Raw genomic sequence first — 144,179 nt, 5'->3', positions numbered from 1 at the left:
CGTGTGTGTGAAGTTATTCTGAATGACCCTATGTGCACCTTGAATATTATATACCCTTTTAGGGATAGATTTCAAATAGCTCTGATATAGCAGAAACCACTAAATTATGAAATTGCTAAATTGGGAATTGTATTTCAACCCAGAACAAAAAATGTGCTTTGGCGGACACTAAATAACTTGCCCATCCACAACAGGACAGTGGTAACGACAGATTTAGCGGGATATAAATTTGAGGCCTAGTATTTAGGCGCTGGGTGACCGGTATGGATTTATTGACAGAATTAGACTTGGAAATGCACAGTAGCGTGTGTGTGAAGTTATTCTGAATGACCCTATGTGCACCTTGAATATTATATACCCTTTTAAGGATAGATTTCAAATAGCTTTGATATAGCAGAAACCACTAAATTATGAAATTGCTAAATTGGGAATTGTATTTCAACCCTGAACAAAAAATGTGCTTTAACGGACACTAAATAACTTGCCCAGCCACAACAGTACAGCGGTAACGACAGATTTAGCGGGATATAAATTTGAGGCCTAGTATTTAGGCGTTGGGTGACCGGTATGGATTTACTAACAGAATTAGACTTGGAAATGCACAGTAGCGTGTGTGTGAAGTTATTCTGAATGACCCTATGTGCACCTTGAATATTATATACCCTTTTAGGGATAGATTTCAAATAGCTGATATAGCAGAAACCACAAAATTATGAAATTGCTAAATTGGGAATTGTATTTCAACCCAGAACAAAAAATGTGCTTTGGCGGACACTAAATAACTTGCCCATCCACAACAGGACAGCGGTAACGACAGATTTAGCGAGATATAAATTTGAGGCCTAGTATTTAGGCGCTGGGTGACCGGTATGGATTTAGTGACAGAATTAGACTGGGATATGGCCAAAAAATAACCACACTATTGCTGGTTAAATGCACTTGGTGTGACAGCTTGACCAACCACACTACTGAGGGTTAAATGCACTTGGTGACGGGCGCAGCTTGCCCCTGATGTAGTATATGGCCAAAAAATGAACAGACTATTGCTGGTTAAATGCACTTGGTGTGACAGCTTGACCAACCACACTACTGAGGGTTAAATGCACTTGTTGACTGGCGCAGCTTGCCCCTGATGTAGTATATGGCCAAAAAATGAACAGACTATTGCTGGTTAAATGCACTTGGTGACGGGCGCAGCTTGCCCCTGATTTAGTATATGGCCAAAAAATTAACAGACTATTGCTGTTTAAATGCACTTGGTGTGACAGCTTCACCCTGATGTAGGCTTTAGCCCAAAAACAACCACACCATTGAGGGTTAAATGCACTTGGTCGCAGCTTGTGCTGGCGCACCACAAGACACAAAATGGCCGCCGATCACCCCAGAAAAAAGTGACTGACAAACGGTCTGGGCAGCCTAAAAACAGTGAGCAATTGAATTTCAGCAGCTCAATGATGCACAGCTGCAGATCGATCGATTAATCAAGTCCTTTGGAGAAGTTAATCTGCCTAATCTCGCCCTACTGTCGCAGCCGCAACCTCTCCCTACGCTAATCAGAGCAGAGTGACGGGCGGCGCTATGTGACTCCAGCTTAAATAGAGGCTGGGTCACATGGTGCTCTGGCCAATCACAGCCATGCCAATAGTAGGCATGGCTGTGACGGCCTCTTGGGGCAAGTAGTATGACGCTTGTGTATTGGCTGCTTTGCAGCCTTTCAAAAAGCGCCAAGAAAGCGTCACAAACGCGCCAAGAAAGCGACGAACACAGATCCCGAACCCAGACTTTTACGAAAATGTCCGGGTTCGGGTCCGTGTCACGGACACCCCAAAATTCGGTACGAACCCGAACTATACAGTTCGAGTTCGCTCATCCCTAGTCAGGATGTAATGGATTTTGTGTCTTCTTGTTCTACTTGTGCGCGCGCGAAAGTCTCTCATACACGTCCTGCAGGGTCTTTATTACCACTTGTCATTCCCAATAGGCCATGGACACATCTGTCAATAGATTTTATCACTGACTTACCTTTTGTCTGCAAGTAAAACAGTTTTTTTGGTAGTAGTGGACAGGTTTAGCAAAATGGTACATTTCATTGCGTTACCCGCACTACCTAATGCTAAGACTCTTGCTCAGGTATTCATCAGTGAAATCGTGAAGCTTCACGGGGTCCCTTCCGATGTTGTTTCGGATCGGGGTACCCAGTTTATTTCTAAATTTTGGAAAGCTTTTTGTTCCCGTTTGGGGGTACACTTGTCATTTTCCTCAGCTTTCCATCCTCAGTCGAATGGACAGACTGAGCGTACCAACCAAAACCTTGAGACCTATCTAAGATGTTTTGTGTCTGAAAACCAAGAGTTGTGGTCATCATATTTACCGTTAGCTGAGTTTGCCATAAATAATCGTTGTCAGGAATCCACTGGCAGTCACCATTTCTTGGTGCATATGGTTTTCATCCCCAATTCTGTACTTTCAAAGAGGGGGGGTCTTCTGGGGTTCCCAAAGAGGAACGGTTTTCGTCATCTCTTTCATCGGTATGGCAGAAGGTGCAAGCTAACTTGAAAAATATGGGAGGTAAATACAAATGCATGGCTGATAAGAGACGGTCGCCAGGTCCGGACCTAGAAGTGAATGACTATGTGTGGTTGTCTACTAGGAATATTAAATTAAAGGTTCCCTCATGGAAACTGGGTCCTAGGTTCATTGGCCTTTACAAAATTGTAGCCATCATTAACCCCGTGGCTTTTCGCCTGGAGCTACCTCAGACTTTTAAAATCCATAACGTCTTTCATAAGTCGTTACTCAAGAAATATGTTCCACCTCTAGAACCGTCACCGCTGCCACCCCCTCCTGTTGTTGTGGATGGTAATCTAGAGTTTCAGATATCCAAAATTGTTCATTCTCGTCGGGTCCGCCGCTCTTTTCAATATCTGGTGCATTGGAGAGGTTACGGTCCTGAGTGTCCGGAGGGGGGTACTGTCACGAGGGTGTCAAGAACCACACCTGACTCCGTTATACCTGGGGTCAGGAAGTCGCAGCGGTTGGCTGCACGCTCTATGTAGAAAGATAGGGCTGTTTCTTTATGGTAGCTTTCTGGGTTTGCTTTGCAACTCTTTTTGGCTCACTCAGGGATCCATAGCTCCTTCTCCTCAGCTGTTCCTTGTCCAGCACTCCCAACCTCCTTATATTCCCCTCTCCCACTTGTCTGGTTGCCATATATAGAGCTTCCTGCCTGGACTTCTATACTGACCCACTGGAGCTGTGTTGCTGCGTTCCCTGGTTGTTGTTCCAGAACGATACCCTCCGGATCCCTGTTAGGCCTTTGTGGTCTGCTGTTGTCGCCCATCTGGGATTATATATTTGTCTGTATTGTCTGTCCTCTCCTTGGTGTTTTCCTCTTAGTGTCAGTGGTGCGGACTAGAAATCCCACCGCCCCGTTCACTACCTAGGGCTCATCTTAGGGAAAGCCAGAGTTTAGGCACGTGATCAGAGTACGGGTGAGGAACCCATCTAGGGACGTCAGGGTAGTCAGGTGCCAGCCGCAAGGTGAGTCAGGGGTCACCACCTTTCCCTCTCCCCTTGCCAGGGCCTTCCCTTTGCGTGACGCCGGTCATTATACCCGTATGCCCTAATGCTGGCTTTATCCTTGGTTAGGGGAAACTTCCTCAGTATATGTCTCCTTGCTTTAAATAGATCCTTTTGCCCTTCAGCTCTCTGGTTCAGCTGGAATCACTTTTGCTCTGCACTGTACTTTGTAAGAACTTAGTTTCTCTCAGGAGGTAAACCCTTCTCCTGGTGGCAGCTTCTGAGCTTCTTTACTCAGTACCCTGAGGCAGGCTAGACTGCACTGACTAGCCTCCTGGACTATACTGCACTGCCTCTTTCCTGTCTGGGCCTAACTATATATACTAGGGGTTCCCTAGCTCCCTCTACTGTCTAGGAGGAGGAACTACCCCTAACAGGCCTGATACAGGAGATAACAGGGAAAACACATACAAACATCATAAAAAAAACTATGACGAATAATGTGGCCATATTGACCCTTGTGTAGTGCCAACATTTATCAAGTGGGACACTTGTGTAGTGCCCAGCTGGAAACTGCAACCTGAAAGACAAAAAGGAAAAGCAGGCATATATAATAAACACTACTTTTGCAGTATAAATACTCCACTGGCAAGAGAACAAGTGCAGTGAAAAGGGGCGTCGTTCTCTTCATACAGGATAGTACAAGGAACAGGGACGCTGACCTGGCACAGCGTATCAGGAATAACCAGGATAGTCCATAATAATGAAAATTGAAACAATAACATAAGTTCCTGGAGGCTCAAAAGAACAGAATGAGTCCGTACCCAGGTCTTGTAGATAGTTAAACAGGGGTTTTCCGGGAGGGGCTACTCTGGTCCACAATGTAGTCTCTGAATCTCACAGGTGGGTGCCCCTTAGTAGGCCGCGTGAACCTTCTTACTGGCAGAGACTCTTCCTGCCTTGGTTCAGGGGTGCCAGACGAATCCACAGGCTCTGGAGCCTTTTCAAGTACACCCTGGGACCGGTCATCCTGGGGTTGAGGACTAGCAGGAACTGAAGCCGGTACCACCAAGTTCAACCAGGGTGTGAGGAACCAATGAAGTGGCTCTTTGTCATGAATCAGGTTCTCAAAAGCCTGTATAGGATCAACAGGTTGGGCTAGCAACGCGGGCTCAGGAGACTCTGGTTCAATATCCTCTGCTATAGTATCTCCTTCTATGCAGAGTTTTTACCGATTCCTGTGTACGATTTGGGAACCTTTACCTTCCCTGTAAATTTGATGATGTGGGCCTCAGCATTGGGAATAGTAGTTATGACGTAGGGAGTCCTTTCCCACTTACTGTCCAATTTACTGGTTCAGTGGTTATTTTTCAGCCACACCATGTCTCCTAAAGCTAGAGGTTCTGCATGAGCAGCCAGGTCATAGTCTCTCTGCTGTCGCTCTCGGGCACTTTCCATGTACTCCTGCACAATCTCCTTGGCATTAAGGAGACGTCTTTGATGCTCCACCACCCAATCAGTCTTTGGTAGTGGGTTGATGACATCAGGCACTTGTACATCCAGGGAATGGTCGGCAGGCAGCCTCCCTTGACGGCCGAACATCAAATAGAAGGGTGTGTACCCGGTGGAACAGTGAATGGTATTGTTATACGTATACATAAGCTGTGGCAGCAGAGTAGGCCAATTCCTCCTGGTCTCAGGGGGTACTGCTCTCAACATTTCAATGTGAGTTTGATTCATCTTTTCACAGAGTCTATTACCTTGCGGATGATAGGCTGTGGTCCGTACCTTCTGGCAATTATGTAACAGGCACATCTCCTGGAACAACTGTGATTCAAACGCAGACCCTTGGTCGGTGAGGATTTTCTCTGGGCAGCCGTAGGGCAGGAGGAAATGCTTCCAGAATGCTTCCGCCACATTCTTGGCTGTCAGGTCCTTCACGGGCACTGCTACAACAAACTTAGTGAAGTGATCAATAATGGTCATGGCATAAGTATAACCTGAGCTACTTGGCTCCAACTTCACATGATCAATGGCAACAAGCTCCAGGGGAGTTTTACTCATGATAGGATGGAGAGGCACTCTCTGGTCATGGCATTCACTTCTCCCAAAGGAACAGGCAGTACATTCCTGGCACCATCTTTCAATGTCTTCTCTCATCCCAATCCAATAGAACCTTCTGCGAATGGTGGCCTCAGTTTTCTGCACGTCGAAGTGTCCGGACTGGTTATGGTACATCTCTAACACCAGACTGGCATCTCGACAGGGTATGAGGATCTGGTACACCCTATCGCAGTGTGAACCGAGAGCAAGGCAGGTGGTTTGACTCCGCAACCAGAAAAGAGTGCGTACACAGAGGTCAAGATTAAGAAAATTGCATTTACTATAAATTAATAAAAGCAGGTTAACAGTGAAGTTACAGAGACAAAGACAAGCAAAATATTCAAAACAGTATAAACAATACAAGTCAGATACTGCAATAATTTTCACCTTTACTGTGTCCGCATTCACAGTGCAGACACTAAGAAATAACAGTCCCAGGAACTATCCCTAACTGACCCTAAGGGCCGTTTCACACGAGCGGATGCCGTGCGTGGCATCCGCTCCGTGAAAGAGTGCCAAGACCCGCTGCAGTCTGCAGCGGGTCTTGGCACTCTTTCAGGGAGCGGATGCCACGCACGGCATCCGCTCGTGTGAAACGGCCCTAACTTTCTAGCGGGTGCGCACCCCCTTTATCCCAGTGGTCCAAGTGGACCTCTTACAGTTTGTGGAAGTGCACGGTGGGGCCCGATGTCGTCCTTTTCCTTTAACCAGCGCAGGATCCGCAACAAAGAGGTCCTCCTCAGCAGGCCGGAAAACCAGATGAATATAATCCAGAATTTTACAGTTACTGTCCGGTACCTCAACAGCACTGTGAGTCTCTTTACTGTTTGGGGCAATCCACTCAGCCCAATGTCAGCTCCACAGGTTAGTTGCTGCACAGTCCTTTTTAACTTGGCTTCACTAAATGCACAGTCTCTTTATACTCCATCCGTCTCTAGACTTAAGTTCACACAGCTTGGCTGCACAGGAAAGTCCTTTAGTATCTCCACACACGTCTTACACAGCACAGAACCTGTTTTCTTTCTTGCCAAGATGGCAACCGTTATAGTTCCAGTCTCTCTTCCTCTTTCTTCCTGCTCACACTGAGGCAGGCTGACATAATAAGGGGCGTATCACTTCAACACTTAACTGCTGCCTTAAAGAGCCAGTATCACATTAATACATTTTCTCTATGGTAAACTTCAATGCAAATTGGTCCTATGCTGCCATCTACTGACCAAACGAATACTGCAGGCATTTACATTTATCTGTATTACTGAAATAGCATTATACATTACATTTTAACACAGTTTACCAGGATAATGAAACTTAGAGACATTACATGACTGTTTCTTACATATTCCCCCCCACTTTAAGATTGGCAGTCCCTGCCAATGACTGAATATCCAGAGGGCTGTACTCTTATACGTAGAGTGGTAATATACCATTGTATAGCAGGCTAAATAAACTCGTCCTGCGCATACCGAACAGGGGGAATGCCAGCATTTGGTCTAGTGGTGCATCTGAGAACCACTGGTATACTCTGGGGTACTGTAGCCATAGGCTGAGAAGGACCAGCAGACTCCGCACCAGAGGGGGCACAGGCTGGGGGCACAATAGTCACAGGTGGAACATCTTCAGGAGTGGGGATTGGCCAACAATCATCTTCATCATCGTAAGCCCATTTCACACCACCAGTCTCGGACTGTGGGAGCTCATTGACATTATCAGTTCCATCACAATTTGCTTCTTCAGATTGACACAGGCGCAACATATTTCTGTGAAGTACTCGGACACAATCAGTTCCTTCCTTCTGGACTTCGTACACAGGCCCATTTGCATACTTGCGGGCAACTACACGATACGGCACAGCCTCCCACCTGCTTTCCAATTTTCCTTGAGGCTTCTTGACACGTTCCAGCACCAGGTCACCTGGCTGCAATGGTGCCCTTTGCACCGGGGTCTTATCAGGATGAGAATTTTCTTGCAGACGCTGCCGCACCAATTGATGAACTGTCTCAAGTCTCTGCCGGTGTGCTCGCACCCAGGAGGCTGGATCTCTTGGAGGGAACCCATCCACATCATTTAACTGTAACTCTCCGACACTTCGCCCAGACCGTCCAAAGAGGAGAGTATAAGGAGAATACCCCATTGTAGAATGGACCTGATTGTTATAGGCCCACACCATCTCAGACAAGAACTGAGGCCACTGTAACTTCTTGTCCTCCTCCAAAGTCCGCACCATCTGTAGCAGAGTTCTATTAAATTGTTTGCAGGCTGCGTTTACTTGGGGATGGTATGGAGTCGTGTGCGACTTCTTTATCCCGTAGATACGTTGAACTTCTTTCATTACATGTCCCTCAAAGCAAGCCCCTTGGTCAGAGTGGATGCGTTGTGGACACCCGTACACTCGGATGAAGTCTTGGCATAGGGCTCGAGCTGCCGACTCAGCGGTCTGGTCCTTGGTGGCGGTCACCACTGCAAATTTGGTGAAGTGGTCCACCATTACGAGGCAGTACTGATGCCCACTGTTGGATGGGCCCACCATTAGGTAGTCTATCATGACGATCTCCAAAGGTTCCTGGGTCACTATGGTTTGCAGGGGAGCTCTTTGTTCTATTGCCTTATGGATCTCACAAGTTCGACATCTATGACATACTTCTTCGACCATTTGACGGAGACCTGGGCAGTAAATCAGTCGCTGTAGCCAACGAAAGGTCTTCCCATGACCAAAATGTCCATTCTTATTATGAGCCTCAAGAGCCAATGATTGAGCCAGTTCACTAGGCACTACGATTTGGTAACAAATGTCGATTTCAGAAGGTAGATATACCTTTCGGCATAGCACTCCATTTTTCATCTCTAACTTTTCCCACTGACTCAGGACTGATAGCATTTCACGTGTCAGTCGTTCTCTTTCCTCTTTCTCAACACACTTGATCATTTTCACCAGCCCCTCATGGGCCTGCTGTATTTGCACCCATTCCTGTCGTGAGGGGCCAAAGAAAGGAGCCGTTTCGGTCCCTTCCACTGCACACTGCATAGCAGTGACCAAGGCTTGTGAAAATCTGCTGAAGTCAGGCACCTCCACATGTCCAACTCATGATCCACGTCTCCGCTAGGGGCCTGGGTAGTTACCCTAGAAAGTCCATCGGCATTTTCGTTCTCTGTCTTGGACCGATACTTGATGCGGTAATTGAACTTAGACATTCGGGCTATCCACCTCTGCTCCAAAGCCCCGAGCTTGGCATTTTCCAGGTGAACCAATGGGTTGTTGTCAGTCAGTACTAAGACTTCAGCTCCGGTCAAATACTCAGAGAATTTCTCAGTCATGGCCCATACCAGTGCCAACAGTTCTAACTCAAATGAACTATAATTGTCAGGGTTTCTCTCAGAATCTCGCAAGGATCGGCTGGCATACGCTATGACACGCTCTTGGCCATCCTGGAACTGAGAGAGCACCGCTCCGAGACCATACAGGCTTGCATCGGTATATAGCTGGAAGGGCAAGTGGTAATCAGCATACGCCAAGATTTGGACCGTTGTAAGAGCATCCTTCAATGCCTGGAAGGCGTGTTCCTGTTCAGGGCCCCATTTCACGGACCGGTTCTTCGGACCCCCGGCGGTGCCTCGTAGGAGAGCATTAAGTGGTGCTGCTACTCTAGCAAAGTCCTTAATAAACCGTCGATAGTAGCCGGCTACTCCCAGGAACGCCCTCACCTCTCGCAGGGTAGTCGGTGTCGGCCAGTCTTGAACAGCCGCTATCTTGTCCCTTGACGGCCTCACCCCTTCTCCTGATACACAATGACCCAAGTAATCAATTTCAGATTGGAACAACCAACATTTACTGGGTTTCAGTTTGAGCCCACGTTCCCGCAATCGTTGAAATACTTGTCCCAACTGGTGGAGATGGTCCTCAAAGGTTGCAGAGTACACTATAATGTCATCCAAGTAGATGAGAGTGAACTCAAAGTTGAAGTCACCAAGACATTTCTCCATCAATCGTTGAAACGTTCCAGGTGCATTTGTCAACCCAAAGGGCATCCAGTTAAATTCGTATAGTCCCATGGGCAAGATAAAGGCTGTCTTTTCCTTATCTTTCTCGGCCATTGGCACCTGCCAATACCCACTAGCCAGGTCTAGTGAGGAGAAGTACCGGGCTCTTCCTAGTGCCGAAAGGGACTCCTCTATCCGAGGTAAGGGGAAGGAATCTCGTACGGTGCAGGTATTCAACTTTCGATAGTCTACGCAAAACCGAATGGACCCATCTTTCTTCCTTACTAGTACCACTGGAGCTGCCCAGGGACTTTGGCTTTCTTGAATGATCCCACTCTGCAGCATCTGGGTCAACAGTTCTTTCACCTCCTGATACATCTGTGGAGGAATTTGTCGGTAGCGTTCTTTGATTGGAAGGGTGTCTCCTGTGGGAATCTCATGGTAGATCCCTGTTGTACATCCAAAATCTTCAGCATGACGTGCAAAGGTTGTGCGGTTTTCCCATAACAGTTCATCTACCTTCCGGATCTGTTCCAGAGAACACGAAGAAGTCTCTATCTTCATCTGTTCTCGAATTGCACCGCCATTCCATTTAGGGGTGGGGTTCTCGCCTTCCCCCATAGACACGGTTACGGCCCATTCACCTCGTTCAGCCGGCCTCAACTGCATTGGGTTCGCTTTCCTCACTTCCTCCGGAGTCACATAGAGGTTAGCCAGCGGCCTTCCTGGGGCTAGGTCTACACTCTGATCCTGAGTGTTCACACATCGGATGGGTACTCTCCCATTGCGGACTACTGCCAAGGAATGGGCTACTAGCGGATCAACACTTCTTCCGACTGTCGGCAGTGGTTCTATCAACACAGCTATGCCCTCTAGTTTCCTACAGGTGCCTACAGGCATGGACACTATCATCTCCCGTCGGGGTGGCAACGTAACTTTTGTATGCAGAAAGACTGAAATTCGAGCAAGAGGACACTGTGCATCTGAACTTTTCTGTAAGCCACATGTTCGGACCAGCCGCTGGAAGGCCGTTTGAGTAGGCCGATGGCTAGTGGTTTCTCTCCAATAACCGTGACCTTTTTTTTCAAAGAGAATCTGATCCAATTCTTTTAACACATTCATCCCCAAGATGACAGGGACCTTTACTTAATGTGACTCCTGTACTACCACAATGCCTTTCTTGCCTAGATCTTGGCCACATAATCTGACATTCATCCAGGCCACTCCCACCACCGGTACTGGTAACTGATTAGCTGTGACCACTCGTATGAATGTATGGGGATCATATTTCACATGTTGCTGAAAATACTGTTCGTAACAGTCTCTACTCAGGGTCGTTACTTGGGAACCCGTGTCAATCATCCCGGTAACCGGAATACCTTCCAATTCCATCTGTATGATGGGACTTGCAGCGATCAGATCCTCTTCAGGGCATTCTCCTCTCATAATCTCCTTCTCAGTTTCCCCTACTGCCCGCCCTACTGCAGCAGGGGATTTCAGTTTAACGGCGGTCTCTCATAAGCTTGTCGCTGCTCTGGACATCTAGCAGCAATGTGGCCCACGCGTCCACACTCCCAGCAGCGTACTTCCCGTCGCTCTGGCCATCGGTTTGGGCCCCTTCGGTAAGCCCCATCGTTCTCTCCTGAGAGTTGTACTACATTATTGGGACCCCTTCGGTAGGTCCTATCCTCATCCCTCCAGTAGGGTTGTGGGTGATGCTGACCTTCTTGGTATGAACGGCCCACCCCTTCGTCTCTAGTTTTCTGGAGGCCTGCAATTCTCATAGAATTCTCATTACAATTGGTTTGTAGGTGTTCCATTTGCTCTTGCAATTTCTGCATTACTGTAAGTATCTCTTTAACTGTCCCTTTTTCCACTGTTTCTGGGCCAGAGCTAGCCCCCTGCGACAATGTAACTCCAACTGCGGTCTGAGGCTTCTGAACCATACTATTGGCACGTGAGATGGCCTCCACCTGTACGTCATGAAATTTAGCATCAGTCTCCCGTCGTATAAAGTCCTGCATAGCAACAGTCAAACTGCCATCACGGATCCCCAGAACAAACTGGTAACGGAGTGTCCGATCAGGGTTACAGAAGGCTGGTGAGCCCCCTCTTTCCTTCCCTTGAATATCTCGGAGCAGTTCTTGTAGGGCATTTGCATACTGAGGGAGACTTTCATTCTCCTTTTGTACCCTCTGGAAGAACCGTGCCTGCAGGGACCCCAGCAATGCGGTTTCTCCATAAATAGTTTCTAGAATCTGGACAACTTGCTCAAATGTCTGTCTTTGTTCAAATGGCCGCAATATCACTGTAGTCTTAGCATCTCCTTGTAACGTCAATATGGCTAGCTCTACTAGTACTTCTGGTGCGGTCTGGTACATGCGCTGTACCATTCGTATCTGCTCTGCCCACACACTCACAGACATATTATTGCCATCAAACTTTGCTAACTGACTCATTACAGCCCCTGCTGGCATTCTTCCTCCAGCACCATCCCTCCTAACGGGTGCGTCGCCATCCATTCTGGTAGGCGGATACTGCAGACTACGCCAATTTGTGAACCGAGAGCAAGGCAGGTGGTTTGACTCCGCAACCAGAAAAGAGTGCGTACACAGAGGTCAAGATTAAGAAAATTGCATTTACTATAAATTAATAAAAGCAGGTTAACAGTGAAGTTACAGAGACAAAGACAAGCAAAATATTCAAAACAGTATAAACAATACAAGTAAGATACTGCAACAATTTTCACCTTTACTGTGTCCGTATTCACAGTGCAGACACTAAGAAATAACAGTCCCAGGAACTATCCCTAACTGACCCTAACTTTCAAGCGGGTGCGCACCCCCCTTATCCCAGTGGTCCAAGTGGACCTCCTACAGTTTGTGGAAGTGCACGGTGGGGCCCGATGACGTCCTTTTCCTTTAACCAGCGCAGGATCCGCAACAAAGAAGTCCTCCTCAGCAGGCCGGAAAACCAGATGAATATAATCCAGAATTTTACAGTTACTGTCCGGTACCTCGACAGCACCGTGAGTCTCTTTACTGTTTGGGGCAATCCACTCAGCCCAATGTCAGCTCCACAGGTTAGTTGCTGCACAGTCCTTTTTAACTTGGCTTCACTAAATGCACAGTCTCTTTATACTCCATCCATCTCTAGACTGAAGTTCACACAGCTTGGCTGCACAGAAAAGTCCTTTAGTATCTCCACACACGTCTTACACAGCACAGAACCTGTTTTCTTTCTTGCCAAGATGGCAACCGTTATAGTTCCAGTCTCTCTTCCTCTTTCTTCCTGCTCACACTGAGGCAGGCTGACATAATAAGGGGCGTATCACTTCAACACTTAACTGCTGCCTTAAAGAGCCAGTATCACATTAATACATTTTCTCTATGGTAAACTTCAATGCAAATTGGTCCTATGCTGCCATCTACTGACCAAACGAATACTGCAGGCATTTACATTTATCTGTATTACTGAAATAGCATTATACATTACATTTTAACACAGTTTACCAGGATAATGAAACTTAGAGACATTACATGACTGTTACAGCAGAACACTTGATCCAGGCTCCTCCTCAGCAACAGGCCCCTTTGAAGGAAGAGTAGGTGGCGATGTCTCCATAATTTCAATAGTTCTGGGTCTGCACTCTTCCTGCGGACTCTTTTAGGAGTTCTTCCGCTGGTAAGGAAGTCGAGCAGTTCTCCGAGGACTCTACTTTCTGATTGGAGATTAATCAACTTTCCTTGTTTGCCTCTGGATTCAGGATTATCAGATGGAGAGGGATCAGCAGCTGAGCGATTTTCTGTGTGAACATTATCTTGCTGAGCGAATTTGTTGTAAAACGCCGGCATCTCCACTTCTTCCCAGGCATTCTTTGGTTCATCTGGTGTTCCTGTAGTGGGAAGCCGAGACAGGGCATCAGCATTATCATTTGAGTGGCCTGCCCGGTATTTCACAGTAAAGTCATAGTTGGCAAGGCGGGAGGATTTTCTCCAGAGCCCCTAACTTGGCTGTATTCAGATGTGCCAGGGGATTGTTGTCCGTGAAGGCGACAAACGGAGTGGCAGCAAGGTAGTCCTTGAATTTTTCAGTCACAGCCCACACTAAAGCAAGGAACTCCAGCTTGAAGAAACTATAATTCTAATCATTTTTCTCAGCTCCCCTCAGGGATCTGCTGGCGTAGGCAATCGCCCTCTCTTGGTTGTCTTGCACCTGAGCCAACATGGCTCCCAGGCCTCTTTTACTGGTATCCGTATAGAGGTGGAACGACTTATGATAATCTGGGTAACCCAGGACAGGGGGCTCAGTCAGCTTCTTCTTTAGGAGCTGGAAGGCAATCTCCCGTTCTTCATTCCATTCAACAGGGATAGGAGTCTTTGGACTCTTTTTGGGATGCCCCCTTAGGAGTTCCTGGATCGGATCCGCAATCTGTGCAATATGCGGGATGAAGCCTCTGTAATATCCTGCAAAGCTGAGGAAACTTCTCACCTCCTTCACGGTGGTAGGAGTAGGCCAGTTATGGACAGCAGCAAGTTTATCAGGATCAGGCTGGACTCCTTCTGCACTAACAACGTGCCCTAGGTACTTAACTGCTGGTTTCAGCAGATGGCACTTGGACGGCTTGATTTTAAGGCCATATTTAACGAGGACTTGAAACACTTCAGCCAGATGTTTTAAATGATCCTCATATGTCTTGGAGTATATAATGACGTCATCCAAGTATAGCAGTACAGTCTCAAAGTTCTTATAGCCTAAACAACGCTCCATCAACAACTGGAACGTCCCTGGAGTGTTACACAGTCCGAAAGGCATGTAATTAAATTCAAACAGACCCATAGGCATAGTGAAAGCAGTCTTTTCCCCGTCTTCCCGGCCTGCCAGTATCCACTGGTTAAGTCCAGAGTCAAGAAGTAGGCTGATGACCCCAGGGCAGTTAAAGACTCTTCAATGCGTGGCAACGGATAAGCATCTTTGTGGGTGATTTGATTGATTTTTCTATAGTCCACGCAGAACCTAATACTGCCATCTTTTTTACGAACAAGAACTAGGGGCGCAGCCCAGGGGCTATGATTGTCCCGGATTATATTAGAGTCCTTCATTTCCTGTATCATCTCTTTTACGGACTGATAGGTAGTAGGTGGTATGAGTCTCTGTATCTCTTCTTGATAGGAGGATGAGAGCCAGTGGGTATGGTGTGTTTGATTACACTGACCTGACCTCTCCATAGTCCGTGGAGTGCTTGCTAAAATCCTTGTGGTGCTCTTTCACCAGATTCAGGACTCCCTCTATTTGCTCCTTTAGAGTGGAGTTGTTCCCCACATGAAGTTCCTCCCACCAGGATACTGAAGAGGCGCTGGCAGGGGCGCTGCTGCTCTGTGCGGTTTGGAACGTCTCCGTGGCAGGCAGACGGATAACATCCTGGAAGGATACCTGGAAAAGCTGAGCAACAGGGCAGTGCTTAGAGAGAGTAACAGGGTAATCACTGAAATTAATCAAACGGACAGGCACTTTACCTTGAGATACTCGCACAAAGGAATGATTTTCAATTTGGATAGGCTCCACTAGGGCTTGATAGTCTTGGCCCTGGATCCCTAGTACAGCACGGCACCACAGGATGATCTTGGAATTTGGTGTCAGGATTACCGGCCGGTTATCCCGAATCCGGGCAGTACAGATTTCTCCTTTTCCATTTGCACATTTTTGCTGAGCACACAGCACACTGATAGTCTTTTGAATAACTCTTTCAGAAGCAGGTGAAGCTGAAGGTATGGATTGGTTCATACCAATTTTCTAATAAACGGATAGGGCATTTATCACTTTAGAGGCAATAATGGCACACAGTTCAGATTCCACAGTGGCGCAGGAATATTCGGATCCTGTTCATGACGCCAAAATATGCAGTATGCAGCCCTGCAGGGTGAGGCGAATGATGAGGTCACAGGGGTAGTTACTAACCGAGGGTGGTTATGGTACTCAGTCTTTTATATGCCCTGGGCAGACGTACAGCAGGGATGGAGAGGCTGGGACAGGGGACCTCTGGGGCACTCTCTGTGTATAGGGATCAGGCCTGATGGTAGGTGAGGTGCCCTGGATGTTGCAGGTTTGTTTAATGTGCCGGTAGCAAGATCCCTTTAAATTCGTGATGCCAGTGCCGGTAACAGTGGCACACCGATTTATGGTAGGAATAATTGAGTAACACGATGTTGTGGTGAACGAAAACTTCTATTTACTGGAACAGTTAACTATATACAGTCTTTGGTCAAAGTTCCATATATAAGAGGTAGTAACATGCAGGCTTTACATCAATTGGCAGGCACAATGTTCTTGCAAGATACTCAGAGGGTTAAACACTTACAGATCAGGCTGCACTTTATCCCAAGGCCCGTATGCCCTATTGCTGGCTTTATCCTTGGTTAGGGGAAACTTCCTCAGGTATATGTCTCCCTTGCTTTAAATAGATCCTTCTGCCCTTCAGCTCTCTGGTTCAGCTGGAATCACTTTTGCTGTGCACTGCACTTTGTAGGAACTTAGTTTCTCTCAGGAGGCAAACCCTTAACCTGGTGGCAGCTTCTGAGCTTCTTTACTCAGGACCCTCAGGCAGGATAGACTGTACTGACTAGCCTCCTGGACAATACTGCACTGCCTCTTTTCTGTCTGGGCCTAACTATATATACTAGGGGTTCCCTAGCTCCCTCTACTGTCTAGGAGGAGGAACTACCCCTAACAGGCCTGATACAGGAGATAACAGGGAAAACACATACAAACATCATATAAAATGCAATGACCAATAACGTGGCCATATTGACCCTTGTGTAGTGCCCACATTTACCTACAGATACACCACCACTATTTGGTAACAACCCTCTGTACCCTTTAATTATTGAAGTGTAAAATAGGGGTTCTGCAGTTATTTTAAACTGATTATCTATCCTTTGGATAGATCATTAGCATCTGATCTGCGGGGGTCCCACAAAAAAACTGCAGAACCCATTTAATTATAACTTCTAGAAGGAAATATATGCTCTAGAATTTTGATGACATGGGGAATACATAAAGCTATTTTAAACGCCAGGTCAGGAGTACTGACAGGTCATGTTTAATTAACCAACATATTGCATATGTGGTCATGCAGCTACATTATGGATACTAGAAGTGCTATAGATGGCCTTTGCAAATAATCCAATTCCACTTGCAATATTTTTCAACTACTTATGCAAATACAAGGAGGAATTGGATTGCTTGCTAGCGGCAACTATAACATTTCTAATTTACACATTGGTACAAATCACATTACCCACATAGTAAGCATACAGTGTGTATTGATAAACATGTTGTCATCATTGGTTATAATTTACTTACGGACGCTGCTCTATTAATGACCACAGGAACATCAGTTGGTCCTTATAACGGTATGACCTTTTCCTCGAAGTGCCAGAGCCACTGCATCCTTGGAGAATTTCCTTATGGAATTGGTCTCCTCCAGTGACTCTTGTAATAAAAATGCCCCCAAAAAAATTCTTACCACAACATTTTTTACAGAAGATAACGTATGCCATGTGCTATGCTAAAAGGGAGGACAGCTATAATCACACATGTATAGATTGTCCAGTTTTTACTTACCAAACCTCTCCCGTCTCTGGGCATTCCTACTCTCCCAAACTATCGCAAACATTTCTTTGGCAATTTCTGGCCATACTTCCTCTTTCTTTGAACGGTCCAGGTATTTGGCAGACCTAATATCCCAAATACATGGCCGCTTCTTCACCATGCTGATCAATTTGGGGACATCCAGATCTTTTGGGGCCTTTGGCATCTTTACTTTGGCTCCTCAAGAGAAGTCTCACAAATAATACCTCTCTCCTGCAGTGCCTGCAGACTGACACTGAGAAGTTCACTTCCTGTCTTTGAAATCCATTCCCTGTTGCTAATTTACTTGCGTTTACAACACAACGCAGCAAATCCGGATGCAATGTGTTTTTCACTGAAGCCCCATTCACTTCTATAGGGCCTGTGTTCCATGAAAAGCTCACAATATAGAGCTTGCTGCGATTTTCACGCAACGCACAAGTAATGCGTGAAAAAAAAATCACTCATGTACACAGCCCTATAGAATTGTATGGGTCCGGATTCAGTGCGGGTGCAATGCATTCACCTCACGCATTGCACCCACGCGGAAAACTCTCCTGTGTAAAGGGGCCTAAGCCTTCTAACGTTGTAAAAAAATTAAATTACATTTACAAAATGATGCCAACATAAAGTAGACATATGGGGAATGATGACTGATAACTATTTATGAAGCATTAATATCTTTCTTAGGACTTGTTCACACAGTCGTTGTGGTTCAGAGGCCAGATTGCGTATCACGGATGCGGTCCCCAATGCACGGAACGGAACCAAAACAGCCGTGTAAATAAGTCTTTCAAAAGTAGAGAAATTCAAATATAGAAAATTGAGAATTTTTCTACATTGTTGGTAAGTTTGGGATTTTTTATAAATAAAGGAAAAATATATTGACTCAAATTTACCACTGTGATGAAGTACAATGTGTCACGAGAAAAAAGTTTCAGAATGACTTGGATAAGTAAAAGTATTCCAAAGTTATTACCACATAAAGTGACACATGTCAGATTTGCAAAAATCGGCCTGGGATTTAAGGTGGAAAGTGGATCAGTAGTAACACAGTATATAAGGCCGAAAAAAAGACATCTGTCCATCCAATTCGGCCTGTTACTTGATCCAGAGGAAGGGGGGAAAAAAACTGAAGTACAAGCCAATTTTCCCCACACCCCTCTTTAATTATTTTATTGTACTCACCATCACCACCTCCTCAGGCAGAGAGTTCCATAGTCTCACTGCTCTTACCGTAAAGAATCCTTTTCTATGTTTGTGTACAAACCTTCTTTCCTCCAGACGCAGAGGGTGTCCCCTCTTCACAGTCACAGTCCTGGGGATAAATAGATGATGGGAGAGATCTCTGTACTGTCCCCTAATGTTGATAATCTTTCAGGGTACTGTAGTTGCCCCATTCCAGTTATTACTTTAGTTGCCCTCCTCTGAACCCTCTCCAGTACTTCTATGTCTGCCTTGTTCACAGGAGCCCAGAACTGTACACAGTACTCCATGTGTGGTCTGACTAGTGATTTGTAAAGTGGTAAGACTATGTTCTCATCACGAGCATGTATGCCCCTTTTGATGCAACCCATTATCTTATTGGCCTTGGCAGCAGCTGCCTGACACTGATTTTTACTGCTTAGTTTGCTGTTTATTAAAATTCCTAGGTCCTTTTCCATGTCAGTGTTACCAAGTGTTTTACAATGTAGTATGTACAAGTGATTTGCATTATTCCTTTCCATTTGCATAACCTTTACAATTGTCAGTTAAATCTTATCTGCCACTTCTCTGCTCAAGCTTCTAATCTATCCAGATCCATCTGTAGCTGTATATTGTCCTCTTCAGTGTTACTTTACACAGATTAGTGTCACCTGCAAAAAATTCTATTTTACTGTGAAAGCCTTCTACAAGATCATTAATAAATATATTGAAGAGAATAGGGCTCAATACTGACCCCTGAGGTACTCAGCTAGTGACAGTGAACCAATCTGAGTGTGTACCATTAATAACCATTAATAACCACCTCCTCCAAGATAGCATCTCTTATAAAACCTTCAGTTTACCCACAACATATGTTAACCACTTCCCATCTGGGCCATTTGCCCCCTTCCTGACCAGGCCTAATTTTGCAAAACTGATATATCTCACTTTATGTGGTAATAACTTTGGAACGCCTTTCCTTATCCAAGTCATTCAGAGATTGTTTTCTCATGACACATTGTACTTCATGTATCTGTAAAGAATAAATCAGGGCAACTGGACGTACTGTAGATTTCTTGAAAACGTTTCACTCATTCTTCCAACGAGCTTTCTCAATTCTGAGTGATTGCACAAAAAATCCAGTTTGGGCCTTTGTCAAAACAGAAGGAAGGAGAAGAAAGACCACCAAGACTACCAGTAAGGGCGAGAAGCATGACAGACACAAGAATATGGTTATCCAATATATAGCTGGGGTGTCTGAGAAACTCAAAAGGATTTTTAATAAACATCACATTCCTGTTTGCTTTAAACCCAGCAACACACTGAGGCAACAACTGGTTCACCCCAAAGACCCAACGCCTAAACACAAGATGGACAACATTGTGTACGCAGTACAGTGCAATGAGGAATGCTCAGAACTGTATATCGGCGAAACAAAACAACAACTACATCAGCGTATGGCTCAGCATAGAAGGGCCAAAACCTCTGGTCAAGATTCAGCCGTGTAATTACATCTAAAAGGTATAGGTCACACCTTTGAAGACAGTCAAGTGCGTGTTTTGGATAAGGAGGCCGATTGGTACAAACGAGGCGTGAAGGAGGCCATCTACGTAAAAATGGAGAAGCCAAGCTTGAATAGAGGTGGGGGGGTTAGACATCTATTGTCTGCCACGTATAATGCTGTCTTGACACCTTTTTCTGGGAAGTCTTTATCACCTACTGACTCCAATTAGGATAATGGAATCAACACCTTTGACCCAATGCTGGGTCTAATTACCATATGTGGATTCAGTTACATATTTATTAACAGAATTTTTTGTACAATCACTCAGAATTGAGAAAGCTCATTGAAAGAACGAGTGAAGCGCTTTCAAGAAATCTACAGTACGTCCAGTTGCCCTGATTTATTCTTTACAGATATATACCATGGCCTGGATAAATGAGAACCTTCACAGACATTGTACTCCATGATAGTCATAAATTTGAGTCAATATATTTCTCCTTGATTTATGAAAAAATCCCAAATTTACTAAAAATTTAGAAAAATTTTCAATTTTCTAAATTTCAATTTCTCTGCTTTTAAAACAGAAAGTGATACCTTATAAAATATTTCTTACTTAACAATCCCCATATGTCTACTTTATGTTGGCATCATTTTGGAAATGTCATTTTATTTTTTTAGGACGTTAGAATGCTTATACTTTAGAAGCAATTCTTCAAATTTTTAAGAAAACTGCCAAACCCCACTTTTTAAGGACCAGTTCAGATCTGAAGTTACTTTGTGGGGCCTACATAGTGGATACCCCCCCATAAATGACCCCATTGTAGAAACTACACCCCTCAAGTTACTTAAAAGCGATTTGAAAAACTTTGTTAACTTTAGGGGTTCCACAAGAATTAAAGGAAAATGGAGATCACATTTTTAAATTTCACTTTTTTGGCAGATTTTCCATGTTAATCCAATTTTTTCTTTAACACATCGATGGTTAACAGCCAAACAAAACTCAACATTTATTACCCAGATTCTGCGGTTTACAGAAACACCCCACATGTGCTCATAAACTGCTGTATGGGCACACGGCAGGGCGCAGAAGAAAAGGAACTCCACGTGGTGTTTAGATGCCATGTCCCATTTGAAGCCCCCCTGAAACACCATCACAGTAGAAACTCCCAAGAAGTGATACCATTTTGGAAACTAGGGGATAAGGTGCCAGTTTTATTGGTACTATTTTTGGGTACATATGATTTTTTGATCATTCATTATAACACTTTAAGGGGCAAGGTGACCAAAAAATTGGTTGTTTTAGCACAGTTTTTATTCATTTATTTTTACAGTGTTATGGACGTGGCGATACCTAATATGTATACTTTTTCTTATTTATTAAAGTTTTACACAATAATAGCATTTTTTAAACCCCAAAATTATGTTTTAATGTGTCCATGTAGGGGCTCATTTTTAGCAGGATGAGGTGACGGTTTAATTGGTACCATTTTGTGGGACATACTCCTTTTTAATCACTTGGTGTTGCACTCAGGGCTGGCCTTAGGTGTTCAGGTACCCTGTGCGAGCTAATCTTGTGCCCCCCCCCCGCCCAGTTCACCTAAACATACACAAAGAGGAAAACCATCTTTGTAACAAACAGTTTTTTTTATTACAGGTAATTTAAGTGTAAGTGGAAACAAGTACAATAATAAATAACTGGATTGACTGGTAACAATAATGTATAGTCCCCTGCCCCCTGAATTAGAGCCTGCCCCCCTTAATCATACCCAGTGTCACCCATAGCCAGTCTACTGCCCCCTTAATCATACCCTGTCACCTTTGCCCAGTCCCCTGCCCCCCTTAATCATACCCAGTGTCACCCAGAGCCAGTCCCCTGCCCCTTAATCATACCCAGTGTCACCCAGAGCCAGTCCTCTGCCCCCCTTAATCATACCCTGTCACCTTTACCCATTCCCCTGCCCTTCTTAATCATACCCAATGTCACCCTTACCCAGTCCCCTGCCCCCCTTAATCATACTCAGTGTCACCCATAGCCAGTCCCCTGCCCCCTTAATCATACCTTGTCACCTTTACCCAGTCCCCTGCCCCCCTTAATCATACCCAATGTCACCCTTACCCAGTCCCCTGCCCCCCTTAATCATACCCAGTGTCTGTCACCCTTATCCAGTCCCCTGCCCCCTTAATCATACCCAGTGTTTGTCACCCTTATCCAGTCCCCTGCCCCCTTAATCATACCCAGTGTTTGTCACCCTTATCCAGTCCCCTGCCCCCCTTAATTAGACCCTGCCCCCATTTAATGAAAGATATTTGGTTAAAAAAAACACAATAAGGTATTCACTATTTGAGGTCTTCTGCTGCTCCCTCCCTGTCTGCAGAGCACTGGCCGCTGCCCTCACACATTGAGCGGATCCTTCTGCGGCTCTCTATGAAGGCACAGCACTTGGACGCTGCGCCTGCGCCCCTAAGCTACTCCTCCACGCTCTGGAACCTGACCTAGCTGCTGCAGCCGTTAAGCTCGCCAGGCTCGCCTCACACAATCTCGGGCCGGCCTGCTGTAAGAGACCAACTGCTAGCTGTGTCGGCCGCCGGGAGCCCCTGTTGCCATGGCGCCCTGTGCGGCCGCACAGCTCGCACACCACAAAGGCCGGCCCTGGTTGCACTGTTTGTGATGTAAGGTGACAAAAATTGCTTGTTTTGACACATTTTATTTATTTTTTTACGATGTTCACCCGAGGGGTAAGGTCATGTGATATTTTTATAGAGCTGTTTTTTACAGACGCGGCAATACCTAATATGTATACTTTTTTTTATTTATTTCACTTTAACACAATAATAGCATTTTTGAAACCAAAAAAAATATGTTTTAGTGTCTCCATGTTCTAAGAGCTATAGTTTTTTTTTTTTTGAGAGATTTTCTTATGTAGGGGCTCATTTTTTGCGGGATGAGGTTACAATTTTATTGGTACCATTTTGTGGGACAAACGCCTTTTTGATCACTTGGTGTTGCACTTTTTGTGATGTAAGGTGACAAAAATAGCTTTTTTTGACAGTTATTTTTTATGGTGTTTATTGGACTGGGTCGATTATGTGATATATTTATAGAGCCGACCGTCACGGACGCGGCAATACCAAATACGTCTATTTTATTTTATTTTTTCTATTTAAAAAAAAATAAAAAAAATTCCTTACTTGGGGAATTTTTTTTTTACATGTGAAACCTTTTTATTATTATTTTTTTTAACACTTTATCTTTGTATTTTTTATTTTACACTTTTCGTCCCCCATAAGGTCATACAAGACCTCTGGGACACATTTACTTCACTTTTTTTCATATTTTTTTCGCTGTTGATTTCTCCTGTAACTGGGGCTGACATAGTAGCCCCAGTTACAGGAGAAATGCACCCCCCAGAGAGGCTGTACAGCGCAATACAGCGGTGTACAGCCTCAGTGCAGGGCTGATCGAGGTCTGCGAAAGGCCTCACACAGCTCCTGCACTCTCCGGTCCCGGCGGTCACATGACCGCCGGGCCGGAACAGGAAGCGCATTCTTTCCCTGCCTTCTCTCTGGGTTGCCCTGATGTCACTGACAGCGGGCAACCCGATCAGCAGCTGCACGATTAGCGTGCAGCTGCAGTTTGTGAACGGACATTCTGAAACATCCATTCAGAAACAGAGAACCACCTCCCGGACGTTTATAGTCTATGGGCGGACGGCAGGTGGTTAAACTTACCGGCCTATAGTTTCCAGGGTCTGTTTTTGCACCCTTTTTGAATATTGACACCACATTTGCTATGCGCCAATCCTGTGGAACACCACCTGTCAGTATAGATTCTGCAAATATCAGAAATAAGGGTCTGGCTATGACATTACTTAATTCCTTTAGGATACAGGGGTGTATGTCATCCGGTTCTGGCGATTTGTCTATTTTAATCTTTTTAAGTCGCTGTTGTACTTCTTCCCGGGTCAGACAGGGCACTTTTAATGAGGAATTTACTTTTACATTCTGAATTTCATCTGACAGTTTAAAAAATATTTAATAGCTTTGCTTTCTCCTCATCGCTTTCTGCAACTTTCCCCTCATTGCTCTGTAGAGGGCTGACACCTTCAGATTTATACTTTTTACCATTTATATAATTGAAGAAAATTTTAGGGTTAGTTTTGCTCTCTTTGGCAATTAATCTCTCAGTTTCTGGTTTGGCGGCTTTTATTACTTTTTTTACATATTCAATTTTTTCCTTATAGTTTTTCAGTACTTCCTGGCTCCCCTCCTGCTTTAGTGATTTAAATGCTTTCTTTTTGTCATTTATTGCTTTCTTTACAGTTATATTTATCCACATTGGTTCCTTCTTGTTCCTTAACCCTTTATTCCTATAAGGTATGTACCTCTCAATTAGATTTTAGGATGCTTTTAAAAATATCCTATTTTGTGGCTGTATTTTTATTTTTGAGGACTTTGTCCCAGTTAGTTACGCCTATGGCCTCTCTTAGTTGGCTAAATTTAGCTTTCTTTAAGTTTGGTATTTTTGTTCCTCCCTGTAGAAACGCTAGGATAATTGGAAGGTTATTACTTTATGATCACTATTTCCCATGTGTTCCCCAACCTGCACATCTGTTGTTCTGTCAGGTCTATTGGTTAATACTAAGTCCAGTATGGCCGTCCCTCTAGTCAGGTTCTGAACCAGTTGGGAAAGGTAATTGTCTTTGGTTATTGCCAAAAACCTGCTTCCTTTATGAGATGTACAGCTTTCAGTTTCCCAGTATATATCTGTATAGTTGAAGCCCCCCATAATAACCACCTCATTATGATTTGCTGCCTCGTCTATCTCGTTTAGTAGTAGATTTTCTGTGGACTCTGGTATATTAGGTGGTTTATAATAAACTCCTATTAGTAATTTATTATTATTTTTGCCTCCATGTATTTCTACGCTTTAGACCGGACTTTACATAAAGTCAGACCCCTCCCCCTCTCCGGTTTTGACAATCCTTTCTAAACAGACTGTAACTTTGCCCAGTCATAGTTTTCATCCAGCTATTTCTCAGTTTTTCCTACTATGTCATAGTCCTCCTCACACATCACTAATTCCAGTTCCCCAGTTTTATTAGTCAGGCTTCTGGCATTAGTATACATACATTTGAGAGGTTTATGTATATTTTTTACCCTACACCTTTCCTTCTGAACTGTTCTAGTCTCTCCTTCCATTCCTCCCTCATTCCCACTACCTTACCCAGGTCTCTATCTGCACTATCTTCCCATTCTATAACATAATTACCCTCCCCCAGTCCCTAGTTTAAACACTCCTCCAACCTTCTAGCCATCTTGCCCCCAACACAGCTGCCCCTTCCCTATTGAGGTGCAGCCCATCCCTACAATAGAGCCTGTAGCTGACAGAGAAGTCGGCCCAGTTCTCCAGGAACCCAAACCTCTCCTTCCTACACCAGTTCTTGAGCCACTTGTTAACCTCCCTAATCACCCGCTGTCTTACTTGAGTGCATCGTGGTACAGGCAGTATTTCGGAAAACACTATCTTTGAGGTCCTTGCCCTAAGCTTTTGACCTAAATCCTTAAAATCATTTTTAAGGACTCGCCACCTTACTCTAACTTTGTCATTGGTTCAGATATGGACCATGAGTGCTTGATCTTCTCCAGCCCCTCCCAGTAATCTTTCAACCCGATCCGCGATGTGTCACTGTTCGACGATCACAGTCTTTGTGACAGATTGCCATTTCTGTACCCCTAATAATAGAGTCTCCCACTACCAGCACCTGTCTGCCCTGCCCTGCTCTCCTGGTCCCCTGCTTACTGGAGATGACATTCCTCTGACTGGCAGAGGAAGTGTCGGGCTGCAGCAGTGCTGTCCCCTTGTAGCGGTCAGAGGAGGGAGAGACCGCAAGACAGGATTCAAGTACAGTACAGCGGGCAAGGAGACTGAAGCAAAAACTGGCTTTATTAAGGAGCAAAATGACACTGCCGGAAAACCTGAACAACAACACAGTACCACCGCACCACCGCACCAGAGGCACAATGGGTCAAAGACAGGAATGGTATGAACAGGTGAACATAAATCAACAACAATGGCAATGGAATTTTGCATCTACACAGATTGAGCTAAACAGAAGGCAGTCAGCTTACAAGCTACTTTCACTACCAATTACCTATCTAGCCCTGCTACTCAGGGGAAGCTTCTACAGCTCACTAAGTCCCTGACTCTATAACCTATCACAGAAAACAACCGGTGCCACTCACAGTTCTGCAGATTCTCCTGGATCCAATAAGATGCAGTCTGGCTCGCTTGCTTGTGTAGTGTCCCACTAGGTAAAGGTAGGCACTACACAAAGGGGTTAATGTGTTTACTGCCTTACTGTTATGTGCATGCATTTCCTGTGTTAACTGGGTGTCAGGCCTGTCAGGGTGCAGTTTAGCCTCCCAGGCGTTAGAGGGAGCTAGAGAGCCCTAGTTATACATAGGACGGCCCAGACAGGGGAGAGGCAGTGTATTCCAGGGGACTAGAGGAGTCACCTAGTCAGCCTGAAGCTCCTGAGGCTAAGGATAGCTCAGTTGAGATACCCCAGTAGTAGGACAGCACCTCCTGGCGTCACGATCCTTAAAGGGACCTTACCTAAGGCACTCAAAACACCTATAACATCCAGGGCACCTCACATACCATCAGGCCTGGTCCCTATCTACAGAGTGTGCCCCAGAGGAACTAGTGTCTGCCTCTTTTTCACTGTTGCATGCCTGCCCAGGGTTCTCCTCAGAAAAGTGAGTAACCCTCGATTGCCCATACCGTGACCTCACTGTCGCTATACCCTGCAGGTCTGGCGTGCTGCACTTGTCTGTCTTTCTCTCTCTGGTTACAGCAGATGCAGATCTTCACCTAGTTCCAGCTCTGGCAGGAAGGATCCAGCTTGTACTGGTCTCTGACACTCGGTCCCACTCCTCTGGAACACACGGAAACTCAGCTATTATAGCCTCCTGCTGCTCCAGTCTTTTACTGTTATATCTCAGCAATCTATTTCTCCCTGTTATCACAGCAAGGCCCCAGCAACTACTAGAACAGCACGGGAAGAACTTATTAACTCTTTCTTAGCCTCTGGCCAGCACAACTCAGGTTCCTGTTCAGTCACAGTGGCCTCTGGTGGCCGGAGGGAAACATGACAGTCTGCATAGAGATAAGTGCTGGAAATTCTGCTGGTTGATTCAGGGCTCCCTCTTACACCTGAACCGACATCCCCCTCATCTGCCAACCGTGAAAATTTTTTGGGGTGTGACAAATAAGGGCTAGTGAAAGGGTTAACTTAGTAGTAGATTTTGGGGGTCATTTTAGATGACTCATAACAAATCAATATTTTATTATTGTTTTTCCCTCCATGTATGTCCACTTATTGACACTCCACATGTTTATTATCTACACATATTTCCTCTCATACTATCCTTTCCAAATAATTTGTAACTCTGTAAGTTAGCCACCCAGTCATAGCTATCATCCACCCATTTCTCAGTATCATATTTGTTATATAATTTTGTATCATATTTTTCCTCCTACATTATTAAAGGTGTTCTCCGTTTACTATTGATGACCTATCCTCAGGATAGGTCATTGGTATGAGATTGGCTGGGGTCCGACACCAGGAAACCCCGCCGATCTCGCGCGCAGTGTGCACATGCCATCTCCCTTCTTGCTGCTACTGCTGTTTTCCCATAGGCATAGCAGCAGCAGCAGGAAGAGAGACGGGAGACGGCATACAGCTGATCGGCTGGAGGTGCAGGGAGTCAGACCTCTGTCGATATGATATTGATGACCTATCCTGAGGATAGTTCATCAATATTAAAAGCCCAGAGAACCCCTTTAATTCAAAATTATTAATTTTATTAGTCAGACCAAATGAGAAATTCTCAATTTTCTCCATGTATGATTATTTGGAAATTTAACAGTTAGCTATGACTGTGCCTAGAACTGTTATTCATACAGAATCTGGCAAAAAAACAACATACCATATGCCTTTGTATTGAGTTGGATGCATACACAGGTACGACAAATGACCATACAGTTGCATGGTCTATGTACTGTATTATGGCTCTGTACAAGTTGAGGGCTTTACAGAGCTGTAATATGGCTAGGTTTGTGAACACCACATGGTAATCTAGTTATATTTTTTATATATTTTTTTAAGTAAATATGAATTTTCAAATTTACTCATGGCTTTTTAGTAGACTGCAAGTTCTACACAAACAACTTTATTTTAATTTATTCTTAAAGTTCACATAAGGAAATTACGATTTTAGCTTTTTTTACCCCCAAAATGCCTTACAGTCATTTAAACAACTCTTACATTACATGACCTATTGAAACCGTTTTTATTTCAGATGCATGAGTAATTCCATACAAAGCATTTCCGATGCTGAAGCAGAGTTATGTAAGCTAATTAATGAAGCATAAAAAGTGTCCCGGATTTTGTAATAATCATGTTATTTAATGCTAAGAAAGGCACTTAGAAGTTCAATGAATTTAGCTTCTAGTGAAATGTGGGAAATGCTAAACAGGGACAATAAATATTCACATTTTGAATAACATGACGTAATGCAGGTCACTTCAGATTTTGAGGTGTCAATGTCATTGTGTATGTCTATTTAATTTACAATTCCCTTCTAGTTAAAGAGTTGACAATATGAATGCACTACATAAGTAGCACACAGAATATTTTATTTGTATACAAAGAGGCTCAAAGTTGCTTGTTTCATAAAGACAGTTTCAAGATCAAGGTTCAGAAAAAGTCCAGATATTCTGTCTGCTACAGCAGTGCTCCCAACCTTTTTTGCACCCGGGAATGGTTTCATGCAAGACAATTTTCCTAAGCAATGATAAAATGGCTGCAGCTCTCACCTCTGACTTTAATCCACGAATCTCGGAAAAAAGGCCAGAACTGGGCCTAATAGAATATCCAATAGACAAGGTCCAACCCGTCTAATCAGCAAAGTGTCCGCACCTGGAGCCTGGAATGGGAACCATTCAGCGGTCCAGGGGAGGAGATCCAGTATCACAGGTGATGCATACATACACATAGTGAACATATCTTAGGCCACTTTCACACAGACGGATCCGCAACTATAAATGCAAACTATCGTATCCGTTCAGAACGGATCTGTCTGCATTCTATGCAAAAAAAAGTCTAAGTCTAATTGTTATTCTGAGAGACTATCGGAATGGACCGATTCCCTGCTACAGCCACTGATACCTTTGATGCCTGGCTATTTTAAGGATAGTCGCACAGCGCTTCCGAATTTTTATAACTTTAAGTGGAGTGAAGAATATATTTGGGTTGCGGCTGATATTACCACACTATATACAAACATTCCTCAGGATTCAGCCATTGTGGCTCTTAACCCCTTAAGGACTCAGCCCTATTGTACCTTAAGGACTTGGCCATTTTTTGCAAATCTGACCAGTGTACTTTAAGCGCTCATAACTTTAAAACGCTTTGACTTACCCAGGCCGTTCTGACGTTTTTCGTCACATATTGTACTTCATGACACTGCTAAATTGGGTCCAAAAAGTAAATTATTTTGCATAAAAAAATAAAATTTTTACTCAAATTTTTGAAAAATTAGCAAATTTCTAAGTTTCAGTTTCTCTACTTCTGTAATACATAGTAATACCCCCAAAAATGGTGATGATTTTACATTCCCCATATGTCTACTTCATGTTTGTAGCATTTTGGGAATGATATTTTATTTTTTTGGGATGTTACAAGGCTTAGAAGTTTAGAAGCAAATTTTGAAATTTTTCAGAAATCTTTAAAATCCCACTTTTTATGGACCAGTTCAGGTTTGAAGTCATATTGTGAGGCTTAGATAATAGAAACCTCACAAAAATGACCCTCTAGAAACTACACCCCTCAAGGTATTCAAAACAGTTTTTTCAAACTTCATTAACCCTTTAGGTCTTCCACAAGAGTTAATGGCAGATTGAGAAACAATTTCAAAATTTCTATTTTTTGGAAAATTTCCCAATATAATCAATTTTTTCCAGGAGTAAAACAAGGGTTAACTGCCAAACAAAACTCAAAATGGGTTGCCCTGATTCTGTAGTTTGCAGAAACACCCCATATGTGGTCATAAACTACTGTTTGGCTGAACGGGAGCACATAGAAGGAGGGGAACACCATATGGGTTTTGCAAGGCAGATTTTGCAGGACTGGTTTTGTTTATACCATGTCCCATTTGAAGCCCCCTGTTGCACCTCTAGAATAGAAATTTCAAAAAAGTGACTCCATCTAAGAAAGTACACCCCTCAAGGTATTCAAAACTGGGTTTACAAACTTTGTTAACCCTTTAGGTGTTCCACAAGAGTTAATGGCAGATGGAGAAACAATTTAGAAATTTCTATTTTTTGGAAAATTTTCCATTTTAACCCTTACTTTATTACTGGAAAAAATGGGTTAACAGCTAAACAAAATTCTAAATGGATTGCCCTGATTTTGTAGTTTGCAGAAACACCCCATATGTGGTCGTAAACTACTATTTGGCTAAACGGCAGGACATAGAAGAAGGGGAACGTCATATGGTTTTTGGAAGGCAGATTTTGCTGGACTGGTTAATTTACACCATGTACCCTTTCAAGCCCCCGATGCACCCCTAGAGTAGAAACTCCATAAAAGTGACCCCATCTAGGAAACTACGGGATAAGGTGGTTGTTGTTTTGGGACTATTTTAGGGGTAAATATGATTTTTGATTGCTCTATATTACTCTTTTTTGAGGCAATATAACAAAAAAATTTAATTCTAAAATTGTTTCTACATTCGCTATTTAGTTTTGTGGAACACCTAAAGGGTTAACATAGTTTTTAAAGTAACTTTTGAATACCTTGAGGGGTGTAGTTTCTTAGATGGGGTCACTTTTTGGGAGTTTCTAGTCTAGGCTACATCAGGGGGGGCTTCTAATGGGACATGGTGTCGAAAAAAAAAAACTGTCCATCAAAATCTGCCTTCCAGAAACCGTATGGAGTTCCCTTTGTTCTATGCCCTACCGTGCGGCTATATAGCCAATTACGACCACATATGGGGTGTTTCTGCAAACTGCAGAATCGGGGCAATAAATATTTAGTTTTGTTTGGCTATTAACCCTTGCTTTATTAACGGCAAAAAGGATTCAAATGGAAATTTTGCCCAAAAATAGCGACGACTTTTACGCACGCGACGATGGCCAATATGTATGGCTCTCAGACTTTGGAGACACTAAGCAGGCATCCTAAAACTGCGGCCCTCCAGATGTTGTAAAACTACAATTCCCACCATGCCCTGCTGATGGCTGTAGGTGGTCGGTCTGGGCATGCTGGGAGTTTTACAATATCTGGAGGGCAGCAGTTTGAGGATGCCTGCACTAAAACTAATATTTTTTGGGGGAAAAAAAAATGTTTCTGTGTCTCCAAAGTCTGAAAGCCATAGTTTTTTATGTTCTCTAGTGGACTGTTGGGAATTATAAAAATTTAGTACTCCATGGAAGTGTGATACTGCCTGAAGCAATCGATAACGCAGATTCCCGGATGATCGGGGCACGTGTCGCACTGAGTGGTGGTGTCCTTCCGTATCCCCCTCCTGCGACACACTCTCCACTTTTTGGGGGTTCGTTCCTTCTTTCCAGTATGGGGGACCACACCTGGAAAGTGTTGGCCAGGGACGATTAGGGCCCCTCCAGTTCCCGAGGTACTCCGGCCTGCTCTTTCCCGGTCTGAAAAGATCAGGGCCTTGAGGACTGCCTTATAGAACTGAAGGAATGTCCCTGTTCTGCCAGCGCTTCGGGATAGTACAAAAGTTGTACATGGCAACCTGCACCAAGTAGACCGCAACTATTTTGTACCATGCCCGGGTGTATGGCTTAAGGACTTGATCAGAGATATCAACTCCTCCCATATACCGATTGTAGTTGACGATACAATCGGGCCTGAGGACCGCTGCCGTGGTACCTCGCACAGAGATGGGGGTGGTGCTGTTACCGTGGATTGTGGACAGCATAAGGACATCCCTCTTGTCCTTATACCTGACCAGCAACAGGTTTCCACTGGTAAGGGCACAGGTCTCACCCCTGAGGATAGGTACCTGGAAGGGGTAGGCAGGGAGGCCGCATTGATTTTTCCGCACGGTCCCACAAGCGAACGTGGATCTGGCGGCAAGGGACCTGAACAAGGGAATGCTGGTATAAAAGTTATCCACGTACAAGTGGTAACCGTTATCCAGCAGTGGGTACATAAGGTCCCACGCGAGTTTCCCGCTAACACCCAGAGTGGGGGATATTCTGGGGGATGAATACGGGAATCTCGCCCCTCGTACACATGAAATTTGTAAGTGTACCCTAAGGTACTCTCAGAAAATTTTGTATAGCTTCACGCCATACCTCGCCCGCTTTGTGGGAATATATTGGCGGAAACTGAGTCTCCCCTTGAACGCAACGAGAGACTCATCAACCGCGACCTCTCTGCCAGGTACGTAGGCCTCCATTAATTTGGCCCCAATGTGATTGATGACCGGCCGTATCTTATACAGACGGTCATAGGCAGGATCACCTCGGGGGGACATGCTGCATTATCGTAATAATGCAGACATTTCCGGATGGCCTCAAACCGGGGACGTGTTATGACCATACTGTACAGTGGGGTCTGGTATAGGACGTCCCCACTCCAGTATTGCCTAACACTGGGTTTTTGGACTAGATCCATATGCAGCACAAGGCCCCAAAATGTGGTGGGGGGCTGGTGGGGGGAGGGCAAGTGGCGGGGGGGGGGGGGGGTCTGGGGTCTGATAGATGGATCAAAACCAACTAACTTTTCCCTTCTTTCCCTGCCTAATGGTGCCTCTCCCTCACTGAACCTAACCTACCTGGGTGGCGATGGGTGCAGGAGGGTGATGGATGGCGATTAGGGGGATGCAGGAGCTGGTGCTGGACGATGCTTCTGGGTGATCATGCAGAACAGGAAGAGGAGGGGAGAGAGGAGCGCAGGAAGTTTGAATCTCGCGCCTCTCTCCCCTGCACCAATCAGCACCCTGGACAGCAGTGTTCAGCACCAGGGCCAGCACCGCCTCTCCAAATCTTCGTACTGCGATTGGTGGTGTGTAATCAGTCTTTTTCCGGTTCATCGGGTCACAGGACACCCGAATGGACCGGAAACGCAGAAAACCGCAGGTCTGAATTGACCTGCGGTTTTCTGTGATCGCAGATACGTGGGGGGGAAGGGTCAAATGACCCCCCCTGCGTTGTTACGGGGTGCCGGCTGAATGATTTGTGGTTTAATGGTTTCTGACGCACTATAGCGACTATACTGTGGAACTGCAGGATTTCTTGTGCATATGTGTGGATTTGCTGATGAGACATGGTTTCTTTATGTTCAATTAGAAATACTATCTCCAAATGTCGGGTGTTTCAATGGGGGCCAAACACTCACCATCTATTGCAAACATATACATGGCGTGGTGGGAGCGACATTTTCTGTTTCTTGATGACAACCCCTTTGCTGGCTCTATTAAATGGTATGGATGGCAGGGTTCAAAAGAGAAAGAGTGCCATAGGGCTTTTGGAGGACAGATTTTGCAGGAGTTGATTTTGGGAGCTATGTCGTATATGAAAACACCCTAAGGTACCCCTACAGTGGAAACTCCCCAAAAACGGACCCCATTCTGGAAACTACACCAATCAAAGAATAGTTCAAGGTGTGTAGTTAGCACTTTGACCCCAAAGGTGTCTCAGAGAATTAGGAAACACTTGGCTGTGAAAATTAAAAATGACAATTTGTTCCAGAAAAAGTTGCATTACATCTATATTTTTCACTTTCACAAGGGGTAACAGGGCAAAATGCACCACACATTTTGTTATCCATTTTCCCCTGAATACAGCAACACCCTACATGTGCTTGTAGCCTGGTGCAAGGGTGCACAGCAGGGCTCTAGATTTAAACTGCAAAATATGGATTGGCAGACATGGATTATAGTTGCCATGTCGCATGTTTATAAATCCTAAGGTTCAGAAAAATGTAAAACCCCAAGAAGTGATGCCATTTTGTAATGTGCACCCTGTACGGACATTTTAAGGGATGGAAAGGGCACCTTTGACCCAACTGGTGTTTCCCCCAAGGCAGAGGATTTAAAAGCACACAACTGTGAAAATGAAAAATTACTTACTACCAGACCCCAATATTTTGAGAATGCTGACTAGTTCTATTTTCTCACAGGATCCAGTGATGCCACCTCATATGCCGCAAAAGAACCCTGTTAAATACATATGTTTGTGTTTGAATGCCCAAGGCTAATTTTCATCATGCAGATCATGTCCACATCTGTGGTTTTGTGTGAAGGCCTTGTGGAGAAAGAATACGTCATATGGGAGTTGTTTGCACAGAGCTTGGCCTAGGTCTGGATTGATTTGTACCTGCAGTTAAAGTATGAGCGGCATCACCAGTTCCCGAGCTGACCACAATACAACAAGAAAATTTAGACTAAGAATCTTCAGAATCACAGGTGCATATTCATGAAGCAAACATGATTATAAAAAAGAAAATGGCTGCACACCATTAAACATACAAACAATAGAGCTAAGAAATGGGGCTCATTCTAAATAAAAGTGGTACACTACCTACTATAAGGCCTCTTTCACACGGGTGAGATTTCCACGCGGGTACAATGCATGAAGTGAACGCATTGCACCCACACTGAATCCGGACCCATTCATTTCTATGGGGCTGTGCACATGAGCTGTGATTTTCACGCATCACTTGTGTGTTGCGTGAAAATCGCAGCATGCTCTATTTTGTGCGTTTATCACGCAACGCAGACCCCATAGAAGTGAATGGGGCTGTGTGAAAATCGCAAGCATCCGCAAGCAAGTGTGGATGCGGTGCGATTTTCACACATGGTTGCTAGGAGATTATCAAGATGGGGACCCGATCATTATTATTTTCCCCAATAACATGGTTATAAGGTAAAATAATAGCATTCTTAATACAGAATGCTTAGTAAAATAGGGCTGAAGGGGTTAAAAAAAATAAAAAAATTTAACTCACCTTAATTCACTTGTTCGCACAGCCCGGCTTTTCTTCTTTCTTCTTCTTTGCTGTGCAGGAGGAAGACGACCTGTGGTGACTCACTGTGCTCATCACATGGTCCATCACATGATCCATCACGTCATATGCACCCCAAGATAGTGCCAATCAAACCGACATCTCATCCCGCAAAAAATGAGCCCCTACATAAGACAGTCGCCCAAAAATATGGCTTTCAGACTGTGGAGACACAAAAAAATTATTTTTTTCAAAAGTGCTTTCGTTTTGTAAAACTGAAACAAAACCCCCCAAAAAGTAGTCATATTTGGTATTGTCACGTCCGTAACAACCTGCTCTATAGAAATAGCACACAATCTAACTTGTCATATCAACTATTTAAATAACAAAAAATAAAAACGATTCCAAACAGTTTTTAGCAAATTTTCCATTTTAATCCATTTTTCCAGTAACAAAGCAAGGGTTAACAGCCAAACAAAACTCAATATTTATTGCCCCGATTCTGTAGTTTGCAGAAACCCCTATATATGGTTGTAAACTGCTGTATGGCCAAATGGCAGGGCGCACAAGTAAATGAGCACAATATGGTTTTTGGAAGGCAGATTTTGCTGGACTGTTTTTTTGACACCATGTCCCATTTGAAGCCCCCCCCCCGATGCACCTTTAGAAACTCCAAAAAAGTGACTCCATCTAAGAAACTACACCCCTCAAGGTATTCAAAACTGATTTTACAAACTTTGTTAACCCTTTAGGTGTTCCACAAGAGTTATTGGCAAATGGAGATGAAATTTCAGAATTTCTATTTTTTGTTACCTTGCCCTAAAAATAAGTGTGTAATATAGAGCAACCAAAAATCATATATACCCTAAAATAGTACCAACAAAACTGCCACCTTATCCCGTAGTTTCCAAAATGGGGTCACTTTTTTGGAGAATGGGATCACTATTTTGGAGTTTCTACTGTAGGGCTGCATCAGGGGGGCTTCAAATGGGGCATGGTGTAAATAAACCAGTCCAGCAAATTTTGCCTTTCAAAAACCATATGACGTTCCCTTCCTTCTGTGCCCTGCCGTGTGCCTGAATAGCAGTTTATGACCACATATGGGGTGTTTCTAAAAACAACAGAATCAGAGGAATAAATATTGAGCTTTGTTTGGCTGTTAACCCTTGCTTTGTTACTGAAAAAAATTGATTAAAATAAAAATGTGCCCAAAAATTAAAATTCTAAAATTGCATCTCCATTTGCCATTAACTCTTGTGGAACACCTAAAGGGTTAAAAAAGTTTGTAAAATCAGTTTTGAATACCTTAAGGGGTTTAGTTTCTAGAATGGGGTCAGTTGTGGGTGGTTTCTATTATGCAAGTCTCACAAAGTGACTTCAGACCTGAACTGGTCTTTAACCCCTTAAGGACATAGGACGTACCGGTACGCCCTATTTCCCGAGTCCTTAAGGACCAAGGACGTCAGACCTGCGGTTTGCTGCGCTTTTTGCAGTTTCTGATCCCCGCGGTCCCTGACCGCAGGGATCAGAAACTTTAGAGTGTCTAAAATCAATATAGTACACCCCCCCTGCACCCCTGCATGATTTGATGGCAGCGGGTGGTGCAGGGGGGGTGTCGCAGGCGGTGGGGGCGTTGCGGGAGGCGGGCGGTGCGGCAGGCGGGATCGCGATCCCCCGCCCGCCTCCCATTGCGTAATCGTTGGTGTACAGTGGGTATACCAGGGTGCCAGCACATTGCTGGCACCCTGGTATAAACGGCTGACATCGTTGATGCGATGTCAGCCGTTTAACCCTTTCCATACAGCGGTCCGTACGGACCGCTGTATGGAAAAGGTTAACAGTAAAAGGGAGCTCCCTCCCTCTCCGATCGGTGGGCTGCTGTGCCTTTGCAGCCCCCCGATGGGAGAGGGAGAGAGCCCCCAGACAGCCCCCCCAGAGCCCCGTCCTTACCCTTCCCCGTCTGCGCAGTTCTGACCATAACTAAGCAGACGGGGAAGGTTCCCATGACAACAGGACGCCTGCTCAGGCGTCCTGCTGTCCATGGTGCTGAACAGATCTATGCTGAAAGCATAGATCTGTTCAGTGTAAGTAAAATACAGTACAGATACCTATATAGGTTCTGTACTGTATTTTACAGACATCAGACCCACTGGATCTTCAAGAACCAAGTGGGTCTGGGTCAAAAAAAAAAAAAAATAAGTGAAAAAAGTTAAGATAAAAAAAAAAAAAAACATTTATCACTGAATAAAAATTAAAAAAAATAAAATAAACTACACATATTAGGTATCGCCGCGTCCGTAACGACCTGATCTATAAAACGGTCATGTTACTTTCCCCGCACAGTGAACGCCATAAAAATAAAAAAATAAAAACTATGAGAAAATTGAAATTTTGCCCACCTTACTTCCCAAAAAAGGTAATAAAAGTGATCAAAAAAGTCGCATGTATGCCAAAATAGTACCAATCAAACCATCATCTCATCCCGCAAAAAATTAGACCCTACTCAAGATAATCGCCCAAAAACTGAAAAAACTATGGCTCTTAGACTATGGAAACACTAAAACATCATTTTTTTTGTTTCAAAAATAAAATCATTGTGTAAAACCTACATAAATAAAAATAAAGTATACATATTAGGTATTGCCGCGTCCGTATCGACCGGGTCTATATAAATATCACATGACCTAACCCCTCAGGTGACCACCATAAAAAATAAAAATAATAAATTGTGCAAAAAAAGCAATTTTTTGCCATCTTATGTCACAAAAAGTGTAATAGCAAGCGATCAAAAAGTCATATGCACCCCAAAATAGTGCCAATCAAACTGTCATCTCATCCCGCAAAAAATTAGACCCTACTCAAGATAATCGCCCAAAAACTGAAAAAACTATGGCTCTCAGACTATGGAGACACTAAACAATTTTTTGGTTTTAAAAATGAAGTTATTGTATAAAACTTACATAAATAAAAAAAAATTGTATACATATTAGGTATCGCTGCGTCCGTGACAACCTGCTCTATAAAATTACCACGTGATCTAACCTGTCAGATGAATGTTGTAAATAACAAAAAAAAAACGTGCCAAAAAAGCTATTTCTTGTTACCTTGCCGCACAAAAAGTGTAATATAGAGCAACCAAAAATCATATCTACCCTGAACTAGTACCAACAATACTGCCACCCTATTCCGTACTTTCTAAAATGGGGTCACTTTTTTGGAGTTTCTACTCTAGGGGTGCATCAGGGGGGCTTCAAATGGGACATGGTGTCAAAAAAACCAGTCCAGCAAAATCTGCCTTCCAAAAACCGTATGGCATTCCTTTCCTTCTGCTCCCTGCCGTGTGCCCGTACAGCGGTCTACAACCACATATGAGGTGTTTCTGTAAACTACAGAATCAGGGCCATAAATAATGAGTTTTGTTTGGCTGTTAACCCTTGCTTTGTAACTGGAAAAAAAATATTAAAATGGAAAATCTGCCAAAAAAGTGAAATTTTGAAATTGTATCTCTATTTTCCATGAAATCTTGTGCAACACCTAAAGGGTTAACAAAGTTTGTAAAATCAGTTTTGAATACCTTGAGGGGTGTAGTTTCTTAGATGGGGTCACTTTTATGGAGTTTCTACTCTAGGGGTGCATCAGGGGGCTTCAAATGGGACATGGTGTCAAAAAAACTGTCCAGCAAAATCTGGCTTCCAAAAACCATACAGCGTACCTTTCACTCTACGTCCCGCTGTGTGGCCGTACAGTAGTTTACGGCCACATATGGGGTGTTTCTGTAAACGGCAGAGTCAGGGCAATAAAGATACAGTCTTGTTTGGCTGTTAACCCTTGCTTTGTTAGTGGAAAAATGGGTTAAAATTGAAAATTAGGCAAAAAAATGAAATTCTCAAATTTCATCCCCATTTGCCAATAACTCTTGTGCAACACCTAAAGGGTTAACGAAGTTTGTAAAATCAGTTTTGAATACCTTGAGGGGTGTAGTTTCTTAGATGGGGTCACTTTTATGGAGTTTCTACTCTAGGGGTGCATCAGGGGGCTTCAAATGGGACATGGTGTCAAAAAAACTGTCCAGCAAAATCTGGCTTCCAAAAACCATCCGGCGCACCTTTCACTCTATGCCCCGCTGTGTGGCCGTACAGTAGTTTACGGCCACATATGGGGTGTTTCTGTAAACGGCAGAGTCAGGGCAATAAAGATACAGTCTTGTTTGGCTGTTAACCCTTGCTTTGTTAGTGGAAAAAATGGGTTAAAATTGAAAATTAGGCAAAAAAATGAAATTCTCAAATTTCATCCCCATTTGCCAATAACTCTTGTGCAACACCTAAAGGGTTAACAGAGTTTGTAAAATCAGTTTTGAATACCTTGAGGGGTGTAGTTTATAGAATGGGGTCATTTTTGGGCGGTTTCTATTATGTAAGCCTTGCAAAGTGACTTCAGAGCTGTAGTGGTCCCTAAAAATTGGGTTTTTGTAAATTTCAGAAAAATTTCAAGATTTGCTTCTAAACTTCTAAGCCTTGTAACATCCCCAAAAAATAAAATATCATTCCCAAAATAATTCAAACATGAAGTAGACATATGGGGAATGTTAAGTCATCACAATTTTTGGGGGTATTACTATGTATTACAGAAGTAGAGAAACTGAAACTTTGAAATTTGCAAATTTTTCCAAATTTTGGGTAAATTAGGTATTTTATTATGCAAAAAAATTAATTTTTTTGACTTTATTTTACCAGTGTCATGAAGTACAATATGTGATGAAAAAACAATCTCAGAATGGCCTGTATAAGTAAAAGCGTTTTAAAGTTATCAGCACTTAAAGTGACACTGGTCAGATTTGCAAAAAATGGCCTGGTCCTTAAGGTGAAAATGAGCCTGGTCCTTAAGGGGTTAAAAAGTGGGTTTTGGAAAATTTCAAGATTTGCTTCTAAACTACTAGGCCTTGTAACGTCTCCAAAAAATAAAATGGTATTTCCAAAATTATCCAAACATGAAGTAGACATATGGGGAATGTAAATGAATTACTATTTTTGGAGGTATTACTATGTATTATGGAAGTAGAAAAATTTTGGGGTTAAATTTTTTATTTTTTTATAAATAAAAATGATTTTTTTTTACTCCATTTTACCAGTGTCATGAAGTGCAATATGTGATGAAAAAACTATCTCAGAATGGCCTGGATAAGTAAAAGCGTTTTAAAGTTATTCACACATAAAGTGACACTGGTCAGATTTGCAAAAAAATAGCCTGGTCCCAGGGCCGGTGGGAAAGTTTCAGGGCAAAAGGACCAGGAAGCAGTGAATGTTTTGTACTCACCGCTTCCTGGTCGTCTGCTGCTGGCTCTGCAGGCTGTGCACAGGAGTGAGTCGCTCTGTGAGTCGTCACGTCACGCTGTGCGCAGCCGACAGCAGGAGAAGAGGAGCGTCTGTGTCCAGGAGCAGGAGAGGTTTTTTTTTTTTTTTAATATATTATGGGCAGTGGGCTGATGAGAGGCACAAGGGGGCTGATGAGAGGCCCAGGGGGGCCGATAAAGAGGCACTGGGGGCTGCTATGAGGTTACTGGGGGCTGCTATGAGGCATGGGGCTATTATCTGAGGTCTGATTGGGGTCATTCATATTGGGGTCTGATCTGAGGTCTTATTGGGGTCTTATTAACATTGGGGATCTTATTGGGGCTGTTAGCTGAGGTCTGATTAACATTTGGGGTCTGATTGGTAGAGATGTCGCAAACATAAACTTTTCCGTTTGCAAACGGCGAACGCGAATTTCTGCAAATGTTCGCAAACGGGCGAACCACCATTGACTTCAATAGGCAGGCTAATTTTAAAACCCACAGGGACTCTTTCTAGCCACAGTAGTGATGGAAAAGTTGTTTCAAGGGGACTAACACCTGGACTGTGGCATGCCGGAGGGGGATCCATGGCAAAACTCCCATGGAAAATTACATAGTTGACGCAGAGTTGGATTTTAATCCATAAAGGGCATAAATCACCTAACAATCCTACATTTTTTTGAACAACGTGGTTTAAAACATCCAGTGTGTGTATATGATCAGGTATGATGTATCGATTAGGTAGTGTAAGGGTTACACCCGCTTCACAGACATTGACAGACCAAACTCCCCTTTTAATTCAACGCAAACAACCGCAAACAGTCCATTTGCCCAACCGCAAACTTTCCATTTGCACAAGGTTGGATACCAAGCTAGCCATGTCCCGTTTATGTCATTGAAGGTTTCTTCCTCCACCCAGCCACGTACAACAGCAAGGGTCCCCGAAAGGTGAATTGAATAGATTTTTCGAACAGGGAGATGGTTAAAATAACGCTGGCTCCCCCCCCCCCCCTTTGTTTGAATCCATGCCACGGTCACTGCGTCTGCGCCGTGCAATTTACTGTCACACCCGATATGAGTGGTATTTTCTGTAGTACTATTCTCATCAGTTTAATCCCTGTTACGTCCCATATCAGGGATTGCCTTTTGTGAAAAAAAATTTAGGCCGGGTACCTTCGACTGCCTTCACAGTGACAGACCAAACTCTGATACACCAAACTGAATTGATTTTAGGAACCGGGAAATGGAAAAAGCAGCTTGGTCGGTCCTCCTACTCCCAAGTTGGGGCACTGCGCGTGCACAGAGCAATGTGCTGTGACACCCTATATGAGTGGTTTCAGTTTAATCCCTGTTACGTCCCCTATCCGGGGACGTGTGTCGAATTGATTAATCATTGTCGAATAAACGACATCCTGAAATAATTTTGTTCTGAGCTCTGTAATTGCTTTGTATTGGAATTGATGGGGATTTTTTAAATTGTCTGCATTATTTCTAATAAAATATTAAGAGACTTTATTATGACTTTTTTATTTTATGCATTAAAAACCCATACAACTTAAAAGAAAAAAGAAAATGTTTTTTTCTATGAAAAATTATCCAGTCGATCGCTTTTAGTCTGATCATAATGAAGCAACGACATTATCTGGTGTGTGACAACATTGCCAACACACTCATAGAGGTAATGAGCGCATCATTGTGATATGCAAGCCCCTTCACCACAACAATGTACCGATCACGAAGTGGAATTTACATTAGAGATGAGCGAACCCGAACTGTATAGTTCGGGTTCGTACCGAATTTTGGGGTGTCCGTGACACGGACCCGAACCCGGACATTTTCGTAAAAGTCCGGGTTCGGGTTCGGTGTTCGTCGCTTTCTTGGCGCTTTTTGAAAGGCTGCAAAGCAGCCAATCAACAAGCGTCATACTACTTGCCCCAAGAGGAAATCACAGCCATGCCTACTATTGGCATGGCTGTGATTGGCCAGAGCACCATGAGACCCAGCCTCTATTTAAGCTGGAGTCACATAGCGCCGCCCGTCACTCTGCTCTGATTAGCGTAAGGAGAGGTTGCAGCTGCGACAGTAGGGCGAGATTAGGCTGATTAACTCCTTCAAAAGACTCCATCCAGTAATCGATCTGCAGCTGTGGATGATTGAACTGCTGCTATTGAATTGCTCACTGTTTTTAGGCTGCCCAGAGCGTTTTTCAGTCACTTTTTTCTGGGGTGATCGGCGGCCATTTTGTGTCTTGTGGTGCGCCAGCACAAGCTGCCACCAAGTGCATTTAACCCTCAATGGTGTGGTTGTTTTTTGGCTAAAGCCTACATCAGGGTGAAGCTGTCACACCAAGTACATTTAACCAGCAATAGTCTGTTTATTTTTTGGCCATATACAAAATCAGGGGCAAGCTGCGCCTGTCACCAAGTGCATTTAACCCTCAATGGTGTGGTTGTTTTTTGGCTAAATCCTACATCAGGGTGAAGCTGTCACACCAAGTGCATTTAACCAGCAATAGTCTGTTTATTTTTTGGCCATATACAGGTCCTTCTCGAAAAATTAGCATATTGTGATAAAGTTCATTATTTTCTGTAATGTACTGATAAAAATTAGACTTTCATATATTTTAGATTCATTACACACCAACTGAAGTAGTTCAAGCCTTTTATTGTTTTAATATTGATGATTTTGGCATACAGCTCATGAAAACCCAAATTTCCTATCTAAAAAAATTAGCATATTTCATCCGACCAATAAAAGAAAAGTGTTTTTAATACAAAAAAAGTCAACCTTCAAATAATTATGTTCAGTTATGCCCTCAATACTTGGTCGGGAATCCTTTTGCAGAAATGACTGCTTCAATGCGGCGTGGCATGGAGGCAATCAGCCTGTGGCACTGCTGAGGTGTTATGGAGGCCCAGGATGCTTCGATAGCGGCCTTAAACTCATCCAGAGTGTTGGGTCTTGCGTCTCTCAACTTTCTCTTCCCAATATCCCACAGATTCTCTATGGGGTTCAGGTCAGGAGAGTTGGCAGGCCAATTGAGCACAGCAATACCATGGTCAGTAAACCATTTACCAGTGGTTTTGGCACTGTGAGCAGGTGCCAGGTCGTGCTGAAAAATGAAATCTTCATCTCCATATAGCTTTTCAGCAGATGGAAGCATGAAGTGCTCCAAAATCTCCTGATAGCTAGCTGCATTGACCCTGCCCTTGATAAAACACAGTGGACCAACACCAGCAGCTGACATGGCACCCCAGACCATCACTGACTGTGGGTACTTGACACTGGACTTCAGGCATTTTGGCATTTCCCTCTCCCCAGTCTTTCTCCAGATTCTGGCACCTTGATTTCCGAATGACATGCAACAGTCCAGTGCTGCTTCTCTGTAGCCCCGGTCAGGTGCTTCTGCCGCTGTTTCTGGTTCAAAAGTGGCTTGACCTGGGGAATGCGGCACCTGTAGCCCATTTCCTGCACATGCCTGTACACGGTGGCTCTGGATGTTTCTACTCCAGACTCAGTCCACTGCTTCCGCAGGTCCCCCAAGGTCTGGAATCGGTCCTTCTCCACAATCTTCCTCATGGTCCGGTCACATCTTCCCGTTGTGCAGCGTTTTCTGCCACACTTTTTCCTTCCCACAGACTTCCCACTGAGGTGCCTTGATACAGCACTCTGGGAACAGCCTATTCGTTCAGAAATTTCTTTCTGTGTCTTACCCTCTTGCTTGAGGGTGTCAATGATGGCCTTCTGGACAGCAGTCAGGTCGGCAGTCTTACCCATGATTGCGGTTTTGAGTAATGAACCAGTCTGGGAGTTTTTAAAAGCCTCAGGAATCTTTTGTAGGTGTTTAGAGTTAATTAGTTGATTCAGATGATTAGGTTAATAGCTTGTTTAGAGAACCTTTTCGTGATATGCTAATTTTTTGAGATAGGAATTTGGGGTTTTCATGAGCTGTATGCCAAAATCATCAATATTAAAACAATAAAAGGCTTGAACTACTTCAGTTGGTGTGTAATGAATCTAAAATATATGAAAGTCTAATGTTTATCAGTACATTACAGAAAAGAATGAACTTTATCACAATATGCTAATTTTTTTAGAAGAACCTGTACTACATCAGGGGCAAGCTGTCACCAAGTGCATTTAACCCTCAATGGTGTGGTTGTTTTTTGGCTAAATCCTACATCAGGGTGAAGCTGTCACACCAAGTGCATTTAACCAGCAATAGTCTGTTTATTTTTTGGCCATATACTACATCAGGGGCAAGCTGCGCCTGTCACCAAGTGCATTTAACCCTCAGTAGTGTGGTTGGTCAAGCTGTCACGCCAAGTGCATTTAACCAGCAATAGTCTGTTTATTTTTTGGCCATATACTACATCAGGGGCAAGCTGTCACCAAGTGCATTTAACCCTCAATGGTGTGGTTGTTTTTTTGGCTAAATCCTACATCAGGGTGAAGCTGTCACACCAAGTGCATTTAACCAGCAATAGTCTGCTTATTTTTTGGCCATATACTACATCAGGGGCAAGCTGCGCCAGTCACCAAGTGCATTTAACCCTCAGTAGTGTGGTTGGTCAAGCTGTCACACCAAGTGCATTTAACCAGCAATAGTCTATTTTTTGGCCATATACTACATCAGGGGCAAGCTGCGCCTGTCACCAAGTGCATTTAACCCTCAGTAGTGTGGTTGGTCAAGCTGTCACACCAAGTGCATTTAACCATCAATAGTGTGGTTATTTTTTGGCCATATCCCAGTCTAATTCTGTCACTAAATCCATACCGGTCACCCAGCGCCTAAATACTAGGCCTCAAGTTTATATCCAGCTAAATCTGTCGTTACTGGTGTGGCTAGTCAAGTTATTTGGTGTCCGTCAAAGCACAGTTTTTGTTCTGGGTTGAAATACAATTCCCAATTTAGAAATTTCCTAATTTAGTGGTTTCTGCTGTATCAGAGCTATTTGAAATCTATCCTTAAAAGGGTATATCAGATTCAAGGTGCACATAGGGTCATTCTGAATAACTTCACACACATGCTACTGTGCATTTCCAAGTCTAATTCTGTCAGTAAATCTATACCTGTCACCCAGCGCCTAAATACTAGGCCTCAAATTTATATTCAGCTAAATCTGTCGTTACTGCTGTACTGTTGTGGCTGGGCAAGTTATTTAGTGTCCGTCAAAGCACATTTTTTGTTCTGGGTTGAAATACAATTCCCAATTTAGCAATTTCCTAATTTAGTGGTTTCTGCTGTATCAGAGCTATTTGAAATCTATCCCTAAAAGGGTATATAATATTCAAGGTGCACATAGGGTCACTCTGAATAACTTCACACACACGCTACTGTGCATTTCCAAGTCTAATTCTGTCAGTAAATCTATATCTGTCACCCAGCGCCTAAATACTAGGCCTCAAATTTATATTCAGCTAAATCTGTCGTTACTGCTGTACTGTTGTGGTTGGGCAAGTTATTTAGTGTCCGTCAAAGCACATTTTTTGTTCTGGGTTGAAATACAATTCCCATTTTAGCAATTTCCTAATTTAGTGGTTTCTGCTGTATCAGGCCTACTTTAAATTGATCCCTAAAAGGGTATATCAGATTCAAGGTGCACATAGGGTCATTCTGAATAACTTCTACACACACGCTACTGTGCATTTCCAAGTCTAATTCTGTCAGTAAACCTATACCTGTCACCCAGCGCCTAAATACTAGGCCTCAAATTTATATCCAGCTAAATCTGTCGTTACTGCTGTACTGCTGTGGCTTGTCAAGTTATTTAGTGTCCGTCAAAGCACATTTTTTGCTCTGGGTTGAAATACAATTCCCAATTTAGCAATTTCCTAATTTAGTGGTTTCTGCTGTATCAGAGCTATTTGAAATCTATCCCTAAAAGGGTATATAATATTCAAGGTGCCCATAGGGTCATTCTGAATAACTTCACACACACGCTACTGTGCATTTCCAAGTCTAATTCTGTCAGTAAACCTATACCTGTCACCCAGCGCCTAAATACTAGGCCTCAAATTTATATCCAGCTAAATCTGTCGTTACTGCTGTACTGTTGTGGCTGGGCAAGTTATTTAGTGTCCGTCAAAGCACATTTTTTGTTCTGGGTTGAAATACAATTCCCAATTTAGAAGTTTCCTAATTTAGTGGTTTCTGCTGTATCAGGGCTACTTTAAATTTATCCCTAAAAGGGTATATCAGATTCAAGGTGCACATAGGATCATTCTGAATAACTTCACACACACGCTACTGTGCATATCCCAGTCTAATTCTGTCCGTAAAACGTATACCTGTCACCCAGCGCCTAAATACTAGGCCTCAAATTCATAGTCAGCTAAATCTGTGGTTACTGCTGTGCCTGTATTCGTGTAATACGGTACCTAAATAGATAGCCAGATAAAGTTAGGTGTCTGTAAAAAAAGGCCTGAATTTGAATACAATACATTGGGCCAAATAATATTTTTGTTGTTGTGGTGAACGATAACAATGAGGAAAACATCTAGTAAGGGACGCGGACGTGGACATGGTCGTGGTGGTGTTAGTGGACCCTCTGGTCTGGGAGAGGACGTGGCCGTTCTGCCACATCCACACGTCCTAGTGTACCAACTACCTCAGGTCCCAGTAGCAACCAGAATTTACAGCGATATATGGTGGGGCCCAATGCCGTTCTAAGGATGGTAAGGCCTGAGCAGGTACAGGCATTAGTCAATTGGGTGGCCGACAGTAGATCCAGCACGTTCACATTATCTCCCACCCAGTCTTCTGCAGAAAGCGCACAGATGGCGCCTGAAAACCAACCCCATCAGTCTGTCACATCACCCCCATGCATATCAGGGAAACTGTCTGAGCCTCAAGTTATGCAGCAGTCACTTATGCTGTTTGAAGACTCTGCTGGCAGGTTTTCCCAAGGGCATCCACCTAGCCCTTCCCCAGCGGTGGAAGACATAGAATGCACTGACGCACAACCACTTATGTTTCCTGATGATAAGGACATGGGAATACCACCTCAGCAAGTCTCTGATGATGACGAAACACAGGTGCCAACTGCTGCGCCTTTCTGCAGTGTGCAGATTGAACAGGAGGTCAGGGATCAAGACTGGGTGGAAGACGATGCAGGGGACGATGAGGTCCTAGACCCCACATGAAATCAAGGTCGTGCCACTGACTTTCCCAGTTCGGAGGAAGAAGCAGTGTTGAGACCGAGCCAACAGCGTAGCAAAAGAGGGAGCAGTGGGCAAAAGCAGAACACCCGCCGCCAAGAGACTCCGCCTGCTACTGACCGCCGCCATCTGGGACAATGTGCTGACGACAAGACCCGAGTGGTTTGCACGCTGTGCCATCAGAGCCTGAAGCGAGACATTAACGTTCTGAACCTGAGCACAACCTGCATGACCAGGCACCTGCATGCAAAGCATGAACTGCAGTGGAGTAAACACCTTAAAAACAAGGAAGTCACTCAGGCTCCCCCTGCTACCTCTTCTGCTGCTGCCGCCTCGGCCTCTTCTGCTGCTGCCGCCTCGGCCTCTTCCTCCGCCTCTGGAGGAACGTTGGCACCTGCCACCCAGCAAACAGGGGATGTACCACTCAACCATGTCACACGGCAGCGTTCAGCTCTCCATCTCACAAACATTTGAGAGAAAGCGTAAATTCCCACCTAGCCAACCTCGATCCCTGGCCCTGAATGCCAGCATTTCTAAACTACTGGCCTATGAAATGCTGTCATTTAGGCTGGTGGACACAGACAGCTTCAAACAGCTCATGTCGCTTGCTGTCCCACAGTATGTTGTTCCCAGCCGCCACTACTTCTCCACTTCCCTGCACAACCAAGTATCCGATAAAATCAAGTGTGCACTGCGCAACGCCATCTGTAGCAAGGTCCACCTAACCACAGATACGTGGACCAGTAAGCACGGCCAGGGACGCTATATCTCCCTAACTGCACACTGGGTAAATGTAGTGGCAGCTGGGCCCCAGGCGGAGAGCTGTTTGGCGCACGTCCTTCCGCCGCCAAGGATCGCAGGGCAACATTCTTTGCCTCCTGTTGCCACCTCCTTCTTCTCGGCTTCCTCCTCCTCTTCTTCCACCTGCTCATCCAGTCAGCCACACACCTTCACCACCAACTTCAGCACAGCCCGGGGTAAACGTCAGCAGGCCATTCTGAAACTCATATGTTTGGGAGTTGTGGCGGTGGTATAGAACAACAGACCGACGAGTGGTTGCTGCCGGTGAGCCTCAAGCCCGGCCTGCTGGTGTGCGATAATGGGCGAAATCTCGTTGCAGCTCTGGGACTAGCCGGTTTGACGCACATCCCTTGCCTGGCGCATGTGCTGAATTTGGTGGTGCAGAAGTTCATTCACAACTACCCCGACATGTCAGAGCTGCTGCATAAAGTGCGGGCCGTCTGTTCGCGCTTCCGGCGTTCACATCCTGCCGCTGCTCGCCTGTCTGCGCTACAGCGCAACTTCGGCCTTCCCGCTCACCGCCTCATATGCGACGTGCCCACCAGGTGGAACTCCACCTTTCACATGCTGGACAGACTGTGCGAGCAGCAGCAGGCCATAGTGGAGTTTCAGCTGCAGCACGCACGGGTCAGTCGCACTGCGGAACAGCACCACTTCACCACCAATGACTGGGCCTCCATGCAAGACCTGTGTGCCCTGTTGCGCTGTTTCGAGTACTCCACCAACATGGCCAGTGGCGATGACGCCGTTATCAGCGTTACAACACCACTTCTATGTCTCCTTGAGAAAACACTTAGGGCGATGATGGAAGAGGAGGTGGCCCAGGAGGAGGAGGAGGAGGAGGAGGAAGAGGGGTCATTTTTAGCACTTTCAGGCCAGTCTCTTCGAAGTGACTCAGAGGGAGGTTTTTTGCAACAGCAGAGGCCAGGTACAAATGTGGCCAGCCAGAGCCCACTACTGGAGGACGAGGAGGACGAGGATGAGGAGGAGGTGGAGGAGGATGAGGATGAAGCATGGTCACAGCGGGGTGGCACCCAACGCAGCTCGGGCCCATTACTGGTGCGTGGCTGGGGGGAAAGGCAGGACGATGACGATACGCCTCCCACAGAGGACAGCTTGTCCTTACCCCTGGGCAGCCTGGCACACATGAGCGACTACATGCTGCAGTGCCTGCGCAACGACAGCAGAGTTGCCCACATTTTAACGTGTGCGGACTACTGGGTTGCCACCCTGCTGGATCCACGGTACAAAGACAATGTGCCCACCTTACTTCCTGCACTGGAGCGTGATAGGAAGATGCGTGAGTACAAGCGCACATTGGTAGACGCGCTACTGAGAGCATTCCCAAATGTCACAGGGGAACAAGTGGAAGCCCAAGGCCAAGGCAGAGGAGGAGCAAGAGGTCGCCAAGGCAGCTGTGTCACGGCCAGCTCCTCTGAGGGCAGGGTTAGCATGGCAGAGATGTGGAAAAGTTTTGTCAACACGCCACAGCTAACTGCACCACCACCTGATACGCAACGTGTTAGCAGGAGGCAACATTTCACTAACATGGTGGAACAGTACGTGTGCACACCCCTCCACGTACTGACTGATGGTTCGGCCCCATTCAACTTCTGGGTCTCTAAATTGTCCACGTGGCCAGAGCTAGCCTTTTATGCCTTGGAGGTGCTGGCCTGCCCGGCGGCCAGCGTTTTGTCTGAACGTGTATTCAGCATGGCAGGGGGCGTCATTACAGACAAACGCAGCCGCCTGTCTACAGCCAATGTGGACAAGCTGACGTTCATAAAAATGAACCAGGCATAGATCCCACAGGACCTGTCCATCCCTTGTGTAGATTAGACATTAACTACCTCCCCTTAACCATATATTATTGTACTCCAGGGCACTTCCTCATTCAATCCTATTTTTATTTTCATTTTACCATTATATTGCGGGGCAACCCAAAGTTGAATGAACCTCTCCTCTGTCTGGGTGTCGGGGCCTAAATATATGACAATGGACTGTTCCAATGTTGGGTGATGTGAAGCATGATTCTCTGCTATGACATGAAGACTGATTCTCTGCTGACATGAAGCCAGATTCTCTGTTACGGGACCTCTCTCCTCGGCCTGGGTGCTGGGCCTAAATATATGACAATGGACTGTTACAGTGGTGGCTGACGTGAAGCCTGATTCTCTGCTATGACATGCAGACTGATTCTCTGCTGACATGAAGCCAGATTCTCTGTTACGGGACCTCTCTCCTCTGCCTGGGTGCTGGGGCCTAAATATCTGAGAATGGACTGTTCCAGTGGTGGGTGACGTGAAACCAGATTCTCTGCTATGGGACCTCTCTCCAATTGATATTGGTTAATTTTTATTTATTTTATTTTTATTCATTTGCCTATCCACATTTGTTTGCATGGGATTTACCTACATGTTGCTGCCTTTTGCAGCCCTCTAGCCCTTTTCTGGGCTGTTTTACAGCCTTTTTAGTGCCGAAAAGTTTGGGTCCCCATTGACTTCAATGGGGTTCGGGTTCGTGTCCGCTCAACTCTAATTTACACATGTATGTGCCTTTTTTTTTTTTTTTTTTTTTTGCAGCCATGGTGCAGCACTAGAGGCCAGAAAAATTAGGCATGTACACATGCCTGAAAAATTAGGTATTGTTGCAGCAATTGATGTTTTCCAGGCAGAAAGGTGACTAAAACATTGCGGCTTGAACCCTAGTTGGTGGCGGAGAATTCACGAAAGTCATCCGGTATGCAGACATTAAATACAGCAGAGTGGGGACCATTTTGAGGCCAAGGCATGTCATCAGGCCTTTTGTTAGTCAAACGTATCCCCCACTGTCAGTCCCTTCGGGATCCATGCCTCATTCATCTTAATGAAGGTGAGGTAATCAACACTTTTTTGACTGAGGCGACTTCTTTTGTCAGTGACAATGCCTCCTGCTGCACTGACGGTCCTTTCTGACAGGACACTTGAAGCGGGGCAGGCCAGAAGTTCTATCGCAAACTGGGATAGTTCAGGCCACAGGTCAAGCCTACACACCCAGTAGTCAAAGGGGTTCATCGCTCCTCAGAGTGTCGATATCTGCAGTTAAGGCGAGGTAGTCTGCTACCTGTCGGTCGAGTCGTTCTCTAAGGCTGGATCCCGAAGGGCTGTGGCGATGTGTAGGACTGAAAAAGCTCTGCATGTCCTCCATTAACATCATATCTGTAAAGCGTCCTGTCCTTGCCGCCGTGGTCGTGGTAGGAGGAGGATTACTTTCACCTCTTCCCCTGTTAGATTCCCATTGTGCTGTGACATCCCCCTTATAAGGTGTGTAAAGCTTTTTTTTTTTGTTTGGTTTTGAACTGCTGCATCCTTTCTGACTTTCGGTAATTTGGTAACATTTCCGCCACTTTCTGCTTATACCGGGGGTCTTATAGCGTGGCCACCCAGTACAGGTCCTTCTCCTTCATCCTTTTTATACGAGGGTCCCTCAACAGACATGACAGCATGAATATCACACTCATCTACAACCTGATCCAGCACTCTTCGCAGGGCACGCTCCAGGAAGAAAATAAATGGGATGAGGTCGCTGATGGTGCCTTCGGCACGACTAACTAGGTTTGTCACCTCCTCAAAAAGACGCATGAGCCTACAGGCATTGCGCATGAGCGTCCAGTAATGTGGCAAAAAAATTCCCAGCTTGAATTCCAACTTGTTGGGCTGTCGCAAATCAAGCGCCTCACTGGCATGTTGTTTCGGCGCTGAATGTCTGAAGAGTGCGCCATGGCCGTGTAGGAACGCCTGAAATGGCCACACACCTTCCTGGCCTGCTTGAGGACGTCCTGTAAGCCTGGGTACTTAGACACAAAGCGTTGTACGATGAGATTCAACACATGTGCCATGCACGGCACATGTGACAACTTGCCCAAATTCAATACCGCCAACAAATTGCTTCCATTGTCACACACCACTTTGCCGATCTCCAGTTGGTGCGGGGTCAGCCACTGATCCACCTGTGTGTTCCGGGTGGACAGGAGTGCTGGTCTGGTGTGGCTCTCTGCTTTCAGGCAAGTCAACCACAAGACAGTGTGACACTGTCGTATCCGGGATGTGGAATAGCCCCTGGGGAGCTGGGGGGATTCAGTTGATGTGCAGCCAGACGCCGCAGCAGAAGAGGACTCAACCGAGGAGGTTATGGAAGAGGATGGAGTAGGAGGAGTAGAGGAGGTGGAAGTAGGCCTGCCTGCAAGTCGTGGCGGTGTCACTAACTCCGCTGCAGAGCCACGCATTCCATACTTGGCAGCCGTCAGCAGGTTGACCCAATGCGCAGTGTAGGTGATATACCTGCCCTGACCGTACTTTGCAGACCAGGTATCAGTGGTCAGATGGACCCTTGCCCCAATACTGTATGCCAGAGATGCCATGACTTCCTTTTAAATCACTGATTAGAGGTTTGGGATTGCCTTTTTTGAAAAAAAAAATCGTCCGGGTACCTTCCACTGTGGTGTCCCAATAGCGACAAATTTTTTGAAGGCCTCAGACTCCACCAGCTGGTAGGGTAAAAGCTAGCGGGCTAAGAGTTCCATCAAGCCAGCTGTCAGACGCCGGGCAAGGGTGTGACATTGGCTTCTTATGCTCAAACATTTCCTTTACAGACACCTGACTGTGGGCAGATGAAATGGAACTGCTGAAGGTGAGAGGCGGAGTGGCGGGTGGTTGAGAGGGGGCAAGGAGGAGAGCAGTGGTTGACATGGCTGAAGATGCTGGACCAGGAGGAGGATGGTGGCTTTGAGCTTGTGTGTTGCTTCTACTCGTCATCATGTGTGGATCCCATAGGCGTTTGTGATGTGCGATCATGTGCCTGTCACGGCTGAGGATGGGGAAAACCCTCAGCCGTGCGGTACTAGTCTCACTTACCTGTCATTGCCATATGTCTGTTCATGTTCCCATTTCTATGTAGCTTGGCCAGTGAGACTCCTGTTCCTCCGTGTCTAGGAGGAACAGGTCGTCTTACCCTGCTCCTAGTCCAGGGCCACCCTGAGGGCTAGCAGAAATATCAGGTTCCGGAGTATGAGCCCTCCTACCTTCAGGGTCGGCTCATACAGGCTAGGAGACAGGGTCAGTATTAGGCATTGTATAGGAGGTGACCTGATCCCTGTCCTGGCCATGCTCTGACCGTCCATCTTCTGATACCGCACTGCTGAGGGTTTTCCCCATCCTCAGCCGTGACAGTATGACCACAAGGGTGGCCCCCACTGGCAGATGGTATAACAGGAGGATGTCTCCAGCAACCATGGCTGAAGAACCCCTCAGCTAACTGAAAACAGCAGAGGCTTTATAGCCCAAAGTAGCCACACCCACACTCAGACACACCAGGTGATCACACACACAGAAGGGAGTTAACCCTTCCAACACAAGGCAAGGGAAGACGGCCACTTAAATGCGCCGCGTGGCAACCATTTCCTGGGGATCAGCCATAGGACTAAGACACTGCCACCACATGCACACAACACCACACGTTGCCCTGGGCAACCAAGTGAAGGAAAGCTTCACAAAACACACCATAGGCCGTGACAGTGCCTTTGCAAAGCAGTTGTACCTAGGTGGGTGTTGGATTTCCCACAACTCAGTTTCTTTTGGCACAGGTTGCAAATGGCATCGCTGTTGTCAGAGGCAGACACACAAAAAAAATGCCACACTGCTGAGCTTTGCAATGATGGCATTCTGGTGGTGGCAACAGCATACGTTGATTGGCGTGCTGTCTGGCTGACCCCAGGTGCCGATACATGCTGTCTGACTGTGCCACTAGCTCCTTGCGACGACCTCCCTCTGCTTCCAACTCGTCTCCTCCTTCTCTCTGTCTCCCCTTCAGAATTTTCCCCCTCTTCTTCTCTTCGAGCAAGCACCCACGTGGCATCTACGGACACATCGTCATCATCAACCACTTAATTTGTATCTGACACCTCACCAAAGGAAGCAGCAGCGGGTACAACATCATCATCATCATCATCACACTGTACGTCCATGTGTGTAATGCTGCCTGACATATCCCTGTTATCTACATCCTCTGGCAATAATGGTTGCGCATCACTAATTCATCCAACTGATGTGTAAATAACTCCTCTGAGGGATCAAGTGAAGCGGCTGTGGTGGTGTGGTGGTAGAGAGTGGTAACTTGAGAGCAGGTGACCAAAGCTGAGCTGGAGGAGGATGGTGCGTCAAGGTTCTTAGCGGAAGCTGTTGAAGATTGGGTGTCCTGTGTAAGCCAGTCAACTATTTTCTCAGAATTTTTTGGGTTCAGGGTACGTGGCCTCTGAACACTGGGCATTATTTCAGGGCCAGTGGAAATCACAGCACCACGACCGCGAAGGCCCCTGCGGGGTGGCCTGCCTCTGCCTGTCATTTTTTTTTTTAGATAAGTGGTACTATGCAAGAAAGGTACTGTGCCACCCTATATAAGTGGTGGGCAGTGGGCACAGTACAGTCTGTGTGGGCCTGACACACAGGCTTGCAACTGTGATTATATCACAGAAAAATATTAAATATAATTTTTTTTATTTGTAAGGTATTTGAGTGAGTCACACCCTGTAATGGTATGAGTGGAGGCCTAGCCACTAGCCAGTGGGTACAATACAGTCTGTGTGAGCCTGACACACACGGGCTTGCAAATGTGATTATATCACAGAAAAATTTTAAATATAATTTTTTTTATAAAAAAATAAGAAAAGCACACTGATGTACCAGCCCTGAAAAGGGCTTTTTGGGGTGCTGTCAGGACACTGTCCTTACAGCAGATGAGTCTGTGGACACAGAACACTGCCCTAGCTAACGCTTTCCCTATTGAATCAGAAGCAGCAGTACTGTCCCTCCTCTCACTGAGAATTCAGCTTCCGATTGAATCTAAAATGGATGCTGTCCAGGAGGTGGGAGGGTCTGGGAGGGAGGGTCTGCTGCTGATTGACTGGAATGTGTCTGCTGACTGTGAGGTACAGGGTCAAAGTTTACTCAATGATGATGTATAGGGGGCAGACCGAACATCGCACATGTTCGCCTGCCGCGGCAAACGCGAACAAGCTATGTTCGCCGGGAACTGTTTGCCGGCGAATAGTTTGGGACATCACTACTGAAAGACTGAACTAACCACTGGAGGTAGCTGCTGTGTAACAAATGGAAATGGAAGACACAGCTAAAAGGATTTCCAAACCCTCATTAAGAAACAAAATTGAGATATGTAATAACTTATCCAGTTTGTGGGAAAAGACTAAACAATGTATGGATGCAGCATATGGATCAGGTTATAATGAAGATCAATTAAAGGCCATGTGTACAAAATTGAATGACCTATGAAAACATAGTAACATATAGTAACATAGTACATAAGGCCGAAAAAAGACATTTGTCCATCCAGTTCGGCCTGTCATCCTGCAAGTTGATCCAGAGGAAGGCAAAAAAAAACTGTGAAGTAGAAGCCAATTTTCCTCACTTTAGGGGAATAAAAATTCCTTCCCGACTCCAATCAGGCAATCAGAATAAATCCCTGGGTCAACGATCTCTCTCTAGTAGCTATAGCCTGTAATATTATTAAGCTCCAGAAATACATTCAGGCCCCTCTTGAATTCCTTTATTGTACTCACCATCACCACCTCCTCAGGCAGAGAGTTCCATAGTCTCACTGCTCTTACCGTAAAGAATCCTCTTCTATGTTTGTGTACAAACCTTCTTTCCTCCAGACGCAGAGGATGTCCCCTCGTCACAGTCACCGTCCTGGGAATGAATAGATGATGGGATAGATCTCTGTACTGACCCCTGATATATTTATACATATTAATTAGACCTCCTCTCAATCGTCTTTTTTCTAACGTGAATAACCCTAATGTTAATAATCTTTCAGGGTACTGTAGTTGCCCCATTCCAGTTATTACTTTAGTTGCCCTCCTCTGGACCCTATAAGAGATTGTCTGAAAAAATAAATTCTCTTTTAATTCATACTGCACTTAATGATGAAAGATATAGCAGATTTGTGGCAGTCAAGTCAATGCTAGAGGACAAGATATCACAACAATATGAAACTGCGTCCTGCCATTCTAACTTTTCAAGGTACTCCAAGGCTTCATCCCGTTCCTTGAAATATATTGCTCAGTTCTCATCGCTAAGGTCTCACTCACAGCACTCTTCGCCAAGTAACTCACTGGTGTTAGCATGCACAAAAGTGGAAGCAGCGAAGGTACAAGCTCACTGCATTAGAAAGAAAACGGCCATTAAGGTACAAGTCGCATAGACACAAGCCCAAGCTCAAGCTAATCAAGCAACTATAGAGGCTCAAGTGCAAACGCCCAAAGCCAAGGCCAAAGCTGGGTTGCAGGTCCTTCAGAAGGAAAAGGAAGAAGCAGTAGCAATGGCTGAACTCAGAGTTCTAGAAGAAGCTGCTGAAGACGAAGAAGCTTATCTTTCTATGTCCAAGATATCTAATGACTCAGAAAGGCGTACCCTGAAATTCGTCCTAAACCAAAGCAAAGTCAATGCATGTGCACCAGCAGATTCAGCCTCTGCACGCCAGCCTGCTGAACTCATGCGAGTAGAAGAAGAGGGAGCCGATAACTATACCGTTGACCCCAGCCCAGTGGAAATTTCTCTTTCTTTCAAACCTCTGGCACCTTACACAGCATTTCAGGCGCAATTAGAGACCAATCCACTTCAAGCTCATCAAATCACATTAAAACCTCCTGAGACTAGTCGCATGGCGACCAAGACGCTGGCGCCAAGATTACCAGATGTGAAGCCTTCACTTACGCTTAACCCAGCTGTCACTCCATTCCATCTTCAAACCCCCAAACATTGGGTATCAGATGGTGCCAATAACACCAGCGAGGGAGGAGTTCCCATCGCCTTGATGCAAGAAAGAAATGGCGCATCAGAAATCGCTAAGCACCTCACCCTCAGGGACCTCATTAGTACTAGCCTTACAAACGTTGATGATCGCCCAGAGAATTATAGAAGTTGGAATGCCACCTTCAAGACAAGAGTTCAAACCCTTGGTGTTCCACCTATGCAAAAACTTGACTTAATAATTTAGATGACTAGGTCCATAGTCCTTAAACTGTGTTAAGAGACTCAAAACCGTTCATATCTACGAACCAGTCAAAGTCCTTTGTCTCGCATGGGAAAGATTAGAGCAGACATATGGCGGCTTGGAAGTAGTTGAACGTGCCTTATTTAAACGACTTATACGACTTTCCTGAATTATCCAATACAGACCGCCGAGGTTTCCAGAAATTAAGCGGCCTTCTTCTTGAGTTTGAAATCAGCAAGGGAGACCCACCGCTACCAGGTCTCGGCTTTCTTGATACCTCCCATGGTGTGGGCCTGATCGTGGAGAAATGACCCCTCAATGTTCAAGATCAATGGGCAACTGCAGGTTCAAAATACAAGGAGCAACATCGCGTTCCCTTTCCACCATTTTCATTCTTCTATAAGTTCATCAAGGACTTAGCTAGAGCCAAAAACGATCCGAGCTTCAACAACTTGGGGACCAACATCTTTGGTTCTACTAAACAGAGACATAAGACTTTCAGTCCCAGACAGAGAAACTCTAAAGGTTTAGTTTCTGTAAAAAAGACAGGGGTTGTGCCCACTATTAACGCAGCCGCCTTCATTGGAAACGAAATCCCTAAGGAACCCGATCGTCATTGCCTTATCCAAGATAAACCACATCCTTTAAGGAAGTGCCATATCTTCATAGGAAAGCCCTTTGAGGAACGTAAGGAGTTCCTAAGGAGTCGTAATATCTTCTTCAGATGCTGTGCATCCACAGAGCATTTCACCAGAGACTGTGAGGTTCCAGTCAAGTGTCCTGAATGTAATAGTGATCTACATGTGTCCGCCATTCACCCGGGACCAATCAGGCTGAACCTAGAACCAGTTAGTTGGCACAAGCCCCATTCCGATCAAGGCAGGGAGAGTGCCGACCAACCACTATCGTCACGCCCAGATGCACAGAGGTATGCGGAGAAGGACTTGTGTGCGGTAAGTCTTGTTCCAAGATTTACCTCGTGGATGTGTTTCCTACTGCACAACCATAGAAGACCATAAGAACTTACGCTATTCTAGATGACCAAAGTAATCATTCCCTAGCTAGCCCTAAGTTATTTGATCTGTTCAGGATAGAGGGAGAAACTACACCCTACACCCTAGGAACATGATCTGGTCTTGTGACAACCTCAGGAAGAAGAGCTAATGGTTTCACCTTGAAGCCCATCAAAGGAGATAAGAAACTCTCTCTTCCAACCCTTATTGAGTGTGACGAATTGCTGGATGCAAGGGATGAGATTCCCACACCTGAAGCTGCACAGCATCACCCTCATCTCAAAATCATAGCCAGGGAGATTCCTCCCCTTGATAACCATGCCAAGATCTTACTCCTGCTAGGTAAAGACATTCTCGAGGCTCATAAGGTCCTTGAACTTCGCAATGGCCCTTTCAACGCTCCATATGCCCAGAAACTTACAGTGGGTTGGGTAATCGTGGGGGATGTATGTCTGGACAGAACCCGCAGACCCTGCCAAGTACACTCCTTCAGAACCGACATATTAAGAGTGGGACGAACTTCTTACTTCAGGCAGTGTCCCAACCACTACTATGTGCAAGAGAGCCCCAAGCTGAAAACCAAGGAGCAGCCAGCAAAGCCCTTCAAACATACCTTAGACCCTGCAGGACATAATGGACGGTATCTTAAAAATATATTCCCACAATCCCGTCTCCTTAAAAAAACCTTTAGTTGCTTTTGCAGTATGCTTTGGGTCATTGTCCAGCTGCACTGTGAAGCGCCGTCCAATGAGTTCTGAAGCTTTTGGCTAAATATGAGCAGATAATATTGCCCAAAACACTTCAGAATTCATCATGCTGCTTTTGTCAGCAGTCACATCATACAAGAAAACCAGTTCCATTGGCAGCCTTACATGCCCACACCATGACACTACCACCACCATGTTTCACTGATGAGGTGGTATGCTTAGGATCATGAGCAGTTCCTTTCCATCTACATACTCTTCTCATCACTCTGGTACAAGTTGATCTTGGTCTCATCTGTCCATAGGATGTTGTTCAAGAATAGAGTTGAGCGGACACCTGAATGTTCGGGTTCGAAAAGTTCGGCCGAACTTCCCGGAAATGTTCGGGTTCGGGATCCGAACCCGATCCGAACTTCGTCCCGAACCCCATTGAAGTCATTGGGGACCCGAACTTTTCGGCACTAAAAAGGCTGTAAAACAGCCCAGGAAAGAGCTAGAAGGCTGCAAAAGGCAGCAACATGTAGGTAAATCCCCTGCAAACAAATGTGGATAGGGAAATTAATAAAAATAAAAATAAAATAAATAAAAATTAACCAATATCAATTGGAGAGAGGTCCCATAGCAGAGAATCTGGCTTCAAGTCACCCACCACTGTAACAGTCCATTGTCAGATATTTAGGCCCAGGCACCCAGGCAGAGGAGAGAGGTCCCGTAACAGAGAATCTGGCTTCATGTCAGCAGAGAATCAGTCTGCATGTCATAGAAGAGAATCAGGCTTCACGTCACCCACCACTGTAACAGTCCATTGTCATATATTTAGGCCCAGGCACCAAGGCAGAGGAGAGAGGTCCCGTAACAGACAATCTGGCTTCATGTCAGCAGAGAATCAGTCTTCATGTCATAGCAGAGAATCAGGCTTCACGTCAGCCACCACTGCAACAGTCCATTGTCATATATTTAGGCCCAGGCACCCAGGCAGAGGAGAGAGGTCCCGTAACAGAGAAACTGGCTTCATGTCAGCAGAGAATCAGTCTGCATGTCATAGAAGAGAATCAGGCTTCACGTCAGCCACCACTGCAACAGTCCATTGTCATATATTTAGGCCTAGGCACCCAGGCAGAGGAGAGAGGTCCCGTAACAGAGAATCTGGCTTCATGTCAGCAGAGAATCAGTCTGCATGTCATAGAAGAGAATCAGGCTTCACGTCAGCCACCACTGCAAAAGTCCATCGTCATATATTTAGGCCCACTACTAATGTCCTGTTTGGACTTATTAACACCTTTTTTTCCCTGCACCTACCAATTTACCTAAAACTTAACTTTTAATAATCATAACTAAACTTTCTTATTTGTGCTCCGACACATATTTGGTGATTTAAAATTTTCAGTTTCACTGGCCTTTTCTTAGTGTCTTTTGGAGCTTATTGTCAGTACTCTCTGCTGACTTCTTAAGACTCCTGCTTAATTTTGACACTCTATTGCCATGCTGAGCTGCGCGCTTGCCCAGGATTATAATGGCATTGTGTCTAGTGTCTACCTCTACACATTGGTTTCAGTGATAACTGTGTTAAAATTCAAGCCTCACGCTGCCCCGTGGGGGGGGGGCAGCGTGAGGCTTGAATTTTAACACAGTTATCACTGAAACCAATGTGTAGAGGTAGACACTAGACACAATGCCATTATAATCCTGGGCAAGCGCGCAGCTCAGCATGGCAATAGAGTGTCAAAATTAAGCAGGAGTCTTAAGAAGTCAGCAGAGAGTACTGACAATAAGCTCCAAAAGACACTAAGAAAAGGCCAGTGAAACTGAAAATTTTAAATCACCAAATATGTGTCGGAGCACAAATAAGAAAGTTTAGTTATGATTATTAAAAGTTAAGTTTTAGGTAAATTGGTAGGTGCAGGGAAAAAAAGGTGTTAATAAGTCCAAACAGGACATTAGTAGTAGATAGATGTTATATAACACACCGTATCCCTGTACATAAAGGGAAAATTTAATGAGTTGATATTTAGGCCCAGGCACCCAGGCAGAGGAGAGAGGTCCCGTAACAGAGAATCTGGCTTCATGTCAGCAGAGAATCAGTCTGCATGTCATATAGAAGAGAATCAGGCTTCACGTCAGCCACCACTGCAACAGACCATTGTCATATATTTAGGCCCAGGCACCCAGGCAGAGGAGAGAGGTCCCGTAACAGAGAATGGCCACATTTGTACCTGGCCTCTGCTGTTGCAAAAAACCTCCCTCTGAGTCACTTCGAAGAGACTGGCCTGAAAGTGCTAAAAATGACCCCTCTTCCTCCTCCTCCTCCTCCTGGGCCACTCCCTCTTCTATCATCACCCTAAGTGTTTTCTCAAGGAGACATAGAAGTGGTATTGTAACGCTGATAACGGTGTCATCGCCACTGGCCATGTTGGTGGAGTACTCGAAACAGCGCAACAGGGCACACAGGTCTCGCATAGAGGCCCAGTCATTGGTGGTGAAGTGGTGCTGTTCCGTAGTGCGAATGACCCGTGCGTGCTGCAGCTGAAACTCCACTATGGCCTGCTGCTGCTCACACAGTCTGTCCAGCATGTGCAAGGTGGAGTTCCACCTGGTGGGCACGTCGCATATGAGACGGTGAGCGGGAAGGCCGAAGTTACGCTGTAGCGCTGACAGGCGAGCAGCGGCAGGATGTGAACGCCGGAAGCGCGAACAGACGGCCCGCACTTTATGCAGCAGCTCTGACATGTCGGGGTAGTTGTGAATGAACTTCTGCACCACCAAATTCAGCACATGCGCCAAGCAAGGGATGTGCGTCAAATCGGCTAGTCCCAGAGCTGCAACGAGATTTCGCCCATTATCGCACACCACCAGGCCGGGCTTGAGGCTCACCGGCAGCAACCACTCGTCGGTCTGTTGTTCTATACCCCGCCACAACTCCTGTGCGGTGTGGGGCCTGTCCCCCAAACATGAGTTTCAGAATGGCCTGCTGACGTTTACCCCGGGCTGTGCTGAAGTTGGTGGTGAAGGTGTGTGGCTGACTGGATGAGCATGTGAAAGAAGAGGAGGAGGAAGCTGAGTAGGAGGAGGTGGCAACAGGAGGCAAAGAATGTTGCCCTGCGATCCTTGGCGACGGAAGGACGTGCGCCAAACAGCTCTCCGCCTGGGGCCCAGCTGCCACTACATTTACCCAGTGTGCAGTTAGGGAGATATAGCGTCCCTGGCCGTGCTTACTGGTCCACGTATCTGTGGTTAGGTGGACCTTGCCACAGATGGCGTTGCGCAGTGCACACTTGATTTTATTGGATACTTGGTTGTGCAGGGAAGGCACGGCTCTCTTGGAGAAGTAGTGCCGGCTAGGAACAACATACTGTGGGACAGCAAGCGACATGAGCTGTTTGAACAAGCGACATGAGCTGTCTGTGTCCACCAGCCTAAATGACAGCATTTCATAGGCCAGTAGTTTAGAAATGCTGGCATTCAGGGCCAGGGATCGAGGGTGGCTAGGTGGGAATTTATGCTTTCTCTCAAATGTTTGTGAGATGGAGAGCTGAATGCTGCCGTGTGACATGGTTGAGATGCTTGGTGACGGAGGTGGTGGTGTTGGTGGTACATCCCCTGTTTGCTGGGCGGCAAGTGCCAACGTTCCTCCAGAGGCGGAGGAAGAGGCCGAGGCGGCAGCAGCAGAAGAGGCCGAGGCGGCAGCAGCAGAAGAGGTAGCAGGGGGAGCCTGAGTGACTTCCTTGGTTTTAAGGTGTTTACTCTACTGCAGTTCATGCTTTGCATGCAGGTGCCTGGTCATGCAGGTTGTGCTAAGGTTCAGAACGTTAATGCCTCGCTTCAGGCTCTGATGGCACAGCGTGCAAACCACTCGGGTCTTGTAGTCAGCACATTGTTTGAAGAAGTGCCATGCCAGGGAACTCCTTGAAGCTGCCTTTGGGGTGCTCGGTCCCAGATGGCGGCGGTCAGCAGCAGGCGGAGTCTCTTGGCGGCAGGTGTTCTGCTTTTGCCCACTGCTCCCTCTTTTGCTACGCTGTTTGCTCGGTCTCACCACTGCCTCTTTCTCTGAACTGTGAAAGTCAGTGGCACGACCTTCATTCCATGTGGGGTCTAGGACCTCATCGTCCCCTGCATCGTCTTCCACCAAGTCTTGATCCCTGACCTCCTGTTCAGTCTGCACACTGCAGAAAGACGCAGCAGTTGGCACCTGTGTTTCGTCGTCATCATCAGAGACATGCTGAGGTGGTATTCCCATGTCCTCATCATCAGGAAACATAAGTGGTCGTGCGTCAGTGCATTCTATGTCTTCCACCGCTGGGGAAGGGCTGGGTGGATGCCCTTGGGAAACCCTGCCAGCGGAGTCTTCAAACAGCATAAGAGACTGCTGCATAAATTGAGGCTCAGACAGTTTCCCTGGTATGCATGGGGGTGATGTGACAGACTGATGGGCTTGGTTTTCATGCGCCATCTGTGCGCTTTCTGCAGAAGACTGGGTGGGAGATAATGTGAACATGCTGGATCCACTGTCGGCCACCCAATTGACTAATGCCTGTACCTGCTCAGGCCTTACCATCCTTAGAACGGCATTGGGCCCCACCAAATATCGCTGTAAATGATGGTGGCTACTGGGACCTGAGGTAGTTGGTACACTAGGACGTGTGGCTGTGGCAGAACGGCCACGTCCTCTCCCAGCACCAGAGGGTCCACTAACACCACCACGACCATGTCCGCGTCCACGTCCTTTACTAGATGTTTTCCTCATTGTTATCGTTCACCACAACAACAAAAATATTATTTGACCCAATGTATTGAATTCAAATTCAGGCCTTTTTTTAAAGACAACTAACACTATCTGGCTATCTATTTAGGTACCGTATTACACTAATACAGGCACAGCAGTAACCACAAATTTAGCTGACTATAAATTTGAGGCCTATTATTTAGGCGCTGGGTGACAGGTATACGTTTACAGACAGAATTAGACTGGGATATGCACAGTAGCGTGTGTGTGAAGTTATTGAGAATGACCCTATCTGCACCTTGAATCTAATATACCCTTTTAGGGATAAATTTAAAGTATTAAAGTGTTTTAGATACCACAAAATACATACAGGAGTGCTTGAGACAACTCTCAGACAGTCTGACATACAAAAAACTGGAAACAGATCCCACAAAGCCATTTAATGATAAGTTGAAGGAATATTGCCAGAGAGGTACTCATATTGGTATTCTATCTCAACAGGAATCTGACTATATTATGGGGACGCCCGGAAGGCTCCCAGTCTTTTACTGCCTTCCTAAGGTGCATAAGGACATGGAGAGCCCTCCGGGCCGCCCCATAGTATCAGGTATCGGCTCTCTAACATCTAACTTGTCAAGATATATAGATACATGGCTACAACCTATGGTAAAAATGACTACATCATATCTGAGAGACACTACTCAAATCATTCAGATATTGGAGGGATTAAATGTAGAAGAAGACTGGATCATGACTACACTAGATATCCAGTCTCTCTACACAGTAATAGATCATGAGGCTGGATTAAGAGCGATTAGAACACAACTGAAGAACAGCAAGACAATCAAAAAACAACAATCAGATTTTATTTTAGAAGGCATTGCACACATCTTACAACACAACTATTTTTATTTTGAAGGTAGTTTTTATCTACAAATTAGAGGAACGGCCATGGGCACCAGGTTTGCCCCCAGCTATGCAAACCTGTTCCTAGCACAGTGGGAGCAGGCAACCATTGATTTGCATAGGGGGGGGCGACCTGGTGCTCTGGCAACGTTATATCGACGATGTTCTTTTAATATGGAAGGGAGACCAAGATAGTCTTAAGAGATTTTTAATAGAATTGAATGTAAACAATCTGAACTTGGTTTTTACCTGTAATACCAATATGACGGAAATAGAATTTTTGGATTTAGCCATTACGAGAGAAGCTAATAAATATATCTGCAAGACATACCAAAAACCCTCAGCCAGGAACGCATTTATTCTACACTCTAGCTGCCACTTGCCAAGCTGGCTATTAAATGTGCCCTTCGGTCAGTTCCGTAGATTGAAACGGAATTGTACCGAAGAGTCCCAGTTTGAAGTGGAAGCCTTACACTTAAAAGACAAATTCCTGGCCAAACAATATCCGAGTAATATATTAGAAGGGTCATTGGAAAAGGTGAGGAAGATACCGAGGAGTTCACTACTGACTGTAAAAACAGCAGAACAAAATGAAATAGATCCCCAATTTAGAATTATTCTTCCCTACATCTCACAAAGGAAGAAAGTGGAAGAAATTATTAAACGACACTGGCATCATCTTCTGCAAGACAAAATAATAGGTAGGCTTATACCTCCAAGACCACAAATAATATATACAAGGGCAGCCAACCTAGGGATAAAAGTAGCCCCCTCGGTCAAGATGAAAAAGGTAAAAATATCAAATACTGGAAGATTGACCAACTTGCAAGGCTTTTACAAATGTGGCCAGTGTATTTGTTGCAAAACCACTAAAATCCCAAGAAATACTAAAAAGGTATCTTCCACACAGAATACTTTTGTGTGGGAGATTGAACAGTTCCTCACATGTAACTCTGTTAGTGTAATCTATCTGGCTCAATGCCCGTGTTCGAGACAGTACATCGGTCGGACGAAGAGAGCCTTGAGATATCTGAACATATCTCTAATATTAAGAAGGGATATGAGAAGCACTCACTCTCAAGGCACTTTAAAGAAGTCCACGGACAAGACCCTTCAGGCTTGTCTTTTGTGGCGTTAGAAAAAATAGACAGGCATTGGAGGGGGGGAAACCACATTGAACGGATGTCTAGGGCGGAATCCAAGCAAATTTACAATTTTGGAAGCCTGATACCAGCTGGACTTAATGCGGAATTGGAAATTTTTGGTTTCCTGTAGAATGGGAGGTGTGCCCCTCAATCAATTGGGGATCGCATTTTGGCCGTTCATCGGTGGTGCGATCCCCTCTTGTGGATGGGCCCACTTCCCCGTTTCTCCATTTCCTTTACCATCCATTAAGTCCACACCATATTATAGGATATACAGGATGATGTCCCTCCATACACCAAAGTTTTATGAATTACTACCTTGTTTTAATACATATGTATGTGTATATTTTAGATTTTGTATTTTTTTAAAAAAAATTTCATTGTAGACCACTTTTACATTGTTGTAACATTGTGTTTTGGGTCATAAGGACTAATTAAGGAGTGGCGGTTGTAATGGAATACAAAACGCACATGCGTTTTTTAAAAACCGCACTAAAAACGCATGAAGAATATAGAAATAAAAGATCCCAGTCCAGACTTTGTAGATTGCCTTTGACAATATAAAAGGGGAGGATGTCTGATCAGGGATATAGCTACTGAGGAAGAAGACGGAAGTCTTCGAAACGCGTTTAGCGTTATATCCCTGTCTACAGCAAAATTCCGGATATGAAGATAGTGATTTAAAACATCCAAATCATCTTTAACAATTGGAGCGCTCCACCTCTACGTTGCACCGAAAGCACCTTCTCACAGAACTATCGGAAAGGAATTGCCAAGTCCCGCGATATCTCTGAGGTACCACGTGTCCATGACCAGAGAGCGAGGACGCCGAGAGTGAGCGGTGTAGTAAGTGATTAGTTCGGTGGTACAGTAAGCGCCGCCCAGCTCATCAATATTCACTTCGCTGGGCGGCACTTACTGTCCCCGACTTCACAAGATCCGGCGCATGCGCAGGGCACTGTTCAGCGCAGCGCTTCAGAGCGGGGACCGCAGAAGCCGCCCAGCAAACTGAATATTCATGAGCTGGGCGGCGCTTCAAAGCGGCAGTTGGGGGAGGCTGGCTGGGTGCAAGAGAGGTGAAACGCCGCCCCTTGGGCAGATTGAAGACCGTTGGAGCAGGTTATAAAACTTCAGTATTCTGTATGTATAATGTGGACAGGGGGGATACTTAGATGATTGTAATACCCATTATAAGACAAGACCTGTACTGCCATATATATACCTCAATATGCTTATTGGCCCTGTCAGTGTCCCTTTAAATAGAGGCTGGGTCACATGGTGCTCTGGCCAATCACAGCCATGCCAATAGTAGGCATGGCTGTGACGGCCTCTTGGGGCAAGTAGTATGACGCTTGTTGATTGGCTGCTTTGCAGCCTTTCAAAAAGCGCCAAGAAAGCGACGAACACCGAACCCGAACCCGGACTTTTACGAAAATGCCCGGGTTCGGGTCCGTGTCACGGACACCCCAAAATTCGGTACGAACCCGAACTATACAGTTCGGGTTCACTCATCCCTATTCAAGAACTGTGAAGGCTTTTTTAGATGTCGTTTGGCAAACTCTAATCTGGCCTTCCTGTTTTTGAGGCTCATCAATGGTTTACATTTTGTGGTGAACCCTCTGTATTCACTCTGGTGAAGTCTTCTATTGATTGTTGACTTTGACACACATACACCTACCTCCTGGAGAGTGTTCTTTATCTGGCCAACTGTTGTGAAGGGTGTTTTCTTCACCAAGGAAAGAATTCTTCGGTCATCCACCATAGTTGTTGTCCGTGGTCTTCTGGGTCTTTTGGTGTTGCTGAGCTCACCGGTGTGTTCCTTCTTTTTAAGAATGTTCCAAACAGTTGTTTTGGCCACACCTAATGTTTTTGCTATCTCTCTGATGGCTTTTTCAGCCTAATGATGGCTTGCTTCACTGATAGTGACAGCTCTTTTGATCTCATCTTGAGAGTTGACAGCAACAGATTCCAAATGCAAATAGCACACTTGAAATGAACTCTGGACCTTTTATCTGCTCATTGTAATTGGGATAATGAGGGAAAAACACACCTGACCATAAAACAGGTGAGAAGCCAATTGTCCCATTATTTTTGGTACCTTAACAAGTGGGTTGCACATATGCAAACTGTTGTAATTCCTACACCATTTACCTGATTTGGATGTAAATATCCTTAAATTAAAGCTGACAGTCTTCAGTTAAAGCAGATCTTGTTTGTTTCATTTCAAATCCATTGTGGTGGTGTATAGAGCCAAAAATGTTAGAATTGTGTCAATGTCCCAATATTTATGAACCTGGCTGTATATAGTGGTATCTACCGATACCAGACGGGGAGTGTTCTGTTCCTGTATCTTGCATTGTGTATTGGTATGCTCCTCTCTTCCCTAGTTAGTTTAGCCTAGCCACTCCTTGTTTTCCCATTGATGCCTTGCTCATATTGTGCTCAGCTTTCTGAGTAGCAGCATCCATCTTCTGAGTTATTAGGAGTTATTGTTGGCATAATTCTTTTACCATCTGGATTACCCTACAAAATCTTGTAATACAATCTTCAGATTAAAAGGCTACTTGATTAACGCCTGGTGTCTGATGCATAAGCTGTAAGTGGAGAAAGTGAAATTCAACAAGTCACTTCCGTGTGCATAGAGGTTGCTCTACACAGGTGCGTGATTGTATTTAGCTGACTTTTGAAACGCCACAACCATTAGCCTCCCCCCTCTGCCATTAGCCTCCCCCCTCTGTATTATATATAATTTGACCCCCTATTATAAATCATTAGACAGTTCCACTATATTACATATAATTAGACTGTCCCCTGTATTATATATCATTAAACTGTTCCTCTGTATTACAGATAATAAGACTGTTCATCCGTAATATATATAATTAGGCTGTCCTCCATTATATATCATTAGACTGCTCCCCTGGGGTCCTAGGTTTGAATCTGACCAAGCACAATATCTGCATTGAGTTTGTATGTTCTCCCCCTGTTTGCGTGGTTTTCCTCTGTGTATTCTGGTTTCCTCCCACACTCCAAAGACATACTGATAAGGAACTTAGATTGTGACCCCCACTTGGGACAGCAAGTGATGCTAATGTCTGTAAAGCGCCACCGAATATGTCAGTGCTATATAAGTGAGTATAATAAATAAATAATGTTTTTGGTAGAAATTATATTTCTACATGGAAAATAATTTACTAGCAGGTGTAGTAGAGTAATAGAAATCCAACAGACCCAACAGTCATGACATGCATGCTACTAATTCTCTGTAATTCAATCACTTATTGAAAGGGACATGTTCAAAATAATAGCAGTGTGGAGTTCAATTAGTGAGGTCATTTATTCTTTGAAAAACAGGATGCAATTATTGCAGTGCATTTCTTTCTGAAATTCTGAGGATAATGGGTCGTTCCAGACATTGTTCAGAAGAACAGTGTACCTTGATTATAAAGTTGATTGGAGAGGGGAAAACATATAAAGAAGTGCAGAAAATGATAGGCTGCTCAGCTAAAATGATCGCAAATGCTTTAAAATGGCAACCAAAACCTGAAAGACGTGGAAGAAAGCAAAAAACTACCATTCGAATGAATAGAAGAATAGGCAAAATGGCAAGGACTCAGCCAACAATCAGCTCGAGGAAGATCAAAGAAGGTCTAAAATTACCTGTGAGTACTGTTACAATTAGAAGACACCTACGTGAAGCCAAGCTATCTGCAAGAAGCCCCCGCAAAGTTCCACTGTTGAAAAAAAGACATGTGCTGAAGAGGTTACAACTTGCCAAAGAGCACATTGACTGGCCTAAAGTGAAATGGCACCACATTTTCTGGACTGATGAAAGTAAGACTGTTCTTTTTGGGTCTAGTGGCCAGAGACAGTTTTTTATACGACCCCAAAACACTGAATTCAAGCCACAGTACACTGTGACGACATCATGATATGGGGATGTTTCTCATACTACGAGTTGGGCCTATTTATAGCATACCAGGGATCGTGGATTAGTTTGAATACATAAAAAAACTTGAAGAGGTCATGCTGCCTTATGCTGAAGAGGAAATGCCCTTCAAATGGGTGTTCCAACAAGACAACGACCCCAAACACACCAGTAAACGTGCAACATCTTGGGTCCAGACCAAAAAGATTGACGTTATGGAGTGGCCAGCCCAATCCCCGGATCTTAATCCAATAGAAAACTTGTGAGGTGACATAAAAAATTCAGTTTCTGAGGCAAAACCAAGAAATAGAGAAGAACTGTGGAATGTAGTAAAATCATCCTGGGCTAGAATACCTGTTCACAGGTGCCAGAAGTTGGTTGACTCCATGCAACACAGATGTACAGTAGTTCTCAGAAACAAGTTATACAACTAAATATTAGTTAAGTGATTCAAAGGAAAGCAAAATCTTCAAAGATATTTCAGTTTATATAGTAAATGTTTGAGTTTGTAAAGAAGAATACAAACACTGCTATCTTTTTTAACAGTTTAATATTTACTTTTCTTCATTTTTTAGAGAAACAACACACATTTGATATATTTTGCTTCATGTTTTGGTTTGGAATAGAATGTGTAGTGGTCCCAATGCATTTGTGTCTATGGAAAGAGAAGCTATTACAAGGATTTATTGCTTTATTCACTTTTCTAAACATACTGCTATTATTCTGAACACAACTGTACATCATTAGACGACGGCCCCTCTGTATAACATATATATAAGTAGACTGACCTCCCCCTATTATACAGTATATCATTAGACTGCTCCCCTGTATTATTTTTCATTAGAAAGTCCCCCTGTATTATATATCACTAGCTAAAGGACCCGGCTTCGCACGGGTATATTTCATCTATTTCATTTAGGCCTCATGCACACGACTGTGCGGTTTTCAGCGGTCCGCATACCGCGTGCCTTCCGCAATTTACAGAACAAAACGGGCAGCCCATTGTAAAAATGCCTATTCTTGTCCGCAAAACGGACAAGAATAGGCCATGCCATATTTTTTTGTGGGGCCATGTAACGGTGCAATGGACGCGAAAAGCACACGGAGTGCTGTCCGCATCTTTTGCGGTCCCATTGAAGTGAATGGGTCCGCACCTGAGCCTCAAAAAATGCATCTTGGATGCGGACCACAAAAACAGTTGTGTGCATGAGACCTAAATGTTTTTGTGTGTCGTTGAAAAATATCAACAGTATCCAATATAACAGTGACTAGAGATGAGCGAATTTACACTTAAGAAATTCGTTCACACTTTGTTTATTAGTAAAAGGTGAAGTGCATAATGGAAAAGGACTTCCCTACATAATGGAAAGTGGGTGGATCCGTTTTGCAGCCCATAGAATTCTATTATGACGGAATGAATAACAGAATGCCTCTAAAGGAATTCCGTTATGCATTCCGTCATATAATTGCGTTATTGTCTGTGGTAACGGAAGCCATAATGCAATTCACCTTTTACCAAAAAACGAAGTGTAAACGAATTTCAAAATATGAAATTTGCTCATCTCTAACAGTGACATCTACAGTACCCCGCCTCCTTAACAGTGACCTCCACAGACCCCCACCCCTTAACACTGACCTCCCCCCACAATACCCCATCTCCTTAAAATGGGACCTCCACAGAAGCCCACCCCCTTAACTTTTATCTTCACAGCAGTCTGCCCCTTTAACAGTGCGTTCCACAGCACCCCACCAAAAGTGACCTCCACAGGGGCCCACTCCCATAACAGTGACTTCTACAGCACCCGCCCATTAACACTGACCATAGTTTATAATCCCCTTAACAGAGACCTCCAACAGTGACTGCCACAGTACCCCGCTCCCTTAACAATAACCTCACAGTACCTTGCTGCCCCTTTAATAGTGGCCTCCCTTAACAGTGACCTCCGCAATGCCCACCCCTTTAACAGTGACCTCCACAGCGGCCGTCCCTTTATTAGTGACCTCAACAGACCCCGTCTCCTTAACAGTAATTTCTACAATATCCCGCCCCTTAAAGGTGAACTCCACAGTGCTCCGTTCTCTTAAAATGTGACCTCCACAACACCACACCCCTTTAGCAGTGACCTCTACAGCACCACGCCCCTTAACATTGGCATCCATAGCGGACGTGTTATGGTCACGTCCACACACACACAGGGGGAAGGATAGTGACCACTGCGCTCCACCCTCACCCATGGCCCTGCCTACTTGCCTCACGAGTCCTGATGACAGGGGACAACTGGACGACAGTCCCTTTCTTAGGATATGTGCAGGGAAGACAGACAAGACAAAATACGGAACGTAAGCAGACCGGGTCAGAACCAAGAGAGCTGCGCAGTACAAAGGGTTAAGCATAGAATGGTCAGGAGAAGCCGGGGTCAAATACCAGGAGAGTACAGAAGTACCAGAGGAGTCCGCAAAGAGTAGTCAGGTGGAAGCCAAGGTCACAATACCAGGAGGGATGCGCAGTACAGGAGGAGCAGGCAAAGGATCGTCAGGGAACAGGATCAGGTGAGTATTCAGTAGTCCAACAAATAGCCAGGAACCTAGAATTAACAGGCAACCTGTGGCCAGCAGGCTGCCTGTATTTATAGTGGGGACTGAGGGTCACATGACCAACAGACAGACAAGTCGAGCACCGAGTAATCAGCTCGGCGCTCAAGGCAGACCTAGGAGCGAGGCCAAACACAGATCCTCTCTCCCGAAGCTAAGCAGCAGGTCTGCGGCTGATGGGAGACCTAGTGCGCCTTTGGCGCCCCGTGACAGTACCCCCCTTTTACGAGGGGCCACCGGACCCAAGACTTCAGGCGATGGCCTTTCAGGGTGTTCTAAATGAAACTTTCGAACAAGTCTAGGAGCATGAACCTCCCTGGCGGGTACCCAAGATCTCTCTTCACCTTCCAGTGAATCAGGTACTATAAGGAATTACGCACTCTCCTGACATCCACTATCTTAGACACCACATACTCGACAGCATCACTAACAAGAACCGGTGGAGGCGAGGCTTTCAACGGTACAACAGGTTCAAAATACTTTTTAAGTAGAGATTTATGAAATACATTATGAATGTTGAACGACTTGGGTAGCTCCAACTTAAACGATACCGGATTAATCACCTCCGTGATCTTATACGGTCCAATAAAACGAGGAGCAAGTTTTCTAGAAGTTACCTTGAGAGATAGATTCTTGGAGGACAATAATACTTTATCCCCAACCTGAAAGTTCACCCCCTTGGAATGTCTCCTATCGGCCTTGAGTTTTTGAGAACTTTGAGCCTTTTCTAGGTTCGATTGAACCCGGGCCCAAACTGTAAACAGTTCGGAGGAGAGTTTATCCGCTTTAGGGTTAGAGGAGGAGACGGATGACCCAGAATGAAAACGGGGATGAAAACCATGGTTACAAGAGAATGGGGAGACCCCAGCAGAATTGACATGGTTATTCAAAGCAAATTCGGCCAACAAAAGTAATTTGACCCATAATTGCTGGTCATCAGCAACATGCAACCTCAAGAATTGTTCCACAGACTGATTAAGGCGCTCAGTCTGCCCATTACTCTCAGGATGGTAGGTGGAAGAAAAAGACAGTGAAATCTTTGACAGAAGGCCCTCCAGAATTTGGACACAAACTGCACACCCCTGTCAGAAACTATATTTTCCGGGATGCCATGTAAACGAACAATCTCTCTCACAAAAATAGACACCAGGGTTTTTGCATTCGGAGGTTTAGACTGGGGAATGAAATGAACCATCTTGCTAAACCTATCGACCACCACCCAAAGCACAGTCTTACCCTCTGCCAGCGGTAGGTCAGTTATAAAGTCCATCGAGATATGGCACCAGGGTCTACTGGGAATGGGTAGGGGTCGTAGGTTACCAGCAGGGCGAGTCCTAGGTGTCTTAGACCTGGCACAAACCTCACAGGCTAACACGTAGGACTTGACATCCCTGGTCAGAGTGGGCCACCAATAGAGATGTCCCGAACTATTCGTCGGGGAACAGTACCCGGCGAACATAGCTTGTTCGCGTTCGCCGCAGCGGGCGAACATATGCGATGTTCGGTCCGCCCCCTATACATCATCATTGAATAAACTTTGACCCTGTACCTCACAGTTCGCAGACACATTCCAGCCAATAAGCAACCGACCCTCCCTCCCAGACCCTCCCACCTCCTGGACAGCATCCATTTTAGATTCATTTGGAAGCTGCATTCTTAGTGAGAGGAGGGACAGTGTAGCTGCTGCTGATTTAATAGGGAAAACGATAGCTAGGCAAGTGTATTCAGTGTCCACTACAGTCCTGAAGGACTCATCTGATCTCTGCTGTAAGGACAGCACCCCAAAAAGCCCTTTTTAGGGCTAGAACATGAGTCTGCTTTTTTTCTTTTTTTTTTCTGTGTAATCAAATTGCAGTTGCCTTCCTGCCAGCATGTGTGTCAGGCTCACAGCCCTGCAAGTGCATAGTGCCACCAGCGCAACTCATATCTGGTGTCACATTCGATTACATTTAAAGAAAAACAACAATTTTGACTTAATAAATAGCAGTCAGTTGCACACACGTGTTTGTGTGTCTAAGGCCCAGTGGAGCGCATAGTGTCACTTCAGCGCCATTCATATCAGGTGTCACATTCGATTCCATTTAAAGAAAAACAACAATTTTGACTGAATAAATAGCAGTCAGTTACACACATGTTTGTGTGTTTAAGCAGTGCAGTTTCTATGTAAAATTTCTCTCAGGGCGAGTGTCAAAAAAACTCCCCCCCCCGCTCACAACTGCTCGATGAAATAAGTGTCTCCCCATTGTAAAAAATGTGGAACCACATTGCACGGACGGTCACAGTGACCCACTGTCCCATAGACTCAGGCTCTCACTCACAGCAGGCTTCTTTCTCAGCACTGCTCCGGGCGGGCGGTAACAGGCAGGTAGTGCGGGCGGCGGTGCTCACCTCACTCACTGTACGTCACGCAGCGCATGATGTACAGTGAGTGAGCGCCGCCGCCCGCACTGCCTGCCATTGGGGGGACATTATTTTTAATATCACTATGGACATTATTTAGAATGGAGGCTGCTGTGGATGTCATTATAACTGTATAATGTCTGATAGGCCTAGTCCTGAGTTATATTACCCTGCCCTGTATAATAATGTACCCTCATACCCCTTAGTTATATTACTCCAGCGGGGTAATATAACTAAGGGGTATCAGGGATGGGTACATTATTATACAGGGCATGGGCAGGGTAATATAACTCAGCTCAGGACTAGGCCTATCAGACATTATACAGTTATAATGAGTAATGACACCAACAGCAGCCTCAATTCTAAATAATGTCCATAGTGATCCTTATTAAACTTAATGTCCCCCACAGTGACAGTGGCACCCCCCCCCCCCCCCCCCCCCTTATCAGATCCGGAATTGCGGACCCGGATCCGCAATTCCGATCCTGAAAAAAAAATAGTACATGTCCTATTCTTGTCCCCAATAACGGACAAGAATAGGCATATTCTCTTAGTGCCGGCAATGTGCGGTCCGCAAAATGTAGTATTAGTAACTAAACAATTAAATAATACACATATTGCATTGTCTACTTACCACCAGGACAATTAGATGATCTGGTCTCTGGCTCTTGGTCTGGCTCTGCGGACTCCCTTGTCACTCTCTTCTCCCCCCCTCCCTTGTCACTCTCTTCTCCCCCCCCCTCCCTTGTCACTCTCTTCTCCCCCCCCCTCCCTTGTCACTCTCTTCTCCCCCCTCCTCCCTTGTCACTCTCTTCTCCCCCCTCCTCCCTTGTCACTCTCTTCTCCCCCCTCTCCCTTGTCACTCTCTTCTCCCCCCCTCCCTTGTCACTCTCTTCTCCCCCCCTCCCTTGTCACTCTCTTCTACCCCCCTCCCTTGTCACTCTCTTCTCCCCCCCTCCCTTGTCACTCTCTTCTCCTCCCCTCCCTTGTCACTCTCTTCTCCCCCCCTCCCTTGTCACTCTCTTCCCCCCCCTCCTTTGTCACTCTTTTCTCCCCCCTCCCTTGTCACTCTCTTCTCCCCCCTCCCTTGTCACTCTCTTCTCCCCCCTCCCTTGTCACTCTCTTCTCCCCCCTCCCTTGTCACTCTCTTCTCCCCCTCCCTTGTCACTCTCATTCTACTCCCCCCACCCCCCTTGTCACTCTCATTCTACACCCCCCACCCCCCTTGTCACTCTCATTCTACACCCCCCACCCACCTTGTCACTCTCATTCTACACCCCCCCACCCCCCTTGTCACTCTCATTCTACACCCCCCCACCCCCCTTGTCACTCTCATTCTACACCCCCCACCCCCCTTGTCACTCTCATTCTACACCCCCCACCCCCCTTGTCACTGTCATTCTACTCCCCCCACCCCCTTGTCACTGTCATTCTACTCCCCCCCCTCATTTCCTTCCTCTTGTCAATGTCACCTCTAATGTAGCGTGGCCGAGCTCTGTTCGCTCCGCGGTACAGGAGCTTTTGTTTCCTGTACCCGGCTGACAGGAAGTGCTCACTTAGTGTGCACTTCCTTTCAGTCCGGCCGGGTACAGGAAACAAATGCTCCTGTACCCCGGGCCAGACCGAACAGAGCTCGGCCGCGCTACATTAACAACTCAGCAGTCTGCAGCGCAGGCAGGCTGCGCAGCAGGAGGCTCAGCATGAGGTGCGCCGCCGGCCGGCAGCCCGATCCTTTGCCTACATAACCAAATTTTTGTTTTTGTTTTTTTACCTCAACGGGCGCCCCCTGCTTCTGATAGCGCCCCGGGCGGCCGCCCGTCCCGCCCCTAGAAACGGCCCTGTGTTTAACCCCTTAGGGACACAGCCTTTTTACACCTTAGGACCAGGCCATTTTTTGAAAATCTGACCAGTGTCACTTTAAGTGATGATAACTTTAAAACGCTTTGACTTATCCAGGCCATTCTGAGATTGTTTTTTCGTCACATATTGTACTCCATGACACTGGTAAAATAAAGTTAAAAAAAATATTTTTTTTTGCATAAAAAAATGTCAAATTTACCAAAAATTGGGAAAAATTAGCAAATTTCAAAGTTTCAGTTTCTCTACTTCTGTAATACATAGTAATACCCTTAAAAATTGTGATGACTTTACATTCCCCATATGTCTACTTCATGTTTGAATTATTTTGGGAATGATATTTTATTTTTTGGGGATGTTACAAGGCTTAGAAGTTTAGAAGCAAATCTTGAAATTTTTCAGAAATTTACAAAAACCCAATTTTTAGGGAATACTACAGCTCTGAAGTCACTTTGCGAGGCTTACATAATAGAAACCACCCAAAAATGACCCCATTCTATAAACTACACCCCTCAAGGTATTCAAAACTGATTTTACAAACTTTGTTAACCCTTTAGGTGTTGCACAAGAGTCATTGGCAAATGGGGATGAAATTTGAGAATTTCATTTTATTGCCTAATTTTCCATTTTAACCAATTTTTTCCACTAACAAAGCAAGGGTTAACAGCCAAACAAGACTGTATCTTTATTGCCCTGACTCTGCCGTTTACAGAAACACCCCATATGTGGCCGTAAACTACTGTACGGCCACACAGCGGGGCGTAGAGTGAAAGGTGCGCCGTTTGGTTTTTGGAAGGCATGTTTTGCTGGACTGGTTTTTTGACACCATGTCCCATTTGAAGCCCGCTGATGCACCCCTAGAGTAGAAACTCCATAAAAGTGACCCCATCTAAGAAACTACACCCCTTAAGGTATTCAAAACTGATTTTACAAACTTTGTTAACCCTTTAGGTGTTGCACAAGAGTTATTGGCAAATGGGGATGAAATTTGAGAATTTCATTTTTTTGCCTAATTTTCCATTTTAACCCATTTTTTCCACTAACAAAGCAAGGGTTAACAGCCAAACAAGACTGTATCTTTATGGCCCTGACTCTGCCGTTTACAGAAACACGCCATATGTGGCCGTAAACTACTGTACGGCCACACAGCGGGGCGTAGAGTGAAAGGTGCGCCGTTTGGTTTTTGGAAGGCATGTTTTGCTGGACAGTTTTTTTGACACCATGTCCCATTTGAAGCCCCCTGATGCACCCCTAGAGTAGAAACTCCATAAAAGTGACCCCATCTAAGAAACTACACCCCTCAAGGTATTCAAAACTGATTTTATAAACTTTGTTAACCCTTTAGGTGTTGCACAAGATTTAATGGAAAATAGAGATACAATTTCAAAATTTCACTTTTTTTGGCAGATTTTCCATTTTAATATTTTTTTTCCAGTTACAAAGCAAGGGTTAACAGCCAAACAAAACTCATTATTCATGGCCCTGATTCTGTAGTTTACAGAAACACCCAATATGTGGCCGTAAACTGCTGTACGGGCACACGGCAGGGCGTAGAGGGAAAGGTGCGCCGTATGGTTTTTGAAAGCCAGATTTTGCTGGACAGTTTTTTTTACACCATGTCCCATTTGAAGCCCCCCTGATGCACCCCTAGAGTAGAAACTCCAAAAAAGTGACCCCATCTAAGAAACTACACCCCTCAAGGTATTCAAAACTGATTTCACAAACTTTGTCAACCCTTTAGGTGTTGCACAAGATTTAATGGAAAATAGAGATACAATTTCAAAATTTCACTTTTTTGGCAGATTTTCCATTTTAATATTTTTTTTCCAGTTACAAAGCAAGGGTTAACAGCCAAACAAAACTCATTATTTATGGCCCTGATTCTGTAGTTTACAGAAACACCCCATATGTGGTCGTAAACCGCTGTACGGGCACACGGCAGGGCGCAGAAGGAAAGGAATGCCATACGGTTTTTGGAAGGCAGATTTTGCTGGACTGTTTTTTTTGACACCATGTCCCATTTGAAGCCCCCTGATGCACCCCTAGAGTAGAAACTCCAAAAAAGTGACCCCATTTTAGAAACTACGGGATAGGGTGGCAGTTTTGTTGGTACAAGTTTAGGGTACATATGATTTTTGGTTGCTCTATATTACACTTTTTGTGCGGCAAGGTAACAAGAAATTGCTTTTTTGGCACCGTTTTTTTTTTTGTTATTTACACCATTCATCTGACAGGTTAGATCATGACGTAATTTTAAAGAGCAGGTTGTCACGGACGCGGTGATACCCAATATGTATACAATTTTTTTTATTTATGTACGTTTTACACAATAATTTCATTTTTAAAACAAAAAAAATGTTTTAGTGTCTCCATAGTCTAAGAGCCATAGTTTTTTAAATTTTTGGGCGATTATCTTAAGTAGGGTCTCATTTTTTGTGGGATGAGATGACGGTTTGATTGGCACTATTTTGGGGTGCACATGACTTTTTGATTGCTTGCTATTACACTTTTTGTGACGGAAGATGACAAAAAATGGCTTTTTTTACACCGTTTTTATTTTAATTTTTTTACGGTGGTCATCTGAGGGGTTAGTTCATGTGATATTTTTATAGAGCCGTTCAATACGGACGCGGCGATACCTAATATGTATACTTTTTTTTTTTATGTAAGTTTTACACAATGATTTCATTTTTGAAACAAAATAAATCATGTTTTAGTGTTTCCATAGTCTAAGAGCCATAACTTTTTCAGTTTTTGGGCGATTATCTTGGGTAGGGTATGATTTTTGCGGGATGAGATAACGGTTTGATTGTTACAATTTTGGCGTAGATGCGACTTTTTTGATCACTTTTATTACCTTTTTTTGGGAAGTAAGGTGGGCAAAATTCCAATTTCATCATAGTTTTTAATTTTTTATTTTTATGGCGTTCACCGTTCGGGTAAAGTAACATGACCGTTTTATAGATCAGGTCGTTACGGACGCGGCGATACCAAACATGTGTAGGGAATTTTATTTTTTTCATTTTTAATCAGTGATAAATGTGTTTTTTGATTTTTACTTTATTTTTCACTTTTTTCACTTTTTTTTTGACCCAGACCCACTTGGTTCTTGAAGATCCAGTGGGTCTGATGTCTGTAAAATACAGTACAGAACCTATATAGGTATCTGTAACTGTATTTTACTTACACTGAACAGATCTATGCTTTCAGCACAGATCTGTTCAGCACCATGGACAGCAGGACGCCTGAGAGGCGTCCTGTTGCCATGGGAACCTTCCCCGTCTGCTCAGTAGTGGCCAGAACTTCGCAGACGGGGAAGGGTAAGGACGGGGCTTGGGGGGGCTGCCTGGGAGCTCTCTCCCTCTCCCATCGGGGGGCTGCAAAGGCACAGCAGCCCCCCGATCGGAGAGGGAGGGAGCTCCCTCTTACTGTTAACCTTTTCCATACAGCGGTCCGTACGGACCGCTGTATGGAAAGGGTTAAACGGCTGACATCGCATCACCGATGTCAGCCGTTTATACCAGGGTGCCAGCAATGTGCTGGCACCCTGGTATAACCCACTAGACGCCAACGATTACGCAATGGGAGGCGGGCGGGGGATCGCGATCCCGCCTACCGCACCGCCCGCCTCCCGCACCGCCCGCACCGCCCGCAACCCTCCCCCTGCACCTCCCACCGGGCAAAAATCACTAAGGGGTGCAGGGGGGAGGGATACATTTATATTTTACAAATGCAAAAGTTTCTGATCCCCGCGGTCAGGGACCGCGGGGATCAGAAACTGCAGAAATCGCAGCAAACCGCAGGTCTGAATTGACCTGCGGTTTGCCGCGATCGCCGACATGGGGGGGTCACGGGACCCCCCCGCGCATTTAGCCTAGGTGCCTGCTCAATGATTTGAGCAGGCACCGGGTTCCGATCACTGCCAGCCGCACGGCAGTGATCGAAAATGCACAGGGCGTACATGTACGCCCTGTGTCCTTAAGTACCAGGGCACAAGGGCGTACCTGTACGCCCTGTGTCCTTAAGGGGTTAAGGCCCAGTGCAGTGCATTGTGTCACTTCAGCGCAACTCATATCTGGTGTCACATTCGATTCCATTTAAAGAAAAACAACAATTTTGACTGAATAAATAGCAGTCAGTTGCACACACGTGTTTGTGTGTCTAAGGCCCAGTGGAGTGCATAGTGTCACTTCAGCGCCATTCATATCTGGTGTCACATTCGATTCCATTTAAAGAAAAACAACAATTTTGACTGAATAAATAGCAGTCAGTTACACACGTGTTTGTGTGTTTAAGACCCAGTGCAGTGCATAGTGTCACTTCAGCGCAACTCATATCTGGTGTCACATTCATAGTAATATAGTAACATAGTACATAAGGCCGAAAAAAGACATTTGTCCATCCAGTTCGGCCTGTCATCCTGCAAGATGATCCAGAGGAAGGCAAAAAAAACCTTTGAGGTAGAAGTCAATTTTCCTCACTTTAGGGGAATAAAAATTCCTTTCCGACTCCAATCAGGCAATCAGAATAACTCCCTGGATCAACGAACCCTCTCTAGTAGCTATAGCCTGTAATATTATTACGCTCCAGAAATACATCCAGGCCCCTCTTGAATTCCTTTATTGTACTCACCATCACCACCTCCTCAGGCAGAGAGTTCCATAGTCTCACTGCTCTTACCGTAAAGAATCCTCTTCTATATTTGTGTACAAACCTTCTTTCCTCCAGACGCAGAGGATGTCCCCTCATCACAGTCACCGTCCTGGGAATGAATAGATGATGGGATAGATCTCTGTACTGACCCCTGATATATTTATACATATTAATTAGATCTCCTCTCAGTCGTCTTTTTTCTAAAGTGAATAGCCCTAATTTTGATAATCTTTCAGGGTACTGTAGTTGCCCCATTCCAGTTATTACTTTAGTTGCCCTCCTCTGGACCCTTTCCAGCTCTGCTATTGTAACCCCCTTTTTCTTACACCATCTGCGACACTTCCAGCTTTCACACTCACTTGGTCACCAGCTCCTCCAGGCATTAACTCTATGTGGACTCTAAGGGACGACACTCAGGTCTTCTGTGGGTTAAATCTTTATTGAGGTGGAGTGCACTTGGCTGGGGCCTGTAATACAACAGGGAGACACTGCCACTATCTGTTATACAGCCAGGTCACCAGCCCACCTCCTTCACAGCTAATGTCTGCACTCCAAATATATTATAAAACAGTGATCGTATAGTGGATTTTACATTGAACAAGTATATGAAGATAACAGCAACATACCTGTAATACAACAGGGAGACACTGCCACTATCTGTTATACAGCCAGGTCACCAGTAGTGATGAGCGAACTTCTGTTTTAAGTTCGGCGTCTAAAGTTCGGCTTCCGGTTAGCGGAGAATCCCGATATGGATCCGGATATGGATTCCGGCTTCCGTTGTGGTCCGTGGTAGCGGAATCAATAATTGGCCATTATTGATTCCGCTACCACGGACCACAACGGAAGTCGGAATCCATATCGGGAACCATATCGGGATTCTCCGCTAACCGGAAGCCGAACTTTAGACTTAAAACAGAAGTTCGCTCATCACTAGTCACCAGCCCACCTATATCATAACAGGCAGTTATTATATTACATTCCCACATACGTGTTACAGGATATAACAAAGCATACAGAGAAATGAACAAGAGAAAATCATTTACAGAGATATTGCAGCAGGTGACCTGGAATACAGCATGTCTTACAGCCATCTTAGGAAGAGCACATGGCTCTCTAACTCTACATCATCTACTCAGCCCAGCATGTGCTGCGGGGTTTAAAGGCTGCTAAAAAAACAAACAGTCACCTCTTTACATTCTACAGAACTATTTGGGGTATATATCATAACTTTTTACAACAGATAAATGAACTTTAGCTTTAGAGAACTTAGACAGAGATCCTACCTCCTTCACAGATAATGTCTGCACTGAGGAGACTAAACCAAGTAGCAGAATACACAGGGGACTTCCTGGATGAGTCCACTGTAAAGACTCTGTCTGTTAAAACTTCCCTCAGTTATCTAATAGCACATTTGAAGAGGTTTATTTAGCATGTCCTGACTCTCTGTTAACGGCTTATGAATATATGGAACTACATTTAACAAGTGCTCATTGCTGCGGCTCCTGTGTATTGGTATGATCCTATTGCAAACCTGCAGACTGGATATTTGGTGAAACTTCATGTGCACCATATTGACTGTACTACACTATGTCTGCCTTGTTTACAGGAGCCCAGAACTGTACACAGTACTCCATGTGTGGTCTGACTAGTGATTTGTAAAGTGGTAGGACTATGTTCTCATCACGGGCATCTATGCCCCTTTTGATGCAGCCCATTATCTTATTGGCCTTGGCAGCATCTGCCTGACACAGTTTTTTGCAGCTTAGTTTGCTGTTTATTAAAATTCTGAGATCTTTTTCCATGTCAGTGTTACTGAGTGTTTTACCATTTAATAAGTACGGGTGACTTGCATTATTCCTTCCCATGTGCATAACTTTACATTTGTCAGTGTTAAACCTCATCTGCCACTTATCTGCCCAAGCCTCCAATCTATCCAGATCCCTCTGTAGTAGTATACTGTCCTCATCAGTGTTAATTACTTTACACAGTTTAGTGTCATCTGTGAAAATTGATATTTTACTATGCAAGCCTTCTACAAGATCATTAATAAATATATTGAAGAGAATAGGGCCCAATACTGACCCCTGAGGTACTCCACTAGTGACAGTGACTAGAGTTGAGCGAACACCTGGATGTTCGGGTTCGAGAAGTTCGGCCGAACTTCCCGAAAATGTTCGGGTTCGGGATCCGAACCCGATCCGAAATTCGTCCCGAAACCAAACCCCATTGTAGTCAATGGGGACCCGAACTTTTCGGCACTAAAAAGGCTGTAAAACAGCCCAGGAAAGGGCTAGAGGGCTGCAAAAGGCAGCAACATGTAGGTAAATCCCCTGCAAACAAATGTGGATAGGGAAATTAATAAAAATAAAAATTAAATAAATAAAAATTAACCAAAATCAATTGGAGAGAGGTCCCATAGCAGAGAATCTGGCTTCCCATCACCCACCACTGAAACAGTCCATTCTCAGATATTTAGGCCCCGGCACCCAGGCAGAGGAGAGAGGTCCCGTAACAGAGAATCTGGCTTCATGTCAGCAGAGAATCAGTCTTCATATCATAGCAGAGAATCAGGCTTCACGTCACCCACCACTGCAACAGTCCATTTTCATAAATTTAGGCCCAGCACCCAGGCAGAGGAGAGAGGTCCCGTAACAGAGGATCTGGCTTCATGTCAGCAGAGAATCAGTCTGCATGTCATAGCAGAGAATCAGGCTTCACGTCAGCCACCACTGCAACAGTCCATTGTCATAAATTTAGGCCCAGCACCCAGGCAGAGGAGAGAGGTCCCGTAACAGACAATCTGGCTTCATGTCAGCAGAGAATTAGTCTGCATGTCATAGCAGAGAATCAGGCTTCACGTCAGCCACCAATGCAACAGTCCATTGTCAGATATTTAGGCCCAGCACCCAGGCAGAGGAGAGAGGTCCCGTAACAGAGGATCTGGCTTCATGTCAGCAGAGAATCTTTCTTCATATCATAGCAGAGAATCAGGCTTCACGTCACCCACCACTGCAACAGTCCATTTTCATAAATTTAGGCCCAGCACCCAGGCAGAGGAGAGAGGTCCCGTAACAGACAATCTGGCTTCATGTCAGCAGAGAATTAGTCTGCATGTCATAACAGAGAATCAGGCTTCACGTCAGCCACCAATGCAACAGTCCATTGTCAGATATTTAGGCCCAGCACCCAGGCAGAGGAGAGAGGTCCCGTAACAGAGGATCTGGCTTCATGTCAGCAGAGAATCAGTCTTCATACCATAGCAGAGAATCAGGCTTCACGTCACCCACCACTGCAACAGTCCATTTTCATAAATTTAGGCCCAGCACCCAGGCAGAGGAGAGAGGTCCCGTAACAGACAATCTGGCTTCATGTCAGCAGAGAATCAGTCTTCATGTCATAGCAGAGAATCAGGCTTCACGTCACCCACCACTGTAAGAGTCCATTTTCATAAATTTAGGCCCAGTACCCAGGCAGAGGAGAGAGGTCCCGTAACAGACAATCTGGCTTCATGTCAGCAGAGAATCAGTCTTCATGTCATAGCAGAGAATCAGGCTTCACGTTACCCACCACTGCAACAGTCCACTTTCATAAATTTAGGCCCAGCACCCAGGCAGAGGAGAGAGGTCCCGTAACAGACAATCTGGCTTCATGTCAGCAGAGAATTAGTCTGCATGTCATAGCAGAGAATCAGGCTTCACGTCAGCCACCAATGCAACAGTCCATTTTCATAAATTTAGGCCCAGCACCCAGGCAGAGGAGAGAGGTCCCGTAACAGAGGATCTGGCTTCATGTCAGCAGAGAATCAGTCTTCATATCATAGCAGAGAATCAGGCTTCACGTCACCCACCACTGCAACAGTCCATTTTCATAAATTTAGGCCCAGCACCCAGGCAGAGGAGAGAGGTCCCGTAACAGACAATCTGGCTTCATGTCAGCAGAGAATTAGTCTGCATGTCATAGCAGAGAATTAGGCTTCACGTCAGCCACCAATGCAGCAGTCCATTGTCAGATATTTAGGCCCAGCACCCAGGCAGAGGAGAGAGGTCCCGTAACAGAGGATCTGGCTTCATGTCAGCAGAGAATCAGTCTTCATACTATAGCAGAGAATCAGGCTTCACGTCACCCACCACTGCAACAGTCCATTTTCATAAATTTAGGCCCAGCACCCAGGCAGAGGAGAGAGGTCCCGTAACAGACAATCTGGCTTCATGTCAGCAGAGAATCAGTCTTCATGTCATAGCAGAGAATCAGGCTTCACGTCACCCACCACTGTAAGAGTCCATTTTCATAAATTTAGGCCCAGTACCCAGGCAGAGGAGAGAGGTCCCGTAACAGACAATCTGGCTTCATGTCAGCAGAGAATCAGTCTTCATGTCATAGCAGAGAATCAGGCTTCACGTCACCCACCACTGCAACAGTCCATTTTCATAAATTTAGGCCCAGCACCCAGGCAGAGGAGAGAGGTCCCGTAACAGACAATCTGGCTTCATGTCAGCAGAGAATCAGTCTTCATGTCATAGCAGAGAATCAGGCTTCACGTCACCCACCACTGTAAGAGTCCATTTTCATAAATTTAGGCCCAGCACCCAGGCAGAGGAGAGAGGTCCCGTAACAGACAATCTGGCTTCATGTCAGCAGAGAATCAGTCTTCATGTCATAGCAGAGAATCAGGCTTCACGTCACCCACCACTGCAACAGTCCATTTTCATAAATTTAGGCCCAGCACCCAGGCAGAGGAGAGAGGTCCCGTAACAGACAATCTGGCTTCATGTCAGCAGAGAATTAGTCTGCATGTCATAGCAGAGAATCAGGCTTCACGTCAGCCACCAATGCAACAGTCCATTGTCAGATATTTAGGCCCAGCACCCAGGCAGAGGAGAGAGGTCCTGTAACAGACAATCTGGCTTCATGTCAGCAGAGAATCAGTCTGCATGTCATAGCAGAAAATCAGGCTTCACGTCAGCCACCACTGCAACAGTCCATTGTCAGATATTTAGGCCCAGCACCCAGGCAGAGGAGAGAGGTCCCGTAACAGACAATCTGGCTTCATGTCAGCAGAGAATTAGTCTGCATGTCATAGTAGAGAATGAGGCTTCACGTCAGCCACCACTGCAACAGTCCATTGGCATATATTTAGGCCCAGCACCCAGGCAGAGGAGAGAGGTCCCGTTACAGAGGATCTGGCTTCATGTCAGCAGAGAATCAGTCTTCATGTCATAGCAGAGAATCAGGCTTCACGTCACCCACCACTGTAAGAGTCCATTTTCATAAATTTAGGCCCAGCACCCAGGCAGAGGAGAGAGGTCCCGTAACAGACAATCTGGCTTCATGTCAGCAGAGAATCAGTCTTCATGTCATAGCAGAGAATCAGGCTTCACGTCACCCACCACTGCAACAGTCCATTTTCATAAATTTAGGCCCAGCACCCAGGCAGAGGAGAGAGGTCCCGTAACAGACAATCTGGCTTCATGTCAGCAGAGAATTAGTCTGCATGTCATAGCAGAGAATCAGGCTTCACGTCAGCCACCAATGCAACAGTCCATTGTCAGATATTTAGGCCCAGCACCCAGGCAGAGGAGAGAGGTCCTGTAACAGACAATCTGGCTTCATGTCAGCAGAGAATCAGTCTGCATGTCATAGCAGAAAATCAGGCTTCACGTCAGCCACCACTGCAACAGTCCATTGTCAGATATTTAGGCCCAGCACCCAGGCAGAGGAGAGAGGTCCCGTAACAGACAATCTGGCTTCATGTCAGCAGAGAATTAGTCTGCATGTCATAGTAGAGAATGAGGCTTCACGTCAGCCACCACTGCAACAGTCCATTGGCATATATTTAGGCCCAGCACCCAGGCAGAGGAGAGAGGTCCCGTTACAGAGGATCTGGCTTCATGTCAGCAGAGAATCAGTCTGCATGTCATAGCAGAAAATCAGGCTTCACGTCAGCCACCACTGCAACAGTCCATTGTCAGATATTTTGGCCCAGCACCCAGGCGGAGGAGAGAGGTCCCATAACAGAGGATCTGGCTTCATGTCAGCAGAGAATTAGTCTGCATGTCATAGCAGAGAATCAGGCTTCACGTCACCCAACATTGGAACAGTCCATTATCATATATTTAGGCCCTGGCACCCAGACAGAGGAGAGGTTCATTCAACTTTGGGTAGCCTTGCAATATAATGGTAAAATGAAAATAAAAATAGGATTGAATGAGGAAGTGCCCTAGAGTCCAATAATATATGGTTAAGGGGAGGTAGTTAATGTCTAATCTGGACAAAAGACAGACAGGTCCTGTGGGATCCATGCCTGGTTCATTTTTATGAACGTCAGCTTGTGCACATTGGCTGTAGACAGGCGGCTGCGTTTGTCTGTAATGACGCCCCCTGCCGTGCTGAATACACGTTCAGACAAAACGCTGGCCGCCGGGCAGGCCAGCACCTCCAAGGCATAAAAAGCTAGCTCTGGCCACGTGGACAATTTAGAGACCCAGAAGTTGAATGGGGCCGAACCATTAGTCAGTACGTGGAGGGGTGTGCACACGTACTGTTCCACCATGTTAGTGAAATGTTGCCTCCTGCTAACACGTTGCGTATCAGGTGGTGGTGCAGTTAGCTGTGGCGTGTTGACAAAAGTTTTCCACATCTCTGCCATGCTAACCCTGCCCTCAGAGGAGCTGGCCGTGACACAGCTGCCTTGGCGACCTCTTGCTCCTCCTCTGCATTGGCCTTGGGCTTCCACTTGTTCCCCTGTGACATTTGGGAATGCTCTCAGTAGCGCGTCTACCAACGTGCGCTTGTACTCGCGCATCTTCCTATCACGCTCCATTGCAGGAAGTAAGGTGGGCACATTGTCTTTGTAGCGTGGATCCAGCAGGGTGGCTACCCAGTAGTCCGCACACGTTACAATGTGGGCAACTCTGCTGTCGTTGCGCAGGCACTGCAGCATGTAGTCGCTCATGTGTGCCAGGCTGCCCAGGGGTAAGGACAAGCTGTCCTCTGTGGGAGGCGTATCGTCATCGTCCGGCCTTTCCCCCCAGCCACGCACCAGTGATGGACCCGAGCTGCGTTGGGTGCCACCCCGCTGTGACCATGCTTCATCCTCATCCTCCTCCACCTCCTCCTCATCCTCGTCCTCCTCGTCCTCCAGTAGTGGGCCCTGGCTGGCCACATTTGTACCTGGCCTCTGCTGTTGCCAAAAACATCCCTCTGAGTCACTTCGAAGAGACTGGCCTGAAAGTGCTAAAAATGACCCCTCTTCCTCCTCCTCCTCCTCCTGGGCCACCTCCTCTTCCATCATCGCCCTAAGTGTTTTCTCAAGGAGACATAGAAGTGGTATTGTAACCATAGGTAGTGGCCATGTTGGTGGAGTACTTGAAACAGCGCAACAGGGCACACAGGTCTCGCATGGAGGCCCAGTCATTGGTGGTGAAGTGGTGCTGTTCTGTAGTGCGACTGACCCGTGCGTGCTGCAGCTGAAACTCCACTATGGCCTGCTGCTGCTCGCACAGTCTGTCCAGCATGTGCAAGGTGGAGTTCCACCTGGTGGGCACGTCGCATATGAGGCGGTGAGCGGGAAGGCCGAAGTTACGCTGTAGCGCAGACAGGCGAGCAGCAGCAGGATGTGAACGCCGGAAGCACTTTATGCAGCAGCTCTGACATGTCGGGGTAGTTGTGAATGAATTTCTGCACCACCAAATTCAGCACATGCGCCAAGCAAGGGATGTGCGTCAAATTGGCTAGTCCCAGAGCTGCAACGAGATTTCGCCCATTATCACACACCACCAGGCCGGACTTGAGGCTCACCGGCAGCAACCACTCGTCGGTCTGTTGTTCTATACCCCGCCACAACTCCTGTGCGGTGTGGGGCCTGTCCCCCAAACATATGAGTTTCAGAATGGCCTGCTGACGTTTACCCCGGGCTGTGCTGAAGTTGGTGGTGAAGGTGTGTGGCTGACTGAATAAGCAGGTGGAAGAAGAGGAGGAGAAAGCCGAGAAGGAGGAGGTGGCAACAGGAGGCAAAGAATGTTGCCCTGCGATCCTTGACGGCGGAAGGACGTGCGCCAAACAGCTCTCCGCCTGGGGCCCAGCTGCCACTATATTTACCCAGTGTGCAGTTAGGGAGATATAGCGTCCCTGGCCGTGCTTACTGGTCCACGTATCTGTGGTTAGGTGGACCTTGCTACAGATGGCGTTGCGCAGTGCACACTTGATTTTATCGGATACTTGGTTGTGCAGGGAAGGCACGGCTCTCTTGGAGAAGTAGTGGCGGCTGGGAACAACATACTGTGGGACAGCAAGCGACATGAGCTGTTTGAAGCTGTCTGTGTCCACCAGCCTAAATGACAGCATTTCATAGGCCAGTAGTTTAGAAATGCTGGCATTCAGGGCCAGGGATCGAGGGTGGCTAGGTGGGAATTTACGCTTTCTCTCAAATGTTTGTGAGATGGAGAGCTGAACGCTGGCGTGTGACATGGTTGAGACGCTTGGTGACGGAGGTGGTGGTGGTGTTGGTGGTACATCCCCTGTTTGCTGGGCGGCAGGTGCCAACGTTCCTCCAGAGGCGGAGGAAGAGGCCGAGGCGGCAGCAGCAGAAGAGGTAGCAGGGGGAGCCTGAGTGACTTCCTTGGTTTTAAGGTGTTTACGCCACTGCAGTTCATGCTTTGCATGCAGGTGCCTGGTCATGCAGGTTGTGCTCAGGTTCAGAACGTTAATGCCTCGCTTCAGGCTCTGATGGCACAGCGTGCAAACCACTCGGGTCTTGTCGTCAGCACATTGTTTGAAGAAGTGCCATGCCAGGGAACTCCTTGAAGCTGCCTTTGGGGTGCTCGGTCCCAGATGGCGGCGGTCAGTAGCAGGCGGAGTCTCTTGGCGGCGGGTGTTCTGCTTTTGCCCACTGCTCCCTCTTTTGCTACGCTGTTGGCTCGGTCTCACCACTGCCTCTTCCTCCGAACTGTGAAAGTCAGTGGCACGACCTTCATTCCATGTGGGGTCTAGGACCTCATCGTCCCCTGCATCGTCTTCCACCCAGTCTTGATCCCTGACCTCCTGTTCAGTCTGCACACTGCAGAAAGACGCAGCAGTTGGCACCTGTGTTTCGTCATCATCAGAGACATGCTGAGGTGGTATTCCCATGTCCTCATCATCAGGAAACATAAGTGGTTGTGCGTCAGTGCAGTCTATGTCTTCCACCGCTGGGGAAGGGCTAGGTGGATGCCCTTGGGAAACCCTGCCAGCAGAGTCTTCAAACAGCATAAGAGACTGCTGCATAACTTGAGGCTCAGACAGTTTCCCTGATATGCATGGGGGTGATGTGACAGACTGATGGGGTTGGTTTTCAGGCGCCATCTGTGCGCTTTCTGCAGAAGACTGGGTGGGAGATAATGTGAACGTGCTGGATCCACTGTCGGCCACCCATATGACTAATGCCTGTACCTGCTCAGGCCTTACCATCCTTAGAACGGCATTGGGCCCCACCATATATCGCTGTAAATTCTGGCGGCTACTGGGACCTGAGGTAGTTGGTACACTAGGACGTGTGGATGTGGCAGAACGGCCACGTCCTCTCCCAGCACCAGAGGGTCCACTAACACCACCACGACCATGTCCACGTCCGCGTCCCTTACTAGATGTTTTCCTCATTGTTATGGTTCACCACAACAACAAAAATATTATTTGGCCCAATGTATTGTATTCAAATTTAGCTGAATATAAATTTGAGGCCTAGTATTTAGGCGCTGGGTGACCGGTATGGATTTAGTGACAGAATTAAACTTGGAAATGCACAGTAGCGTGTGTGTGAGAAGTTATTCTGAATGACCCTATGTGCACCTTGAATATTATATACCCTTTTAGGGATAGATTTCAAATAGCTCTGATATAGCAGAAACCACTAAATTATGAAATTGCTAAATTGGGAATTGTATTTCAACCCTGAACAAAAAATATGCTTTAACGGACAGTAAATAACTTGCCCAGCCACAACAGTACAGCGGTAACGACAGATTTAGCGGGATATAAATTTGAGGCCTAGTATTTAGGCGCTGGGTGACCGGTATGGATTTACTAACAGAATTAGACTTGGAAATGCACAGTAGCGTGTGTGTGAAGTTATTCTGAATGACCCTATGTGCACCTTGAATATTATATACCCTTTTAGGGATAGATTTCAAATAGCTCTGATATAGCAGAAACCACTAAATTATGAAATTGCTAAATTGGGAATTGTATTTCAACCCAGAACAAAAAACGTGCTTTGACGGTCACTAAATAACTTGCCCATCCACAACAGGACAGCGGTAACGACAGATTTAGCGGGATATAAATTTGAGGCCTAGTATTTAGGCGCTGGGTGACCGGTATGGATTTAGTGACAGAATTAGACTTGGAAATGCACAGTAGCGTGTGTGTGAAGTTTTTCTGAATGACCCTATGTGCACCTTGAATATTATATACCCTTTTAGGGATAGATTTCAAATAGCTCTGATATAGCAGAAACCACTAAATTATGAAATTGCTAAATTGGGAATTGTATTTCAACCCAGAAGAAAAAATGTGCTTTGACGGACACTAAATAACTTGCCCATCCACAGCAGGACAGCGGTAACGACAGATTGAGCGGGATATAAATTTGAGGCTTGGTATTTAGGCACTGGGTGACCGGTATGGATTTACTAACAGAATTAGACTTGGAAATGCACAGTAGCGTGTGTGTGAAGTTATTCTGAATGACCCTATGTGCACCTTGAATATTATATACCCTTTTAGGGATAGATTTCAAATAGCTCTGATATAGCAGAAACCACTAAATTATGAAATTGCTAAATTGGGAATTGTATTTCAACCCAGAACAAAAAATGTGCTTTAACGGACACTAAATAACTTGCCCATCCACAACAGGACAGCGGTAACGACAGATTTAGCCGGATATAAATTTGAGGCCTAGTATTTAGGCGCTGGGTGACCGGTATGGATTTAGTAACAGAATTAGACTTGGAAATGCACAGTAGCGTGTGTGTGAAGTTATTCTGAATGACCCTATGTGCACCTTGAATATTATATACCCTTTTAGGGATAGATTTCAAATAGCTCTGATATAGCAGAAACCACTAAATTATGAAATTGCTAAATTGGGAATTGTATTTCAACCCTGAACAAAAAATGTGCTTTAACGGGCACTAAATAACTTGCCCAGCCACAACAGTACAGCGGTAACGACAGATTTAGCGGGATATAAATTTGAGGCCTAGTATTTAGGCGCTGGGTGACCGGTATGGATTTACTAACAGAATTAGACTTGGAAATGCACAGTAGCGTGTGTGTGAAGTTATTCTGAATGACCCTATGTGCACCTTGAATATTATATACCCTTTTAGGGATAGATTTCAAATAGCTCTGATATAGCAGAAAGCACTAAATTATGATATTGCTAAATTGGGAATTGTATTTCAACCCAGAACAAAAAATGTGCTTTGACGGACACTAAATAACTTGCCCATCCACAGCAGGACAGCGGTAACGACAGATTTAGCGGGATATAAATTTGAGGCTTGGTATTTAGGCGCTGGGTGACCGGTATGGATTTACTAACAGAATTAGACTTGGAAATGCACAGTAGCGTGTGTGTGAAGTTATTCTGAATGACCCTATGTGCACCTTAAATATTATATACCCTTTTAGGGATAGATTTCAAATAGCTCTGATATAGCAGAAACCACTAAATTATGAAATTGCTAAATTGAGAATTGTATTTCAACCCAGAACAAAAAATGTGCTTTGACGGACACTAAATAACTTGCCCATCCACAACAGGACAGCGGTAACGACAGATTTAGCGGGATATACATTTGAGGCCTAGTATTTAGGCGCTGGGTGACCGGTATGGATTTACTAACAGAATTAGACTTGGAAATGCACAGTAGCGTGTGTGTGAAGTTATTCTGAATGACCCTATGTGCACCTTGAATATTATATACCCTTTTAGGGATAGATTTCAAATAGCTCTGATATAGCAGAAACCACTAAATTATGAAATTGCTAAATTGGGAATTGTATTTCAACCCTGAACAAAAAATGTGCTTTGACGGACACTAAATAACTTGCCCAGCCACAACAGTACAGCGGTAACGACAGATTTAGCGGGATATAAATTTGAGGCCTAGTATTTAGGCGCTGGGTGACCGGTATGGATTTAGTGACAGAATTAGACTGGGATATGGCCAAAAAATAACCACACTATTGCTGGTTAAATGCACTTGGTGTGACAGCTTGACCAACCACACTACTGAGGGTTAAATGCACTTGGTGACAGGCGCAGCTTGCCCCTGATGTAGTATATGGCCAAAAAATGAACAGACTATTGCTGGTTAAATGCACTTGGTGTGACAGCTTCACCCTGATGTAGGCTTTAGCCAAAAAACAACCACACCACTGAGGGTTAAATGCACTTGGTGACAGGCGCAGCTTGCCCCTGATGTAGTATATGGCCAAAAAAATGAACAGACTATTGCTGTTTAAATGCACTTGGTGTGACAGCTTGACCAAACACACTACTGAGGGTTAAATGCACTTGGTGACGGGCACAGCTTGCCCCTGATGTAGTATATGGCCAAAAAATGAACAGACTATTGCTGGTTAAATGCAATTGGTGTGACAGCTTGACCAACCACACTACTGAGGGTTAAATGCACTTGGTGACGGGCTCAGCTTGCCCCTGATTTAGACTATTGCTGGTTAAATGCACTTGGTGTGACAGCTTCACCCTGATGTAGTCTTTAGCCAAAAAACAACCACACCATTGAGCGTTAAATGCACTTGGTGACAGGCGCAGCTTGCCCCTGATGTAGTATATGGCCAAAAAATAAACAGACTATTGCTGGTTAAATGCGCTTGGTGTGACAGCTTCACCCTGATGTAGGCTTTAGCCAAAAAACAACCACACCATTGAGGGTTAAATGCACTTGGCCGCAGCTTGGATGCACTTGGTCGCAGCACCGCACAAGAATGGCCACCGATCACCCCAGAAAAAAGTGACTGACAAACGGTCTGGGCAGCCTAAAAACAGTGAGCAATTGAATTTCAGCAGCTCAATGATGCACAGCTGCAGATCGATCGATTAATCAAGTCCTTTGGAGGAGTTAATCTGCCTAATCTCACCCTACTGTCGCAGCCGCAACCTCTCCCTACGCTAATCAGAGCAGAGTGACGGGCGGCGCTATGTGACTCCAGCTTAAATAGAGGCTGGGTCACATGGTGCTCTGACCAATCACAGCAATGCCAATAGTAGGCATGGCTGTGACGGCCTCTTGGGGCAAGTAGTATGACGCTTGTTGATTGGCTGCTTTGCAGCCTTTCAAAAAGCGCCAAGAAAGCGTCACGAAAGCGCCAAGAAAGCGACGAACACCGAACCTGGACTTTTACGAAAATGTCCTGGTTCGGGTCCGTGTCACGGACACCCCAAAATTCGGTACGAACCCGAACTATACAGTTCGAGTTCGCTCATCCCTAACAGTGACCCATTCTGAGTATTTACCATTAATAACCACCCTCTGTTTTCTATCATTGAGCCAGTTACTTACCCACTTACAGATGTTTTCTCCCAGTCCGAGCATTCTCATTTTATATACTAACCTTTTATGTGGTACAGTGTCAAATGCTTTGGAGAAGTCCAGATACACGACATCCATTGATTCGCCGCTGTCAAGTCTAGAACTTACCTCCTCATAGAAACTGATTAAATTTGTTTGACATGATCGATCCCTCACAAAGCCATGCTGATATGGCGTTATTTGCTTATTTCTGTTGAGATGCTCTAACATAGCATCTCTCAGGAAACCTTCAAACAGTTTACCCACAACAGATGTTAAACTTACCGGCCTATAGTTTCCAGGCTCTGTTTTTGGACCCTTTTTGAATATTGGCACCACATTTGCCATGCGCCAGTCCTGTGGGACATTCCCTGTCAATATAGAATCTGCAAATATCAGAAATAAGGGTCTGGCTATGACATTACTTAATTCCCTTAGGATACGGGGGTGTATGCCATCCGGTCCTGGCGATTTGTCTATTTTAATCTTTTCAAGTCGCTGTTGTACTTCTTCCAGGGTCAGACAGGACACTTTTAATGGGGAATTTATTTCAACATTCGGCATGTCATCTGACAGTTTATTTTCCTCAGTGAATGCACTGGAGAAAAAAATATTTAACAGCTTTACTTTCTCTTCGTCGCTCTCTGCGACTCCCCCCTCATTACTCTTTAACGGGCCGACACCTTCAGATTTATACTTTTTAGCATTTATATAATTGAAGAACATTTTAGGGTTAGTTTTACTCTCTTTGGCAATTAATCTCTCGGTCTCTAGTTTGGCCGCTTTTATTAGTTTTTTACATGTTCTATTTTTTTCCTTATAGTTTTTTAGTGCTTCCGTGCTACCTTCCTGTTTTAGTGTTTTATATGATTTCTTTTTGTCATTTATTGTTTTCTTTACAGTTCTGTTTATCCACATTGGTTTCTTTTTGTTCCTTAACCTTTTATTCCCATACGGTATGTACCTCTCACACTGAGATTTTAGGATGCTTTTAAAGATATCCCATTTTGTGGCTGTATTTTTATTTGTGAGGACTTTATCCCATTTAGTTAGGCCTATGGCCTCTCTTAGTTGGCTAAATTCGTTTCCATTTAAAGAAAAACAACAATTTTGAGTGAATAAATAGCAGTCAGTTGCACACACATGTTTGTGTGTTTAAGGCCCAGCTGCAAGTCCATTGTGTCACTTCAGCGCAACTCATATCTTGTGTCACAGTAGCTTGCACGTATAGTGCAACTTAACTAATCTAAAAAGAATTGCAGGCAGAGGCAGGCCACCTCGACTAATGCCCAGTGTTCAGAGGCCACGTACCCTGAACTCGAAAAGTTCTGAGGACATAGTTGACTGGCTAACACAAGACACCCAATCTTCTACAGCTTCCGCTCGGAACCTTGACGCACCATCCTCCTCCAGCTCAGCTTCGGGCACCTCTCAAGTTACCACTCGCCCGCCTGCCGCCACCACCAACACTAGCACCACAGCTGCTTCACTTGATCTGTCAGAGGAGTCATTTACACTTTAGTTAGAAGAAATGAGTGATGCACAACCATTATTTCAAGAGAATGTAGATAACAGGGATATGTCTCAGTCAGGCAGCATTACACAGATGGACGTACGGTGTGATGATGATGATGTTGGCCTTGCTACTAGACCCCCGATATAAGCAGAAAGTGCATGAAATGTTACCGAATTGCCGGAATTCGGAAAGGATGCAGCAGTTCCAAAATAAATCAAAAAGTATGCTTTACACAGCGTTTAAGGGTAATGTCACAGCACAACGGAAATCTAACAGGGGAAGAGGTGAAATTAATCCTCCTCTTACCATGGCAAGGACAGAACGCTTTGCAGACGTGTTGTTGATGGAGGACATGCAGAGCTTTTTAAGTCCTATGCATCGACACAGCCCTTCGGGGTCCACCCTCAGAGAACGACTTGACCAACAGGTAGCAGACTACCTCGCCTTAACTGCAGATATCGACACTCTGAGGAGCGATGACCCCTTGACTACTGGGTGTGCAGGCTTGACCTGTGGCCTGAGCTATCCCAGTTTGCGATAGAACTTCTGGCCTGCCCCGCTTCAAGTGTCCTGTCAGGAAGGACCTTCAGTGCAGCAGGAGGTATTGCCACTGAGAAGAGAAGTCGCCTAGGTCAACAAAGTCTAGATTACCTCACCTTTATTAATATGAATGAGGGATGGATCCCGAAGGGACTGACAGTGGGTGATACATTCGACTAAAAAAGGCCTGATGACTGAGATGAGCCGCCTTGGCCTAAAAATTGTCCACACGCTGCTGTATTTTATCTCTGAATGCCGGATGACTTGCGTGACTTATCCACCACCAACTAGGGTTCAAGCCGCAATGTTTTAGGGCACTTTCTGGCCTCTGGTGCTGCACTGTGGCTTCAAAAACCAAACAAAAAAAAGGTACATACATGTGTCAATTCCCCTTCGTAATCGTTACCTTGTTGTGGTGAAGGGGCTTGCGTATCACAATGAAGCGACCACCTCTATGAGTGTGTTGGCAATGGCAATGTTGGCACACCCCAGATGATAAGGTCATTGCTTCATTGTGAACAGACCAAAAGCGATCGGCTGGATAATTTTGCATAAAAAAACATTAATTTTCTTTGTGATCATCTAAGGTGATCATTAAAGCCTACTAAGTTAACAATGGGCCCACACTGCAGAATCATTGTTTTCTGGGTCACTTAACTGTCACTGAACTACCTCAGCACGACCATAGGCTTTGAAAAAACCCCATCGCCTGCAATCTCCCAAACATGCGCACGAGCATAGTCATCACTACACCAAGATTGACGCATAGAGGAATACAATTTATGTCATGAGTGTCAACTATTGACAACTCTTTGTGGTTGTCTAAAATCTATTCCATAGACGTCCCCTGATAGGGGACGTAACAGGGATTAAACTGATAGGAATAGTACTACTTAACACACCTTATAATAATAATAATACTAGTGAATGTAACAGGGATTAAACTGATAGGAATAGTACTACTTAACACACCTTATAATAATAATAATAATAATAATTATAATAATAATACTAGTGAACATAACAGGGATTAAACTGATTAAAGCATCTTTTTCCATCTCCCGGTTCCTAAAATCGATTCCATATATACGTCCCCTGATAGGGGACGTAACAGGGATTAAGCTGATAGGAATAGTACTACTTAACACACCACTCATATTTGGTGGCACATTCAATTGCACACGCAGTGCCCCAAATTTGAAGTAGGAGGACCGACCAAGCATCTTTTTCTATCTCCCGGTTCCTAAAATCGATGCCATATATACACGTCCCCTGATAGGGGACGTAACAGGGATTAAACTGATAAGAATAGTACTACTTAACACACCGTTTATATCTGGTGGCACATTCGATTGCACGCGCAGTTCCCCAAATTTGAAGTAGGAGGACCGACCAAGCATCTTTTTCCATCTCCCAGTTCCTATAATCGATTCCATATACACGTCCCCTGATAGGGGACGTAACAGGGACTAAACTGATAGGAATAGTACTACGTAACACACCTTATAATAAATCAGAGAGAGGCAACGCAGAGAGAGGAGTCTGAAGAAGAGGAGTCAGAGGAGGAAGGTGGCTTTGAGGAGGTGGAAGACCAAACACAGCAGGCGTCCCAGGGGGCTTGTTGTCACCTTTCGGGGACTCTTGGTGTTGTATGTGGCTGGGTGGAGGAAGAGACCTTTAATGACATCAGTGAGGACAAGGAACGGGACATGGCTAGCTTGGTATCCAACCTTGTGCAAATGGGGAGTTTGCGGTTGTGCAAATGGACTGTTTGCGGTTGTTTGCGGTTGTTTGCGGTGCGTTAAACAGGGAGTTTGGTCTGTCATAGTTTGGTCTGTCACTGTGAAGCGGGCGTAACCGTTACACTACCTGATCGATACAACATCATACCTGATGTTTTAAAGCACGTTATTCCAAACAATTTAGGAATGTTAGGTGATTTATGCCCTTTATGGATTAAAACCAGACTCTGCGTTAACTACGTAATTTTCCATGGGAGTTTTGCCATGGATCCCTCTCCAGCATGCCACAGTCCAGGTGTTAGTCCCCTTCAAACAACCTTTCCATCACTAATGTGGCCAGAAAGTGTCCCTGTGGGTTTTAAAATTTGCCTGCCTATTGAAGTCAATGGCGGTTCGCCCGGTTCGCGAACATTTGCAAAAATTCGCATTCGCTGTTTGCAAACGGAAAATTTTATGTTCGCGACATCTCTAGCCACCAATAAGATCTATAAACCAGATCCTCAAAAACAGCTGGAGACGAAATTATACGGGAAACAAACAACTTATCTGTTGGGGTGGATGCCGGTGCCAGATGTTGTTCAGCCTTAATGCAAGCCGAGATATCCTGGGTTAGAGCTGCTAAGAAGATGTTTGCTGGTAGGATGGATTCAGGCGGTGCCTCAGTGGGTTAAAAAGCATGGAAGCTCCGAGATAATGCGTCTGCCTTCACATTTTTACTTCTCGGCCTGAACGTAATGGAGAAATCAAAACGTAAAAAACTGAGCCCATCGTGCTTGCCGGGAATTCAACCTCTTAGCAGACTTGAGAAACATTAGGTTTTTATGGTCAGTGACAACAGTTACCCGATGCCTTGCCCCCTCCAAAAAATGCCTCCACTCCTCAAATGCCCATTTAATGGCCAGCAGCTCCCTATTCACTATGTCGTAGTTTCTCTCCATGGGAGAGAATTTCCTGGAGAAGAAGGCACACGGTCTCAGGTTAGTGAGGCTAGCAGGACCTTGTGAAAGGACTGCTCCTGCGCCATCCTCGGACGCATCCACCTCCACAATAAAGGGTCGCTCCTGTTTCAAATGAAGAAATGGCCTTGATTCTCCAAATCCACCCATTTCTTAGTAAGGTCGGTCAATGGTTTAGCAATTACAGAAGAATTCATGATAAATTACGATAGTAATTAGCGAAACCCAAAAAACGTTGTAAGGCCTTTAAGGATGAAGGCCTTACCCATTCCTTAATTGCCAAAACCTTACCAGGATCCATCTTAAAGGCGTGAGGAGTCAGAACATGCCCTAGAAACAGTATCTCCTGTACACCAAAGACACATTTCTCTTGCTTAGCGGATAGCTGGTTCTCCCTCAACACCTCTAATACTTGTTTGACATGAGACACATGAGATTTGAAATCAGGAGAGAATATCAAAATCTCGTCAAGATAGACAATAATACATTTACCTAAGAACTCCCTAAGAATATTGTTCATTAAGTTTTGGAACACAGCTGGGGCATTGCTGAGTCCAAAAGGCATCACCTGATATTAAAAGTGTCCTATCGGAATATTGAACGCTATCTTCCGTTCGTCTCCCTCCTTGATTCGGATTAGATTGTATGCCCCTTTCAGGTCAATCTTGGAAAACCAGGTTGCCCCCAGAACCTGGTTAAATAAATCGAGAATCAATGGGAGAGAGTGTCTATTTTGGACAGTGATTTTATTTAATCTCCGGTAATCAATACAAGGCCTAAGACCATCATCCTTCTTAGGCTACTTTCACATTTGCGTTCGGGGCTCGCTTGTGAGTTCCGTTTGAAGGCTCTCACAAGTGGCCCCAAACAGATCCGTCCAGCCCTAATGCATTCTGAGTGGATGCGGATCCTCTCAGAATGCATCAGTATGGCTCCGTCTGTCCTCCACTCCGCTCAGCAGGCAGACACCCGAACGCTGCTTGCAGCGTTCGGGTGTCCGACTGGCCGTGCGGAGGCAAACGGATCCGTCCAGACTTACAATGTGAGGCTACTTTCACACCTGCGTTTAGGTGCGGATCCATCTGGTATCTGCATAGACGGATCCGCAACTATAATGCAAACGCTTAAATCCGTTCAGAACGGATCCGTTTGCATTGCCATGAACAAAAAAAATTTTAATTTTTTTTTATTTTTTTTTGTTCATGATAATGCAAACAGATCCGTTTTGACTTTACATTGAAAGTCAATGGGGGATGGATCTGTTTGAAAATTTAGCCATATTGTGTCAACGTCAAACGGATCCGTCCCCATTGACTTACATTGTAAGTCTGGACAGATCTGTTTGCCTCCGCACGGCCAGGCGGAGGCACGAAAGCTGCAAGCAGCGTTCGGGTGTCCGCCTGCTGAGCGGAGCGGAGGACAAACGGTGCCAGACTGATGCATTCTGAGCGTAGCCGTATCCACTCAGAATGCATTAGGGCTGGACGGAAGCGTTCGGGGACGCTTGTGAGAGCCTTCAAACGGAACTCACAAGCGGAGCCCCGAACGCAAGTGTGAAAGTAGCCTTAGTCAATGGGGATGGATCCGTTTGAAGTTGACACAATATGGCTCAATTTTCAAACGGATCCGTCCCCCATTGACTTTCAATGTAAAGTCAAAACGGATCCGTTATATATATATATATATATATTATTTTTTTGTTCATGGCAATGCAAACGGATCCGTTCTGAACGGATTTAAGCGTTTGCATTATAGGTGCGGATCCGTCTGTGCAGATACCAGACGGATCCGCACCTAAACGCAGGTGTGAAAGTAGCCTTATTAACAAAGACAAACCCTGCTCCCATAGGACAAACTGAAGGTCTAATATGACCTTTAGCAAGGCTCTCCTTAATATAATCTTCCATAGCCTTGCGTTCGGGCTTAGAAAGATTATAAATTCGCCCTTTAGGAAATTTGGCACCCTCTATTAGCTCTATGGCGCAATCATAAGGTCTATGGGGGGGTAGAACCTCTGGAGTAGGGGATGAGAATACATCAGAATATTTCTTAATAACTGAGGGTAATGTATTAGACCTTACTGAAACCCCAGCCTGGACCACGGATAAGCATGAGTCACACTTAGTTCCCCATTTCACCAACTCTCCTTTGGACCAATCTATTGTGGGGTTATGTAAACGGAGCCAAGGCAACCCTAGTACCACCTCAACCGGTAGGTTCTCCTGGACTAAAAGAGAACATCTCTCGGAGTGGCACACAACCACGGTTAGAGAAATTTCAGAGGGACATGACCTCACCGTAACACCAATCAGGGGAGTAGCATCAATAGCCATGACATGGATAGGTGTAGGTAAAGCAAAGACTGGAATACCCAATTTACTAGCATATTCAAAGTCAATAAAGCTGGCCGCTGAACCGGAATCAATAAAGGACTTACCCGCTCACTTATTAACCCCCAGAGAAATTGTTATGGGTACCAAAAGCTTACATTTAGAAAAATCAGGGTGTACCTGGTCTTTAGGTTGTCTTGCCTTAGGAGACTTGCCAGAGAAGACCCTCTTAGGACACTTGTTGATCCAATGGGCAGGATCTCCACAGTAGAAGCACTCTCCGTGTCTGCAACGAAGATTACCCCGGGTCATGCCAACCTGCATGGGTTCCTCGGAGGAGACCTCAGTGTTGTACCTGGAAAAGGCCTCTGGCTGGACCACCATCTGAGAACAGAACTGTCGTTCTTGTCGTCTCTCTCTAACTTGTCGGTCAAGTCGGACAATTAGCATCATCATCTCCTCTAAAGTCACTGGAATTTGATAACTGACTAATAGATCTTTTAAATTATCAGACAGACCAGACCTAAACTGACTCTTCAGGGCTGGTTCATTCCATCCTGAGGGGACACACCACCGTCTGAATTGGGTGGTCTGAATAGCCACTCTACCTGCTCCTGAACTGTGATCTCCACAGCACTCCGCTCCCTTAACAATGTCATCCACAGCGCCCTGCCCTTTTAAAGCTAACCTACAGCAGTGAAGAAAAATGGCTGGTTTGTTATGGAAACCTGGTTTAAAACTGTGTGTATGTGGAGACTAAGGGCCAGCAAGCTTCTATTGGCTGATAAGGGTGATGTGACCAGACTTCTATTGGCTAATGCATTTTTTGGGAATATCTCAGGAACGGTACGTGCTAGAGAGCTGAAAACCTTCCTGGACACCTGATGTACCTGTGTGCTAATTTTCGTGATTGTAAATGTGATGGTGCTGATTCATTTAGCGGACATACATACACAAACACATACACTCAGCTTTATATATTAGATTATATGTTTTGAATGTGACCATTTCTGTGATACAGAAACAAGCAACCCAAAATGTTTTCCAAGGAGTAAATCAATGTGGCGAAAATGTATCCAGGATGGATAGTATTACACTAATAGATACATTAATCTCCTGCAGTTATTTGAGGTCACATAATGTATAGGCTATATTTCAGAAAGATCCTGCTGTTAAAGACAATTTAGTTACAGCATCACATTTCTTTGCTGTCATGTTACCCCAGTATAATGTGTTATATGATTGATAGCAGATATGTAAAAACAATCTATCTCCTGTTAATGGTCTTAAACTAAGTACATGACCACAAAAATGAGTGACTAAGTAAAATTAAATATGCAATTTCAAACTCAGTTTCAGTTTAGGGCTTGGGATAAATTGCTGACTATTATTACAGCAAATGTGATACGCTTACTTAATAATTATCTTGCCTTCAGCTTGTAAATCTGATATTGAACAGTTGTTAAATTGTGTGACTGAACAGGTTTTGCAAAGCCATCTGCAACAATTAGCTCAAGATGTGGAAAATCTGATTCATTTGCTATGATTTAGGCAAAAACATGTTCCATATTTTGAAAAGACACTCTGAGAAAGAGAATCCAAATGTATTTAGAAGCAGGAATGGATGCAGGAGGTGAGGCATTAAAATACATTAAGTATTTATGTTCCGAAGAAATCCTTTAAAAAGCCATGTAAACTTTGGCATTCAGCATGAATAGTTGCCACCTGTTAATCTGCTGCTCAATGCAGCTGCTTTTTTTTATTGTCAATAAACAGATGCACAAGGTCCAAGAATGTCACAATGCAGTCTGCTAATCCATTCTACCAAAAGCACATATTCTCAATTTCTCACAATACACTTTGCCTAAGTACCAATTGCATGTTAACCTTGTAACAGCTGCTAATCAGAGCTTTTACACATGCTGTACTTTTGTTGTCCCAAGAACTATTACCTATGGTGTTTATGTACTTACTTAGAAAGTGTCAGTAAAGTTACTTTGTGCAATGTAGCTGAAAAAACTGCTACACACAAGAGTATTATAATGTGATGTCTAAAGTGCCCAGCATGTGACCCTCATATTTTTATATACAATTATCGAAAACATTTATTAGCAAATAGTGGCAAATCATAAAAATTTAATTGAACATTAAAATAATTATTTGAAATATGAAGGTGATTTTATTCTCCACATATGGGAGACATCAATAGATACCATAATCATGGCCAGCTAGGCCAGTCTCCGGATAGGTAAGTGGAAGGAGTTCATATCTTCTCCAAGGTTACGCTGGGTTCACACCTGAGCGTTCGCAATGGAGCGCTCTGTATGCGCGATTGTACGGGCGTTTGCAATCGCGCATACAGAGACAAGCGAACGCCCATTGTCACGCGTTCCCGAAAGTCTATGTACGGGAACGCACGACAAGACGCCCCAAAGAAGCTCATGTACTTCTTGGGGCGTCGGGCGTTTTACAGCGCGATTGTACGCACTGTAAAACGCCCAGGTGAGAACCATGCTGATAGGGAAGCATTGGTTTCTCCTTGTTGAGCGTTTTACAGCGCGTAGGAACACGCTGTAAAACGCTCAGGTGTGAACCCAGCCTTAGGGCTCGTTCACACAACCGTTGGTGTCCCGTTCATATATTGCGGACCGCATTTGCACGTTCCGTTGTCATTCCGCATCACGGATGCAGACCCATTCATTTCAATGGTTCCGCAAATCCGGAGATGCGGAACGGAAGCACGGAACACTACAGAAGCACTAAAGAGTGCTTTCTGGCTTTCCGTGCCTCCGCACCGCAAAAAGATCAAACATGCTCTATCTTTTTGCGCAATGGAGGGATCGCAGACCCATTCAAGTGAATGGGTCTGTGATGCCCATGCGCCTGCCCCACGGAAGGTGTCCGTGCATTGCGGACCGCAATTTGCGGTTCACAGCACGGACACGGGACACCAACGGTCGTGTGAACGAGCCCTTAAGCTGTGCATAAAACTGACACTTTATCAAAGATGCCTTTTTTAATCTGGAAGAGAGGTATGAGAATATCAAAGAATATTCTGCCTAAATTCAATATATAAAGAGCATAGTATCTACATTCTATACACTGTACTTATCCTTGCAAAATAATTATTGCAAATTAATAAACCTATATTATATGAAGATGAAGTCATTGGAGAATTATTACTCAGTCAAACACAGTTTATTCTTCGGAAAGTGACATAATTTGGCAAAGGAACAACCACTATAAAGTCAGTAGCTTTGCCCCATGTGGAAGATTTGAATCATTGTCCATAGTTGAAGGAGAATTCGAAATATTGCCAGGGCTAGCCGAGGTTATTGTCCTGTAGAGATTAACTGAGTGGCAGTGCATATGTTCAACCTACTGTTCCACTAATTTTGTGGAGGCCCCACAAGGTACAGTGCCCCCATTCTCATGATTGGTAATGGTGTGAAGGGTCGGACTTTCAGAAACTACTTAGTTATTCTTCATCATCTTCATATGGGACAACTTTATATAACAAGTAGACTAGAGATGAGTGAATTTCAAAAAAATTCGATTCGGCCGATTTGCTGAATTTTTTGAAAAAATTTGCTTCGATCCAGTGGCGTAGGGATCGCCATAGCAGTGGCTAAGGGGCCCTACACCACTGGGGCCAGACCACCTTCTGTTTTTTTTATTTTTTATTAACACTCACACACTGTAACACTACAGGCAGCCAGGCCCGCCCGCCCGCCCACTACACTAGACCAGGGCCTGGCTGGGGAGAAGCCAAAGGAGTCAGGTCAGGACTGGAGCAGGCGGGGCGCACGGCCGCACGAGCAGCAGATGAGGTAGGCGGTGGGGGCCGGAACGGGGGCGTACCTGAGGGACGGCACGGAGGCGGAGCCAGGCACAAGCGCCGCAGCTCAGGAAATTGGAATGGAAGAATGATTCCTAGTAACTAGAGGTAGGAGGCAGACTCAGGCGGTGGAGGGGGCCGGGCCGGGGGTATACCTGGAGACTGGAGTGGAGGGACTAAGGAGGGAGTGGTAACGCCGGCCGCACTGGCGCCAGTCAGATTAGCACTCTATGATAGTGATGTCCCGAATAGTTCGCCGGCGAATAGTTCCCGGCGAACATAGCTTGTTCGCGTTCACCGCTGCGGGTGAACATATGCGATGTTCGGTCCGCCCCCTATACGTCATCATTGAGTAAACTTTGACCCTCTACCTCACAGTCAGCAGACACATTCCAGCCAATCAGCAGCAGACCCTCCCTCCTAGACCCTCCCACCTCCTGGACAGCATCCATTTTAGATTCATTTGGAAACTGCATTCACAGAGAGAGGAGGGACAGTACTGCTGCTGCTGATTCAATAGGGAAAGCGTTAGCTAGGGCATTGTTCTGTGTCCACAGACTCATCTGCTGTGAGGACAGCACCACAAAAAGCCCTTTTCAGGGCTGGAACATCAGTCTGCTTTTTGTTTTTTATATATATATATATATATATATTGCAGTTGCCTGGCTGCCCGTGTGTGAGAGGCTGCAGGCTCAGTCATAGACAGCACTGTGTGCACAGTGCACACCATTCATACAGGGTGTGACAGAAAATACCTTGCAGATAAAAAAAATTCTATTTAATATTTTTCTGTGATCTAATCACATTTGAAAGCCCGTGTGTGTCAGGCCCCCCACACATACTGTATTGTGTCCACTGGCTAGTGGCTAGGCCTGCACTCATACTGTTACAGGGTGTCATTCACTCAAATACCTTGCCGATAAAAAAAAATTATATTTAAAATTTAACTGTGATCTAATCACATTTGCAAGCCCGTGTGTGTCAGGCCCCCACACATACTGTATTGTGTCCACTGGCTAGTGGCTAGGCCTGCACTCATACCGTTAGAGGGTGTCATTCACTCAAATACCTTTCAGATAAAAAAATTCTATTTAAAATTTAACTGTGATCTAATCACATTTGCAAGCCCATGTGTGTTAGGCCCCCAAACATACTGTATTGTGGCCACTGACTAGTGGCTGGCTAGGCCTGCACTCATACCGTTACAGGGTGTCATTCACTCAAATACCTTGCAGAAAAAAAAAATCTATTTTAAATTTAACTGTGATCTAATCACATTTGCAAGCCTGTGTGTGACAGGCCCCCACACATACTGTATTGTGTCCACTGGCTAGTGGCTAGGCCTGCACTCATACCGTTACAGGGTGTCATTCACTCAAATACCTTGCAGATAAAAAAAAAATCTATTTAAAATGTAACTGTGATCTAATCACATTTGCAAGCCCGTGTGTGTCAGGCCCCCACACATACTGTATTGTGTCCACTGGCTAGTGGCTAGGCCTGCACTCATACCATTACAGGGTGTCATTCACTCAAATACCTTGCAGATAAAGAAAATTATATTGAAAATGTTTCTGTGAAATAATCACATTTGCAAGCCTGTGTGTGTCAGGCCCACACAGACTGTACTGTGCCCACTGCCCACCACTTATATAGGGTGGCACAGTACCTTGCACGCATAGTAACACTTATCTAATAAAAAAAAATGACAGGCAGAGGCAGGCCACGCCGCAGGGGCCGTCGTGTTCATGGTGCTGTGATTTCCACTGGCCCTGGAATAATGCCCAGTGTTCAGAGGCCACGTACCCTGAACCCAAAAAATTCAGAGAAAATAGTTGACTGGCTTACACAGGACACCCAATCTTCAACAGCTTCCGCTAAGAACCTTGACGCACCATCCTCCTCCAGCTCAGCTTTGGTCACCACTCTCCCGTGGGAAAAGTTGTCTTTTAGAGAGATATTTCTCTGTAAAAAGACATTCCAAAACACATTGCCCTACTTCTCCTGAGTACGGCGATACCACATGTGTGACACTTTTTTGCAGCCTAGGTGGGCAAAGGGGCCCAAATTCTAAAGAGCACCTTTCGGTTTTTACAGGGCATTTTTTACACATTTGGATTTCAAACTACTTCTTACGCATTAGGGCCCCTAAAATGCCAGGGCAGTATAACTACCCCACAAGTGACCCCATTTTGGAAAGAAGACACCCCAAGGTATTTTGTGATGAGCATAGTGAGTTCATGGAAGTTTTTATTTTTTGGCACAAGTTACTGAAAAAAAAAATCATCATTTTCCGCTAACTTGTGACAAAAAATTAGAGAAAGGTTTATATAGAAATGTAGTTTAACCCCTTAAGGACATAGGACGTACCGGTACGCCCTATTTCCCGAGTCCTTAAGGACCAAGGACGTACCGGTACGTCCTGACTTTAAAATCGGCATTCCGGCGCCGCAGGGGTTAATTTGAACAGGATGCCGGCTGAAATCATTCAGCCGGCATCCTGTTAAAACGCCAGGGGGGGTCATGTGACCCCCCCGTGTCGGCGATCGCAGCAAACCGCAGGTCAATTCAGACCTGCGGTTTGCTGCGCTTTTTGCAGTTTCTGATCCCCGCGGTCCCTGACCGCGGGGATCAGAAACTTTAGAGTGTCTAAAATCAATATAGTACACCCCCCCCTGCACCACTGCATGATTTGATGGCAGCGGGTGGTGCAGGGGGGGGTGTCGCAGGCGGTGGGGGCGTTGCGGGAGGCGGGCGGTGCGGCAGGCGGGATCGCGATCCCCCGCCCGCCTCCCATTGAATAATCGTTGGTGTACAGTGGGTACACCAGGGTGCCAGCACATTGCTGGCACCCTGGTATAAACGGCTGACATCGTTGATGCGATGTCAGCCGTTTAACCCTTTCCATACAGCGGTCCGTACGGACCGCTGTATGGAAAAGGTTAACAGTAAAAGGGAGCTCCCTCCCTCTCCGATCGGGGGGCTGCTGTGCCTTTGCAGCCCCCCGATGGGAGAGGGAGAGAGCCCCCAGACACCCCCCCCAGAGCCCCGTCCTTACCCTTCCCCGTCTGCGCAGTTCTGACCATAACTGAGCAGATGGGGAAGGTTCCCATGACAACAGGACGCCTGCTCAGGCGTCCTGCTGTCCATGGTGCTGAACAGATCTATGCTGAAAGCATAGATCTATTCAGTGTAAGTAAAATACAGTACAGATACCTATATAGGTTCTGTACTGTATTTTACAGACATCAGACCCACTGGATCTTCAAGAACCAAGTGGGTCTGGGTCCAAAAAAATATAAAATAAGTGAAAAAAGTTAAGATAAAAAAAAAAAAACATTTATCACTGAATAAAAATAAATAAAATAAACTACACATATTAGGTATCGCCGCGTCCGTAACGACCTGATCTATAAAACGGTCATGTTACTTTCCCCGCACAGTGAACGCCATAAAAAAAAAAAAAAAAAAACTATGAGAAAATTGAAATTTTGCCCACCTTACTTCCCAAAAAAGGTAATAAAAGTGATCAAAAAAGTCGCATGTATGCCAAAATAGTACCAATCAAACCGTCATCTCATCCCGCAAAAAATTAGACCCTACTCAAGATAATCGCCCAAAAACTGAAAAAACTATGGCTCTTAGACTATGGAAACACTAAAACATCATTTTTTTTGTTTCAAAAATAAAATCATTGTGTAAAACCTACATAAATAAAAATAAAGTATACATATTAGGTATTGCCGCGTCCATATCGACCGGCTCTATATAAATATCACATGACCTAACCCCTCAGGTGACCACCATAAAAAATAAAAATAATAAATTGGGCAAAAAAAGCAATTTTTTGCCATCTTACCTCACAAAAAGTGTAATAGCAAGCGATCAAAAAGTCATATGCACCCCAAAATAGTGCCAATCAAACTGTCATCTCATCCCGCAAAAAATTAGACCCTACTCAAGATAATCGCCCAAAAACTGAAAAAACTATGGCTCTCAGACTATGGAGACACTAAACAATTTTTTGGTTTTTAAAAAAGTTATTGTATAAAACTTACATAAATAAAAAAAATTGTATACATATTAGGTATCGCTGCATCCGTGACAACCTGCTCTATAAAATTACCACGTGATCTAACCTGTCAGATGAATGTTGTAAATAACAAAAAAAAAAGTGCCAAAAAAGCTATTTCTTGTTACCTTGCCACACAAAAAGTGTAATATAGAGCAACCAAAAATCATATCTACCCTGAACTAGTACCAACAATACTGCCACCCTATTCCGTACTTTCTAAAATGGGGTCACTTTTTTGGAGTTTCTACTCTAGGGGTGCATCAGGGGGGCTTCAAATAGGACATGGTGTCAAAAAAAACAGTCCAGCAAAATCTGCCTTCCAAAAACCGTATGGCATTCCTTTCCTTCTGCTCCCTGCCGTGTGCCCGTACAGCGGTCTACAACCACATATGAGGTGTTTCTGTAAACTACAGAATCAGGGCCATAAATAATGAGTTTTGTTTGGCTGTTAACCCTTGCTTTGTAACTGGAAAAAAAATATTAAAATGGAAAATCTGCCAAAAAAGTGAAATTTTGAAATTGTATCTCTATTTTCCATTAAATCTTGTGCAACACCTAAAGGGTTAACAAAGTTTGTAAAATCAGTTTGAATACCTTGAGGGGTGTAGTTTCTTAGATGGGGTAACTTTTATGGAGTTTCTACTCTAGGGGTGCATCAGGGGGCTTCAAATGGGACATGGTGTCAAAAAACCAGTCCAGCAAAATCTGCCTTCCAAAAACCGTATGGCATTCCTTTCCTTCTGCGCCCTGCCGTGTGCCCGTACAGCGGTCTACAGCCACATATGAGGTGTTTCTGTAAACTACAGAATCAGGGCCATAAATAATGACTTTTGTTTGGCTGTTAACCCTTGCTTTGTAACTGGAAAAAAAATATTAAAATGGAAAATCTGCCAAAAAAGTGAAATTTTGAAATTGTATCTCTATTTTCCATTAAATCTTGTGCAACACCTAAAGGGTTAACAAAGTTTTTAAAATCAGTTTTGAATACCTTGAGGGGTGTAGTTTCTTAGATGGGGTCACTTTTATGGAGTTTCTACTCCAGGGGTGCATCAGGGGGCTTCAAATGGGACATGGTGTCAAAAAAACTGTCCAGCAAAATCTGGCTTCCAAAAACCATACAGCGTACCTTTCACTCTACGCCCCGCTGTGTGGCCGTACAGTAGTTTACGGCCACATATGGGGTGTTTCTGTAAACGGCAGAGTCAGGGCAATAAAGATACAGTCTTGTTTGGCTGTTAACCCTTGCTTTGTTAGTGGAAAAAATGGGTTAAAATTGAAAGTTAGGCAAAAAAATGAAATTCTCAAATTTCATCCCCATTTGCCAATAACTCTTGTGCAACACCTAAAGGGTTAACGAAGTTTGTAAAATCAGTTTTGAATACCTTGAGGGGTGTAGTTTCTTAGATGGGGTCACTTTTATGGAGTTTCTACTCTAGGGGTGCATCAGGGGGCTTCAAATGGGACATGGTGTCAAAAAAACTGTCCAGCAAAATCTGGCTTCCAAAAACCATCCGGCGCACCTTTCACTCTACACCCCGCTGTGTGGCCGTACAGTAGTTTACGGCCACATATGGGGTGTTTATGTAAACGGCAGAGTCAGGGCAATAAAGATACAGTCTTGTTTGGCTGTTAACCCTTGCTTTGTTAGTGGAAAAAATGGGTTAAAATTGAAAATTAGGCAAAAAAATGAAATTCTCAAATTTCATCCCCATTTGCCAATAACTCTTGTGCAACACCTAAAGGGTTAACGGAGTTTGTAAAATCAGTTTTGAATACCTTGAGGGGTGTAGTTTATAGAATGGGGTCATTTTTGGGCGGTTTCTATTATGTAAACCTTGCAAAGTGACTTCAGAGCTGTAGTGGTCCCTAAAAATTGGGTTTTTGTAAATTTCAGAAAAATTTCAAGATTTGCTTCTAAACTTCTAAGCCTTGTAACATCCCCAAAAAATAAAATATCATTCCCAAAATAATTCAAACATGAAGTAGACATATGGGGAATGTTAAGTCATCACAATTTTTGGGGGTATTACTATGTATTACAGAAGTAGAGAAACTGAAACTTTGAAATTTGCTAATTTTTCCAAATTTTTGGTAAATTAGGTATTTTATTATGCAAAAAAAAATAATTTTTTTGACTTTATTTTACCAGTGTCATGAAGTACAATATGTGACGAAAAAACAATCTCAGAATGGCCTGGATAAGTAAAAGCGTTTTAAAGTTATCAGCACTTAAATTGACACTGGTCAGATTTGCAAAAAATGGCCTGGTCCTTAAGGTGAAAATGAGCCTGGTCCTTAAGGGGTTAAAAAAAAAATTTACAACTAAAAGTGAAAAATGTCATTTGTTTGCAAGAATGTCGGTAAATTTCGATTAATAACAAAAAAAGTAAAAATGTCAGCAGCAATGAAATACCACCAAATGAAAGCTCTATTAGTGAGAAGAAAAGGAGGTAAAATTCATTTGGGTGGTAAGTTGTATGACCGAGCAATAAACCGTCAAAGTAGTGTAGTGCAGAATTGTAAAAAGTGGTCTGGTCATTAATGGTGTTTAAGCTAGGGAGGCTGAGGTGGTTAAACAAAAACAAAAAATTGTCAGTTATATATTTTTGGGTGTGATGTAACACTCCTATACCTAGTAGACCAAAAAAAAACATTTTTTTGTCAGTTACATTTTTGAGTGAAATTCACCAATAGGGATGAGCAAACTCGAACTGTATAGTTCGGGTTCGTACCGAATTTTGGGGTGTCCGTGACACGGACCCGAACCCGGACATTTTCGTAAAAGTCCGGGTTCGGGTTCGGTGTTCGTCGCTTTCTTCGCGCTTTTGTGACTCTTTCTTGGCGCTTTTTGAAAGGCTGCAAAGCAGCCAATCAACAAGCGTCATACTACTTGCCCCAAGAGGCCATCACAGCCATGCCTACTATTGGCATGGCTGTGATTGGCCAGAGCACCATGTGACCCAGCCTCTATTTAAGCTGGAGTCACATAGCGCCGCCCGTCACTCTGCTCTGATTAGCGTAGGGAGAGGTTGCGGCTGCGACAGTAGGGCGAGATTAGGCAGATTAACTCCTCCAAAGGACTTGATTAACTGATCGATCTGCAGCTGTGGATCATTGAGCTGCTGATCCTCAATTGCTCACTGTTTTTAGGCTGCCCAGACCGTTTGTCAGTCACATTTTTCTGGGGTGATCGGCGGCCATTTTGTGTCTTGTGGTGCGCCAGCACAAGCTGCGACCAAGTGCATTTAACCCTCAATGGTGTGGTTGTTTTTTGGCTAAAGCCTACATCAGGGTGAAGCTGTCACACCAAGTGCATTTAACCAGCAATAGTCTGTTCATTTTTTGGCCATATACAAAATCAGGGGCAAGCTGCGCCTGTCACCAAGTGCATTTAACCCTCAATGGTGTGGTTGTTTTTTGGCTAAAGCCTACATCAGGGTGAAGCTGTCACACCAAGTGCATTTAACCAGCAATAGTCTGTTCATTTTTTGGCCATATACTAAATCAGGGGCAAGCTGCGCCTGTCACCAAGTGCATTTAACCCTCAATGGTGTGGTTGTTTTTTGGCTAAAGCCTACATCAGGGTGAAGCTGTCACACCAAGTGCATTTAACCAGCAATAGTCTGTTTATTTTTTGGCCATATCCCAGTCTAATTCTGTCACTAAATCCATACCGGTCACCCAGCGCCTAAATACTAGGCCTCAAATTTATATCCCGCTAAATCTGTCCTTAGTGCTGTAGCTGGGCGAGTTATTTAGTGTCCGTTCAAGCACATTTCTTGTTCTGGGTTGAAATACAATTCCCAATTTAGCAATTTCATAATTTAGTGGTTTCTGCTATATCAGAGCTATTTGAAATCTATCCCTAAAAGGGTATATAATATTCAAGGTGCACATTGGGTCATTCAGAATAACTTCACACACACCCGCTACTGTGTATTTCCAAGTCTAATTCTGGCACTAAACCCATACCTGTCACCCAGCGCCTAAATACTAGGCCTCAAATTTATATCCAGCTAAATCTGTCCCTAGTGCTGTAGCTGGGCGAGTTATTTAGTGTCCGTTCAAGCACATTTCTTGTTCTGGGTTGAAATACAATTCCCAATTTAGCAATTTCATAATTTAGTGGTTTCTGCTATATCAGAGCTATTTGAAATCTATCCCTAAAAGGGTATATAATATTCAAGGTGCACATTGGGTCATTCAGAATAACTTCACACACACCCGCTACTGTGTATTTCCAAGTCTAATTCTGGCACTAAACCCATACCTGTCACCCAGCGCCTAAATACTAGGCCTCAAATTTATATCCCGCTAAATCTGTCCTTAGTGCTGTAGCTGGGCGAGTTATTTAGTGTCCGTTCAAGCACATTTCTTGTTCTGGGTTGAAATACAATTCCCAATTTAGCAATTTCATAATTTAGTGGTTTCTGCTATATCAGAGCTATTTGAAATCTATCCCTAAAAGGGTATATAATATTCAAGGTGCACATTGGGTCATTCAGAATAACTTCACACACACCCGCTACTGTGTATTTCCAAGTCTAATTCTGTCACTAAACCCATACCTGTCACCCAGCGCCTAAATACTAGGCCTCAAATTTATATCCCGCTAAATCTGTCCCTAGTGCTGTAGCTGGGCGAGTTATTTAGTGTCCGTTCAAGCACATTTCTTGTTCTGGGTTGAAATACAATTCCCAATTTAGCAATTTCATAATTTAGTGGTTTCTGCTATATCAGAGCTATTTGAAATCTATCCCTAAAAGGGTATATAATATTTAAGGTGCACATTGGGTCATTCAGAATAACTTCACACACACCCGCTACTGTGTATTTCCAAGTCTAATTCTGGCACTAAACCCATACCTGTCACCCAGCGCCTAAATACTAGGCCTCAAATTTATATCCCGCTAAATCTGTCCCTAGTGCTGTAGCTGGGCGAGTTATTTAGTGTCCGTTCAAGCACATTTCTTGTTCTGGGTTGAAATACAATTCCCAATTTAGCAATTTCATAATTTAGTGGTTTCTGCTATATCAGAGCTATTTGAAATCTATCCCTAAAAGGGTATATAATATTCAAGGTGCACATAGGGTCATTCAGAATAACTTCACACACCCGCTACTGTGCATTTCCAAATCTAATTCTGTCACTAAACCCATACCTGTCACCCAGCGCCTAAATACTAGGCCTCAAATTTATATCCCGCTAAATCTCTCGTTACCGCTGTCCTGTTGTGGCTGGGAAAGTTATTTAGTGTCCGTCAAAGCACATTTTTTGTTCTGGGTTGAAATACAATTCCCAATTTAGCAATTTCATAATTTAGTGGTTTCTGCTATATCAGAGCTATTTGAAATCTATCCCTAAAAGGGTATATAATATTCAAGGTGCACATTGGGTCATTCAGAATAACTTCACACACACCCGCTACTGTGTATTTCCAAGTCTAATTCTGGCACTAAACCCATACCTGTCACCCAGCGCCTAAATACTAGGCCTCAAATTTATATCCAGCTAAATCTGTCCCTAGTGCTGTAGCTGGGCGAGTTATTTAGTGTCCGTTCAAGCACATTTCTTGTTCTGGGTTGAAATACAATTCCCAATTTAGCAATTTCATAATTTAGTGGTTTCTGCTATATCAGAGCTATTTGAAATCTATCCCTAAAAGGGTATATAATATTCAAGGTGCACATTGGGTCATTCAGAATAACTTCACACACACCCGCTACTGTGTATTTCCAAGTCTAATTCTGGCACTAAACCCATACCTGTCACCCAGCGCCTAAATACTAGGCCTCAAATTTATATCCCGCTAAATCTGTCCCTAGTGCTGTAGCTGGGCGAGTTATTTAGTGTCCGTTCAAGCACATTTCTTGTTCTGGGTTGAAATACAATTCCCAATTTAGCAATTTCATAATTTAGTGGTTTCTGCTATATCAGAGCTATTTGAAATCTATCCCTAAAAGGGTATATAATATTCAAGGTGCACATAGGGTCATTCAGAATAACTTCACACACCCGCTACTGTGCATTTCCAAATCTAATTCTGTCACTAAACCCATACCTGTCACCCAGCGCCTAAATACTAGGCCTCAAATTTATATCCCGCTAAATCTCTCGTTACCGCTGTCCTGTTGTGGCTGGGAAAGTTATTTAGTGTCCGTCAAAGCACATTTTTTGTTCTGGGTTGAAATACAATTCCCAATTTAGCAATTTCATAATTTAGTGGTTTCTGCTATATCAGAGCTATTTGAAATCTATCCCTAAAAGGGTATATAATATTCAAGGTGCACATTGGGTCATTCAGAATAACTTCACACACACCCGCTACTGTGTATTTCCAAGTCTAATTCTGGCACTAAACCCATACCTGTCACCCAGCGCCTAAATACTAGGCCTCAAATTTATATCCAGCTAAATCTGTCCCTAGTGCTGTAGCTGGGCGAGTTATTTAGTGTCCGTTCAAGCACATTTCTTGTTCTGGGTTGAAATACAATTCCCAATTTAGCAATTTCATAATTTAGTGGTTTCTGCTATATCAGAGCTATTTGAAATCTATCCCTAAAAGGGTATATAATATTCAAGGTGCACATTGGGTCATTCAGAATAACTTCACACACACCCGCTACTGTGTATTTCCAAGTCTAATTCTGGCACTAAACCCATACCTGTCACCCAGCGCCTAAATACTAGGCCTCAAATTTATATCCCGCTAAATCTGTCCCTAGTGCTGTAGCTGGGCGAGTTATTTAGTGTCCGTTCAAGCACATTTCTTGTTCTGGGTTGAAATACAATTCCCAATTTAGCAATTTCATAATTTAGTGGTTTCTGCTATATCAGAGCTATTTGAAATCTATCCCTAAAAGGGTATATAATATTCAAGGTGCACATTGGGTCATTCAGAATAACTTCACACACACCCGCTACTGTGTATTTCCAAGTCTAATTCTGGCACTAAACCCATACCTGTCACCCAGCGCCTAAATACTAGGCCTCAAATTTATATCCAGCTAAATCTGTCCCTAGTGCTGTAGCTGGGCGAGTTATTTAGTGTCCGTTCAAGCACATTTCTTGTTCTGGGTTGAAATACAATTCCCAATTTAGCAATTTCATAATTTAGTGGTTTCTGCTATATCAGAGCTATTTGAAATCTATCCCTAAAAGGGTATATAATATTCAAGGTGCACATTGGGTCATTCAGAATAACTTCACACACACCCGCTACTGTGTATTTCCAAGTCTAATTCTGGCACTAAACCCATACCTGTCACCCAGCGCCTAAATACTAGGCCTCAAATTTATATCCCGCTAAATCTGTCCCTAGTGCTGTAGCTGGGCGAGTTATTTAGTGTCCGTTCAAGCACATTTCTTGTTCTGGGTTGAAATACAATTCCCAATTTAGCAATTTCATAATTTAGTGGTTTCTGCTATATCAGAGCTATTTGAAATCTATCCCTAAAAGGGTATATAATATTCAAGGTGCACATAGGGTCATTCAGAATAACTTCACACACCCGCTACTGTGCATTTCCAAATCTAATTCTGTCACTAAACCCATACCTGTCACCCAGCGCCTAAATACTAGGCCTCAAATTTATATCCCGCTAAATCTCTCGTTACCGCTGTCCTGTTGTGGCTGGGAAAGTTATTTAGTGTCCGTCAAAGCACATTTTTTGTTCTGGGTTGAAATACAATTCCCAATTTAGCAATTTCATAATTTAGTCGTTTCTGCTATATCAGAGCTATTTGAAATCTATCCCTAAAAGGGTAGATCATATTGAAGGTGCACATAGGGTCATTCAGAATAACTTCACACACACGCTTCTGTGCATTTCCAAGTCTAATTCTGTCACTAAATCCATACCGGTCACCCAGCGCCTAAATACTAGGCCTCAAATTTATATCCCGCTGAATTTGAATACCATACATTGGGCCAAATAATATATTTGTTGTTGTGGTGAACCATAACAATGAGAAAAACATCTAGTAAGGGACGCGGACGTGGACATGGTCGTGGTGGTGTTAGTGGACCCTCTGGTGCTGGGAGAGGACGTGGCCGTTCTGCCACATCCACACGTCCTAGTGTACCAACTACCTCAGGTCCCAGTAGCCGCCAGAATTTACAGCGATATATGGTGGGGCCCAATGCCGTTCTAAGGATGGTAAGGCCTGAGCAGGTACAGGCATTAGTCAATTGGGTGGCCGACAGTGGATCCAGCACGTTCACATTATCTCCCACCCAGTCTTCTGCAGAAAGCGCACAGATGGCGCCTGAAAACCAACCCCATCAGTCTGTCACATCACCCCCATGCATACCAGGGAAACTGTCTCAGCCTCAAGTTATGCAGCAGTCTCTTATGCTGTTTGAAGACTCCGCTGGCAGGGTTTCCCAAGGGCATCCACCTAGCCCTTCCCCAGCGGTGAAAGACATAGAATGCACTGACGCACAACCACTTATGTTTCCTGATGATGAGGACATGGGAATACCACCTCAGCATGTCTCTGATGATGACGAAACACAGGTGCCAACTGCTGCGTCTTTCTGCAGTGTGCAGACTGAACAGGAGGTCAGGGATCAAGACTGGGTGGAAGACGATGCAGGGGACGATGAGGTCCTAGACCCCACATGGAATGAAGGTCGTGCCACTGACTTTCACAGTTCGGAGGAAGAGGCAGTGGTGAGACCGAGCCAACAGCGTAGCAAAAGAGGGAGCAGTGGGCAAAAGCAGAACACCCGCCGCCAAGAGACTCCGCCTGCTACTGACCGCCGCCATCTGGGACCGAGCACCCCAAAGGCAGCTTCAAGGAGTTCCCTGGCATGGCACTTCTTCAAACAATGTGCTGACGACAAGACCCGAGTGGTTTGCACGCTGTGCCATCAGAGCCTGAAGCGAGGCATTAACGTTCTGAACCTGAGCACAACCTGCATGACCAGGCACCTGCATGCAAAGCATGAACTGCAGTGGCGTAAACACCTTAAAACCAAGGAAGTCACTCAGGCTCCCCCTGCTACCTCTTCTGCTGCTGCCGCCTCGGCCTATTCTGCTGCTGCCGCCTCGGCCTCTTCCTCCGCCTCTGGAGGAACGTTGGCACCTGCCGCCCAGCAAACAGGGGATGTACCACCAACACCACCACCACCACCTCCGTCACCAAGCGTCTCAACCATGTCACACGCCAGCGTTCAGCTCTCCATCTCACAAACATTTGATAGAAAGCGTAAATTCCCACCTAGCCACCCTCGATCCCTGGCCCTGAATGCCAGCATTTCTAAACTACTGGCCTATGAAATGCTGTCATTTAGGCTGGTGGACACAGACAGCTTCAAACAGCTCATGTCGCTTGCTGTCCCACAGTATGTTGTTCCCAGCCGGCACTACTTCTCCAAGAGAGCCGTGCCTTCCCTGCACAACCAAGTATCCGATAAAATCAAGTGTGCACTGCGCAACGCCATCTGTGGCAAGGTCCACCTAACCACAGATACGTGGACCAGTAAGCACGGCCAGGGACGCTATATCTCCCTAACTGCACACTGGGTAAATGTAGTGGCAGCTGGGCCCCAGGCGGAGAGCTGTTTGGCGCACGTCCTTCCGCCGCCAAGGATCGCAGGGCAACATTCTTTGCCTCCTGTTGCCACCTCCTCCTTCTCGGCTTCCTCCTCCTCTTCTTCCACCTGCTCATCCAGTCAGCCACACACCTTCACCACCAACTTCAGCACAGCCCGGGGTAAACGTCAGCAGGCCATTCTGAAACTCATATGTTTGGGGGACAGGCCCCACACCGCACAGGAGTTGTGGCGGGGTATAGAACAACAGACCGACGAGTGGTTGCTGCCGGTGAGCCTCAAGCCCGGCCTGGTGGTGTGTGATAATGGGCGAAATCTCGTTGCAGCTCTGGGACTAGCCAATTTGACGCACATCCCTTGCTTGGCGCATGTGCTGAATTTGGTGGTGCAGAAGTTCATTCACAACTACCCCGACATGTCAGAGCTGCTGCATAAAGTGCGGGCCGTCTGTTCGCGCTTCCGGCGTTCACATCCTGCTGCTGCTCGCCTGTCTGCGCTACAGCGTAACTTCGGCCTTCCCGCTCACCGCCTCATATGCGACGTGCCCACCAGGTGGAACTCCACCTTGCACATGCTGGACAGACTGTGCGAGCAGCAGCAGGCCATAGTGGAGTTTCAGCTGCAGCACGCACGGGTCAGTCGCACTACAGAACAGCACCACTTCACCACCAATGACTGGGCCTCCATGCGAGACCTGTGTGCCCTGTTGCGCTGTTTCGAGTACTCCACCAACATGGCCAGTGGCGATGACACCGTTATCAGCGTTACAATACCACTTCTATGTCTCCTTGAGAAAACACTTAGGGCGATGATGGAAGAGGAGGTGGCCCAGGAGGAGGAGGAGGAAGAGGGGTCATTTTTAGCACTTTCAGGCCAGTCTCTTCGAAGTGACTCAGAGGGAGGTTTTTGGCAACAGCAGAGGCCAGGTACAAATGTGGCCAGCCAGGGCCCACTACTGGAGGACGAGGAGGACGAGGATGAGGAGGAGGTGGAGGAGGATGAGGATGAAGCATGGTCACAGCGGGGTGGCACCCAACGCAGCTCGGGTCCATCACTGGTGCGTGGCTGGGGGGAAAGGCAGGACGATGACGATACGCCTCCCACAGAGGACAGCTTGTCCTTACCCCTGGGCAGCCTGGCACACATGAGCGACTACATGCTGCAGTGCCTGCGCAACGACAGCAGAGTTGCCCACATTTTAACCTGTGCGGACTACTGGGTTGCCACCCTGCTGGATCCACGCTACAAAGACAATGTGCCCACCTTACTTCCTGCACTGGAGCGTGATAGGAAGATGCGCGAGTACAAGCGCACGTTGGTAGACGCGCTACTGAGAGCATTCCCAAATGTCACAGGGGAACAAGTGGAAGCCCAAGGCCAAGGCAGAGGAGGAGCAAGAGGTCGCCAAGGCAGCTGTGTCACGGCCAGCTCCTCTGAGGGCAGGGTTAGCATGGCAGAGATGTGGAAAACTTTTGTCAACACGCCACAGCTAACTGCACCACCACCTGATACGCAACGTGTTAGCAGGAGGCAACATTTCACTAACATGGTGGAACAGTACGTGTGCACACCCCTCCACGTACTGACTGATGGTTCGGCCCCATTCAACTTCTGGGTCTCTAAATTGTCCACGTGGCCAGAGCTAGCCTTTTATGCCTTGGAGGTGCTGGCCTGCCCGGCAGCCAGCGTTTTGTCTGAACGTGTATTCAGCACGGCAGGGGGCGTCATTACAGACAAACGCAGCCGCCTGTCTACAGCCAATGTGGACAAGCTGACGTTCATAAAAATGAACCAGGCATGGATCCCACAGGACCTGTCCGTCCCTTGTCCAGATTAGACATTAACTACCTCCCCATAACCATATATTATTGGACTCCAGGGCACTTCCTCATTCAATCCTATTTTTATTTTCATTTTACCATTATATTGCGAGGCTACCCAAAGTTGAATGAACCTCTCCTCTGCCTGTGTGCTAGGCCTAAATATATGCCAATGGACTGTTGCAGTGGTGGCTGACGTGAAGCCTCATTCTCTGCTATGACATGCAGACTGATTCTCTGCTGACATGAAGACAGATTCTCTGTTACGGGACCTCCCTCCTCTGCCTGGGTGCTGGGCCTAAATATATGCCAATGGACTGTTGCAGTGGTGGCTGACATGAAGCCTGATTCTCTGCTATGACATGCAGACTAATTCTCTGCTGACATGAAGCCAGATTGTCTGTTACGGGACCTCTCTCCTCTGCCTGGGTGCTGGGCCTAAATTTATGACAATGGACTGTTGCAGTGGTGGCTGACGTGAAGCCTGATTCTCTGCTATGACATGCAGACTGATTCTCTGCTGACATGAAGCCAGATTGTCTGTTACGGGACCTCTCTGCTCTGCCTGTGTGCTAGGCCTAAATATATGCCAATGGACTGTTGCAGTGGTGGCTGACGTGAAGCCTGATTCTCTGCTATGACATGCAGACTGATTCTCTGCTGACATGAAGCCAGATTGTCTGTTACGGGACCTCTCTGCTCTGCCTGTGTGCTAGGCCTAAATATATGCCAATGGACTGTTGCAGTGGTGGCTGACGTGAAGCCTCATTCTCTGCTATGACATGCAGACTGATTCTCTGCTGACATGAAGCCAGATTGTCTGTTACGGGACCTCTCTGCTCTGCCTGTGTGCTAGGCCTAAATATATGCCAATGGACTGTTGCAGTGGTGGGTGACGTGAAGCCTCATTCTCTGCTATGACATGCAGACTGATTCTCTGCTGACATGAAGCCAGATTCTCTGTTACGGGACCTCTCTCCTCTGCCTGTGTGTGTGCTGGGCCTAAATATATGCCAATGGACTGTTGCAGTGGTGGCTGACGTGAAGCCTGATTCTCTGCTATGACATGCAGACTGATTCTCTGCTGACATGAAGCCAGATTGTCTGTTACGGGACCTCTCTCCTCTGCCTGTGTGTGTGCTGGGCCTAAATATATGCCAATGGACTGTTGCAGTGGTGGCTGACGTGAAGCCTCATTCTCTGCTATGACATGCAGACTAATTCTCTGCTGACATGAAGACAGATTCTCTGTTACGGGACCTCTCTCCTCTGCCTGGGTGCCGGGGCCTAAATATCTGAGAATGGACTGTTCCAGTGGTGGGTGACGGGAAGCCAGATTCTCTGCTATGGAACCTCTCTCCAATTGATTTTGGTTAATTTTTATTTATTTAATTTTTATTTTAATTCATTTCCCTATCCACATTTGTTTGCAGGGGATTTACCTACATGTTGCTGCCTTTTGCAGCCCTCTAGCTCTTTCCTGGGCTGTTTTACAGCCTTTTTAGTGCCGAAAAGTTCGGGTCCCCATTGACTTCAATGGGGTTCGGGTTCGGGACGAAGTTCGGATCGGGTTCGGATCCCGAACCCGAACATTTCCGGGATGTTCGGCCGAACTTCTCGAACCCGAACATCCAGGTGTTCGCTCAACTCTATTCACCAATTTTTGGGTGTAAAGCTCTACCTAGTTGACAGCTTTAGAAATTTTTCTGTTACATTCTTGGGTTGACATTATACAATTTTAGACGTGAACAAACACATGCTATGCATAGGTGACGGGGAATAAAATGTTATATATTATTCAGTAATTAATGCGCACCACATCCTTTCACTCAATGCTTAAACTTTGAAAAGTTGTCACACTTTTACTTTTTAATAATTTCTCCCATATTTCAACTCTATAATTTAAAAATTTAAAAAATGAATCCTACCTTGGATGTGGTCTCTCTTTCTCACGCTCCCTCTCTGGCCTGGAACCCTGATTCCCCGCCAACTGTGATCACCATGGTAGGCGCATAAAAGAACATTGAAAGTTGACAGAGCAGATATCAAATTGGATCCTGAACATCACAGGGACGTGTGACATGGTGGGGCACTAAGTGTGCACACACCTACACAAACTGATTGACAGAGGTCAGCCCCTGCAACTTCTGGGTCTCCAAATTGGGCACATGGCCATGGACATGGAGGTGCTGGCCTGCCCTGCAGACAGTGTATTGTCTGAACCTGTGTTTAGCACAACTGGAGGGGGTTATCACAGGTTATGTTTCCCAATGTTTTGGGATGTACCCTAATTTTAAAATAAAATTTAAAACCAAAACGCAGTGTAGGCCACTAACCTAAGATTTACGATATGTACCATAGTGTTTACCCAAGTCTGTTTTTGTGAGAAGGAGATGTCCCAAGGTCTAATGAAAAGTAATTGCCTAGATAAGACAATGTATTAGAAATGTGCTGAGTTTTGATGATTTTCAGTGAATAGAAAGACTCTAATCTTTCTTTGGGGTTTTTATATTAATTAATGTATGAGTAGCTTGATTTTTATATCATCAATTTAAATACGTGTCCTGTATTTATGAGTGTGGTCCTTATAGATATATTCAGTTTTAAGGTTAGAAATAAGGTACAACTTCCTATGTCATTTTTAGAATCTCTCCCAGAAGCAAGTTAATTATTTCTTTCCTTTTCTTGAATGGAGAAATGTGGACACAGGTGATCATAAACAAACCCTGTCTTTTCCCCAGAACAATGACTTCAGTATGGTCATGTGTATCTGGATTTAATTAGGTCTGGTCAAAAGATTAGGGATGAACAAGGTGTTTGACTAAATACAAAGGTCATTGTCTATTCAAGATCTTCTCAAGGTTTTGTCTGAAACCTTAGTTAAAATGTATTGCTAGTGAATGAATAAGAGAAATACGTGACTTTTGTATGGAGTACTAGTGCCATCTAGTGTTAGGGTAAAATAAAGATCTAGGGTGTATTTTCCCTAGAGGGAAAATACTAGAGGGAGGTTCTATTAGAAACATAGAAACATAGAATGTGTCGGCAGATAAGAACCATTTGGCCCATCTAGTCTGCCCAATATACTAAGTACTATGGATAGCCCCTGGCCCTATCTTATATAAAGGATGGCCTTATGCCTATCCCATGCATGCTTAAACACCTTCACTGTATTTGCAGCTACCACTTCTGCAGGAAGGCTATTCCATGCATCCACTACTCTCTCAGTAAAGTAATACTTCCTGATATTACTTTATTAATTATAAAGTGAGGTCACTAGTTAATGATAAAACGTGGCCAAGCCCTTTCTAAGATAGGATAAAAAGATGGTATGGGCTGACAGAAAGGATCTCGCTCTAGCTCTCTCTCTCTGACCATCTTCAAAAGACCATCTTCAGAAAGACCATCCTCAACGGACGATCAAGGGAAAGGGAAAAGACCAGATCCAGCCCTGACCACCTTTTCAGTCATTGGAGGCAGCCATCTTAGAACCATGGAAACTGATTTCTGCTAACTGACATTTTAGTATAGTATAACCTTACCTATATTTTATAGGATAATTAATTAATATAATACATATCTATATATATTCAATTAACCATACCGTGTGTATAGTATCTGTTTTGAAATAAGATTGGGGTGTACCTGCAGCATCATCCTGAAAATTAATCCAATACAGGAAGATTGATAATATACTGGTGAAAACACGGTATTATCTCCAAGGAACTGAATTCAGTTCTAGACCGATATGGTTGAATATATATATATATATATATATATATATATATAAAAGATAAACCAGATTTGGGTTTAATCAGACATTTGTCAGCTGAGAGAAATCAAGTATTTAATTGATTTAAAATATAATTTAGGAGTATCATTATAATAAGGCATAATTGTACATATTCTCACTATTTTGCATATCATTGATTGAATTTCAATTGTCACCAATTGTATTATATATTATTTTGTACTAAAAATTGTATTAATAAATTACATATATATTTTGTCTGTAACTGGGTTTTGTCTTCAATTCAACACAGGTCACGAGCTTGTTTTAGCTTGATATTTATGAAAATAAATTAGAATCTCCTTCATTACAGATTTTAATTTGTTCACATAAATAATATAGACTGTCAATCGGAGACAGCATAAATATTCCGACAAGGCCCAGAGCAGCAAGGAGATTTCACCCATTATCGCACACCACCAGGCCAGGCTTGAGGCTCACTCGCACCAACCACTCATCGGTCTGTTGTTCCATGCCCGTCCACAGCTCCTGCGTGGTGGGAGGTTTGTCCCCCAAACAGATACGTTTTAAAACTGCCTGCTGTTGTTTACCCCTGGCTGTGCTGAAGTTGGTGGTGAAGGAGTTACGCTGACCGGATGAGGAGGCGGTAGAGGATGAGGAAGCGGAGTAGAAGGAGGAAGCAACAGGAAGCAAAGAGAAACGCCCTGCAATCATCGCTGGTGGAAGTACATGCGCCAAACGGATATTGGCATCAGACCCAGCCACCACTGTATTTACCCAGTGTGCTGTTAGAGAGATATAATGTCCCTGACCGTGCTTACTGGTCCAAGTATCTGTAGCTAGGTGGACTTTGCCACAGATGGCGTTGCGCAGTGAACACCTGATTTTGTCCCCCACTTGGTTGTGCAGGGAAGGGATGGCTCGCCTGGAAAAGTAGTGGCGGTTGGGAACTACATTCTGTGGGAAAGCCACAGCCATAAGGCTTTTAAAACTCTCCGTCTCCACAAGACAGAATGACAGCATTTCAAAGGCCAGGAATTTTGAAATGCTGGCATTCAGGGCCAGGGATCGCAGGTGGGTAGGGAGGTACTTCCTCTTTTGCTCCAGTGTTTGGGAGATAGACAGCTGAATGCTTCCATGGGACATTGTAGAGATGTTTGGTTACTGAGGTGGTTGTGTTGCTGGCACATCCTCTATTTGCAGGATGGCAGGTTCCACTGTCACTCCAGAGGGGGATAAAGAAGCAGAGATTTCAGCAGAAGAGGAAGCAGGAGGAGCCAGAGACCTTTCTTGGTTTTTGAGGTGTCTACTCCACCTGCATGACCACTTAGATGCCTGGTCATGCAGGTTGTGCTCAGGTTTAGAACGTTTGTGCCTCGCTTCAGGCTCCGATTGCACAGAGTGCAAACCACTCGTGTCTTGTTGTCAGCACATTATCTGAAGAACTGCCACGCCAGGGAACTTCTTGAAGCTGGCTTTTGTTTGCTCGGTCCCTTGGGCAGTAGCAGTCATACTGTATAGTGGACGGACGACACTCGCATGACCTTGATTCCATGTGGGGTTGAGGACCTCATCGTCCTCCACATCATCTTCCAACCAGTCTTCACACCTGCCCTCCTTGTCGGTCTGCACACTGCAGAAAACCACAGCAGTTGGCACCTGTGTTTCGTCATCATCCGAGACGTGCTGCGGTGGTCCTCCCATGTACTCATCCTGAAACATAAGTGGTTGGGCATCGGGGCACTCAATCTCTTCCACTTGTGGGGCAGGGCTATGTGGATGGCCTTGGGAAACTCTGCTAGCAGAGTCATCAAAAAGCAGAAGAGACTGCTGCATGAATAGGGGCTCAGAATGCTTGGCTGATTTGCAAGGGGGTGAGGTGAAAGACTGATGGCCATGGACAGCAGATGCCAACTCTGATCTTGCAGCAAGGGACTGGGTGGGAGACAATATGAAGGAACTGGAGGTACTGTCAGCCACCCAATCAACTATTGCCTGTACTTGTTCTGGCCTCACCATTCGTAGAGCCGCATTTGGCCCTACCAAACAACTCTGAAGGTTCTGTCACTTACTTGCACCTGAGGAAGGTGTTTCACTTGTGCGTGTAGCTGGCACAGATCGACCACGTCTACGGATCAACCACGGAGCTCCACCAACACCAGCAGCACCCCGACCGGAGCAACGTCCCTTATTTGACACTTTCCTCATTGTTTGCGTTTACCCACCAAACTAACAGATGGTTTATGTCAGGCGACAATGTAATCGCCAATAGTTAACAATTAAGTTCAATGACATTTAAAGCAGTGCCAGTGTAAAAAGAAAATGTAAATTGTCAACCAACAATGTAACAGCAGTATTGACTGCTTGCATTGGACTGTCACAAATGCAGCAAAGGCACCAAATGTGGTGTCTTGCACAAAATGTTTTTATTTTTTTTTAAACCAGAATATAACAGCAGTATTTAACGCTTGAATTGGACTGTCACAAATGCTGCAAAGGTGGCAAATGTAGTATCTTTCACAAAATGGGTGTATTTTTAATACCAGAATATAACAGCAGTATTTAACGCTTGTATTAGACTGTCACAAATGCATCAAAGGCCCCAAATGTAGTATCTAGGACAAAATGTGTGTGTTTTAAAAAAAAAATAGAATATAACAGCAGTATTTAATGCTGGTATTGGACTGTCATAAATGCAGAAAAGGCCCAAATGTAGTATCTAGGAAAAAATGTGTGTGTGTGTTTTTTTTAAAACAGAATATAACAGCAGTATTTAATGCTGGTATTGGACTGTCACAAATGCAGCAAAGGCTCCAAATGTAGTATCTAGGACAAAATGGGTGTTTTTTAAAAACAAGAATATAACTGCAGTATTTAAAGCTTGTATTGGACTGTCACAAATGCAACAAAGGCCCCAAATGTAGTGTCTTGCACAAAATGGGTGTTTTTTTATTAAAACCAGTATATAACGGTAGTATTTAACGCTTGTTTTGGACTGTCACAAATTCAGCAAACGCCGCAAATGTAGTTTCTAGCACAAAGTGGGTATTTTTTTTAAAATAAGAACATAACTGCAGTATTTAAAGCTTGTATTGAACTGTCACAAAAGTAGCAAAGGACTCAAGTGTACTATGTAGCAAAAAATGTGTTATTTTTTTAAAACAGAACATAACAGCAGTATTTATCGCTTTTATTGGACTGTCACACATTCAGCAAAGGGCCCAAATGTATTATCTGGAACAAAATGGGTGTTTTTTTAAAACCAGAATATAACTGCAGTATTTAAAGCTTGTATTGGACTGTCACAAATGCAGCAAAGGCCTCAAATGTAGTATCTTTCACAAAATGGGTGTATTTTTTTTAATTTTATTTTAATTTTACTTTATTGAGTAAATTAGCATATAAGAAAAATATGGAGGATGCAACCTCCAGGCGGAAACAACAAGTATTAAAGACATCACAGTAGAAAGCAGAACTAAATGCATGGAAAAATGATTTCCTAGTATATGATGCCAGCAGAGTTCAGAAACAAGTTAGAGGCGTGTTGGATGCTTCAAATAATCATAATAAGAAAGAAAGGGAAGCATTCTATTAAAGGCTAAATGTGGGAAGGTGGTATGAATGCCCCTTTTGGGACTCTGTCTCAAGAGTGATCAGATGTCCAAACTCCTGAATATTCTCCAGTCAAGCCAGAGGACTGGAAATTTCTCAATTCCCAGGAGGATATTTCTTCAAATCTATGGATTTGGTCGACTTTTAGAAGCCAATGCTCTATAGAGGGGATTTCTGAGGAAAGACAGAATCTCGGCATGAGGAACCTGGCTGCACAAATCAGGTGTTTGACGAGGCTCAGATTAGAGGTTTTATGTTTAATCGGATACACGTTTAAAAGTGCTATCTCCGGAGAAGGGAGGAAATCAGCGCCGCAAACATGGTTGCTAAGTTGGGAAAAAAAAAATCCACCATGAGAGAAGATTTGGACACTCCCACCAAATGTGTAGGTAGGAGCCTCTGTCTTCTGAGCATCTCCAGCACATGTCACTCCCAGAAGCCGAGTGTCACGAGGGTGTCAAGAACCACGCCTGACTCCGTTATACCCAGGGTCAGGAAGTCGCAACGGTTGGCTGCGCGCTCTATGTAAGATAGGGCTGTTTCCTTATGGTAGCTTTCTGGGTTTGATTTTCAACCCTTTTTGGATCACTCAGGGATCCGTAGCTCCTTCTCCTCAGCTGTTCCTGTCCAGCACTCCCAACCTCCTTATATTCCCCTCTCACACTTCTCTGGTTGCCAGATATAGAGCTTCCTGCCTGGACTTCTATACTGACCCACTGGAGCTGTGTTGTTGCGTTCTCTGGTTGTTGGTCCAGAACGTTTCCCTCCGGATCCCTGTTGGACCTTTGTGGTCTGCTGTGGTCGCCCACTTGGGTTTATGTGTATTGTCTGTATTGTCTGTCTTCTCCCTGGTGTTTCCCTCTTAGTGTCAGTGGTGCGGACTAGCGATCCCACCGGCCCGTTCACTATCTAGGGCTCGTTTTAGGGAAAGCCAGGGTTTAGGCACATGATCGCCGCACAGGTGAGGAACCCGTCTAGGGACGTCAGGGCAGTTAGGTGCCAGCTGCAAGGTGAGTCAGGGGTCACCACCTTTCCCTCTCCCTTGGGCAGGGCTTTCCCTTTTCCCTCCCTGTGCGTGACGCTGGTCATTACATTATATCTGGCCCTTATTTTGTGTAGGTAAAGAAATTATTATTTTTTTTTTTCCTACTTAGAATCCAGTATGGATCCAATTGCTGCTCTGTCCAAACAATTTCATGGCCTGTCTTTGGAGGTGGCAGGATTGAAGGCGTCGGTCCTCCAGCAACAGCAGCAATTACAACTGACCGCAAGCCCAGCGGTTGCTACTGGTAACCAGGTTGTTGCGGAACCCAAGGTCCCTCTCCCTGACAGATTTTCTAGGGGAAGGGACAAGTTTTTGACATTCTGTGAGGCCTGTAAATTATATTTTAAGCTGCGCCCTTACTCCTCTGGTAATGAAGAACAGCGGGTGGGGGTTGTTATTTCCCTGCTGCAGGGGGACCCGCAGTCCTGGGCGTTCTCTTTACCCACTGATTCCCAGGCTCTTCGGTCAGTGGATGAGCTTTTCGAGGCCTTGGGTCTCAGATATGACGACCCTGACCGAGTCGCACTGGCTGAATCAAGATTACGGAGACTCCTACAAGGAGAGCGGCCGGTAGAGGAGTATTGCTCTGACTTCTGTAGGTGGGCTACGGATACCCAATGGAACGACCCGGCTCTCAGGAGTCAGTTCTGCTCTGGGTTATCCGAAAGGGTTAAGGATGCGCTTGTATTATATGAGACCCCCTTTTCCCTTGATGCGGTTATGTCCCTTTCTATCCGAATAGATAGACTCCTTAGGGACAGGTTGAAAAAAACGGAGCAATTGGTAACCCCTCCCAAGCAGCAGTAAGTCTGTACGAACTTAGACGAGCCTATGCAGCTAGGAGGAACCACTCGTCAGGTCCGTCCTCCTGAGGTTCGCCGTAGGCGTGGGGTTTGTTTTTTTTGTGGGGAGAGGGGTCATTTCATTAATGTCTGTCCTTCTTTCCTCCATACGTACATCGCAATTTGTGTTGCCAGCGGTTATTGTTTTTGGTGTTAAGACGGAGACTATTTCTTTCTTTCTAGACAGTGGAGCAGGGGTAAATTTGATAGATGCCCATTTTGCCCGCACTATGGGTTTGTCTCTCTGTATGCTACAGAGACCTATTCCCATATTCGCTATTGATTCTGCTCCTCTGTCTCAGAGAAACCTCACCCACATTGTTCATAATTTACACCTTTGGGTAGGGGACCACCATAACGAGATGCTTTCATGCTATGTTCTGGAGGGGCTTCCCACTCCGGTAGTGCTGGGCCTTCCCTGGTTGGTAGCGCACAATCCAGTGGTGGATTGGCAGGCCAGGGAAAATTACCCGTCATTCCATCACTTCCTTTATTCCTACAGTGGCTCTGCGCATACGTGAGCCACCGTAGGAATAAAGGAAGTGATGGAATGACGGAAAAATACCAGGAAGGTACTATGATTGGGTTACTGGCCTGTCATACAGGAATGCTTGGCAGCGATTGGCCACAGAACATTTCAATGACCCTCCCCTAATGTTTAAAAGGGTGCATCGGTAAAGCATTCGTGTTGATAGTAGCTCCATCCCCTGAAGAAGCCACATGTAGTGGTGAAACATGTTGGGGGAGCTTTTGTGTTAGTTTTTAGATTAGGAGTAGGTAGGACCAAGTGTCGTAGCACTGAGTAACTGCAGACTCAATCGTGCTCGGACACTAGTGGTTGAGAATCGCCCAAGAGAAAAATCACTGGAAATTTAATGATTCAGGGTGAATGAACAAATGTATCTCCAGCATGTGTTCATCTAGACAAATAAAGTATGTTCACTATTGACAAAAAGGAAGAGTGGGATGAACGGATACTAGGAGGCAGAATATATGGGTGAAGCAACCCTTATCCCAGCTACTAGTGCCCTACCACACCTAGAGTTTTAAACTATTCTTTGTTCTCCCGTTATGTTATTTTTCTAACAAATGAAATGAAATAAATGTTACGTTTTAAACCGACCAGAAACGGGAGTTTACTAGTCTAGGCAACTAGGCTATCTGAAATAAATTATAAGTTGATGATCCTGGGTCCAAAGGGTCTTTTGAAAATTATGACTTACCTTTGTCTACGGGTAAAACAGTTATTTTGGTAGTAGTGGACAGGTTTAGCAAAATGATACACTTCATTGCGTTACCTGCACTACCTAATGCTAAGACTCTTGCTCAGGTATTCATCCGTGAAATCGTGAAGCTTCACAGGGTCCCTTCCGATGTTGTTTCGGATCGGGGTACCCTGTTTATTTCAAAATTTTGGAAAGCTTTTTTTCCCGTTTGGGGGTACACTTGTCGTTTTCCTCAGCTTTCCATCCTCAGTCGAATGGACAGACTGAGCGTACCAACCAAAACCTTGAGACATATCTAAGATGTTTTGTGTCTGAAAACCAAGAGTTGTGGTCATCATATTTACCGTTAGCTGAGTTTGCCATAAATAATCGTCATCAGGAATCCACTGGCAAGTCACCATTTCTTGGTGCATATGGTTTTCATCCCCAATTCTGTACTTTCAAAGAGGGGGGCTCTTCTGGGGTTCCCGAAGAGGAACGGTTTTCGTCATCTCTTTCATCGGTATGGCAGAAGGTGCAAGCTAACTTGAAAAATATGGGAGGTAAATACAAATGCATGGCTGATAAGAGACGGTCGCCAGGTCCGGACCTAGGAGTGAATTTAGGAATATTAAATTAAAGGTTCCCTCTTGGAAACTGGGTCCTAGGTTCATTGGCCCTTACAAAATTGTAGCCATCATCAACCCCGTGGCTTTTCGCCTGGAGCTACCTCAGACTTTTAAAATCCATAATGTCTTTCATAAGTCGTTACTCAAAAAATATGTTCCACCTCTAGAACCGTCACCGCTGCCACCCCCTCCTGTTGTTGTGGATGGTAATCTAGAGTTTCAGATATCCAAAATTGTCAATTCTCATCGGGTCCGCAGCTTTCTTCAATATCTGGTGCATTGGAGAGGTTACGGTCTCGAGGAAAGAATGTGGGTTCCTGCGTCTGAGGTAAACGCCGACAGGCTAGTTCGGGCTTTTCATGCCTCTCATCCTGAGAGAAATTAAAGGTGGTCAGTCAGGTGAAGGCAGGAGTGCCTCCCTGAGTACTGCTCAAAAAGACAATGAAGAAAAACTATGGGGGGCAGTAAACTAGATAAAATATCACTTTTAATAATTATAAGGAGATAAAAAACGGCCCCTACAGACAAACAACAAAACAGACATGCACAAAGGTGTACACACACAAAAAACCGGTTCAGATGAGAGACCAGTTGAGTATAGGTGTACTGTAAGTAGTGGGCTGGACCACTATTGGTAGGCCGGGCACAACTGTGTCAATGAAGATCAGCTGGCCCTATTGCCTCCCTACTTGGCCTGGTCCGCCCTATACAATGTGTCCACGGGACGGGGTCCAAAAAGCCCCGCAAGGGGTGGCCCCGACTGGAACTCTCTTCCTGTGTAAGTGACCCTATCAAGGCCCTAACACAGGGAAAAACACAAACTGTCCGAATGGACAGACAACATACAATATATGAAAGTAACCCCACCAACAGATGGATCCCCTGGTAGGGGGATAGGGTGATGGTAATACTTATGTGTCCCGACGCGTTTCTTCACAGGATGCCCCAGGATTCATCAGGGGACACGGGGCAAATACTGCAGGCAGAGTATGGCTGAGTCTAAGGATCACATTAAAGATGCAAAATATACAATAAGTAACATGACATGACAAGGATGAGCCCCCATAATGTCATAATGGGCATTGGAGGCAGATCACTTACGTTTTGAGATGGCACGGTCGGCGTATGGTGCAAAAAACCACCAACAGGCTGTGACCCAGGGTGGTGGTGTCTTCTGTGGTGGGGTAACCAGCAACTAATGGGGCAAATACCGCCCCCTTATAAAGGCTGTAGGGCCGTCTAAGGTGTTCCTACCGGCGCCCCTTGATGACATCACAAGTGAAGTGAGTCATCTGGTCATGTGACCGGAGGGATCGCATTCGCGCATGCGCAAATGCGCTAATATGCGCTAATATGTGCTTCATGAGGCCAGGTGGAACGCACAGCCGTACTTCCGCATCACGTGACCGCCGCAATGCGCCCGTATCCAGGCTATTGTACAATCGCGGGGGTCACGTGACCGGAGCACAGCTGAGACAAGCTGTCCCCGGTGACTGAGTAAACCTGGTCAGGCTAGTCATATCGCAGGGACAACATTACCCAGGGACAGGAAGGCATGCACGGCCGCTCCTACGGACTGCATGCTCTTGCAGCTTGTTTGCCCCCTCACAAAAGTCAAACAAGAGCGGAGGGGGACTAAACTCCAAAAAATGAGGAGCATAAAATATAAGTGGGGACACGGGAGGGGAGCAGAGAGCCTGCTCATAGGTCCAGTAAGATCATACCCTCCCCGTCCCTCAAAGGTAAAGGGAAAGTGACAATGTGTGCCCGCTAATCCCCTATTGGACCAAAAATACACCGGGGTTAAATGGCTGGGAAATCCTAAGCTTGGGATGAGATTGGAAAAAATGGTATCTTAGAGGAAGCAACTGAAATGAAGTTGCTCGTTTAGGCCATGGGGGGCAACCGTGTTCAAGGTAAAGGTCCACCAACACTCCCTTTGCAGGAGGAGCCTGTTCCAGTCTCCCCCCCATGTGGGTTTGGGCACCCGTTCGATGGCCATAAAACTAATGGCTGAGGTACGTCCGTCATGGGATACCTGCACATGGCGTGCTATGGGGGTGTCTTTTTTATTTCGGATGTCCCCGACATGCTCCCCCATGCGTTTACGTAACTCCCTAAAAGTTTTACCTATATAGCAAAGTCCACATATACAGGTTGCCAAATAGATAACACCAGCCGTGCGGCAGTTCAGAAAGCCCTTTACCCGGTAGACAGTGTTTTCTGGTTCCCCGACGAAGGTCTTTCCTTGTGAAAGACTGCCACAGAAACTACAGTGTCCACACCTGTGGCATCCAGTCACAGGTGTGTTCAGCCACGTCATGGGTTTTGTGGATGGAGAGAAATGGCTGTGCACCAATCTATCTCGAAGGTTGTTGCCTCTTCGGAAGGTCAGTGAGACACTGGGACTCAGCACGTCAGACAGGTCGGGATCCATCAAGAGTGTCTCCCAGTGTCGTGCTAGAATGCGCCTTACTTGAGTGGCCGCTGCATCAAATGTTCCAATCACCCGGACAGTACTTTGAGATTCCTTCACCCTATTGGTTGAGGGGTGGAGAAGTTCAGTCCGCGTACGCGATTTGGTTTTTTCATACGCAATTCTGAGGGTCCTATCAGGATACCCTCTCTCCTGGAATCTTGATCTCAGGTCCTTTGCATGGCGTTTGAAGTCACTGGACTCAGAACAATTGCGATTCAATCTCAAGTACTGTCCGGTTGGAATACCTCTCTTAAGGGGCACAGGGTGGCAGCTGTCTCACCTGAGAAGGGAGTTCGTGGAGGTGGGTTTTCGATATATGGATGAACTAATGCCGCCCTTCCCGTCCCTGCAGATGACAACATCCAGAAACGGGAGGCGGTCTTTAAGAATCACCGAAGTGAACCTCAAGCCGAAGCTGTTTGTATTCAACTCCGAGACAAACCTCTCGAAGTCGCTCTCTGGTCCGCTCCACAGCACGAAGATATCGTCGATGTAGCGTGACCAGAGAGCGACCATGCCGGCGAACCATGGTGACAGTTCCGCAAACACCACGGACTCCTCCCACCAGCCCAGGAGCAAGTTGGCATCACCACGATGTTGCCCCCCTTATCTGAGGGTTTGATAATTATGCCTCCGATAGGTGACGTATCCTGTGTGGATGTGTTTTTAACTACCATTCACCGTATTCCACCCCGATTTAATTGCAGCAGGGAGGAGAGGCTGGCAATCACAGATCTGGAAAGCAATAAAAGCATAATTATCAAACCCTCAGATAAGGGAGGCAACATTGTGGTAATGGATGTGTTGGACTATAGAAGAATGTGTGTGTCAATCCTGGGGGACGGTGCAGGGTATGAGATACTTACCAGTAACCCTACCCCCAACCTACAGAGGACTTTGAAACAGATCCTTGATAAAGCAAAGAAAGCCTCCCTGATCAGTGGTGATGAATACGACTTTTTGTATCCACCCCACCCGGTCACGGCTACTTTCTATTGCTTACCTAAAGTACACAAAGAGACTACTCCTATTAGGGGACGTCCGATTGTCTCAGGTGTTGGGAGTCTGTCCCAAAACTGTGGCATATACGTGGACAAGGTGCTGCGCCCATTTGTAACCACACTGCCGTCCTATATTAGGGACACCGGAGACCTATTGGGTAAACTGGAGGACATATGTATTGAACCACACTGGTTTTTGGCCTCCGTGGATGTGGAGGCTTTATACTCTTCCAATCCACATGAGCAAGGTCTTGAGGCTAGTAGTCACTATCTTAAGACCAGGGGCCAACAATTTAGGCAGCATAACACCTTTAATCTCGAACTGCTAAGGTTCATTTTGGTGAGCAATTTTTTCCAGTTCGACGGGCACATATACCACCAGCTCAGGGGCACCGCGATGGGTAGCTCTTGTGCGCCATCGTACGCCAACTTGCTCCTGGGCTGGTGGGAGGAGTCCGTGGTGTTTGCGGAACTGTCACCATGGTTCGCCGGCATGGTCGCTCTCTGGTCACTCTACATCGACGATATCTTCGTGCTGTGGAGCGGACCAGAGAGCGACTTCGAGAGGGTTGAATAAAACCCGGAGTTGAATACAAACAGCTTCGGCTTGAGATTCACTTCAGTGATTCTTAAAGACCTCCTCCCGTTTCTGGATGTTGTCATCTGCAGGGACGGGAAGGGCGGCCTTAGTACATCCATATATCGAAAACCCACCTCCACGAACTCCCTTCTCAGGTGAGACAGCTGCCACCCTGTGCCCCTTAAGAGAGGTATTCCAACCGGACAGTACTTGAGATTGAAACGCAATTGTTCTGAGTCCAGTGACTTCAAACGCCATGCAAAGGACCTGAGATCAAGATTCCAGGAGAGAGGGTATCCTGATAGGACCCTCAGAATTGCGTATGAAAAAACCAAATCGCGTACGCGGACTGAACTTCTCCACCCCTCAACCAATAGGGTGAAGGAATCTCAAAGTACTGTCCGGGTGATTGGAACATTTGATGCAGAGCCACTCAAATAAGGCGCATTCTAGCACGACACTGGGAGACACTCTTGATGGATCCCGACCTGTCTGACGTGCTGAGTCCCAGTGTCTCACTGACCTTCTGAAGAGGCAACAACCTTCGAGATAGATTGGTGCACAGCCATTTCTCTCCATCCACAAAACCCGTGACGTGGCTGAACACACCTGTGACTGGATGCCACAGGTGTGGACACTGTAGTTTCTGTGGCAGTCTTTCACAAGGAAAGACCTTCGTCGGGGAACCAGAAAACACTGTCTACCAGGTAAAGGGCTTTGTCAACTGCCGCACGGCTGGTGTTATCTATTTGGCAACCTGTATATGTGGACTTCGCTATATAGGTAAAACTTTTAGGGAGTTACGTAAACGCATGGGGGAGCATTTCGGGGACATCCGAAATAAAAAAGACACCCCCATAGCACGCCATGTGCAGGTATCCCATGACGGACGTACCTCAGCCATTAGTTTTATGGCCATCGAACGGGTGCCCAAACCCACACGGGGGGGGGAGACTGGAACAGGCTCCTCCTGCAAAGGGAGTGTTGGTGGACCTTTACCTTGAACACGGTTGCCCCCCATGGCCTAAACGAGCAACTTCATTTCAGTTGCTTCCCCTAAAATACCATTTTTTCCAATCTCATCCCAAGCTTAGGATTTCCCAGCCATTTAACCCCTGTGTATTTTTGGTCCAATAGGGGATTAGCGGGCACACATTGTCACTTTCCCTTTACCTTTGAGGGATCGGGAGGGTATGATCTTACTGGACCTATGAGCAGGCTCTCTGCTCCCCTCCCGTGTCCCCACTTATATTTTATGCTCCTCATTTTTTGGAGTTTAGTCCCCCTCCGCTCTTGTTTGACTTTTGTGAGGGGGCAAACAAGCTTCAAGAGCATGCAGTCCGTAGGAGCGGCCGTGCATGCCCTCCTGTCCCTGGGTAATGTCGTCCCTGCGATATGACTAGCCTGACCAGGTTTACTCAGTCACCGGGGACAGCTTGTCTCAGCTGTGCTCCGGTCACGTGACCCCCGCGATTGTACAATAGCCTGGATACGGGCGCATTGCGGCGGTCACGTGATGCGGAAGTACGGCTGTGCATTCCACCTGGCCTCATGAAGCGCATATTAGCGCATATTAGTGCATTTGCGCATGCGCGAATGCGATCCCTCCGGTCACATGACGTGATGCGGAGGTACGGCTGTGCGCCTCATGAAGCGCATATTAGCGCATATTAGCGCATTTGCGCATGCGCGAATGCGATCCCTCCGGTCACATGACCAGATGACTCACTTCACTTGTGATGTCATCAAGGGGCGCCGGTAGGAACACCTTAGACGGCCCTACAGCCTTTATAAGGGGGCGGTATTCGCCCCATTAGTTGCCGGTTACCCCACCACAGCAGACACCACCACCCTGGGTCACAGCCTGTTGGTGGTTTTTTGCGCCATACGCCGACCGTGCCATCTCAAAACGTAAGTGATCTGCCTCCAATGCCCATTGAGGGCTGACATTATGGGGGCTCATCCTTGTCATGTCATGTTACTTATTGCATATTTTGCATCTTTAATGTGATCCTTAGACTCAGCCATACTCTGCCTGCAGTATTTGCCCCGTGTCCCCTGATGAATCCTGGGGCATCCTGTGAAGAAACGCGTCGGGACACATAAGTATTACCATCACCCTATCCCCCTACCAGGGGATCCATCTGTTGGTGGGGTTACTTTCATATATTGTATGTTGTCTGTCCATTCGGACAGTTTGTGTTTTTCCCTGTGTTAGGGCCCTGATAGGGTTACTTACACAGGAAGAGAGTTCCAGTCGGGGCCACCCCTTGCGGGGCTTTTTGGACCCCGTCCCGTGGACACATTGTATAGGGCGGACCAGGCCAAGTAGGGAGGCAATAGGGCTAGCTGATCTTCATTGACACAGTTGTGCCCGGCCTACCAATAGTGGTCCAGCCCACTACTTACAGTACACCTATACTCAACTGGTCTCTCATCTGAACCGGTTTTTTGTGTGTGTACACCTTTGTACATGTCTGGTTTGTTGTTTGTCTGTAGGGGCCGTTTTTTATCTCCTTATAATTATTAAAAGTGATATTTTATCTCATCCTGAGAGACCTGTACTGAGTGTTAAGAGGCCCCTCGTAGAGAGGGGGGTACTGTCACGAGGATGTCAAGAACCACGCCTGACTCTGTTATACCCGGGGTCAGGAAGTCGCAGCGGTTGGCTGCGCGCTCTATGTAAGATAGGGCTGTTTCCTTATGGTAGCTTTCTGGGTTTGGTTTGCAACCCTTTTTGGCTCACTCAGGGATCCATAGCTCCTTCTCCTCAGCTGTTCCTGTCCAGCACTCCCAACCTCCTTATATTCCCCTCTCATACTTCTCTGGTTGCCAGATATAGAGCTTCCTGCCTGGACTTCTATACTGACCCACTGGAGCTGTGTTGCTGCGTTCTCTGGTTGTTGGTCCAGAACGTTTCCCTCCGGATCCCTGTTGGACCTTTGTGGTCTGCTGTGGTCGCCCACTTGGGTTTATGTGTTTGTCTGTATTGTCTGTCCTCTCCCTGGTGTTTCCCTCTTAGTGTCAGTGGTGCGGACTAGCGATCCCACCGGCCCATTCACTATCTAGGGCTCATTTTAGGGAAAGCCAGGGTTTAGGCACGTGATCGCCGCACGGGTAAGGAACCCGTCTAGGTACGTCAGGGCAGTCAGGTGCCAGCCGCAAGGTGAGTCAGGGGTCACCAACTTTCCCTCTCCCTTGGGCAGGGCTTTCCCTTTTCCCTCCCTGTGCGTGATGCCGGTCATTACACCGAGTACAGAGAAACAATATCCGGGATCTTGTACCATCTGGTGATGATCTTGTACCCATTTTCCTGGAGTCTCACGCACCTCGATGATTTGTGTGGGGAGATTAAAATCATGTCAATTTCTTTGCAGGAAAATATACGTTTCAAGTCTCTTTCCCAAAGACCAATAAGGATGGAGGAATAAATGAGGCTGGGGATCTAAGTCTGTTATAGAGCTGTGATATCAATTTTGGAGGGTCTTGCGATCTGCTAATCAAACTTTCAAACCAACCCAGCGGTCTCATTAAATCTCCAAAGAAGATATGTTGAGATAAGTATACCTTAAGGAAATATAGTGGATTATTGAGTGTAAGTGAAGGGGAGATTGAAAGGCTTTCCCTTAACCTATTCAATGACAAAGACATATTATATTGGAATAAATCTCTCAGATATATGAAAGAGTCTCTGAATTATATGGGTAAACTATCAAGGAGAGCTTTGGGAGCTATTTGTAAGACATCACACACCTGGAGGAGTGGTGTAGGGAAGAGGACCTGGTAATGTGTGGACTGGAGCCATTTACAGGTACTGACCGTGGCTTTAATCAGGGGGGTTGCTTCTGGAGGCATAGGGGGAAGGCACTTATGACCTAAAAGGAGAGCTCTGAAGGTGGATTTTACCAAGATCCTGAAGATATCTGAACCCAGGATTTATGGGGAGGGGCCCTCAACCAGTCCACAAGTCTGGAGAGGAGAATGGCTTTACCGTACAATTCCGTGTGTGGAAGGGCTATACCTCCTAATGACTTAGATCTACTCAAGGCCTTATAGGAGAGGCAAGCTTTTTTCTTGTTCCAAATTAAGGAGCTGAATAGTGATCTAAGAGAGGCATAGTATGAGGATGGTATTGGAATTGAGAGGACCTGAAGCAAGTATGTCAGCTTGGGTAAAACTAAGGATGTGAGAATATTTTTCCTACCAAGCCAGGAGAGTATTGGGAGGTCAAGGTTTTTAAGGGTGTCAGAGATATGATTCAGCAGAGGGATATAGTTTAATGGAAAAAGTTGGGAGAGATCCTTAGTTATTTTGATTCCTAAATATGTTAGGTGGGGAAGAGACCAGTTAAAGGGGGAGTTTTGTTCCAAACGGGATTTTTGGGAACTAGATAAGCCAGTGTGTATAATTAGAGACTTACTGTGATTAATCTTAAAGTTGGAGAACTTACTAAATGCTTCTATGTGTTGGTAGATTTTAGGGAGTGAGGTGCTTGGATTGCTAACCATGATCAGCAAGTCATCTGCGAAAGCCGCTGTCTTGTGTTACTGATCCCCTAGTTTCGCTCCTTTAATTTCATTGTCTAGTCTGATGGTTTGTAAGAGGGGCTCCATAGTCAATACAAAGAGGAGAGGGGAAAGGGGACACCCTTGCCGGGTACCGTTTCTTATCTGGAAAGGGGAAGAGATGGTGTCATTAATGGAGATCAAGGCTCAGGCGTTCGATTACATGGCATCAATTGCTAATAGGAAGGGGTCAGGGAATTTTTGAGATGACAGTACTGATTTCATGAATGAACATTTAACTCTGTCAAATGCCTTCTCAGCATCTGTGCTGAGAAGGACTAGGGGCAGAGATTTCTTTTTAGCATAGTAAAGGATGTTGAGAAGTCTAGCGGTGTTGTCTTTGCCCTCTCTCCCCTTAACAAAACCTGTCTGATCTCTATGGATCAAGGAAGGGAGAATAGAGGCTAATCGGTTAGCCAGCATTTTGGCCAGTAGTTTAAGGTCTATGTTAAGGAGAGCGATGGGCCTGTAGTTGGGGCAGAGTGTGGGATCTTTACCTTCTTTTGGGATTAAAATAATATGGGCTTTAGTCATATCTCTAGACAAAGGATTGTTGTTTAGAGATAAGTTGTAGATCGGGAGCAGGTGTGGTATAAGGGTATCTTGGAATGTGGAATAGTAAGATATAGGGAGACCATCTGGGCCTGGGCTTTTACCCTTTGGGGAACTACGAATAACATCCGTAAGTTCATCTGAGGTAAAAGGAGAGGCAAAAAGCTTTTTGTCTCCATCTGAGAGAGAAGGAAGTTGCAGCTTCTCCAAAAAAGAGGAGGGAGATGGCAAGGGCTCTGTTGTGTTATGTGTATGATTAGTCCCCTCCAAATTATAGAGGGATTCGTAAAAATCTCTAAATTATGTTGCAATTTGGTTTGAGTCAAAAATAGGCAACCCTGAGGGGTTTGTAAGTTTATGCACGAAATTATTTGACTTTCTCTTTTTAATCCTCTGAATAACAGATTTGAAAGCTTTGTTTCCATGAGCATAAATCTTTTGCTGTGAGTTAAGATAATATTTCGCTAATTGGGAGTTCAGCAGGTTTTTGAGAGAGTGCCTATAGTTGTTTAGCTCAACTAAGTGTGATTTAAGTAGGGAGATTTTATGGGTTCTCTCTAGACAATTGATTTTCTCATGGAGATCATCAATCTGTTGATTTCTAATTTTCTTGAGGTGGGCTCCAATACTGATACACTGGCCTCTCAAAAACACCTGAGCATCCCATAGGGTCTGAGGTGAGATTTCAGGAGAAACGTTTAACTGGAAATATTCCTTTAGGGCTGTTTGTATTTTGGATTTGGCCTCTGGATTCCCTAGTAGTTGTTCATTAAATCGCCAGGTGACAAAGGAGTCGTTTTTCCTCGGTGTGGAAAGGGATAAGTATGTAGGGGAGTGGTCAGATGGGAGGATATTGCCTATGTTCGCCTCTTTGCAATATTGAAGGTGATCTTTGGATATAAAAATATAGTCCAGACGTTGGTAAGAGCCATGAACTGATGAAAAAAAGGTGTAGTCCTTAGTGTCCGGGTGAAGAGTGCGCCATACATCTATAAGATGAGCCTTCCATAATTTAGAGGTCAGAGAGCTAAGGGCAGATTGGGAGTGGGCAGATTTCCCAGAGGATGAGTCTAGAAGGGGATTTAATACCAGGTTAAAATCTCCACCTAGCTCGAGGGTGCCCTCACTAAAGGAGCTAATTTTGTCTAGTATGTTTTTTAACCAGGGGATTTGCCTAGTATTTGGGACATACACATTGTATCTTCCTTCGGGATCAATGCATTGATCAAGCAATTGAAATTGAATTTTCTTTTGTAAACCTATACTAACTCCTCTAGAGTTGGATGAGTTGGAGCCACTATGGTACCATTGTGAAAAATAGGAGTATGTGAGGTTGGGATAGTGACCTGTCTTCAGGTGCGTTTCTGTCATGGAACCATGAACCAGACGTACAACAAGAGATGAGTGGAAATAAGAAGGCTTTATTGAAAATCAAGCTGTAAGGCAAAAGTCCAAACGGATGGCTAAACCGAAGCAGGGTCTTGCGAAGCCAGAGGTCAGGAACCAGAAGGGTAGTCAGACGAAGCCTGGATCAGGAACCAGCAGGGTAGTCAGACGAAGCCTGGATCAGGAACCAGCAGGGTAGTCAGACGAAGCCAGGATCAGGAACCAGAAGCAGCAGCAGTCTTAGAAGCATGTGAACACAGGAGGACCAAGCAAGGAACTGAAGCCACAGACCTCCTATATATATGAGCTAGGCATCCAGCTCCTCCCAGTGGGAAGGAGAAGCCGCAGGGTGGAAGGCTACAAGAAACCCAGAAACCAAGATGGCCGCCAGCACATGTCAAACGAAGGAGAGCAGCAAGAAGGTAAGACCATGACAGTACCTCCCCCTCAAGGGCCCCTCCTCCGCGGAGTAAAGAACGGTTTCTGAGGGAAGCGTGCGTGGAAGGCTCGGAGCAAGGCAGGAGCATGGACATCTGCGGAGGGAACCCAGGAACGCTCCTCTGGACCATAACCACGCCAATGGACCAAAAACTGCACCCGACCGCGGACCAGGCGTGAGTCCAGGATATTGCTCACCTCATACTCCTCACCATTGCCCACTTGGACCGGACGAGGCCGAGGAACCGAGGAAGTGAAACGATTACACACCAGTGGCTTCAACAGGGAGACATGAAACACGTTGGAGATCCGCATGCCAGGACGAAGCGCAAGGGCATAGGCTACCGGGTTTACCCTGCGAAGCACTCGGAAGGGACCAACAAAGCGAGGCGCCAGCTTGGGAGTGGGCACTCGAAGGTTGAGGTTGCGGGTGGACAACCATACGCGGTCTCCGACCTGGTAGGAAGGAGCGGGTGCTCGTCTGCGATCAGCCTGGAGTCTCTGGCGCTGCGCAGAGACCTCAAGGGACCTCTGGATCTGTACCCAAGAAGCACGTAGGACGGAAAGGTGATCCTCCACAGCCGGAATATCCTGGGGAGAGAATACCTCCGGTAACACGGCAGGTTGGAACCCATAATTGGCCATGAAGGGAGACGTCCCAGAGGAAGAGTTCACCGCCGTGTTCCTGGCAAACTCAGCCCAAGGCAGGAGGTCAACCCAATTGTCTTGGTGATCGGAGACATAGCAACGAAGGAATTGCTCCAAGGCCTGATTGGATCGTTCTGCGGCCCCATTGGACTGAGGGTGGTAGGCCGAGGAGAAAGAGAGATGAATCCCCAACTGGGAGCAAAAGGAACGCCAGAACCTGGACACAAACTGACTCCCCCGATCCGACACAATCTCCTTGGGCAAACCGTGCAACCGGAA

The sequence above is a fragment of the Bufo gargarizans genome, chromosome 8 (assembly GCF_014858855.1).
Source record: "Bufo gargarizans isolate SCDJY-AF-19 chromosome 8, ASM1485885v1, whole genome shotgun sequence".
In the NCBI taxonomy this organism is placed as follows: Eukaryota; Metazoa; Chordata; class Amphibia; order Anura; family Bufonidae; genus Bufo; species Bufo gargarizans.
This window is presented reverse-complemented; position numbering follows the sequence as displayed.